Genomic DNA, 114918 nt, shown 5'->3' on the forward strand with positions numbered 1-114918 from the left:
GGTATAGAGGTCCTGGATGGCAGGAAGCTTGGCCCCAGTGATGTACTGGGCTGTACGCCCTACCCTCTGTAGTGCCTTGCGGTCGGAGACCGTGCAGCTGCCATACCAGGCAGTGATGCAACCAGTCAGGATGCTCTCGATGGTGAAGCTGTAGAACATTTTGAGGATCTGAGGACCCATGCCAAATCTCTTCAGTCTCCTGAGGGGGAATAGGCTTTGTCGTGCCCTCTTCACGTAGTGTGTTTGGACCATGATAGTTTGTTGGTGATGTAGACACCAAGGAACATGAAGCTATCAACCTGTTCCACTATAGCCCCGTCGATGAGAATGGGGGCATGCTCGGTCCTCCTTTTCCTGTAGTCCACAATCATCTCCTTTGTCTTGATCACGTTGAAGAAGAGGTTGTTGTCCTGGCACGACACGGCAAGGTCTCTGACCTCCTCCCTATAGGCTGTCTCATCATTGTCGGTGATCAGGCCTACCACTGTTGTGTCATCGGCAAACTTGATGATGGTGTTGGAGTCATGCCTGGCCATGCAGTCATGAGTGAAGAGGGAGTACAGGAGGGGACTGAGCACACACCCCTGAGAGGCCCCTGTTGAGGATCAGCATGGCAGATGTGTTGTTCCCTACCCTTACCACCTGGGGGCGGCCCGTTAGGAAGTCCAGGATCCAGTTGCAGAGGGAGGTGTTTAGTCCCAGGGTCCTTAGCTTAGTGATGAGTTTTGAGGGCACTATGGTGTTGAACGCTGAGCTGTAGTCAATGAATAGCATTCTCACATAGGTGTTGTCCAGGTGGGAAAGGGCAGTGTGGAGTGCAATAGAGATTGCATCATCTGTGGATCTGTTGGGGCGGTATGCAAATTGGAGTGGGTCTAGGGTTTCTGGGATAATGGTGTTGACATGAGCCATGACCAGCCTTTCAAAGGACTTCATGGCTACAGACGTGAGTGCTACGGGTCGGCAGTCATCTCAGTGTTCTTGGGCACAGGGACTATAGTGGTCTGTATTACAGACTCAGTCAGGGACTGGTTGAAAATGTCAGTGAAGACACTTGCCAGTTGGTCAGCGCATGCTCGGAGTACACGTCCTGGTAATCTGTCTGGCCCTGCGGCCTTGTGAATGTTGACCTGTTTAAAGTTCTTACTCGCATCGGCTACGGAGAGCGTGATCACACAGTCGTCCGGAACAGCTAGCGCTCTCATGCATGTTTCAGTGTTACTTGCCTCGAAGCAAGCATAGAAGTAATTTAGCTCGTTTGGTAGGTGCGTGTCACTGGGCAGCTCACGGCTGTGCTTCCATTTGTAGTCTGTAATAGTTTACAAGCCCTGCCACATCCAACGAGCGTCGAAGCCGGTGTAGTACGGTTCAATCTTAGTCCTATATTGATGCTTTGGCTGTTTGATGGTTTTTCAAAGGGTATAGCAGGATTTCTTATAAGCTTCCGGGTTAGAGTCCCGCTCCTTGAAAGTGGCAGCTCTACCCTTTAGCTCATTGTGGATGTTGCCTGTAATCCATGGCTTCTGGTTGGGGTATGTACGTACAGTCACTGTGGGGACGACGTCACCCATGCACTTATTGATGAAGCCAGTGACTGATGTGGTGTCCTCCTCAATGCCATCGGAAGAATCCCGGAACATATTCCAGTCTGTGCTAGCAAAACAATCCTGTAGCTTAGCATCTGCTTCATCTGACCACTTTCTTATTGACAGAGTCACTGGTGCTTCCTGCTTTAGTTTTAGCTTGTAAGCAGGAATCAGGAGTATAACATTACGGTCAGATTTGCCAAACATAGGGCGAGGGAGAGCTTTGTACGCCTCTCTGTGTGTGGAGTAAAGGTGGTCTAGAGTTTTTTTTCCTCTGGTTGCACATTTAACATGCTGGTAGAGATTAGGTAGAACGGATTTCAGTTTCCCTGCATTAAAGTCCCCGGCCACTAGGAGCGCTGCCTCTGGATGAGCGTTTTCCTGTTTGCTTATGGCCGTATACAGCTCAGTGAGTGTGGTCTTAGTGCCAGCATCGGTCTGCAGTGGTATATAGACAGCTACGAAAAATATAGCTGTAAACTCTCTTGGTAAATAGTGCGGTCTACAGCTTATCATGAGATACTTTAACTCAGGTGAGCAAAACCTTGAGACTTCCTTAGATTTTGTGCACCAGCTGTTGTTTACAAATATACATAGGCTGCCGCCCCTTGTCTTACCAGAGGCCACTGTTCTATCCTGCTGAAAAAGCTTAAAACCCGCCAGCTGTATGTTAATCATGTCGTCGTTCATCCACGACTCGATGAAACATAAGGTATTACAGTTTTCAATGTCCCGTTGGTAGGATATACGTGCTTGTAGTTCGTCTATTTTATTATCGATTGATTGTACGTTGGCTAATAGGACCGATGGTAAAGGTAGTTTACCCTCTCGGCGACGCCTCCTTACAAGGCACCCGGACCGTCATCCATGATATCTCCGTCTTTTCCTCCTGTCGGGCGTCCGAAGTAAATCCTTCCCGTCCGGCTCGTTGAAGAAGAAGAATTCCTCCAGTACGGGGTGAGTACGGGGTGAGTAATCGCTGTCCTGATATCCAGAAGCTCTTTTCGGTCATAAGACACGGTGGCAGAAACATTATGTACAAAATAAGTTACAAATAACGCAAAAACATACACAATAGCACAATTGGTTACAGGATTGTAAAATGGAAGCCATCTCATTCGGCGCCATTATGCTCAGACTAACTAGATAGGCAATTCAAAACATAGTGCAGTTTGGCTGGTTCTCTCGCTAGTTAACTATTAGCATGTATCAATGTCATTGTCAAGTCCATGTCCTAAAATAACTTTCCACTGGCACTCGTGTATATCTGCAAATGGCAGACACACAGTTGATACGGGTGCGCAGTTGATGAAACCAATGCTGCATACGCTGGTTGTAAAGCAGTCTCTCCACTTCTCAAAATTTGCTAGGATTCTCCTTTAATCAATACTATGTAATTCTGACAAATTAAAATAAAATACAAATCTTAGAATAGCCTAATTGACAAGTAAATAAACATCTTAGTTAGCTACCTTAGCCATTTGATCCCTGGTTCATTGAATGAGGGAATTATTTTATAAAGACAAAAAGTATTTGATTGTAATTGTAATGTTGCAGGGTGTGCATGCTTTTGATCTAGCCCTGCTCGAACACACCACATTGTAAAAAAATCAGCTGCTCAACAGGACCTTGATAAGCTGACTGGTGACTTTGAGCAGGGTTGAATCAAAAGCCTGCACACCTGGTAGCTTTCCAGATGGAAAGTTGACGGACCGTGTGTTTTATACAGTAGTCAATCAGTGCAGTATTTTACTTTGTGGGGGGTTAAATGCCTTGCTCGAGGTCACAACGGCAGGATATACTGTATAATACATGGGATCCGAGACTAGCAGCCTTCCTTTGTCAATACCAGTGATAATAATTATTTTATGAAGTGTTTCCTTGCATCATACAACACAATTTTCCATCACCTGTTTGGCCCATGGTGTTACAGACTTTAAATTGGGAACAAGTGACTTGAGCTTTTGGACAAGCCCTGCATAAGTTTCCTGACCGGTAAAACTGAATGTTTTTTTAAACGTTCTGAGAACGGAGGTGAACATGTCGCCAGTTCTGGAAACTTAAATGTTTTGGTTGCAGGGAAGTGTTTTAAAAATGTTTTACTATGGTCCTCGGAAGGTTTTATTAACGTTAAGAGTCTCTCATTCCTCAGAGACACACTCGTAATTATATTCTTAAATCCTTAGTCTTAAAAGTCATGCTTCACTCAGCTGTCAGATATACAGCAGGCTACCCAATAGAGCACTGTCGTACCCTCAGTGGGTATGTTAACACCCTTTAATGCTACAATATGTGTTAGAGCTGCTGCCATCAGGATTACCTTTACAGATTCAGAAAGAAACACCATACCAGCATATTTTGGCGACGCCAACATTCGTAAAGTTAATTTATTTGACAACCAATCAAATGACAATCAGGATGAAAAAAAACCCAGCTGAGCAGGACAACCATTCAGGATCAGGAGGATACAGTCAGTCAGTCAATCAGTTAATGCTGCACAGTAGTGTTTTAATAACAATACAAACAATAATTATGAATAGATCCACCATTGAGCACAAAAACATATGTAGTCTATCAAACTATGGGAGAGAGAACACCTCACCTATAGTCTGACAATCAGTCACACACAACCGCATGCTGTTGTATTGTGATGGAAAAACCTACGACTATTTGAAACACTGTAGCCTATTATACATAATTCAATTTCACCTGAAAAAGCTAGGTAAAACAGCATGGGCAGTACCATTTTGAAGTAGTCCATTTTCTTCACGATTGGCTGATCCCTCCTGATCACCTGGTTGGACATGACTCCAAGAGTCACCAGGAGGGATCAGCCAATGAATTTGGAAATTCCACCCAGTTGACTACATTAAAATGGTGGAAGCCCTCAATGTCACTGCCAATGCTAAGACGGTCTCTTCTTTTACCTCTGTCTGTTAAAATGTTTCTGTATGTACAGCAACTGTGTGGGCATCCTACTGTATTTGACAATATGTCTACATCTTACGACATTGGTACTGAGAGACATGGTGCTTCTACAACAGCCATACTACATACAGTTCAATTAAAAGTATGTGTTTTTCTTATAATTTCAGCAATAAAGGTTTCTTCGAAACAGAACATCTTCAGTGCAATTGGCAAAGACAAAATGAAATGTTTAATGGAAATTTGATCAGGAAGAAACAGTAACATACATATATTCAGCTAGACGGTCATTGAACTGTACGTAGCTACATCACTAGCATGCAAAGTCAGGTCCAGCACTCATCATAAGGCATTTTCTCCATGTAAAAGCTGCCTCTGTCACTAGGGAATCCAGTTTAAAGTGCAAAGTTCACAGATTAGATAGTTTGACCTACAGCACTACAATGTAAAGAGCTACATTTACTATACAAGGAACAGGAGATGAGTGGACAGAAAGGTGTAACAGGTCTAACAACACATTAACAGCAGAACTGTTGTTGTTTAGTTCCTAAGAAATGTACCCACATGAAAAAAATAAGTTTACTATAGAATACTACAGTACTTACTATACTACACAATGTAGTATCCCCCGATCTTGTGTAGTACTTACTATAGAATATTGTAGTACACTAGAGTAAACACTACAGTATTATCTGCCAAAAAAACACTGTAGTGTTCATCTGTTACTGTGACTTGTTATTGGCTTCGTTGGAAGGATAGAGAGCTGCATGATGCTGATTACATTGTTCTTCATGAGAAGGAGGAAGAGGAGTTAATGGACTGGGTTGTAAACTGGGTCTGATCATTAGTTTGGTCTTGGGGTGATGACTGAATACACAAGCACACACGAATGCACACACGAATGCACGGACGAACGCACACAATGACAAAGTTACTCAGTAAACATGAACCTTGTAAAAATTGACAAGTCAAATGGACAATCCGGTAAACTACTGGCATGGGTTGACTTGACAGAGACAATACATAGTAAAAACAAAACCTACAGAACACTGCATATTGGGCAGTTAACACTAATCACAATATGACATTTTGTCAGTGACAGACATCAACTGGTTATGACAGTGACACATATAGAGCACGCCCAGTTTACACTAGCACAGTTAACACTAGCCGTTTACACTAGCACAGTTTGGGAGTCAGTTTACACTAGCACAGGAAGGAAGGAGTCTCACAATGTCACGGGTACAGAAGGTGTCACAGCACCGTCCAGGTACAGAAGTCATTTATCAAAACACAGAATATGGGCTATCTTCAGATGGGGCTATTTCAGCCTGGAAGGCCAGTCTGTTTCGGAGTTGGCTAAACTGGACTCTAGACTGCCTGATCTGGCTAGTTCAGAAAACCTCAAACCATCATAAGACTTAGAATTATTGCCATTGTACTTAGTTTTGCGACAATCTGTAAGAGCATGAGCTGAAAGTATGAGCCCCAGACACACCGGCAGAGACGTATTCTTAGGAAGCTACTTCTGTAACCAGTATCTACTGTCCAGTCCAGGCTCGTCTCTCTCCACTCACATACAAAGGGCTAACAACCATTACGATGACGTCACCAGTATGGAAAGGATGAGGAGGATCTGATATAATAACGTGGCACTATCGTTGGACTAAACACACTGACTGTAGTTGTAATAAAGGATAATAATGGCAGTACGATTACAGGGAGGGGGTTATGTCGCTAATTTGCGTTCCCTCCTGCAGCATCTCTCTGGTGTATTACAGACGTTAAGATGTCTGAGGGAACTACACACTATATCATCTCTAATGTCTCTGGTTTTAAAACGGCTTGTGTGGCATCGATATGAGTCACAAACATTCATTCTAGTGTCAAAATTGATTACAAAGTGTAAATAGGATAAAACCTAGTTTATGAAGTGAATAGGTCACGACTTCCTGAAGGGTTGGGTATGGATTAGGGTCATGCCCACTAGCAGCCAGAACCTCCAGACAGTGAGACAGACCTGCCAATTACGCAGCACCTCAGACTTGTTTACATCAGACAACCCGTCACCAATGTTATGTTGAAATAACCATTGGCCCTAAGCCCTTTAAGGACTGGCCACATGCCAGTGTTTGAAAGTGTCAAACCCCCGAGTCTGCCACTTTTTTGGGGCAAAATGAGAATTGAGACGATCTTGTATCCCATCTGCAACTCAATTTTGAGTGACTTGATAAGCTGATTGTGGCCTGGCTGCTCAATATGCCTTCTAGCTACTACTTGCTAGCTTCATTGACAAACAGAGTTGTAATTTAGCTGGAAAGTGATTTTGGGCACTGAAAAACAGTTTGAAGTTGTAGACAAGTTATTGTTCTCAGAAATCAGTCCTGAGCGCGCAGCCAGACTTTCCCGACTCGATAGACTGTATGCAGTGCACGGACTAGTTTTCATGCACATTTATTTACTTGAGATATACTGCACCAAATACCTTAGCTAGATCTAAATTGCATGACTAAATTAATTACAGATGTTTTTATTGATCTTAAATAAAATCGGACTATTTTGAAGAAGCTGTGTTATTGTACAGTGACTCAGGAGGGACAAACAGTACCTGTCAGGGTACGATTAAGTGAACGTAACACACCCACATCAAACCACACCCCTAAGACAACTCTCATTTGACTTCAGTCGTGGCCACTAGCGTTTCTTAATGAGCAATCTTCAAAATGAGGCTACATCAGGAAGTGCAGTCACCCTTTAATATGTCTGAGGGAACTACTCCCTAGATCTTCATCACTCTCCTCCACTGCGCTCTGTCTGGCAGTAACTCTAAACATAATATTACAATCTCTTTACAGGCCATCCCTGTTCCAGTCACAGTCTGTCCTGATTTGATGCCATGCTGGTTAGTTCTCAGTGGGCTAGCTCACAGAGGTCTTATATATATATATACTCTTAAAAATACTAGTAGATATTTCCCTTAACTACGGCTAGTCAGTGCAATCTAAAATTATATTTATAGATCTATACACAAAAAAATAAACAAATTTACATCATGTTTATAGCTAGATATGTAATGTACTTCTCTGTATACACACACAATCTTAATTTGACCCTGCTTCTCACAGCAGGAAAATAATCCAACAGGAAATGTGAATTATGTGGATTATAATTATTGGACATTTTTGTAGGGGTTGATACATTTTTCGTTAGGTCGAATCAAATCTCATTTTTAAGTGGAAATTACAAACTTTAGAAGCCTTTTTAAACCTTGAATACACTACAATTACCATTTCCTGCGACAACCAAGAGATAAAATTAAGATAGCAGATCTGTATATGACAAATAATAATGTGGGTTGGTTAATTAGTCTATATGGGTCGTTCAACAAAATGAGCACCTTTTGAAATTGTGCACCAATATTCAATTTTAAAAACCTGTTATATTCAACGAAGTGCCCTTTATTATAGACCATATGGAGAACTAAATAAACATTTTTGTATATGAATAAAGACTTGCTAAAGTGCCAAAACTCAGCATTTTGACATGTCCTTCCATGCACCCTCTGACTTCCAGGAAGATTTTAACCTACTTAACTCCACAAAAGTTATCACCATCAAAGCCCTTGTTGCTTTGACAAAGTCATTTCTGAAGATGATCATTTATTTATTTCATGTGATTAATTTGAAGGTAAAAAAAAATGTCTCTCATTTTATGGTTAACCCTGTTATGTGAACTGAATATGGTGAAACTATTCCTTCAAAGAAAAAACGACTCTTTTTGGCCATTTCCTGGTGTTTTCTGGTAGAAAACTGAGCAGGTCCAGCATAACAAGTCAAGCCTGTGACCCATATAGACAGGCTAGAAATGTTTTAACAAAAAGATTTGAAGCTTCCATGCACAAGCTTGTTGCACACAACAAGCTTCCAATTCCCCTGTAACGGGATTTATGGCTGATTTAAGATGAAATCGTCAACCCTGTTACTTTATTTGGCACTTAATAGGCACTTACTATATACAGTATTATTATTTTTTTTTATCTCTTGCTCTTTACAACAATGTTAAAATTAGGTGAAATCATACGTTTTTTTTAACCAAGTTCCACATCTCAAAAGGCACCGTATTGATGGAACGACCCATATGCTAGTGTTTGAGCATGTAAACATAACTGTACACTCTTCAGATCCTTACAAAGTGGGAAAGCTATGACTGGTTTTATGAATGGTTGAACTGGTTGAATCTAGTTCTGCTGGAGTCACCTGTAGGGCACTCTCACATTTCCGAGGACAGCACACACATCACACACTTTAACCTTTGCAGTCAAATCATGGATTAAAATATACAACATTTAAAAAGCAAGGGGGTAAAAAATACAAAATGAAGATAATTTGGGTCAGCATCAAAAGCACTCCTGGCTAACACACAGCGATACAAAAAATACTTTGGAGTTCTCACCCCAGAGACTTAAAATAAAAACCTAAAAAGACATGAAAAGCATCAAGCAAACACAATGCACCGTTGATTTAGAACTGAATGGTCTGAGCAGGGAGTGGGGATAGTGTTTCAGAAGTAGTCATCCCACTGAAAACTAAAACACTAGATTACCTACATTTTTCACTACAGCTTCCATTGTCAGGTACTTAACATTATCCCTTTCCAGGACAGAAAAACAAAATAATGGCAATACAATAAAACGAATGAGAACATTTGATTTTGTTACATTTGGCAATTAGCCATTTTGTTGTTGATGCACTTTGGGTAGTAATGCATCCAGTGAGGGATAAACTAGGACAACGTCTAGACACTAGTAATGGGCTCAAGGGTGGTGTTTAGAGTGGTGGGCATGCAGCAAGTTAATCAGAGGAAAAGGAGAAGGTTAAAACTGGGGATCACTATGTTCTCTCCTCCCTGTTCTATCTATCCTCAGTCCATCCATTGTTCTTCTCCACGGTCTTTCTGGCTACAGTCTAATCCAAGCCGGTGGCAGTCATATTGGAATTTTTAGGATGGGGGAGGGGTCGAGCAAAGGGTGAAGGGTCAATAGCTCACACTGCTGCCTTTTTGTTTTGTCTGCGATCACAGTGCAAAAAACACATTGTCAGTCATGTCAGTAGCTCTTGACAGAATGAGAATATGGAGCAGGGGGAACAGGTCAGTGTCTGTAGTTGTTTTAACACTGAGGACTGCTGTAGCTCCACACCCCCTGTTCCCCTCTCCTCCTAGGGTGACCCCTGACCTTTAGGGCTAGTAGACACAGAGGTCAGGGAACTTCATTTCGTAGACGGGCACCGAGCGGCTCTGGGTCTGGCCGTAGCCTGATGAGATGGTGCCAGACGGGCTGGGAGGGGGTCTGGGGAGGGCAGAGAGAGAGAACTTCATCATCAAGAACATGGGGGAGGTGTTCTAAAACATTCAAAATTATGTTGCTCAAGTCATAGAGTGTGCCAGATATTTACCAGGAAAGGTTGGAGGGTACAATTATATCCTACTAAGTGCCTACGGGAATCCTCTGTTCTCTTGGCATGTGGACTGGCATACATTACAGTGGTGAGAAGTATGTATGTGTTTATGTGGGTGGGGAGGGGGCGAAGGTATTCATTCCAATTGATGCTGTTCAAGTCATAGTGTGTCTACTTGTGCCCATACCAAGAGCCAAAAGAACTCCAGTATACACCCAACATTCTGATATAATTGTACCTTCCAACCTGGCCTGTTAAAAATTTGCAGTTTGGCATTTATTCAGATGAGTAATCTACCAGAGGCAGCACTGTAGTGTTCAATAGCTGGCACAGCCACCGTGCCAGCTGTAAACCTAACCCTAATACTTAGCCCTAACCTTCAATTAAGACCAAAAAGCACATTTACGATATAGCCAATTTTTACTCTTGAGGAAACGGCTAAATTCTGCCTCCAGGGCAAGACCCTGCCAATAAACGCTAACCTCTGTTAAATATCTGCCTCCTGAGCAACATCATTTGGAATGTTATTGAACACCATCCCCCCTCCACCCACACAAACACATACACACTCCTCATATCTACAATGTACACTCACCTCCATATGTATTTGGACAGTAAAGATAATAAAAATGTGTCTCTACACTCCATTTTGGATATGAGGCTACAGTAAAGAATCTCACCATTTATTGGAGGGTATTTTCATAAGTACTGGGACACATTCACTCAGTGTATTAACCTCTCTTGGGTAGGGGGCAGTATTTTCACGGCCGGATGAAAAACGTACCCAAATTAAACGGCCTACTACTCGGGCCCAGGAACTAGAATATACATATTATTAGTAGATTTGGATAGAAAACACTCTGAAGTTTCTAAAACTGTTTGAAAGATGTCTGTGAGTATAACAGAACTCATATGGCAGGCAAAAACCGGAGAAAAATCCAACCAGGAAGTGGGAAATCTGGTTCTTGTAGTCTTTTCAAATCTAACACACAGTGACTTAGGGTTCATTTTGCACTTCCTAAGGCTTCCACTAGATGTCAACAGTCTTTAGAACCTAGTTTCAGGCTTTTGCAGTGAACAGAGAGCGAACAAGAAGGCCGGGAAGTTGGTGAGGTATCTGTGTTCCAAAACGTTTTTCAAGACATTGGAATCGTCCGGTTGGAATATTATTGAAGTTTTATGTTAAAAAGGCCCTAAAGATTGATGCTATACAACGTTTGACATGTTTCAACGAACGTAAATATAACTTTTTTTTAAACTTTTCGTTGTGAAATTTTGGGCGTGCTTCCTACATTTGGAGTAGCTTACTGGACGCGCAAACAACAAGGAGGTATTTGGACATAAATTATGGACTTTATCGAACAAAACAACATTTATTGTGGACCTGGGATTCCTGGAAGTGCCTTCTGATGAAGATCATCAAAGGTAAGTGAATATTTATAATGCTATTTATGATTTTAGATGACTCCAAAATGGCGGGTATCTGTATTGCCTGGTGTATGTTTCTGAGCGCCGTACTCAGATTATTGCAAAGTGTGCTTTCCCCGTGAAGCCTTTTTTAAATCTGTCACAGCGGTTGCATAAAGGAGATGGTTATCTATAATTCTTTGAGTAACAGTTTAATATTTTATCAATGTTTATGATGAGTATTTTTGTAAATTTTTGGGACCACTGGCAGTATTGGAGGCAAAATATTTTCTGAACATCACGCGCCAATGTAAAATGCTGTTTTTGGATATAAATATGAACTTTATCGAACAAAACATACATGTATTGTCTAACAATGAGTCCTAGGAGTGTCATCTGATGAAGATCGTCAAAGGTTAGTGCTTAATTTTAGCTGAATTTCTGGTATTTGTGACCCCTCTCTTGCTTGGAAAATGGCTGTGTGGTTTTTCTTGTGTTGTACCTGTCCTAACATAATCTAACTTTATGCTTTCGCCGTAAAGCCTTTTTGAAATCGGACAATTTGGTTGGATTAAGGAGAGGTTTATCTTTAAAATGGTGTAAAATAGTCGTATGTTTGAGAACTTTGAATTATGACATTTTGTTGTTTTGAATTTGGCGCTAGCGTCCCACCTGCCCAAGAGAGGTTAAAGAAGTCAAAAGTTAAGTATTTGGTCCCATATTCCTAGCAGGCAATGCCTACATCAAGCTTGTGACACTACAAACTCGATGGATGCATTTTGCAGTTTGTTTTGGGTTACATTTTCACCCTAAGGAACTGAATAGTGAATGATATCTGAAGAAATGTTCTGAGTGAGTGGATAAGATGTTTCTGAACACTTCTAAAGTGACAATTACATCATAGCAGCTTCTGATTGGACTATTCTTTCTTTTCTTCTTGTTTCTTACCGGATTGTGATCTCAAAGATCTGATTGAGTTTGCTCTGCAGCAATGTGGCCTGTAAAGAACAAGCCGAGACCAGCATCAGAGTCAGAAAAAGAATGAAGCCACAAAATAAAAAATACAAAAGTAAGATAATGGATTGAAAAACTCAACAGTGATATTTAAATCATGCAACGACATAATTTAGGTTCTTTAAACATGGGGTAGAATTATATATTTTTTTACCCTGGCACCGCAGTGGGCAGCTATCTCCTCGAAGGGGGCCTTCTGGAACTTCTCCACCACCTGCCTCCTGCGCTCTCTCTCCTGCTCCTCCATCCCCACACTGTCCACTGAGGAGTCACACACACTTCGGTATTGTTGTACCGCTGATACAATCACTATGTCCTTGGAGGGACAGATTGATAACGGTCCAATAGAACACTTTACTGTCTGCTAACTCAATGTCCTGCTGCCTGACCAAATGACTCATGAGTGACACAGCGCTGATTGGTACTTACCGATGGCGTTCTTCAGAGTTTCAAATGTGATCTCCTCTGCTGGAGTCCTCTGTAGAATGAGAGAGAGTGAGGGACAGAAGAGACGGGGGACATTTTTGGTGTGCATGTGTTTGTGTTTCTCCTTACCTCCTCTTTCTCTGGGCTGTTCCTAGACTCCACCTCCACCTGTAGTGAGATGGTCTCTCCAATGCTCTTCCTCTTGGACAGACGGTCCTCGTCTAGAGAGAGCACAACAATTTATCTGAACAATGACCCACGATGAGTACAATGGCTTGGGAATAAAGGGGCAATCTGGGATTCAATCGACAACAAAGTGGTCACCCAGTGACAAAGGTACAGTACACACTATTAACTCAGGTGCATTGTAGAAGAGGTGCAATTCACCTCTTTTCTATTTCCATTCACTCTACAGGCATGGATCAAAAACACAGGCTGCGTGCATCGCTGTTCCAAAGGTTAACCATTTCAGTTGGATTACTCCTCATCACCCCTCCTTATTGAAGCTCCAGATCTTAGTAAGAGTTGAGCACATGTTCTCGTGCATGTTGAAAGGTGTGTGTTACCTGTGAACTGTGGGATGTAGGGTGTGGCCAGCCTGTCTGTGTTGTAGCCGCTGCCCCCCAGGACTTCTGTGATCTTAGACTGCTGGAACAGAACATCCCCCTCCAACTTCTCCAGAGAGGCAGGGAGCCTGGAGACGGGAAAGAAGAGACGGAGAGCACAGAGACCGAAGACAAACGGTAAGAGAGATGGGGAGAAGAGAGATGAAAGAAGAGGGGGACAGGACGGCGACAGAAGACATGGAAAGACAGAAGGAAGATCAGAGAAAGACTAAACGGGAGGAGACGTCTCCATTTACTCCAGATCTTATTTACTCCACATCTTAAAAGACTGGAGAGATGAAGTATGAAAGCAATATATGGAGGAAAGTAACCCTGCATCCATAAGCTGCACCGCTTTCATCTGTAGAGTTCACAAAAGCCTTGAGGAAGTTCACAGAGCGACAAACAGCAAAGAGCACACAGATACACACACAGAACTTAGAACAGCTCTCTTTAAACGCGTCACGAAAAGGAAGGAACGGTCTGTTAAAAGCTGTGTTGACTGTGGCTGAATGCTTCAAAAATCATAAGTGAAATGTCTTTCTAATGGAAAGAACACAAGAGGGCTGTGGGAAGAGCAAGAACCCAGACTACTACTCCTATTCACTGAGTAGTGCTGAGCGATTAGTGACTTGGGTTGAATGCTGTAACACAGAATAAAACGATGAATAAAAGTCCCATGATGGTAGTGACTGCCCATTACTGCTTATCACTAATTAACCATCATTTATTCACATTACTTTACGAAAATATTTCAGTTGTAGTGTATATTACATTTGTTTTAATTGATTATTTCATTCCAAGTCTTTATCTCTTATCTGTAGAGCTGTTGCCTATGCTGTCTGACAAAATCATAATTTTGTAGTTCTTCAAAGTAAATAAGGCATACTTTTATGATCATGTACTTTCAGGTAGATACCTCACGGAGCAACAGCTGATCTCTATCGCCTCAAAATCGCACATTCTTCTGTTTCTTCCGTAGGAGCCATAAAAGAAACACAGATCAGACAAGTAGATGCACAATGGATTATGCTCATTGTAGTTAATTACCACATTTATGCGATAAACTATGTAGAATATTGGCCTGTTGGAAACTCCCATCGCACAGTTCAGGCTGGATCTGATTTATCTGTAGAGAAACTGTGCAATGTGTGAATTAAGCTTGCAGCAAAAAAGAGAACGAAATGGAATTCAAAATAATTTAACCAATGTCGGTAAATTAGTTGTTTAAATTTTATTTTTTTTAAATAACATTTTGGTTAATTGCTCAGAACTACCACTGAGACCCATAGTAAGAGCTAGAGACCTATAATACACTGCTCAAAAAAATAAAGGGAACACTTAAACAACACAATGTAACTCCAAGTCAATCACACTTCTGTGAAATCAAACTGTCCACTTAGGAAGCAACACTGATTGACAATAAATTTCACATGCTGTTGTGCAAAAGGAATAGACAACAGGTGGAAATTATAGGCAATTAGCAAGACACCCCCAATAAAGGAGTGGTTCTGCAGGTGGGGACCACAGACCACTTCTCAGTTCCTATGCTTCTTGGCTGATGTTTTGGTCACTTTTGAATGCTGCCGGTGCTTTCACTCTAGTGGTAGCATGAGACGGAGTCTACAACCCACACAAGTGGCTCAGGTAGTGCAGCTCATCCAGGATGGCACATCAATGCGAGCTGTGGCAAGAAGGTTTGCTGTGTCTGTCAGCGTAGTGTCCAGAGCATGGAGGCGCTACCAGGAGACAGGCCAGTACATCAGGAGACGTGGAGGAGGCCGTAGGAGGGCAACAACCCAGCAGCAGGACCGCTACCTCCGCCTTTGTGTAAGGAGGAGCAGGAGGAGCACTGCCAGAGCCCTGCAAAATGACCTCCAGCAGGCCACAAATGTGCATGTGTCTGCTCAAACGGTCAGAAACAGACTCCATGAGGGTGGTATGAGGGCCCGACGTCCACAGGTGGGGGTTGTGCTTACAGCCCAACCCCATGCAGGACGTTTGGCATTTGCCAGAGAACACCAAGATTGGCAAATTCGCCACTGGCGCCCTGTGCTCTTCACAGATGAAAGCAGGTTCATACTGAGCACGTGACAGACGTGACAGAGTCTGGAGACGCCGTGGAGAACGTTCTGCTGCCTGCAACATCCTCCAGCATGACCGGTTTGGCGGTGGGTCAATCATGGTGTGGGGTGGCATTTCTTTGGGGGGCCGCACAGCCCTCCATGTGCTCGCCAGAGGTAGCCTGACTGCCATTAGGTACCGAGATGAGATCCTCAGACCCCTTGTGAGACCATATGCTGGTGCGGTTGGCCCTGGGTTCCTCCTAATGCAAGACAATGCTAGACCTCATGTGGCTGGAGTGTGTCAGCAGTTCCTGCAAGAGGAAGGCATTGATGCTATGGACTGGCCCGCCCGTTCCCCAGACCTGAATCCAATTGAGCACATCTGGGACATCATGTCTCGCTCCATCCACCAACGCCCCGTTGCACCACAGACTGTCCAGGAGTTGGCAGATGCTTTAGTCCAGGTCTGGGAGGAGATCCCTCAGGAGACCATCCGCCACCTCATCAGGAGCATGCCCAGGCGTTGTAGGGAGGTCATACAGGCACGTGGAGGCCACACACACTACTGAGCCTCATTTTGACTTGTTTTAAGGACATTACATCAAAGTTGGATCAGCCTGTAGTGTGGTTTTCCACTTTAATTTTGAGTGTGACTCCAAATCCAGACCTCCATGGGTTGATAAATTGGATTTCCATTTATTATTTTTGTGTGATTTTGTTGTCAGCACTTTCAACTATTTAATAAGATTATTTCATTTATTCAGATCTAGGATGTGTTGTTTAAGTGTTCCCTTTATTTTTTTGAGCAGTATATAATAACATACAGTGCCTTCAGAAAGTATTCATACATTTTGTCGATTTAAAAAAAATCATAATAATTCTCACCCATCTACACATAATACCCCATAATGACAAAGTCAAAACATATTTATTTTTTGGCAAATTTATTGAAAATTAAATGCAGATATATATAATCTACATAAGTAGTCACACCCATGAGTCAATACTTTGTAGAAGCACCTTTGGCAGTGATTACAGCTATGAGTCTTTCTGGGTAAATCTCTAAGAGCTTTGCACACCTGGATTGTACAATATTTGCACACTATTCTTTAAAAAAATCCTAAAGCAATTTTCAAGTCTTGCCATAGATTTTCAAGCCAATTTAAGTCAAAACTAACTTGGTCACTCAGGAACATTCAATATTGTCTTGGTAAGCATATCCATTGTATATTTGGCCTTGTGTTTTAGGTTATTGTCCTGCTGAAAGGTGAATTTGTCTCCCAGTGTCTGTTGGAAAGCAGACAACCAGGTTTTCGTCTAGGATGTTGCCTAGATGTCCACCACCATGCTTGACTAGTACTCAGTGTTGTGTTGTTTGCCCCAAACATTACACTTTGTATTCAGGAAATGAAGTCCATTTCTTTGCCACATTTTCTGCAGTTTTACTTTAGTGCCTTTTTGCAAACAGAATGCATGTTCTGGAATATATTTTTTCTTAGCTTCCTTCTTTTCACTCTGTCATTTAGGTTAGTATTGTGGAGTAACTACAATGTTGATGATCCATCCTCAGTTTTCTCCTATCACAACCATTAAACTCTAACTGTTTTAAAGTCACCATTTGCCTAAAGGTGAAATCCCTGAGCGGTTTCCTTCCTATGAGGCAACTGAGTCAGGAAGGACGCCTATATCTTCATAGAGTCTGGGTGTATTGATACACCATCCAAAGCGTAATTACTAACTTGACCATACTCAAAGGGATATTCAATGTCTGCTTTCAGATTTGCCATAACAAAAGGGGTTGAAAACTTGACTAAGAACATTTCAGTTTTAAATTTGTATTAATTTGTAAACATTTCTAAAAACATATTCCACTTTGACATTATGGGGTGTTGTGTGTATGCCAGTGATACAAAATCGCAATTTAAACCATTCAAAATTCAGGCTGTAACAAAACAAAATGTGGGAAAAGTCGTAGGGTGTGAATACTTTCTGAAGGCACTGTAGACGTAAAGAAATCACTAATCACACAAAATTAATAATAAACTTCACAAATGACTGTCAACGCAACAAATGTGAGCAAGAAAAAGGAGCTAATCGTAGACTACAGGAAAAGGAGGACCGAACACGCCCCCATTCACATTGACGGGGCTGTAGTGGAGCGGGTCGAGAGCTTCAAGTTCCTTGGTGTCCACATCACCAACAAACTATGATGGTCCAAACACACTAAGACAGTCGTGAAGAGGGCGTGACAATGCCTATTCCCCCTCAGGAGACTGAAAAGATTTGGCATGTGTCCCCAGATCCTCAAAAAGTTCTACAGTTGCACCATCGAGAGTATCCTAACCAGGTTGCATCACCGCTTGGCATCCGTAAGGTGTTACAAAGGATAGTGCGTATGGTCCAGTACGTCACTGGGTCCAAGCTTCCTGCCATCCAGGACCTTTACACTAGGCAGTGTCAGAGGAAGGCCAAAAAAAATGGTCAAAGCCTCCAGCCGCCCAAGTCATAGACTGTTCACTCTGCTACCGCAAGGCAGGTGGTACCGGAGCGCCAAGACTAGGTCCAAAAGGCTCCTTAACAGATTCAACCCCGAAGCCATAAGACTGCTGAAGAGTTAATCAAATGACTACCCAAACTATTTGCATAGATCCCCACACATTTTGTTTTTGTACACTGCAGCAACTCACTGTTTATTATCTATGCATAGTCACTTGTACCCTACCTACATGTACATATTATCTCGAGTAACCTGTACCACTGCACATTGACTCAGTACCCCCTGTTTATAGCCTCGTTATGGTTATTTTATTGTGTTACTTTTTTTAACTTTTGTTTATTTAGTAATTTTCATAACTCTTAACTATGGCTTTACAATGATGGTGAAAACTAGGGAGAAATTGTGGGTTTAAGTGGGTTAAAATCTTCCTAGAAGTTACACAGGGTGCAATATTGGGGAAACATTTCTACTTAAAATATCAAAGGGACGCAAAAGGCACTCTTAGTAGAACAAACCATACCTACATATACAAAAATATAAACACAACATGTGCTGGTTTCATGAGCTGAAATAAAAGATCCCAGAAATGTTCTATATGCAAAGAAAGCTTATTTCTCGTAGATTTTGGGCACAAATTTGTTTACATCCCTGTTATTGAGCATTTCTCCTTTGCCAAGATAATCCATCCACCTGACAGGTGTTGCATATGAAGAAGCTGATTAAAAGGCAGGATAATTACACAGGTGCACCTTGTACTGTGGACAATAAAAGGCCACTCTAAAAATGTGCAGTTTTGTCACACAACACAATGCCACAGATGTCTCAAGTTTCGAGGGAGCGTGCAATTGGCATGCGAACTGCAGAAATGTCCACCATAGCTGTTGCCAGAGAATTTCATGTTAATTTCCCTACTATAAGCCGCCTCCAATGTCATTTTAGAGAATTTGGCAGTATGTCCAACCGGCCTCACAACCGTAGACCACGTGTAACCACATAAGCTCAGACGATCCCGCAGGTGAAGAAGCCAGATGTGGCTTCTTCACCTGCGGGATCGTCTGAAACCAGCCACCCAGACAGCTGATGAAAAAGAGGACTTTTTCTGTCTGTAATAAACCCCTTTTGTGGGGAAAAACGAATTCTGATTGGCTGGGCCTTGCTCCCCAGTGGGTGGTCCTATGCCCTCCAAGGCCCACCCATGGCAGCACCCCTGCCCAGTCATATGAAATCTATAGATTAGGGCCTTATGCATTCTCTCGGATTTGTTTTACACTTTTTTGGTTACTACATGATTCCATGTGTTATTTCATAGTGTTGATGTCTTCACTATTATTCTACAATGTAGAAAATAGTAAAAATAAAGAATAACCTTTGAATGAGTAGGTGTGTCCAAATATATATATTATTACATATTTCTGCCGAGACGCGTTTTAATTGGATTGTCATTGACTCAATGACTGGAAGTCTATGGGAAAAGCTAGCATGTCATGGTGCAAACGCTATTACCAATGACTCCCCCCACTACCCTTGCTGTCAAAAAACCTAGGGGAAACACTGCTTTACCTATACCAATCTTAACAAATACCAAAGTGATGTAAACCTACTTGGGGTTTTCAATGAAGACGTCCTCAGGGAGAAGGAAGGGTACCTCCTTCTGTCTCATCTCAATCACCTAGGAGGGAGTGAGCAACACACAAGTCATTCATTAGTGGAGATCTACATCTTCACATTGCAGGCAGAGAGTGGTCTGATGCACACAGGTACCTCGTGTATGTGCTGACAGAAGGTGGGGACGGTGGTGAGTTGACAGATGAGGTTGAGGTAGGCAGCAGAGAGGGCATGGACAGCACAGCGGTTATACACTGACAGAGACTCCTCATTGGTTTGAGCCAACTCCTACAGGAGAGAAAGAGATTACACTGATAACCTTGGTCCTGGGAGGCTTAAATGTGAGTGTGTGTGTGTGTGTGTGTGTGTGAGTGAGTATGTGCGTGTGTGTGTACCTGCAGGGCCAGGGCCAGTCTGATGAGGTCCACCACCACCTCTTCGTTGGCCAGTTCCATGCTGATGAGGGCCAGCAAGGTATAGAGTGTCTCAAAGTGCTGCGGACCACTGCTCTGCTCCTTACATGCCAAGTAGATGTGGCGGTACAACTGCTGTGCATGCTGGGAAATAGAGAAAGAGAGGAGAGTGATGCATGAGGGGGTGGCACACAGAGAGGAGAGTGAGGCAGGAGGGGTGGCACACAGATGGAGAGAGGGAGAGAGAGAGAGAGTGAGGAAGGTGGAGAGAGAGCAAGCTGGTGATAGAGAGGTTTACCTTCTTCATGAAAAGGTTGTCCTGTCGAGAGCACTTATCCACTTTCAGCTTGAGAACAGAGATATCTGATATAATGCTGTAGGAGGAGACAGGAGACTAGCATTATTATATGGACAGATACAGAGAGAGTGAAAGCATAGCGCAGTGCTTCTGTAAGGACACGTCAAGAAGACAAGATGCCTCAAAATGACAAGTGCAAGCCTGAGGAAAGAATGATAGTGAGAGAGAGAGAGAGAGAGAGAAGGGATGACTGAATCAAAGAGAGACAAAAGCCTGACAGTGAGAGTGAAAGATAAGGACAGAGGGATAGAGAGAAGGTCTGTCTGAGGGGCAGAAATAAAGACAGATTGGGGGGAAGCGAATGAGAGAAAAAGTGAAAGAGTCACACAATGAAAAGCTTGGCCTGAGGAGTGTTCTGACCTGATGCTGGAGAACTTGGGTGTGTTGTCGTGTCTGTCTATAACACTGAGGAGGATGGTGAGCACCAGCAGTCTGACCTCCGGGTCCTCCATCAGGGAGAAGGACAGCAGCGGCTCCAGGAACGAGTTGGGCAGCGCCGTCAGCATGTTGGTGGTCTGGAACCCTGTCGTCACCTGGGGGAGAGGGAGGAGAGAGCGTGGGCAGGGGAGGGACGAGGAGGATGTGGTAATGGAGGAAGAAAGATTTAAAGAAAGAGGAAGATTGATGTGGGCCAGTTGACAGAAACCTGCACATGAACACAGAGTTTGGTGACTACTGAGAAGTCTCTAATGTTAATGTCTCACCTGAACCAGTGACTTCAGCAGCATGATCTGGATCATCCTGATCCCTTCACAACCCCTTCAAATAAAAAAAACTTGTCAGGAAAGTGTGAGTGTGCACGTGAGTGTGCGCGTGTGTGTGTGTGTGTGTGTGTGTGTGTGTGTGTGTGTGTGTGTCCTCACCCTGAGCCTGCGTTGGTGAGTGCGGGGTGTACCCCTGGTACAGGAATCTTGCCCATGATGAAGAGCATGACCTCGGAGCGCTGGTATGTAGGGAGGGTGTTCGCAAACGACCCTGGAGAGATACAAACAGTTCAAATGAAAGTCAATCTTTTGGTAGTTATATATCTTGAAAACTTGACTGCTGACATGCAAAACATTTTGGGACTATATCAGCAATGGACTAATGAAACAAATACCAAAAATTGTTTTTGGGTGGAATTTTAAGGAGACTGGCTGCAAATCTAGTGTGTGTGTGGACAATCGCACACACTGACCAATGGTCCTGATGACGGCTTCCTGTAGCTGTCTCTCCTCATGGGTTTTGATGATCTTGATGCCAATGTTTCCGCTGGCGTCGTAGGAGCCGGTCAGCTCGTAGTCCACACTGAGACGCAGCTGCCTTAGCAGAGTGTTAAACACCTCCAACACAGTGGGGCCTGACACACACACACACACACACACACACACACACACACACACACACACACACACACACTTCATTAGAGAAAGAACCCCTACTTCAGTAGATAGACACTTTCAATGATAACACACCTCTCTCTGGTGGACAGATTATAATACTGAATGAAGTGTGAAGAAATGTGATCTGGACACGCAATCCAGGACAAGGTGTGTGTGTATGGCAGACCTCTTTTTACCCACCTACAGAGCCACTGGAAGCAATGGCTGCAGCCTCCAGGAGGACCTCCACTATCCCAGCACGCACTGTGGCTGAATTCTTACTGTTGGCATCCAGGTGACCTAGCAGCTGCTGGATGACCAGGTGAGAGTGCTGTGACTGAAAGAGGGGGAGAGAGGGAGAGAAAGTGAGAGGGAGCGAGAAGAAGCAAAACAGGGCAAAAGAGGGAGAGAGAGAATTAATTTCAAACCACTATTGGGTCAATATAAAAACCACCGTACATCAAAGCAACACAGAGAGTGGGAGTGAGAAGTAACAAGGATTTCTGTTGAATTGGGGTGAAAGTATGAGGTTGTTCTGAGAGATGGGGAAGGATACAAAAAGCACTTTAGGAAGACTGACTTTTCTGCTATTTGACCATCCCCAGGTAACAGCTGCCAGAGAGAGAGAGAGAGGGAGGGAGGGAGGGAGGGAGGGAGGGAGGGAGGGAGGGAGGGAGGGAGAGAGAGGGCGGGAGGAAGGAACGGAGAGAGTGAGGAAGAGGGAGTAGAGGTGACTCACCTGGATAGAGTACATGATGATCTTAAAGCAGCGGACTGCAAAGGTCTTCCCCTCCCACAGAGAGTGGTTATCTAAGTGCCTGGAGTGAGAGAACGAGCGTGAGAGACAGAGGAGACAGAAAGAGTAAACGTGAAAGTTACAAAGTACAGACAGGAGAAAGACAGACAGAGAGAGAGAGAACTGGCTGATGACGGAACATTCCCCACAGAACCATGCTGCATCTTAGTCACAATGTGACAGCGATACACAGCACTAGTCCACTAATACACAGCACTAGTCCACAGCACTAGTCCACCAATACACAGCACTAGTCCACAGCACTAGTCCACTAATACACAGCACTTGTCCACAGCACTAGTCCACCAATACACAGCACTAGTCCACCAATACACAGCACTAGTCCACTAATACACAGCACTAGTCCACAGCACTAGTCCACCAATACACAGCACTAGTCCACAGCACTAGTCCACTAATACACAGCACTAGTCCACAGCACTAGTCCACCAATACACAGCACTAGTCCACCAATACACAGCACTAGTCCACTAATACACAGCACTAGTCCACTAATACACAGCACTAGTCCACAGCACTAGTCCACCAATACACAGCACTAGTCCACAGCACTAGTCCACTAATACACAGCACTAGTCCACAGCCCTAGTCCACCAATACACAGCACTAGTCCACCAATACACAGCACTAGTCCACTAATACACAGCACTAGTCCACTAATACACAGCACTAGTCCACAGCACTAGTCCACCAATACACAGCACTAGTCCACCAATACACAGCACTAGTCCACAGCACTAGTCCACCAATACACAGAACTAGTCCTACAACGCCCAGCGCTAGTCCACCAACGCCCAGCGCTAGTCCACCAACGGGCCAGCACTAGTCCACCAACGGGCCAGCACTAGTCCACCAACGCCCAGCGCTAGTCCACCAACGGCCAGCACTAGTCCACTAACGCGCAGCACTAGTCCACTAATACCCTGCACTAGTCCACTAAGTCACAACACCAGTCCACAGCACTAGTGCACTAATCCGCAGCACTAGTCCACCAACGCGCAGCTCTAGTCCACAGCTCTAGTCCACAGCTCTAGTGCACTAATCCGCAGCACTAGTCCACCAACGGCCCAGCGCTAGTCCACCAACGGCCCAGCGCTAGTCCACCAACGGCCCAGCGCTAGTCCACCAACGGCCCAGCGCTAGTCCACCAACGGCCCAGCGCTAGTCCACCAACGGCCCAGCGCTAGTCCACCAACGGCGCAGCGCTAGTCCACCAACGGCCAGCGCTAGTCCACCAACGGCCAGCGCTAGTCCACCAACGGCCAGCGCTAGTCCACCAACGGCCAGCGCTAGTCCACCAACGGCCAGCGCTAGTCCACCAACGGCCAGCACTAGTCCACCAACGGCCAGCACTAGTCCACCAACGGCCAGCACTAGTCCACCAACGTGCAGCACTAGTCCACAGCTCTAGTCCACAACTCTAGTGCACTAATCCGCAGCACTAGTCCACCAACGCGCAGCACTAGTCCACAAGTCCACAGCACTAGTCTACAGCCCTAGTCCACCGCCCTAGTCCACAGCACTAGTCCACAAGTCCACAGCACTAGTCTACAGCCCTAGTCCACTAGTCCACCGCCCTAGTCCACCGCCCTAGTCCACAGCCCTAGTCCACAGCCCTAGTCTCCTAAAACAGAGGGGACCAGGTCTTACATGAGTACTGGTGTGACAGCGTTCTTGATGTTGCCGTAGGCGGCCCGTCCCAGCAGCTCTCTGAAACAGCGCTCCGTCAGCTCTGCCGGACTCTCCTTCTCTTTCTCCGACGCCTGCAGGGGAGAGGGGGAGCGGCTGGAGAGACCGAGAGAGAGGAAGGGAGGGTGAAAGGAAGAAGGTGAGAGAGAGACCGAGATGAAGAAGGTAGAAAGAATGACGGAGAGAGGGAGAGAGAGGAGGCAGGGAGAGGAATAAGAGAGGAGCAGAAATATATTTGAGTCAACGAAAACACGTTCACACGCTTTCGACACATAAAAATCACACAAACAAGGGTGTTGTGTCTTTGCTGGCGTATAGCTGCCTGAGGCACTTTTCCCTCTCTGTTGCTGTTTGTAATGAGGACAGAGTGTTTGTGGTGACTGCACTTGAAGTGGTGAGTGTGTACGTGTGCGCGTGTGTGTACACGTGAATGTGAAAGAGCGAGAGTGTGTGTGAGCATAACGTGTTAATGTGCTTGTGTGCATGTGCAACAGTATGTTTGTATAATTTGCATTGAAGCCCTCTTCTCCCTCCTCTCTCTCTCTCTCTCTCTCGGGCCCAGGCTTTCCTTTTTCTTATACATAGTTAAAGCGTTCTCCTCAGCTGAGCGGAACTCTTCTCTGTTCTACTCTCTACCACGCCTGGCATCGGGTGGTCCTCCAATAACATCATTTATTAACCACACACGCCTTTCTTCTCGCCCCCCCACCACCAGCTCCACTGAAGAAGAGGTCATGGGACTTCCCGTCTCTGTAGAACTCCCTCATTAGCAGCCATGCTCTTACTGTAAACGCCCCAGAAAATATTAAATATCAAACATACACTTGGAAATGATTCAAAACCAAATCTGCCACAACACATGGATAGCAGCATTTCCATCTATTCAATATGTGGGTAATGCTGTATGAAGGTAGAGAAAAGAAAATGATATGTTCCCCATTAATGAACCGATGGATACACCAAGAGAAGGTACACAGCAGATTGGTATCAGCGACCTTTCAATAAGCCTAGCATTTCCTTAACAACAAGTTAAAAACAATCAGTGAGTGACGAGATAAATGTCTCTAATTATGTCCTCACGTTTACCTGTATTTATTTAGTCATTCTGCAAGTCTGCTGAGAGGACAATCTCTTTCTTGTGGGAGACCTATTTTCCAGCCTTACAATAAATGAAGATTTCTAGTTTGAATGTTCTTTGAATTACATGATCAAAGGAAGACATAACCACATTGTAGAAGTGAATTAGCTAGTGTGCTAGCCCCTGCAGCCCTACTAGAGCTGGCCGATAAGGACAAAAAAAGATATCACGATAAACTGACAGAATTTTTACGATACTGATAAATTGAACGATAAATGTATAACATGAAATGTGCACCGGTAGCTTTTTTTATATTACCCTTAAAACTACTACTACTGGCTACTTTGAATGATGTGCTTTCAATTGTCCTGTTAGCAATAGTCCATATGAGCAGACTTCTTTCCTTTCTAACGTCACAGTCCTCTAATAAAGGCTACACAGACGACGCAATCGCTAGTGCGCTCCAAACTGCTCTTTCCTACCGGGACAAAAGGAACACCTACATGCTCAGCGTTCAACACCATAGTGCCCTCCAAGCTCATCACTAAGCTAAGGACCCTGGGATTAAACACCTCCCTCTGCAACTGGTTACTGGACTTCCTGACTGGCCGCCCCCAGGTGGTGAGGGTAGGCAACAACACATCCGCCACGCTGACCCTCAACATGGGAGCCCCTCAGGGGTGCGTGCTTAGCCTGTACTCCCTGTTCACCCACGACTGCGTGGCCGCACACAACTCCAACACCATCATTAAGTTTGCTGATGACGCGACGGTGGTTGGCCTGATCACAGACGAAACAGCCTACAGGGAGGAGGTCAGTGACCTGGCATTGTGGTGCCATGACAACAACCTCTCCCTCAACATCAGCAAGACAAAAGAGCTGATGGTGGACTACAGAAACTGGAGGGCCGAGCACGCCCCCCTTCACATCCACAGAGCTGTAGTGGAGACGGTCGAGAGCTTCATGTTCCTCGGTGTCCACATCACTAAAGACCTATCATGGTGCAAACACACCAACAAAGTCGTGAAGAGAGCACGACAACGCCTCAGGAGGCGGAGAAGGTTCGGCATGCGTCCTCAGATCCTCATAAAGTTCTACAGCTGCACCATTGAGAGCATCTTGACTGGCTGCATCAACGCTTGGTACGGCAACTGCTCGGCATTCGACCACAAGGCGCTACAGAGGGTAGTGCGTACGGCCCAGTACATCACTGGGACCGAGCACCCTGCCATCCAGGACCTCTACACCAGGCTGTGCCAGAGAAAGGCCCTAAAATGGTAAAAGACTCCAGCCACCCAAGTCACAGTCTGTTCTCTCTGCTAGCACCAGAAGCCATGAGACTGCTAAATGGCTACAGGGACTTTCTGCTTTTCACCCCCTACCTACATGGACAATCAATCAATCAATCACCTAACCAAACCTACATATTATCTCAATCAATCACCCCAACTACCTCGTACCCCAGTACACCCGTTCAGTACCGGTACTCCTTGTATATAGCCTCGTTATTGTGTTACTATTTTCTTTTGATCTATTTGTAAAAAAAATATATATATATTTAACTGCATTGCTGGGAAAGGGCTCACAAGTAAGTCTACAGTTGTTGTATTCAGTGCATGTGACAAATACAATTCAATTGTATTTATCATGATGATCAATATCAGTAAAATGCCTGCGATAAACAGTCGGTTCTGTCGGTATTGATAATTTTTGGTTTATAGTCCAAGCTCTAAGACCTATTGCTGTTGTCTGTGGCCAGTAATAATAGTTATTAGCCAGTATCATAGTCCCAGTACTGCTGTTGTTGTCTGTGGCCAGAAATAATAGTTATTAGCCAGTATCATAGTCCCAGTACTGCTGTTGTTGTCTGTGGCCAGTAATAATAGTTATTAGCCAGTATCATAGTCCCAGTACTGCTGTTGTTGTCTGTGGCCAGTAATAATAGTTATTAGCCAGTATCATAGTCCCAGTACTGCTGTTGTTGTCTGTGGCCAGTAATAATAGTTATTAGCCAGTATCATAGTCCCAGTACTGCTGTTGTTGTTGTCTGTGGCCAGTGATAATATGGAGAGTTCAGCAGGAGAGCTATAGGAGGACACAGCAGGACCAGACAGGGGACTGACTGATCTACTGAGTCCTAAGGAACAGAAGGAGATGGCCTAGGCTCTTTGTAGGTAAACTGACCATCTTTCATTCTTTTCCCAAAAAATCTGAGGCTCTCTCTCTCTCAATTCAATTTAAGGGGCTTTATTGGCATGGGAAACATATGTTTACACTGCCAAAGCAAGTGAAATAAATAATACAATTTAACAGCAAACATTACACTCACAAAAGTTCCAAAAGAATAAAAACATTTCTAATGATGTGAAAAAAGGGAAAATAAATCAACATAAATATAGGGGTCTCTCTCTCTCTCTCTCTCTCTCTCTCTCTCTCTCTCTCTCTCTCTCTCTCTCTCTCTCTCTCTCTCTCTCTCTCTCTCTCTCTCTCTCTCTCTCTCTCTCTCTCTCTCTCTCTCTCTCTCTCTCTCTCTCTCTCTCTCTCTCTCTCTCTCTCTCTCTCTCTCTCTCTCTCTCTCTCTCTCTCTCTCTTCCACTGTCTCTCTCTCTCTCTCTCTCTCTCTCCCACTCTCTCTCTCTCTCTCTCTCTCTCATATATTTATTGGCGTCAGTGTGATTCAGTGCATGTGGAGACCTGCCAAAGACTGGATGGATGCTGTCTGGCTCTACACTACCCTCTCCACCCCCCTCTCCCAGCATCTCTGCCACATTGCCCCCTCTTTCCTCTCCAGGACTCATTTGCTCCGTCAGTATTGAAGATGTATTTAATTATTTGTCTCCATCTTTCTTAATCACTTTGAGTCAATCATTACCTACCTCTGCATTTCTCCCATCTTTTCTTCCGCCATTCCTCTCCCTCCCCATCTCTTCATCCCTCCATCTCTCCCCCCTCCCACGTTCACTCTGTTTGTCCTTGGATGCAGTGCTGAAGACATGGCCTTAAGGTTAACTGGACTGTCAGTGACATCAATCACAGATGAGTGGATAACAGCTGGCTGGCAGTGTCAACACAAACACCACCTGACCTGGACTAGCACGCATGCGCAACCACCCACCCACAGCTACAATGACCCCTCCACAGCAACTCCACCCTCTAGTCCTTGTAGGCCTGGACTTTCAAACCTCTCGTTCACAACATGGATGGGCTATTTCAACATAGACATATGTCTTCCTGTCAGCCTGTCACTTCTCTACAACCTCTCAAGGACCTCTTCGTAGTTTTGTAATATAATGAACTACCAAGGAAACTGTTACTAATGACCCGGCCTCTGACAGCTAGGCTCTTGATAACACCTTACCTCTCAGTGCCCTCTCCACTCTGCAGGTTGAAGAGCAGTGAGGGGACGATCTTGTCCATGTGCTGGGGGTCCCAGATGTTAGACTGTAGGTCATCATTCACCGTCTTCCTCACAACCCCCTGCAGACCATTTATCCCAGCCATACGGATCCTATAGAGAAGAGAAAGGGGACAAATTAATGAATCAACCAACCAAGTAGTCAGTCTTGATATTAATCGAGGATCATTTAATCTTAAAATCACTCTCCCCATCAGGAAGATTTGTAACAAAGTAATCAAGTATAAGACAGTACAGGTACATAGATCAATATCTACAACAAGGCTGATCCCATTTAGTCGACTGGTCGATTGTTCGGTCGATATGCAGTTGGTCAACCGACATTCCTTTAGTCAAGCAGTTTTTCATGGCACAGGAGACACAGGTCTGATTCACTCCCTCCTCAGTGGACTAATCCATTGAGGAAGTCACGGGGATGACATGGTCCAAGAAGAAGAGGAGTTTACCGTTCTCATTGTCGGAGTGGACACGTTGTTTGCAGAGCTCAGAACCTATGCTACACTTGTGAGAAACAAGATTAGGATTATTTCATTCCATTTATGAGTTTTGTCAATTTATTCATTGTCCTTTGTTTGGAGCGCTCCTGTCAATGTTGAGTACATTTACATTTTAGTCATTTAGAAGGCGCTCTTATCCAGAGCGACTGACAATAGTGAGTGCACACATTTTTTTTTTGTGGTACTTTTTCATACCGTAACAACCTGATTACACATATAGAAGTATGCCTAGGCAACATGGCCTGTGCACAAATGTAAGTATATACATTTGCCCATTTGGGGATGTCTGATAGTATTTCTGATTGTCTTAACTCACCACCACTAAATCAGTTGTGGAGCTTCTCAAAGTAATTTTTTCTTCACCTCAATTAGCAAGTAAACAAACTGTTTTGAGAATGGCAATAGTTCCTCTAGAGCTGACCCCATTTAGTCGACTGGTCGAATGTTTGGTTGATCGGCTGAGATCTCTTTAGTCAGTCGAGCAGTAGCAAAAAATTATTATAATAATCATCACGGTGTACAAGAAACCTGTCTGATTCGTGCATGTCTGAGTGGACTGATCCATTGTTGAGGCTGTGGGGATAGCACAGTCCATCAGTCTAAGAAACCATGGGTGGGCCTGGGAGGGCACAGGCCCACCCACTTGAGAACCAGGTCCACCCACTGGGTAGCAGGCCCAGCCATTCAGAATTCGTTTTTACCCACAAAAGGGCTTCATTACAGAGAAAAATAATACTCAGTTTCATCAGCTGTCCAGGTGATTGGTCTCAGATCATCCCGCAGGTGAAGAAGCTGGATGTGGAGGTCCTGGGCTGGTTTGGTTACACATGGTCTGCGGTTGTGAGGCCGGTTGGACATACTGCCAAATTCTTGGCTTAAGGTAGAGAAATTAACATTAAATTCTCTAGCAACAGCTCTGGTGGACATTCCTGTAGTCAGCATGCCTGTAGTTAGCATGCCAATTGCACGCTCCCTCAAAATGTAGGCATCTGTGGCATTGTGTTGTGACAAAACTGCACATTTAAGAGTGGTCTTTTATTGTCCCCAGCACAAGGGGCACCTGTGTAATAATAATGCTATTCAGCTTCTTGATACCCCACCCTGTTCAGGTGGATGGATTATCTTGGCAAAGGACAAATGCTCACTAACAGGGATGTAAACAAATAGGGATGTAAACAAATTTGTGAAAAAAACTTGAGAGAAATAAGCTTTTTGTGAGCATGGAAAATGTATGCAATCTTTTATTTCAGCTCATGAAACACGGGCTCAACACTTTACATGTTGCATTTTTATTTTTGTTTTGTATACATACATTACAAACATAACACAAAAGCAGTCAAAAGTTTGGACACATCTACTCATTCAAAGGTTTTTCTTAATTTTGACTATTTTCTACATTGTAGAATAATAGTGAAGACATAAAAACTATGAAACAACATATACAGAATCATGTGGAAACCAAAAAGTGTTAGACAAATCAAAATATATTTGAAATTCTTCGAAGTAGCCACCCTTTGCCTTGATGACAGCGTTGCACACATGGCATTCTCTCAACCAGCTTCACCTGGAATGCTTTTCCAAAAGTCTTGAAGGAGTTCCCACATATTCTGAGCACTTATAGGCTGCTTTTCCTTCACTTTGCAGCCCAACTCATCCCAAACATTCTCAATTAGCTTAAGATCAGGTGATCGTGGAAGACAGGTCATCTGACGCAGCACTTCATCACTCTCCTTCTTGGTCAAATAGCCCATACACAGCCTGGAGGTGTGTTTGTCATTGTCCTGTTGAAAACAAATGATAGTGGGACTAAGAACAAAGCAGATGGGATGGCGTATCGCTGCAGAATGCTGTTCTAGCCATGCTGGTTAAGTGTGCCTTCTAAATAAATCACAGACAGTGTCACCAGCAAAGCACCCCCACACCATCACACCTCCTCCTCCATGCTTCATGGTGGGAACCACACATGCGGAGATCATCCGTTTACCTACTCTGCGTCTCACAAAGACACGACGGTTGGAACAAAACATCTCAAATTTGGACTCCAAAGGACAGATTTCGACCGGTCTAATATCCATTGCTCGTGTTTCTTTGCCCAAGCAAGTGTCTTCTTATTGCTGTCCTTTACTAATGGTTTCTTTGCAGCAATTCGACCATGAAGGCCTGATTCATGCAGTCTCTTCTGAACAGTTGAAGTTGTGATGTGTCTGTTACTTGAACTCTGTAAAGCATTTATTTGGACTGCAATTTCTGAGGCTGGTAACTATAATTAACTTATCCTCTGCAGAAGAGGTAACTCTGGGTCTTCCTTTCCTGTGGTGGTCATCATGAAAGCCAGTTTCATCATAGCGCTTGACGGTTTTTGCAACTGCACTTGAAGAAATGTTCAAAGTTCTTGAAATGTTCCAGATTGACTGACCTTCATGTCTTTAAGTAATATTGGACTGTCGTTTCTCTTTGCTTATTTGAGCTGTTCTTGCCATATGGATTGGTAATTTACCAAATAGGGCTATTGTCTGTATACCACCCCTAACTTGTCACAACACAACTGAATGTCAAACGTGTTAAGGAAAGAAATTCCACAAATTAGCTATTAACAAGGCGCACCTGTTAATTGAAATGCATTACAGGTGACTACCTCATGAACCTGGTTGATTCCAAGATGGCGTAGCAGTCGGACGTGTGTTTTTGTCTTGTCCCTTCCTGTCCCTTGTAAGCATCGTTTAACTTGTTTTTTCCATATATATATGTGTATACACTATATATATATACACTGCTCAAAAAAATAAAGGTAACACTTAAACAACACATCCCAGATCTGAATGAAATAAATAATCTTATTAAATACTTTTTTCTTTACATAGTTGAATGTGCTGACAACAAAATCACACAAAAATAATCAGTGGAAATCCAATTTATCAACCCATGGAGGTCTGGATTTGGAGTCACACTCAAAATTAAAGTGGAAAACCACACTACAGGCTGATCCAACTTTGATGTAATGTCCTTAAAACAAGTCAAAATGAGGCTCAGTAGTGTGTGTATGACCTCCCTACAACGCCTGGGCATGCTCCTGATGAGGTGGCGGATGGTCTCCTGAGGGATCTCCTCCCAGACCTGGACTAAAGCATCCGCCAACTCCTGGACAGTCTGTGGTGCAACGTGGCGTTGGTGGATGGAGCGAGACATGATGTCCCAGATGTGCTCAATTGGATTCAGGTCTGGGGAATGGGCGGGCCAGTCCATAGCATCAATGCCTTCCTCTTGCAGGAACTGCTGACACACTCCAGCCACATGAGGTCTAGCATTGTCTTGCATTAGGAGGAACCCAGGGCCAACCGCACCAGCATATGGTCTCACAAGGGGTCTGAGGATCTCATCTCGGTACCTAATGGCAGTCAGGCTACCTCTGGCGAGCACATGGAGGGCTGTGCGGCCCCCCAAAGAAATGCCACCACACACCATGACTGACCCACCGCCAAACCGGTCATGCTGGAGGATGTTGCAGGCAGCAGAACGTTCTCCACGGCGTCTCCAGACTCTGTCACGTGCTCAGTGTGAACCTGCTTTCATCTGTGAAGAGCACAGGGAGCCAGTGGCGAATTTGCCAATCTTGGTGTTCTCTGGCAAATGCCAAACGTCCTGCACGGTGTTGGGCTGTAAGCACAACCCCCACCTGTGGACGTCGGGCCCTCATACCACCCTCATGGAGTCTGTTTCTGACCGTTTGAGCAGACACATGCACATTTGTGGCCTGCTGGAGGTCATTTTGCAGGGCTCTGGCAGTGCTTCTCCTGCTCCTCCTTGCACAAAGGCGGAGGTAGCGGTCCTGCTGCTGGGTTGTTGCCCTCCTACGGCCTCCTCCACGTCTCCTGATGTACTGGCCTGTCTCCTGGTAGCGCCTCCATGCTCTGGACACTACGCTGACAGACACAGCAAACCTTCTTGCCACAGCTCGCATTGATGTGCCATCCTGGACGAGCTGCACTACCTGAGCCACTTGTGTGGGTTGTAGACTCCGTCTCATGCTACCACTAGAGTGAAAGCACCGCCAGCATTCAAAAGTGACCAAAACATCAGCCAGGAAGCATAGGAACTGAGAAGTGGGCTGTGGTCCCCACCTGCAGAACCACTCCTTTATTGGGGGTGTCTTGCTAATTGCCTATAATTTCCACCTGCTGTCTATTCCATTTGCACAACAGCATGTGAAATTTATTGTCAATCAGTGTTGCTTCCTAAGTGGACAGTTTGATTTCACAGAAGTGTGATTGACTTGGAGTTACATTGTGATGTTTAAGTGTTCCCTTCATTTTTTTTAGCAGTATATATATATATATATATATATATATATATATATATATATATATATATATATATATATATATATATATATATATATATATATATATTTAATATCACTTTCTATCTACGGACTGAATATACTCTCCTGCAACCCGCCTCACCCAATGTGGTACGGATCTGCTATTTTTATACTAAAGAAATCATCAACTCATCAAAAGCTAACTGGCTACTAGTTAGCCAAGGCCCACTAGCCATCTAAAGCACATCGGACTGTTAGCTTAAGAGGCCCATCGGACAAACTCTTTGGCCACCATATGGAGCCCTGCTGATCCGTCGTCTGAACCGTCGCCTGAACCGGAACCCCAACAGAAGCTAGCCAGCTAACTAGCTAGTAGTCAGTTAGCCACTGCTAGCGGTCATCAGCCACCTCTAGCACGGACAACTCTTGCCAGTCTGCACAGCGCAACTCAAATCAGAGCAAATCAGACTTTTTTTTCTCCATATCTCCAGATTCATACCGCAAGCTCTCAAAATTGTTTTACTTCACCTGGATCACCGCAGCGAGCTAGCTGCTATTCAAGTGGCCACTCCTGGCTAACGTCACTGTCCCGAAGCAAGAACCAAATTGGCCTGGAGCTAGCCTTGCTAGGTCCATCTCCCGGCTAGCCAAAGAGGTCCATCAGCCACTACTTGGGCTACAATACCTCTTTTTGCCAACTGGCTTGGACCCCCGCCGACTCATCACGACTGGACCACCGTCATGATTCGCCCAATAGGGTTTTTCTCAACTGGCTCCGCCGTCACTTCGTCCCCTGAAATCCCATCCGCTAGCATGCTAGCCACGGACTGCTAGCTGTCCAGAGCACATCGGACAAATTCTTTGGCCACTATACCTATTCTGCCAATTGGCCTGGTCTACCACACGGAGCCCTGCTGATCCGTCTGCCGACGTAACAGCACGAGGGGGCCACAACAGACTTTCTTCCGTCGCGACGTCCCTCTATGGCCCTTCTGTTAGCTTGCTAAACCCGGCCCACAAGCTGCCTGAAGCCACTCACTGGACTCCTAGGAGCAGTTGGCTATGCATGCCTCTCACTAACGTCAATATGCCTTGTCCATTGCTGTTTTGGTTAGTATTTATTGCCATATTTCACTGTAGAACCTCTAGCCCTGCTCAATACGCCTTATTTAACACTTTAGTTCCACCTACCACACATAGTGACATCACCTGGTTTAAATGATATTTCTAGGGATAATAGTTATTTTATCGTCACTCTATGCACAGGTTTACCCTCACTGTATCCACATCCTACCATACCTTTGTCTGTACATTATGGCTTGAATCTATTCTACCGTGCCCAGAAATCTGCTCCTTTTACACTCTGTTCTGAACATACTAGACGACCAGTTATTTTAGCCTTTAGCCGTACCCTTATCCTACTCCTCCTCTGTTCCTCTGGTGTTGTGGAGGTTAATCCAGGCCGTGTCTGAATCCTGGCTCAGGAAGACCACCAAAACCCAGAAATGTCCATCCCTAACTATAACATTTTCCGACAAGATAGAACTGCCAAAGGGGGCGGTGTTGCAATCTACTGCAGAGATAGTACGACAGAACTCTGCAGGCTATCCAGGTCTGTAGCCGAACAATTCAAGCTTCTACTTTTAAAAATCCACCTTTCCAGAAACAAGTCTCTCACCGTTGCCGCTTGCTATAGACCACCCTCTGCCGCCAGCTGTGCCCTGGATACCATATGTGAACTGATTGCCCCCCATCTATCTTCAAAGCTCGTGCTGCTAGGTGACCTAAACTGGGACATACTTAACACCCCGGCCATCCTACAATCTAAGCTTGATGCCCTCAATCTCTCACAAATGATCAATGAACCCACCAGGTACAACCCCAAATCCGTAAACACGTGCACCCTCATAGATATCATCCTAACCAACTTGCCCTCCAAATATACCTCTGCTGTTTTCAACCAAGATCAGAGCGATCACTGCCTCATTGCCTGCATCCGTAATGGGTCGGCAGTCAAAAGACCACCCCTCATCACTGTCAAAACGCTCCCTAAAACACTTCAGCAAGCAGGCCTTCCTAATCGACCTGGCCCGGGTATCCTGGAAGGATATTGACCTCATCCCGTCAGTAGAGGATGCCTGGTCATTCTTTAAAAGTGCCTTCCTCGCCATCTTAAATAAGCATGCCCCTTTCAAAACATTTAGAACCGGGAACAGATATAGCCCTTGGTTCTCTCCAGATCTGACTGCCCTTGACCAGCACAAAAACATCCTGTGGCGTTCTGCATTAGCATCGAATAGCCCCCATGATATGCAACTTTTCAGGGAAGTTAGGAACAAATATACACAGGCAGTTAGGCAAGCTAAGGCTAGCTTTTTCAAAGCAGAAATTTGCATCCTGTAGCACAAACTCAAAAAAGTTCTGGGACACTGTAAAGTCCATGGAGAACAAGAGCACCTTCTCCCAGCTGCCCACTGCACTGAGGCTAAAAAACACTCACCACCGATAAATCCACTATAATTGAGAATTTCAATAAGCATTTTTCTACGGCTGGCCATGCTTTCCACCTGGCTACCCTACCCCGGTCAACAGCCCTGCACTCCCCACAGCAACTCGCCCAAGCCTCCCCCATTTCTCCTTCACCCAAATCCAGATAGCTGATGTTCTTAAAGAAAACCTGGACCCCTACAAATCAGCCGGGCTAGACAATCTGGACCCTCTCTTTTTAAAATTATCTGCCGAAATTGTTGCAACCCCTATTACTAGCCTGTTCAAACTCTTTCATATCGTCTGAGATTCCCAAAGATTGAAAAACTGCCGCGGTCATCCCCCTCTTCAAAGGGGGAGACACTCTTGACCCAAATTGCTACAGACTTATATCCATCCTACCCTGCCTTTCTAAGGTCTTCGAAAGCCAAGTCAACAAACAGATTACCGACCATTTCAAATCCCACCGTACCTTCTCCGCTATGCAATCTGGTTTCAGAGCTGGTCATGGGTGCACCTCAGCCACGCTCAAGGTCCTAAACGATATCATAACCGCCATCGATAAGAGACATTACTGTGCAGCCGTATTCATCGACCTGGCCAAGGCTTTCGACTCTGTCAATCACCACATTCTTATTGGCAGACTCAACAGCCTTGGTTTCTCAAATGACTGCCTCGTCTGGTTCACCAACTACTTCTCTGATAGAGTTCAGTGTGTCAAATCGGAGGGCCTGTTGTCCGGACCTCTGGCAGTCTCTATGGGGGTGCCACAGGGTTCAATTCTCGGTCCGACTCTCTTCTCTGTATACATCAATGATGTCGCTCTTGCTGCTGGTGATTCTCTGATCCACCTCTACGCAGATGACACCATTCTGTATACTTCTGGCCCTTCTTTGGACACTGTGTTAACGAACCTCCAGACAAGCTTCAATGCCAGACAACTCTCCTTCCGTGGCCTCCAACTGCTCTTAAATGCAAGTAAAACTAAATGCATGCTCTTCAACCAATCACTGCCCGCCCATCCAGCATCACTACTCTGGACGGTTCTGACTTAGGTATTTGTAGTTGTCCACATAAGTGTCAGGCTAGACTGTAAACTCTCCTTCCAGACTCACATTAAGCATCTCCAATCCAAAATTAAATCTAGAATACTAATAACATTTCCGACAACAAAAATGTGACTTGCTCATTGATTAAATATACCGAATTGGAATTATATATTCAATAAAGACACTACCGATCAACACTAGTGAAGGATGAAGGATCGCAACAAAGCATCCTTCACTCATGCTGCCAAACATACCCTCGTAAAACTGACCATCCTACCGATCCTCGACTTCGGCGATGTCATCTATAAATAGCCTCCAACACTCTACTCAACAAATTGGATGCAGTCTATCACAGTGCCATCCGTTTTGTCACCAAAGCCCCATATATCACCCACCACTGCGACCTGTACGCTCTCGTTGGCTGACCATCGCTTCATACTCGTCGCAAAACCCACTAGCTCCAGGTCATCTACAAGTCTCTGCTAGGTAAAGCCCCGCCTAATCTCAGCTCACTGGTCACCATAGCAGCACCCACCCGTAGCACACGCTCCAGCAGGTATATCTCACTGGTCACCCCCAAAGCCAATTCCTTCTTTGACCGCCTTTCCTTCCAGTTCTCTGCTGCCAATGACTGGAACAAACTGCAAAAATCACTGAAGCTGGAGACCCATATCTCCCTCACTAGCTTTAAGCACCAGCTGTCAGAGCAGCTCACAGATCACTGCACCTGTACATAGCTAAACTACCTCATCCCCATAATGTATTTATTTATCTTTCTCCTTTGCACCCCATTATCTGTACTTGCACATTCATTTACTGCACATCTACCATTCCAGTGTCTAATTGCTATATTGTAATTACTTCGCCACCATGGCCTATTTATTGCCTTACCTCCCTTAACTTACCTCATTTGCACTCACTGTATATAGATATTTCTAGTGTATGTTTGTTTTACTCCATGTGTAACTATGTTGTTGTATGTGTCGAACTGCTGTGCTTTATCTTGGCCAGGTCGCAGTTGCAAATGAGAACTTGTTCTCAACTAGCCTACCTGGTTAAATAAAGGTGAAATTAAAAATACATTTAAAAAAGCTGGTTGAGTGTGCAAAGCTGTTCAAAGCAAAGGGTGGCTACTTTGAAGAACCTAAAATATATTTGATTTGTATAACACCTTTTTGGTTACTAAATGATTGCATGTGTGTTATTTCATAATTTTGATTTCTTCACTATTATTCTACAATGTAGAAAATAGTAAAAAATAAAGAAAAATCCTGGAATGAGTAGGTGTGTCCAAACTATTGACTGGTACTGTATATCTACAGAAACTGTTTGAGTGTTTGTTTAATATCCTACTGATTCTGTGAGCTCTAAGCTGCGATTTATTTAACTGTGATTTATTTACAGGGGGGGGGTTCTCATCATATGGCATGCTTGCTGCTATTTTGGCTGCGTGGTGATAACATTATTTTATGTTCCTAGGCTACATGTATGAAGTATTCAACATATTGATTTAATTAAGGTGTATACCTATGCTAAGATCAGTATTTCTAATAAAATAGTTTTGAGTGCATCAGATAGCCAGATGTATTTATTTATTTTAGGCTTACGCCGCGTTTTAATTGCACTGTGCAATCAATATTGACCAAATAGCCTACAAGTTCTCTTTTTGGTTGACCTATTCCGATATTTTGAGGAGAAAAACGTAACAAGCAGTGGACATCTGATGCGCTGTTAGGGTTGGTTGAGCCAAACAACACAGAGCATATTGGACTGATCTTGGAGTTATTTATATGTGCCCTTATAAGGCAGACTAATGTCCCATTTGGTTGGTAGGTAGGCCTACTGTAAATTCTGGAGGATGTACCCGACCAAGGGTGGCTAGGAGCATATCGCCTTCCATTCCCATAAAGGTAAGGGTTAAAGCACCCCTGGACCATTATAATAACTTGTATCGTTTTAGAATTAATTGAGGCAGGCTGATGTAGCCCTCTTGGTGAATCTAAACAGGGCGTGCATGATGTTCCCGGGGTGCTTTTGACATTCTTCTATACCCAAAGAGGAAAGGGAATAATGCACCCCTCAGCCTTTATAAATTCTAAAAGAGAATAGGCCTATGTATGTTGCTGTTATTCCGAGCGTGAGGTCCTGTTGGTTATTCCGCTTTATTATAGACTGACTGCACTGTCACCAGAGCAGGCCTATAGTATAGTTTAAACATTTCCTGCACCGCATGAACTATAGGCCAATATTGAGGTTGCCTAACTGGGACAACACAATACTTTTCTGTTCAGCCATGTTTAGATTTTATTGTCCAACAATTTTCTAAAATGTTTCAGAGAAATATCTAGAACTGAATTTTCTACATGGCAATTTGTGGTTGTCTACGGTAAAGCCCTTGTTGAAAACGAGGGTTCACCTGGTTCAGTATTTTTAGAGAGAGTGCCATGCAGCAGCGCCCCCAACCAGAGCGAACTGGGTATCTCAAGTGATTCTCACCATTTTAACCCATCTTGAATTTTACATATTTTTTTCATCTTTGAATTACCCTAGTTTGCACCTCATTGATATTCTCAAAATACCAATAGGCCAATAAAGTTGTCAGATAAACAATTTCACAAACTGTGCTATAATACAGGCTTTACACTTCTTATCATTAGAACAGCCTCTCTGGATTTATTTATAATTTCTTTAGTGTTGTTTACACTGTTCCAAATTGTCAGACAATGTTTATAATAACAATAATAAATAACCCTCCTTTTCCTTGATCTCCTTATTTTATTTATCATCATATAATAATAAGAAATGTCATTATCATTAGTATGCTTAGTATAGCAGCCTTGTATAACCACCACCGAGCTATAGGCCTAAGAGTGATTCTGTTTAGTATTAATACCGTACCTTACTTAGGCCTATATTTCAATACTTATATACAGTTGAAGTCGGAAGATTACATACATTTAGGTTGGAATCATTAAAACTCGTTTTTCAACCACTCCACAAATTTCTTGTTAACAAACTATAGTTTTGGCAAGTCGGTTAGAACATCTACTTTGTGAATGACAAGACATTTTTCCAACAATTGTTTACAGACAGATTATTTCACTTATAATTCACTGTATCACAATTCCAGTTAGGTCAAACGTTTAAAGGCACAGTCAACTTAGTGTATGTAAACAGCTTGGAAAATTCCAGAAAATGATGTCATGGCTTTAGAAGCTTCTGATAAATTATGTCAATTAGCCTGAGTCAATTGGCGGTGTACCTGTGGATGTACTTCAAGGCCTACCTTCAAACCCATTGCCTCTTTGCTTGACATCATGGGAAAATCAAAAGAAATCAGCAAAGACTTCAGAAAAATAATTGTAGACCTCCACAAGTTTCCAAACACCTGAAGGTACCACGTTCATCTGTACAAACAATAGTACGCAAGTATAAACACCATGGGACCACGCAGTCGTCATACCGCTCAGGAAGGAGACACGGTCTGTCTCCTAGAGATGAACGTACTTTGCTGCGAAAAGTGCAAATCAATCCCATAACAACAGAAAAGGACCATGTGAAGATGCTGAAGGAAACAGGTACAAAAGTATCTATATCCACAGTAAAATGAGTCCTATATCGACATAACCTGAAAGGCTGCTCAGCAAGGAAGAAGCCACTGCTCCAAACCCGCCATAAAAAAGCCAGACTACGGTTTGCAACTGCACATGGGAACAAAGATCGTACTTTTGGAGAAATGTCCTCTGGTCTGATGAAACAAAAATAGAACTGTTTGGCCATAATGACCATCGTTATGTTTGGAGGAAAAAGGGGGAGGCTTGCAAGCTGAAGAACACCATCCCAACTGTGAAGCACGGGGGTGTCAGCGTCATATTGTGGGGGTGCTTTTCTGCAGGAGGGACTGGTGCAGTTCACAAAATAGATGGCATCATGAGGAAGTAAAATGATGTGGATATATTGAAACAAAATCTCAAGACATCAATCAGGAAGTTAAAGCTTGGTCGCAAATGGGTCTTCCAAATGGACAATGACCCCAAGCAAAATTCCAAAGTTGTGGCAAAATGGCATAAGGACAACAAAGTCAAGGTATTGGAGTGGCCATAACAAAGCCCTGACCTCAATCCCATAGAAAATTTGTGGGCAGAACTGAGTGTGTGCGAGCAAGGAGGCCTACAAACCTGACTCAGTTACACCAGCTCTGTCAGAGGGAATGGGCCAAAATTCACCCAACTTATTGTGGGAAGCTTGTGGAAGGCTACCCAAAACGTTTGACCCAAGTTTAAATTGTTTAAGACAATGCTACCATATACTAATTGAGTGCATGTAAACTTCTGACCCACTGGGAATGTGACAAAAGAAATAAAAGCTGAAATAAATCACTCTACTATTATTCTGACATTTCACATTCTTAAAATAAAGTGGTGATCCTAACTGACTGAAGACAGGGAATTTTTACATGGATTAAATGTCAGGAATTGGAGTTTAAATGTATTTGGCTAAGGTGTATGTAAACTTCCGACTTCAACTGTAGGCTTCTGTATCTATCAATCAATCACTTATTTGTTCATGTCATCACACAGCATACAAGTCATTCACGATTTGAAACAATAAACATAAATAAATAGGCCTAAACCGTTCCATTTCAGAAATTGCATTCACAAAGGAATGCGACTGTTTTTAGTGTTTGCTATAATATATTTTATTTTGTGTTGTTTACATTGTTCCAAATGGTCAGGAAAAGTATATTGTAATCTAACAGCACCTGTTTGGGACATCCTTTCGATAATCACGCAGCAATAAAAAGGGAAACATGCAATGCTCTGATCCATTAGAAATGTCAAAAGATACCTGATTACTTCTTATCCCTTGCACAAATAACCTTCAGCAGTGTCTGTCCTGAGCTCACTGGTGCGGGAAACTGAGGGCCCAGAATATTTTATGTTGCAAGTTTGCTAGCAGGAGCGTCAGGCCGGACACAGTTGATAGTTACAATTTTTATGTTCAATGCAGACAGGCCATGCGTAGCTAATGTGATTTATAAGATACTTTCTTCCTGCAGGCTGCAATGTTTTTATTTGTTTGCTTTATGTAGGCTATTTTTACATGGTTGGCAATAGAAGATACATTTTTATTTAGATTCAGATAGAATTTAGATTAACCACATGACAATGATTTTGAGATACAAAGACTATTGTAAATGAAACTGTCCCACAAAAATGTACATATCAAAATCATAACTGGCACGCAGATCGGCAGAAATTCTAAGATAAATTGGCACTCGGAAAAGGTTCAAATGGAAAAGGTTCAGGAGTGTAACAGCAGAATCTGTGAAGGCCAGCAGCAGCGGGAGGAGGGTCAGGAACAGGTTTTGTTCTTCAGGTTAAGCCATCTCCGGCTCCCTCGAGTCATTTGTGTGTCTTAATTATTTAATCAAACCGAGTGCTTTAACCCTTTGGCGCGTACCAACACACAGGTGTGATCATGCTACAGTGGTCCCTGCCTGTGTGATTACAACTTATTTAGAACATCCAGTTTCCATTGATACAACAGTCAGCGTTTGAGATGGCATCACTGTTTGTTTTCACAGAAAACAGTTTGGACAAACACAGTCATTACAACATTATGTCCTAAATGTGACCAGTTCATTTTTGGATGCAATGTTTGCACATTCACAGAAGTGGCGACAGCATAACATAATCATCCAAACAGGAAATGTAGGCTACATTAGTCCTAGCACTAACAGAGGGAAGATCAACCTAACACAAACGGACATATTTAGCCAACTCTTGGCTGAAATAAACCATAATATGAATTAGCCAATAGAAATTATTATTTACAATTTATCACCTCACCATTGATCTAAATAATAAAGCAAAACACTTTCTAAAAATCTAAAGTAATCCGACGATGGGTAGTTTGTGCGCGCTGCCATGTTTTTTTTTTGGAGTCAACCAATGATAAGAAGAGAAAACAAGATGAGTTTAATCTGTTTGCAGAATGAATGTTGAAGAGGGTGTGTCGTCTACAATCATTCTCTTCCAGAAGTTTACTCGAAAGATGAGTGAACCATCCCTCACCTCACTTTGTTATAACATCTTTGGTCTGACAGACGTTTAACGTGACACCCAGAATGCATTATATAATGTCAACAAATATGGCCCCGGCAAATAGCTCAGCATTAGCTCATCATAATCAGTTCAACCTTCAGAAAAGTATTTTCCACACATCATACAGTGCAGTTGGAAAGTATTCAGACCCCTTGACTATTTCCACATTTTGTTACAGCCTTATTCTAAAATGGATTAAAAAATACATGTAAAAAAAATCCTCAATCTACACACAGTACCCCATAATGACAAAGTGAAAACCGTTTCTTAGAAATGTTTGCAAATATTTACCCTTATTTACATAAGTATTCAGACCATTTGCTACGACACTCGAAAGTGAGGTCAGGTGCATCCTGTTCCCATTTATCATCCTTGAAAATGTTCTACAACTTGATTGGAGACAATTGATTGGATATGATTTGGAAAGGCACACACCTGTCTATATAAAAGGTCCCACAGTTGACAGTGGATGTCAGAGCAAAAACCATGCCATGAGGTCGATGGAATTATCCGTAGAGCGCCGAGACAGGACTGTGTTGAGGCACAGATCTGGGGAAGGGTACCAAAACATGTCTGCAGCATTGAAGGTCCCCAAGAACACAGTGGCCTCCATCATTTTTAAATGGAAAAAGTTTGGAACCACCAAGACTCATCCTAGAGCTGGCCGCCCGGGCCAAACTGAGCAATCATGTGGAGAAGGGCCTTGGTCAGGGAAGTGACCAAGAACCCAGTAGTCACTCTGACACAGATCTAGAGTTCCTTTTTGGAGATGTGAGAACCTTCCAGAAGGACAACCATCTCTGAAGCACTCCACCAATCAGGCCTTTATGGTAGCCACTCCTAAAGGCGCATGACAGCCCGCTTGGAGTTTGCCAAAAGGTACCTAAAGGACTCTCAGACCATGAGAAACAAGATTCTCTGGTCTGATGAAACCAAGATTGAATACTTTGGCCTGAATGCCAAGCATCACGTCTGGAGGAAACCTGGCACCATCCCTACGGTGAAGCATGGTGGTGGTAGCGTCATGCTGTGGGGATGTTTTTCAGCGGCAGGGACTGGGAGACTAGGCAGGATCGAGGCAAAGATGAATGGAGCAAAGTACTGAGAGATCCTTGATGAAAACCTGCTTCAGAGCACACAGGACCTCAAACTGGGGTGAAGGTTCACCTTCCAACAGGACAACAACCCTAAGCACACAGCCAAGACAACGCAGGAGTGGCTTTGGGACAAGTCTCAATGTCCTTGAGTGGCCCAGCCAGAGCACGGACTTGAACCCGATCAAACATCTCTGGAGAGACCTGAAAATAGCTGTGCAGCGACGCTCCCCAACCAACCGGACAGAGCTTGAGAGGATCTGCAGAGAAGCATAGGTGAAACTCCCCAAATACAGGTGTGCAAAGCTTGTAGCGTCAAACCAAAGAAGACTCGATCGCTCACAAATGTGCTAAAACAAAGTACTGAGTAAAGGCTCTGAAAAATTTAGTAAATGTGATATCAGTTGATTTTTTTACACATTTGCAAAAATGTCTAAAAACCTGTTTTTGCTTTGTCATTACTGGGTATTGTGTGTAGATTGATGAGGGGGAAAAAACTATTTAATCAATTTTTTGAATTTGGCTGTAACATAACAAAAAGGTGTAAAAAAAATCAAGGGGTCTGAATACTTTCCCAATGCACTGTATGTGTCCATTACAATCTACGCCAGAATCAGAACGCATGATTTTCACCAGAACTTGAAAACATGAAAAAAAATGTAAATACATTATGCTCCATACATACATACGGTATGCTACAGTAGAAACGACAACACGATATACAAATAAGTTATTATTTGTAAAGAAAACAACAGTGAAGGCAATGCGAAGAGAGAAGCTTGTCCAGTTCAGTAAAGCCTCAAACATAAATTGGCCGCAACAATGAAATGGGCTACTTCTATGTGAATTAATACAACTTGTTATGAAATAATTTCAAATGAACATGTTGAAATATAGCCTATAGATAATTAGCAGGCAGCATGTGTCTTGGTTTGAGGGCAGTGTGGGTTAACAGTCCTGTTTCGTAACAATCCCATTTTTGAACAGTGAGTGCATTCTGACATCACGCGCATAAAAAGATCTCAGGCTGGGGCGACGGTTAGAGATATTTGGAACGCACCAATCAATTGGTGGAAAGAAAAGACGACTCTCAGTCGACTAAGATTGTTTGTCGGGGACAGCCCTAATCTGCAACATCAATTGATCATCCATATAACGTCCACTCACTTGGTGCGGATGTCTGGGTCCTCGTAGCTGGAGTGACACATCTCGCTGAAGCGCGAAACAAAGAAGTCATAGCTGCGATGATAAGATGCAGTGTCCTCCTCAATGTTGGCAAACTTGACAAACTGAGGGAGGGGGAGAGAGGAGGGTAAATTAACATCAATCTCCATCTCAACTGGAGAAGAAGGCAATACATCTGTGTCTCTCTCTAACTGTCATATTCTTCCGCTTTCTTTGTCTAATATAATCCCAAATCCCAAATTGAATTTTGCAATTAATTTCTGGGAAAAGAGTAGCAGAAAACCCACGTATTGAACTGCCTGGCAAAGAACAGATTCTGACTGCCGCTGAAATGTCACCATTTCAACTTTAACACTTTATCATTTCGTTTCACACCACTCCCCAATTAACAACTAAACAACGTGCTCCTCTTGGGAACGGAACAGAGGGAAGCCTTCCTGAAGCCAACCTGTGGTGATGACTTTTTAATTAGATGCCTGATTAAACTCATTCTGATGGACAAACCAGGCTAAACAACTGCAGGTGACCTCGACCGGACCGGACCAGACGCAGAGGCTAAAATAGCACCGGGGTTGTGATGGACCCAGGGCTCTAGGATATCTGGTGCCACTGTTATTTCAAGTATGACAATGCAATGTAGTCTAGACTAATGTGTCGTGTCCATTTAAACACAGATAAACATAAGGAATCTGCATACATAGAAGGGGTATTTGAATTGAACTAATTTAGGCTCAGTGTATTGAGTAGTTTTAGGTGAGTCCTAAAGAGAACAGGAGGAGACCTTCAGTAGCTGTCCTGGACCACTATGACTGTGGTGATAATCTCTTTCTAATCCTCTCCTCCCTTCCTCTCCTCCCTTCCTCTCCTCCCTTCCTCTCCCAGATAAACACCACAGCATGAGGCAAAGACTGATGTGCTGGCTGGTGTATTTAGTAATCATACATAAGCACATTACTTTGGGGTCTGTGCTTGTGTGTATGTATCAGTGTGTTAGGTGACGTCCCCTCGTCCTGTCCAAACAACGTTGATATAAAGGACACATTGCTGGGCCTAAACAGTGTTAGGCCTAGTTCTTTTTTTATCTAGTCTAGGCTGCAATGATTTTCAAATTGTTAGGGCTATGTTTCTGCTGTCCATAAAAATACTCAGATATCAGTTATATAAGCCTACCTTTTAAAAAGGGATATTATAGCTGTATCAAGTGTATTCTATTGTTATTTCATCTTGATCATCTGGGTAAGTGCTTATGCATCATTCTTCCATTAGGATACTTTCTGACAGTTTCAGACTGTAAAAAGGATTTCACTACAGTATAGCCTGCCTTAGTAACTACTGCCTTAGTAACTACAGTATAGCCTGCCTTAGTAACTACTGCCTTAGTAACTACAGTATAGCCTGCCTTAGTAACTACTGCCTTAGTAACTACAGTATAGCCTGCCTTGCGCTAAATAATTTAAAAAATGATGGTTGACTTGGGAAAGAAAAGCAGGTCTTCGGTTTCAGGCCGAATGATATAGGTGAGCCAGCAGACCTGACTGAAGTCACTTGCAGAATTTGCAAAAAGATGATCAAGGCAAAGGATGGACGGACAACAAACCTCCAACATTTACATGTCCATCATCCTGCGGAGTTCGCTACTCTGAACATGCTGTTGTTCCTTACCAGAAACCTTTAGGTAGGCCTAAGACAAGGTAAAAATAAAAAATTTAAAAATTGCACTATATTTTATTTTTTAATGTAGCCTATGATTAAAATACAGATGCATCTTATTGGAAAGACATAGCCTATAGGATAGGCTCAAATATTGTGCCAAACCTTGAGACTTATTAACACGGTTTGTGTTTTTGCACTAATTTAGGTCATTTTCATACTTACTTTATTTATTTTGTAACGTCTAGGCATATATTTAGGATTTGTACAGTTCGATAGCAAATGGCATATCCTAATAGGCCTATTCGTTTTAGAATTAGCCATTGTTAATTCGTTCAAGTGTTATAAAGAATATTATAAATAATCATTAGTTTTATCTGATTGTATAATTAGGATTTGTACAGTTCAATAGGCACAAGACATGGCCTATTATCCTTAGTCTTATTCCTTTTCAGTCTAAGCCAATGTTCATTCAAGTGTTAAGCTATAAAGATATATAAGCTACATAATCATTTGTTTTATTTGATTGTTGACATTTATATGAACGCACAATTTCTAAGCTATTCAAAATAAAGTAGTTTGTGACAAGTATGACACCAATTCATCATTTATAGATGTTTGTTTCCACTTACTGAAAGTGCTGCTGTGGGAGCTTATGCCACAATTGCCCGTTGTGCAATTCAAGGATATGAATAAATACTTAGAAAATATTATAAATATAAAATGTATAAGTTTAACTTGTATTGACAGTAACCTATGTGTAGGCCTATATTATTGTCTGTTTGGTTTTCAAGGAGGGATTTTCCGACGGCACAATTTATTTTGCCTACATTTTGGTGAAGTAAAGCAGAAACGTAACAGGTTTAAACAAACTTTCTATTTGATTAGTCTATCTTGCAGATATTTGTTTTCTCTCTCATTATTACGATAGTTTTATTAATTTTGTCTATTTGCAAAAAACTTTTAAAGATGGAACTCTGAGACCTATAGATTCCTTCAATGGTTGATCATGAAATAGTAGGCTATGCCTATAACAACAAGTCACATTCAAATCAAATGGGGATTGGGAGAAAAGGGGAAAATCAAGATCTTAAAACAATAAACCAGACAACGGAGTGTCTGCTCAAAAAGGCCCATGATCATCCAACATAGGAAAGGACAGGGAACAAAACATGACAGGTCCCATCTGAATTTTTGCACTGCTTTGGTGCTCTCCGCTCCTTCTACAATCTACATTGTTCTCTTGCAATATGTTAGTCTAACTACCTCATATGTATTGAACATTAAGGCTATGGCAAATGTGGAATAGGCCATTTGGCATGGCGCCCTGCTGTGTGCTCACTGCACTGCGCTGTTGTGCGCTACCAGACTCCAAAGGTGCAGTCAAATTCAAATATGCTAAACCATCGTTTGTGGCATCACAATGTTGTCACCATCGACGATGGCAGTCAAACACCATCGATAGACAATGTAATCGTAAAATCGTCGAACCCTAGTGTGTGTATGAGTGTGTGTATCAGTGTGTGTGTAACCCATGGTATCACTAGACAGTGTTGCCAGTGTGGTAAGTCTGTCTCTATGGGTAATGTTATTTCCTTGATAGTTCCGGTTCCCTCCTGACCCTGCTGCTCTGACAGCCCTGTCTGATAACACTGATAGCTGCTACTGGCTGCTATTGCACATCATCAACCAGATAACCATTCTCTCTCTATGCATACCTACCCACTCCACCTCCTCCCTCCCTGGTAAAAATGTACATTTATGTTTAGATCACCGTCTGGCATCTTCTATTTACATGGCCGTTGCTACATTACATTTCCTACAGAATAGACCTGCAATTATATTTCTTTGTGATTCATTGCAGCCAGCTGCTAGTGTGTATTGTCAGATAAAACCAGACTGTTTATCAAGGTGGGCGTCTTCTATTCTACTCACAGAGTTGGTTCCCAGGATCTGTAGGTTGGGTTTGTCGGCCTCCAGCAGTTTACGGACCATCTTAAGGAAACTCTCCACAAACAGGTTGATGCTCTGACAGTGGCACGCCATCAGCAACTGATCCAGAGCCTCCATAGCTATACACACATACCTGAACACACACACAGACACGGTAGTTATGCCACACACCATAGGTCTTAAGACCATTACATTCAACTAGAATGCAAATGAGAAAGTAATAGCCATGGTGCATTTTGAGCTGACATGGACGACAGTTGACAGATGTCTGTGCTGTATATTCACGGCTCAGGTGTAACTGTGGTGTTGCTCACCCATAGCGGTGCCTAGCCACATCCCTGGAGAGCCTCTCTGACAGGTAGGCCCCGATACGGTCCAGCTTCTCTGGAGCTGACAGGGCATAGAATGTCAACTTCTCCATGTTAGCCTTCACCAACCCGTCCTACAGACAGACCGAGAGATCGGGGGGGGGGGGGGACAAGAGAAAGGTGGAGGATTAAGGTGGAAAGGGTTAGGTTTGGGTTCTTGGTTCACTGTCTCCACAGGACAGGAATATACTCAAATCAAAATCAAGCTTTATTTATACAGCACATTTCAGACATGGAATGCAACATACTTTACAGGAAAATTAAATTAAAAAAAATAAAAGATTAAACATTTACTACACAACAAACATAAGATTAAAAAAAAAAGAATGACAAACTGAATGACTAAAAAGCACCCTAATAAAATGCAAAGCTAAAAATGTGTGTTTTAAGTTCTCTTTTAAATATGTCCACCGTTTCAGCCCCCCTCAGGTTCTCTGGCAGGCAATTCCAGAGGCTGGGGGCATAATAACTAAAGGCTGCCTCTCGGTCCTAGGCGTCAGGATAGTTAAAAGGCCAGTGCCAGAGGACCTGAGGGACCTACTGGGTACATAACTTAAAAGCATGTCTGACATGTATTGGGGTGCACAATCGTGGATTGATTATAAACCAATAGAATAATTTTTAAATTAATTCTAAAACTTACAGGCAGCCAGTGCAGAGACCTTAAAAGCGGTGTAATGTGTGCTCTCCGGTCTTGGTCAGTACCCGTGCTGCAGCATTCTGTATGTTTTGCAGTTGACCAATGGCTTTCTTGGGTAGACCAAACAGGAGACCATTACAGTAGTCAAGCCTGCTTATAATAAAAGCATGGATGAGTGTCTCTCTATCAACCTGAGAGAGAAACGACCGCAACTTGGCAATGTTCCTCAGCTGGTAAAAAGCCATTTCGATTATATTGCTAATGAAATTTTGTTCAGAATCTATAATAACACCTAGGTTTTTACCTGGTGTTTTATCTTTATTGCCAGTGAATTAAAATGTGTGGCTCGATTCTCTCTCTGTGCTTTGGCGCCAACAATAAGTACCTAAGGTCATGTCTTGATTTAGCTGGAGGAAGTTGTGAGCCATCCAAGTATTTAAATCACTAATACAGTCTAATAATTTATCAGTGGAGCTAAAATAGTCTAGTGACAGAAAAGTTGTGTATCGCCTGCAAATCAGTGAAAATCAATGCTGTGCTTTCTGATAACGCTACCAAGGGGTAACATAGATAAACTGAACAGTACCGGACCCAAAATGGAACCTTGTGGAACGCCACATGTGATATGTATTTTCTCAGAGTTATGTTCACCAAGGGTGACAGAAAAAAGAAAAAGAGGACAACACAACACAAGCATGCGGCCATGCCCACACGCTCGGTCACACCCCCTCCAGGTCAAACAGTCTGGGCTCAAGGACTAAAATCGTCCACTCCACAGAGTCTGGTGAGATAGCCTCTCATTTACATTTAGACTAGTAATGATCCAATAAAATAGAAAGAACTTTGATCACAGGAATTGCCTCCATTGTATATTGTATTTTGGTATTTTATTAGGATCCCCATTAGCTGTTGCAAAAGCAGCAGCTACACTTCCTGGGGTCCACAAAACATAATACAGAATATCAATAGACAAGAACAGCTCAAGGACCGAACTACATACTTTTTATAAGGCTTGAACTATAAAATGTGTGGTAAAGCATTGAAAATAATACACAGCTAGAATTAAAAGTCATTACCAGACAGAGCTATACATAACTCTATATGATAAACACATTAACCCGACTTTGGTCTATTCTCCCTGACTCTGGATTTAGTGTCTGACTCAACGTTATCTGAAGGCTCAGGTTGTACACTTAAGACTTACACAACACACACATACTTTTTATCTCCACCGCAGCCATGTGAATGTTATCGGAGAGCTCTGGTTAGTCTCACACACACATTCCAGACACACTGTTTGTGTGAATGAGTGAATGATAGAGGGTTGTGGGTTAGTCCCTGGGTGAGGGGATTAGATTAGTTACAGTCTCTGTGTCGGGAGCTTAGAACCCAAAATTAGAAACAGGCTGGTTTTTGGGGCATGCAGCACACAATTGACATGCACACACAGCAGAGAAATTAGGTCTCTGCGTTCTGAAATCTCAGATGTGATGCTGGCAACAGATCTGACAGGTAGACTGGGCTATTTTTATAACATTTACAAATAATTGAATTCAATCAAGTCATTCTCCTTCACAGATATGGTGATATATGTAGAATATCTTCAATAGTGACTTTCTTCCTTGTCCTTCATATTCTCTCATTGTGACAGGACCGGTGAAAGTAATTCAGAGGTTGCCTGCCAGGAATTCACTTCTATCTGTCTAGTCTTTTCAGATCAGTGAAGATGAGGAGACCACTAGAAATATTGGAATGACAAAAGGTCACAGGAAGTAGAGAGCATTGCCACAGGAAACAGGAAGTGTCAGTTGAACTCTCACCTCTGGGTCCTCTGGGAAAATGTTGTCCACCAGTCTCTTGTAGCGGGGCCTCAGAGCCCCACAGCAACCACACACCCCTACAGGAGAGAGGGAAGGAAATACGGAGAGTGGGTGAGTGAGCGAGTGAGAGTAAGAGGTGGCAGACAGACGTATGAATTAATAAATCATGTTTGCAACTGCAGATACCTGACCATGATAAACCATCAATAAAATAAGTCCTTCACAGAGAGTTAGTGAGACCACGGTAAAAGCTCAGGTTGTTGCAGTGCTACATCAAGTCTGTCACCTAGTACACCTTAGTGTCAGCAGCATCCACCTCATGTTGACTGAAGAACACCGTTATTATTGACAAAGTTAAATAAGCCTTGCACAGCTCAGAGATTAATCAAGTTTAGACATCCATCAACCCAGGGCTGGGGGGGGGGCTTGGAAAAAAGCTCGGAAAGAACTACACAGCAGCGGAGACTAGAAAGCCTGTCCTTGCAGTTCTTCAAGACCAGTTTTTTCACACAGGCTGAGAAATAGATGCCTTTGTTCTAAGCTCCCTTTAAAAGAGGTCAGACATCTGAAGAATGTGGCCACAAAGGCATTGGAGCACAAAGACACACACTGAGACACGAAAGACTCACCAACATTTAAAAAAAAGACATTGTACACACACATTTTTTTTCTCTCGAAAAGACACAGTCACTCAGTGTGCGCACACACAATCTATACATCACAGTCTCACAATTGACAACCTTGAGGAAAGTTGTGTAACACTGCGTGACTTGCAGAGAGAGAGAGAGAAGCTGATTGGCGCAGAGAACTCAGCAGTGATGAGTCATAGGGCAGGGGCAGGCAACTAGATTCAGCTGCAGGGAGATTTCTTTTCGGAGCGGATGGTCGGGGGGCCGGAACATAATTAATCCCAAAAATAAATTGTTATTTTCAAATACACTTTCATACCTTTTTATTTATACATTTTTATTTCACCTTTATTTAACCAGGTAGGCAAGTTGAGAACAAGTTCTCATTTACAATTGCAACCTGACCAAGATAAAGCAAAGCAGTTTGACACATACAACAACATAGTTACACATGGAGTAAAACAAACATACAGTCAATAATACAGTAGAAACATAAGTCTATATACAATGTGTGCAAATGAGGTGAGATAAGGGAGGTAAAGGCAAAAAAGGCCATGGTGGCGAAGTACATACAATATAGCAAGTAAAACACTGGAATCGTAGATTTGCATTGGAAGAAAGTGCAAAGTAAAAATATAAATAATGGGGTGCAAAGGAGCAAAATAAATAAATAAATGAATAAATAAATACAGTAGGGGAAGGGGTAGTTGTTTGGGCTAAATTATAGATGGGCTATGTACAGGTGCAGATTTTTGTAGTTCATTCCAGTCATTGGCAGCAGAGAACTGGAAGGAGAGGCGGCCGAAGTAGGAATTGGCTTTGGGGGTGACCAGAGAGATATACCTGCTGGAGCGCGTGCTACAGGTGGGTGCTGCTATGGTGACCAGTGAGCTGAGATAAGGGGGGACTTTACCTAGCAGGGTCTTGTAGATGACCTGGAGCCAGTGGGTTTGGTGACGAGTATGAAGCGAGGGCCAGCCAACGAGAGCATACAGGTCACAGTGGTGGGTAGTATATGGGGCTTTGGTGACAAAACAGATGGCACTGTGATAGACTGCATCCAATTTATTGAGTAGGGTATTGGAGGCTATTTTGTAAATGACATCGCCGAAGTCGAGGATCGGTAGGATGGTCAGTTTTACGAGGGTATGTTTGGCAGCATGAGTGAAGGAAGCTTTGTTGCGAAATAGGAAGCCGATTCTAGATTTAATTTTGGATTGGAGATGCTTAATGTGAGTCTGGAAGGAGAGTTTACAGTCTAACCACACACCTAGGTGTTTGTAGTTGTCCACGTATTCTAAGTCAGAACCGTCCAGAGTAGTGATGCTGGACGCACGGGCAGGTGCAGGCAGCGATCGGTTGAAGAGCATGCATTTAGTTTTACTTGTATTTAAGAGCAGTTGGAGGCCACGGAAGGAGAGTTGTATAGCATTGAAGCTTGTCTGGAGGGTTGTTAACACAGTGTCCAAAGAAGGGCCAGAAGTATACAGAATGGTGTCGTCTGCGTAGAGGTGGATCAGAGACTCACCAGCAACTACTGCAGCTCTTTAAGAACATCAGCTGACTGGATTTGGGAGAAAGAGAAATGGGGAAGGCTTGGGCGAGTTGCTGTGGGGGGTGCAGTGCTGTTGACCGGGGTAGGGGTAGCCAGGTGGAAAGCATGGCCAGCCGTAGAAAAATGCTTATTGAAATTCTCAATTATAGTGGATTTATCGGTGGTGACAGAGTTTCCTATCCTCAGTGCAGAGAGGAGCTGGGAGGAGGTGCTCTTATTCTCCATGGACTTTACAGTGTCCCAGAACTTTTTTGAGTTTGTGTTGCAGGAAGCAAATTTCTGCTTTGAAAAAGCTAGCCTTGGCTTTTCTAACTGCCTGTTGGTTGGTTCCTAACTTCCCTGAAAAGTTGCATATCACGGGGGCTGTTCGATGCTAATGGAGAACGCCACAGGATGTTTTTGTGTTGGTTAAGGGCAGTCAGGTCTGGAGAGAACCAAGGGAGCGTTTGACAGTAATGAGTGGAGGTCGTTTGACCGCTGACCCATTACGGATGCAGGCAATGAGGCAGTGATCGCTGAGATCTTGGTTGAAAACAGCAGAGGTGTATTTAGAGGGCAAGTTGGTTAGGATGACATCTATGAGGGTACCCGTGTTTACGGCTTTGGGGTTGTACCTGGTAGGTTCATTGATAATTTGTGTGAGATTGAGGGCATCAAGCTTAGATTGTAGGATGGGGTGATAAGCATGTCCCAGTTTAGGTCACCTAGCAGCACGAGCTCTGAAGATAGATGGGGGGCAATCAGTTCACATATGGTCTCCAGAGCACAGCTGGGGCAGAGGGTGGTCTATAGCAGGCGGCAATGGTGAGAGACTTGTTTTTAGAGAGGTGGATTTTTGAAAGTAGAAGTTCAAATTGTTTGGGTACAGACCTGGATAGTAGGACAGAACTCTGCAGGCTCTCTCTGCAGTAGATTGCAACACCACCCCCTTTGGCTGTTCCATCTTGTCTGAAAATGTTGATTACATTGAGACAAGATCTCATTTTTTATTTGTGGGAATACTTGTGCACAGATTTCCTAAATTTAACCAATTCCTAGTGAGTGTGCCCCCCCCCCCAAAACAAAACTACAGGAAGGAACATTCCAGTCCACCTGGATAAACACAGCTGGCTGACAATCCACTGGAATTCATTAAAAGCATTACCACTGGTTAATATATACACTGTCAAATAAATAACCTTTCTTATTCATTTTTTGGAGAATCTGCAGTGCACTCTACATAGGAAGACTTCCGGGGAAGCAATAGACAACCTTGAAATAAGCTTTTAACAATTTCAAATAGGCTTGCCTAACTGAATGAGAAAAAGATAGCTCCCAACAGTTTGAAGACAGTCAGGCTGTATACAGATCCTTTCTTCCCTTCCCTCATTCTATCCTTCCTAGTTTATTCTCTTCCTTTCATGAAATCTTTTGATCTTTCCACCATATTGCTTTCACCTAGGCTACCCAATCATTATCAATTAATGGTTGTCAATCATCATCAATCACCTCATAGTAGAAAGGAAGGAAGGATGCATTTCAAAATGACTCTCACTAGGCAACTGTTCTGCATCTGTCTGTCCCTCTGTCACATCTCTGAGGTGGTATCCTCAGTCATCCTTACCTTGGGAGTTCAGATAAGATTTAGGCTTAGGGCCTCTGTCTATGCGTCTGTCAGTAAAGTTTCTGTCATCGTGGTGTTAAACGCCCCCATAGGGCTCTGCTAGCTGCAAGCAGCCGCTATCTCCAGCTCTCTATCTGCCCTCCCTGCTGCTATTCTTAGCTTTCCTCCATCACTTCCAACTCTAAATGACTGTTCTCCTCTCCTTTACACCCTCCATCCCTTCCTCGCCCATCTTGGCTGGGGGCCCTGGAGTAGGAGTCACCACTGAATTAATGACTGCATCAGGGTCCCCGGTGAAGAAAGTGGGGAGAATTGAGGGATGGGTGGAGGTGGGTCCTGTGAATGAGTCACTGAGAAGTGCTACTGTACATACTGCAAGTCTGTCCCGAGGAACAAACTTTGTGTGGAACACACACACACACACACATTACCAAAATATAATATCACGGTATTTAAAAAAATGTAATACCGTCATAACGTAAATAATTTTTTTGGAATAATAAAAGTTGTACATTTGCTTTATGAGTAGTGAGTGACCCTAGTGCTTTATGAGTAGTGAGTGACCCTAGTGCTTTATGAGCAGTGAGTGATCCTAGGGTGGCAACACACACATTCTAAGTGATTTCAATGAGTCTTTCTCCATTCTGATTGTTTTATACTCTTCAATTCAACTTTAACCAAAAGTACATTTCTGCGTTTTCATCACTTTCTGCATTTCCTGCACTTATTTGAGAATTTCCACACTGCCATGTAGGGCTGCACGATATGGGCAAGCAACAATGTTGATGACAACAATGCTTTTTTCAATTTGCTTCTTAATATAAATCCACTAGTGCTCTATAATTACACTATTAGTTTGTGTTTTTCTATATCTGAAAATGGTTAGTTTGTCTTTTCTTAGCAAGTTGGACCTAATTTGTGTTAGCCGCTAATGCTAATCGCTAGTTACACTTTTTTTCCTACCCTGTCACAATAACTCCTCCCTGGCATTTTAATTCGTTGTCATGCCAAACAACTGTATTCAAATTGCCCACTATTCTATAGAATTAGAATAATCATTCTATTTCCATGATTCCAACAGTTTACCCAGATGTTTTGCTCTAAATCGCAAGACAAATCACAATTGCAACATTTGGTAAACAATAAGGCCTAGATTGTAGCTGCATTGACCATGCAGACTGAACACAAGTGTCTCGTGATCGAGGAACAACAAGTGCACTCCTTGAGTGACAGGGGGCGGGGCTAGGTCTGTGTGGAAAGTGGCTTGGAGAGAGAGAGCAGAGAGAGAGAGAGCAGAGAGAGAGAGAGCAGAGAGAGAGAGAGCAGAGAGAGAGCAGAGAGCAGAGAGAGAGGATTCAAGTAGCAGAGTATACTACAAAAATGGACATTACACACTTTGTATCACATTTAACAAACCAAACACCGTTACAGAAGATAAAGTAAAAACCCCAACAAGTCCGTACATCAATACTGGTATATAGGAAAATACGGTATACCGCCCAGCCCTAGCTGTGTGTAGGGTGTGTGTGTGTGGAGATGCATAGTTTGGTTGGGGGAAAAGGGTTGCATATTGGGAAAGGGATGGACTTTTGGGACTTCTGTTATGTTGTTGAGGGGGGTGAATAAAAATGTGGTGAATAACAGTTCTCTTGACAGCACAGTGCAGCATATTGGTGGGTGCTGTACTGAACTAGCCTAGCCTATAGGGTGTGGGCTGGTTGGAGGCAGTACGGAAGAGGGAACTAGGAATGGTAGAATCGTCAGGAGAGTACAGGGGGTGGATGCTAGATGGTAGTTGTGACATTGCAGCATAGCGAGGGGTCTCTGGCTGTCCATTCACCCTCACAGTAAACAGCTTTATTACAGCTCTGCGTACGTCATGTTCCTCTGCTCTCCAACACTCACAATAACACACACACACACACACACAGTGAGAGTGAGACAAAAGAGAAAGCAAGAAAGGGGGAAAAATGCACAGCAAACTCCACAACCGTACAGCAGTCAGTCAGTCTAGGCCCGCGACCCCAGTTTGATATCTGACAATTCTCGTGACCCCAACCATGTGAATGTTATTTGGTAATTAACAGCCAATGTTTACTTTTTTATTTGAGGCTATGGAAGTCTTTCTGATTGTCTTCTCATCTCACCATCACATACTTTTAATGTGGGGCTATGACAGTCAATTGCAAATTAGTCTGACTTAATATATCTCACCACCACTAATGAGTTGGGTGTGCTTGATGCATGTCGCGTGGTGCTTTTCAAAGTCAGGGGGCGAGGTCACACGTCATCCCTGCGGTCACATCCAACCTGGATCAATATTTAGTTTTAACGCAGACGAAAGCACCGATGGTGCTTTCAAGACAACTGGGAACTCTGAAAAATATAAAAGGTCAAACCATGATGTCAGTGATCTTCAGGTCAGAACGTCGGAGCTCTAGAAGAATAGGAGAAAGTCCTCAAATACACATGTCAAGCTTATAGCTTCAAACCCCAGAAGACCCGAGGATGTAGTCACTGCCAAAGGTGCTTCAACAAAAGTACTCAGTAAAAGGGTGTGAATACTTATTTAAAATGTGATATATTTAAATGTTTTTATAAATTTGCAAAAATGTCTAAAAACTTGTTTTTGCTTTGTTATTATGGGGTATTGTATATTGCTGAGGGGATACAATGATTTAATACATTTTAGAATAAGGCTGTAACGTAACAAAATTTGGAAAAAAGGCGTGTTAATACTTTCTGAATGAGCTGTACATGAAACAAAAAAGAACACAAATAGTTTCCTGATCGTCCGTGTATATCTCGCAGATATAGGACACACACTTCAGAACAAACGTCCTTCAGATTTTTGGGGGACTATCTGTTGTTCCATGTCGTGAATCTGTTATTCAAGAACATTTCTATGGGCAAATAGCATTAAATGTTTCATAAATAAAAATATTTATTATTTTTTAATACCTTAAAGGGTCTTAAAAATTCTACATCAAATAGCTTATGATACTTGGTATGACCATCTTAAAACAATTCCATATGTTAACCCCCCCAGACGCATACCATCAGTCCAGTAAAAAAAAGCCAATTATTATGCTCACTTAGCTGTGCCTCAAGTAATACAACACATTATCTATTACCAGTGTTACCTTTGTTTTATATAATTTCAAAATGGTCTGAGAAGAACAACATTGGAAGGGCAATTCAAGCAGAGCCAATATGCAGTGATAATGTATTGGGCCTATAGCCTACTGCACAAACGTCATTGCTACAAAACTTTTTTTAATTGGTTAATGTTGCATAGTCTTAATGTTTTTGAAGACATGTTTTTTTTCATCTGAGCGGTAGATCTCGGCTTGCATTTTGACTCAGAAAGTAATCTAGAATCAGAAAAGGTTGCCGGTTTGAAATCAGTGCAGAAGGAAATGAGACAAAGAAGAGGAGATGAGACTGTAGACTATTGAGATGCAGCCCACTGGGAGCACTAGTGTGCTCTGCCTCAAAGTCTAACCTGACATGCGATACCCTGACCTTATATTCCTGCACACACTGCTGGGAGAGGGCAATTTTTTACATTTTATTTAACCAGGAAAAGCCCATTGCTACACAGGACAGAGGCTGTGATCTTTGAACTCTTTGGTAGCAGCTATGATATATCAGTTCTTACCCACAGCAGACGGAGATACAGATCTGGGTGATATATATGTATGTATGTATGTATGTATGTATGTATGTATGTATGTATGTATATATATATATACACATACATACAGTTGAAGTCAGAAGTTTACATACATTTAGGTTAGAGTAATTAAAACTCTTTTCAACCACTCCACAAATTTCTTGTTTACAAACTATAGTTTTGGCAAATCGGTTAGGACATCTACTTTGTGCATGACACAAGTAATTTTTCAACAATTGTTTACAGACAGATTATTTCACTTATAATTCACTGTATCACAATTCCAGTTGGTCAGAAGTTTACATACACGAAGTTGACTGTGCCTTTATACAGCTTGGAAAATTCCAGAAAATGATGTCATGGTTTTAGAAGCTTCTGATAGGCTAATTTACATCATTTGAGTCAATTGGAGGTTTACCTGTGGATGTATTTCAAGGCTTACCTTAAAACTCAGTGCCTCTTTGCTTGACATCATGGGAAAAATCAAAAGAAATCTGCCAAGACCTCAGAAAAATAATTGTAGACCTCCACAAGTCTGGTTCATCCTTGGGAGCAATTTCCAAACGCCTGAAGGTACCACGTTCATCTGTACAAACAACAGTACACAAGTATAAACACCATGGGACAACGCAGCCGTCATACCGCTCAGGAAGGAGACGCGTTCTGTCTCCTAGAGATGAACGTACTTTGGTGCGAAAAGTGCAAATCAATCCCAGAACAACAGTAAAGGACCTTGTGAAGATGCTGGAGGAAACAGGTACAAAAGTATCTATATCCACAGTAAAATGAGTCCTATATCGACATAACCTGAAAGGCCACTCAGCAAGGAAGAAGCCACTGCTCCAAAACCGACATCAAAAAGCCCGAGAAAGGTTTGCAACTGCACATGGGGACAAAGATTGTACTTTTTGGAGAAATGTCCTCTGGTCTGACGAAACAAAAATAGAACTGTTTAGCCATAATGACCATCGTTATGTTTGGAGGAAAAAGGGGGAAGCTTGCAAGCCAAAGAACACCATCCCAACCGTGAAGCACGGGGGTGGCAGCATCATGATGTGGGGGTGGTTTGCCGCAGGAGGGACTGATGCGCTTCACAAAATAGATGGCATCATGAGGTGGGAAAATTAGGTGGATATATTGAAGCAACATCTCAAGACATCAGTCAGGAAGTTAAAGCTTGGTCGCAAATGGGTCTTCCAAACGGACAATGACCCCAAGCATAATTCCAAAGTTGTGGAAAAATGGCTTAAGGACAACAAAGTCAAGGTATTGGAGTGGCCATCACAAAGCCTTGTGGGCAGAACTGAAAAAGCTTGTGCGAGCAAGGAGGCCTACAAACCTGACTCAGTTACACCAGCTCGGTCAGGAGGAATGGGCCAAAACTCACCCAACTTATTGTGGGAAGCTTGTGAAAGGCTACCCAAAACATTTGACCCAAGATAAACAATTTAAAGGCAATACTACGAAATACTAATTGAGTTTATGTAAACTTCTGACCCACTGGGAATGTGATGAAATAAATAAAAGTTGAAATAAATCATTCTCTCTACTATTATTCTGACATTTTACTTTTTTTAAATAAAGTGGTGATCCTAACTGACCGAAGACAGGGAATCTTTACTAGGAGTAAATGTCAGGAATTGTGAAAAACGTAGTTTAAATGTATTTGGCTATGGTGTACATAAACTTCCGACGTCAACTGTATGTATGTATGTATGTATGTATGTATGTATGTATCAGTGCATTCTGATTAGAGGTCGACCTATTAATCGGAATGGCCGATTAATTAGGGCCGATTTCAAGTTTTCATAATCAGTAATGGTATTTTTGGCCACCGATTTGACAATTATTTTGTACATTTTTTTTTATAAATATTTTTTAACCAGGCAAGTGAGTTAAGAACACATTCTTATTTTCAATGACGGCCTAGGAACGGTGGGTTAACTGCCTTGTTCAGCTTGGGGATTCAATCTTGCAACTTTACGGTTAACTAGTCCAACGCTCTAACCACCTGCTTTACATTGCACTCCACGAGGAGCCTGCCTGTTACACGAATGCAGTAAGAAGTCAAGGTAAGTTGCTAGCTAGCATTAAACTTATCTAATAAAAAACAAACAATCAACCATAATCACTAGTTAACTACACATGGTTGATGATATTACTAGTTTATCTAGCCTGTCCTGCGTTGCATATAATTGATGCGGTGCGCATTTGCGAAAAAGGACTCTCTTTGCTCCAACGTGTACCTAACCATAAACATCAATGTCTTTCTTAAAATCAATACACAAGTATATATTTTTAAAACTGCATATTTAGTTAATATTGCCTGCTAACATGAATTTATTTTAACTAGGGAAAATGTGTCACCTCTGCAACAGAGTCAGGCTATATGCAGCAGTTTGGGCCGCCTGGCTCGTTGCGAACTGTGAAGACTATTTCTTCCTAACAAAGACAGCCAACTTCGCCAAACGGGGGATGATTTAACAAAAACGCATTTGCGAAAAAAAGCACAATCGTTGCACGACTGTACCTAACCATAAACATCAATGCCTTTCTTAAAATCAATACACAGAAGTATATATTTTTAAACCTGCATATTTAGCTAAAAGATATCCAGATTAGCAGGCAATATTAACCAGGTGAAATTGTGTCACTTCTCTTCCGTTCATTGCACGCAGAGTCAGGGCATATGCAACAGTTTGGGCCGCCTGGCTCGTTGCGAACTAATTTGCGAGAATTTTACGTAATTATGACATAACATTGAAGGTTGTGCAATGTAACAGGAATATTTAGACTTATGGATGCCACCCGTTAGATAAAATACGGAACGGTTCCATATTTCATTGAAAGAATAAACGTGATAGTTTCCGGATTCGACCATATTAATGACCTAAGGCTCGTATTTCTGTGTGTTATTATGTTATAATTAAGTCTATGATTTGATAGAGCAGTCTGACTGAGCGATGGTAGGCACCAGCAGGCTCGTAAGCATTCATTCAAAACAGCACTTTCGTTTTGCCAGCAGCTCTTCGCTGTGCTTCAAGCATTGCGCTGTTTATGACTTCAAGCCTATCAACTCCCAAGATTAGGCAGGTGTAACCCATGTGAAATGGCTAGCTAGTTAGCAGGTGCGCGCTAATAGCGTTTCAAACGTCACTCGCTCTGAGACTTGGAGTAGTTGTTTCCCTTGATCTGCATGGGTAACGCTGCTTCGAGGGTGGCTGTTGTCGATGTGTTCCTGGTTCAAGCCCAGGTAGGAGCGAGGAGAGGGACGGAAGCTATACTGTTACACTGGCAATACTAAAGTGCCTATAAGGACATCCAATAGTCAAAGGTATATGAAATACAAATCGTATAGAGAAAAATAGTCCAATAATTCCTAAAATAACTACAACCTAAAACTTCTTACCTGGGAATATTGAAGACTCATGTTAAAAGGAACCACCAGCTTTCATATGTTCCCATGTTCTGAGCAAGGAATTTAAATGTTAACTTTCTTACATGGCACATATTGCACTTTTATTTTCTTCTCCAATACTTTGTTTTTGCATTATTTAAACCAAATTGAACATGTCTCATTATTTATTTGAGGCTAAATTGATTTTATTGATGTATTATATTAAGTTAAAATAAGTGTTCATTCAGTATTGTTGTAATTGTCATTATTACAAATAAAATAAAAAATATTTAAAAAAAGAACAAATCGGCCGATTAATCGGTATCGGCTTTTTTGGTCCTCTAATAATCGGTATCGGCGTTGAAAAATCATAATCGGTCAACCTCTAATTCTGATACTCCTCATACTTTTGTCATTCGTGTGAGAAAGAGAGAGATTGGGGGGAGGTAGAGAGGAAGAGGGGGATAGAGAGAGCTGGAGAGGGGTTGAAAGAAGGATAGAGAGCAGGAATGAGGGAGACAAAAATAGACAAATGGAAGAAGAGAAAGAGAGAGACAGATACCTAACCTGAAGAGAAATACATGGACTTAGTACAGACAGACAGGGAGGGAATGTCATCAACAGCTCTTCTCGTTGTCTTATCTGCACCTGCTGTCACAAAGCTGCTCTGTGATTTTCCAAAGACACGTGGCCTGCAAATGCGAGCAAGTATACCCTAGTGCCCATCAGCACTTTATCCTGCTATCAATATCAGGAAATAGAGAGCTTCTAAATCTTTCCGTGGCTGTGCGTGTGCGTGTACATGGTCTCCAAAGCCTTATCCATCTGCTACTTCAACAGAACTCACTCCCCTGCGTGAGATTGATTGCACTCTGCTATGTGTACGTCTTTAAATGTGTGTGTGTGTGTGTGTGTGTGTGTGTGTGTGTGTGTGTGTGTGTGTGTGTGTGTGTGTGTGTGTGTCTGAAGTCGACCATGTGAACTGGCGCTGAGCTGGAGCGGAGCGTGCCCAATTTGACTGGAGCGTGGAGCGAGATTCCCAAAGGACGGAGCCTCGGCCTTCTCGCCCGCTCCAATTTCACGCCAGTAGCGCTCACTTCACGAGCTCAGGCATGCCCACCCCAGCACGCATTTGTAGTCTACTTGTGTGCTGCTATAGCTACTGTCATGGAGTTTGCTAAATATTTTCATAAAGAAACTGATAAAACACACAGGTGCTAAATCAAGGTGACTTACAAAGATGAGGACCAAGAGCAAGAGAGGGAGTGCAGTGATGTAGTGTCCACAATTAAAGAATCATTATGGAATCTGAAGACACTTATCAAATCAAATGTTATTTGTCACAAGCGCCGAATGCAATAGGTGTAGACCTCAGTAAAATGCTTACTTACAAGCCCTTAAGAAAAATAAGTGTTAACTGCATTGTTGGTTAAGTATTTACTAAATAAACTGAAGTTAAAAAAAATCTATAATTAACAATAAAATAACAGTAACGAGGCTAGATACAGGGGGTACCGTTAGAGTCAATGTGCAGTAATATGTACATGTAGGTAAAGTGACTATGCATAGACAATTAACAGAGTAAATTAACAGCCATTTAATTAGCTGTTCAGGAATCTTAAGGCTTGGGGGGAAAAAAAACAAAAAACAAAACACCTAGACTGCCACCGCCTGGTGTAGAGGTCCTGGATGACAGGAAGCTTGGCCCGAGTGACATACTGGGCCGTACACACTACCTTCTGTAGTGCCTTGCGGTCGGAAGCCGAGCAATTGCCATACCAGGCAGTGATGCAACCAGTCAAGATGTTCTCGATGGTGCAGCTGTAGAACCCCTTGAGGATCTGATGACACATGCCAAATCTTTTCAGTCTCCTGAGGGGGAAATAGGCATTGTCGTGCCCTTTTCACGACTGTCTTGGTGTGTTTGGACTAGTGGTCGACCGATTATGATTTTTCAATGCCGATGCCGGTGCCGATTATTGGAGGGCCAAAAAAGCCGATACCGATTAATCAGACGTGTTTATTTGTTTATAATAATGATAATTACAACAATATTGAATGAACACTTATTTTAACTTAATATATTACATCAATAAAATCAATTTAGCCTCAAATAAATAATGAAACATGTTCAATTTGGTTTAAATAATGCTAAAAGAAAAGTGTTGGAGAAGAAAGTAAAAGTGAATATGTGCCATGTAAAAAAGCTAAGGTTTAAGTTCCTTGCTCAGAACATGGGAACATATGAAAGCTGGTGGTTCCTTTTAACATGAGTCTTCAATATTCCCAGGTAAGTTTTAGGTTGTAGTTATTATAGGAATTATAGGACTATTTCTCTCTATATGATTTGTATTTCATATACCTTTGACTATTGGATGTTCTTATAGGCACTTTAGTATTGCCAGTGTAACAGTATAGCTTCCGTCCCTCTCCTCGCTCCTACCTGGGCTTGAACCAGGAACACATCGACAACAGCCACCCTCGAAGCAGCGTTACCCATGCAGAGGAGGGGAAACAACTACTCCAAGTCTCAGAGTGAGTGATGTTTGAAACACTATTAGCGTGCACCCGGCTAACTAGCTAGCCATTTCACATTGGTTACACCAGCCTAATCTTGGGAATTGACAGGCTTGAAGGGGTGGGTATAATTTGTGGAACGTTCCAACAGGAATCTGTTCCAAAAAACGTAAAGTAAAAGGTTGCCAACCAACAACGCATACAAAGTAGCAACGCATACAAACCTAGCTAACTAGCTGCCAAATAGGCATCAACTCACCACGTAGCTTATTCTTAATGTTTGTCTATAGGCAACCAGAGTGAGGACAGACATTTTTCTGAATAAACGTGATGAGTGAAAAACGCAATGAAATAGACCACTCACTACCCGGTATCTTATTCTGCCGCTATACAACTTCGTATGCGTTGTTTTTTGGCAACCTTGTTATTTACGAAGTTTTTGGAATAGATTCCTGTTGGAACGTTCCACAAATTATACCCACCCGGTTTGAAGTCATAAACAGCTTGAAACACAGCGAAGAGCTGCTGGCAAAACGCACGAAAGTGCTGTCTGAATGAATGCTTACGAGTTATGTTATGTCAATGTTATGTCATAATTACGTAAAATTCTGGCAAATTAGTTCGCAACGAGCCAGGCGGCCCAAACTGTTGCATATACCCTGACTCTGCGTGCAATGAACGCTAGAGATGTGACACAATTTCATGTTAGCAGGCAATATTAACTAAATATGCAGGTTTAAAAATATATACTTGTTTATTGATTTTAAAGAAAGGCATTGATGTTTATGGTTAGGTACATTGGTGCAACGACAGTGCTTTTTTCGCAAATGCGCTTGTTAAATCAACACCCGTTTAACGAAATAGGCTACGATTCAATGATAAATTAACAGGCACCGCATCGATTATATGCAACGCAGGACACGTTAGATAAACTAGTAATATCATCAACCATGTGTAGTTAACTAGTGATTATGTTAAGATTGATAGTTTTTTATAAGATAAGTTTAATGCTAGCTAGCAACTTACCTTGGCTTCTTGCTGCCCTCGCGTAACAGGTAGTCAGCCTGCCATGCAGGCTACTCGTGCGTTGGATTGGATTAGTAACCGGAAGGTTGCAAAAACAAATCCCCGAATCCCCCCTGAACAAGGCAGTTAACCCCCGTTCCTAGGCCGTCATTGAAAATAAGAATGTGTTCTTAATCTGACTTGCCTAGTTAAATAAAAGGTGTAAAAAAATTAAAATGTCCCCCCCAAAAATTAAAAATAATAAATCGGTGCCCAAAAATACCGATTACCGATTGTTATGAAAACTTGAAAATCGGCCCTAATTAAATCGGCCATTCCGATTAATCGGTCGACCTCTAGTTTGGACCATGATAGTTTGTTGGTGATGTTGACACCAAGGAACTTGAAACACTCAACCTGCTCCACTACAGCCCCGGCGATAAAAATGGGGGCGGACTCAACCCTCCTTTTCCTGTAGTCCAGGATCATCTCCTTTGCCTTGAGCACGTTGAGGGAGAGGTTTTTATCCTGGCACCACTCTGCCAGGTCTCTGACTTCCTCCGTATAAGGCCGTCTCATCGTTGTCGGTGATCAGGCTTACCACTTGTGTCATCAGCAAACTTAATAATGGTGTTGGAGTCGTGCTTGGCCATGCAGACATGGGTGAACAGGGACTACGGGAAGGGACTGAGCACACACCCCTGAGGGTCCCCCGTGTTGAGGATCAGCGTGGCAGCATGGGAGGTATTTAGTCCCAGGCCCTTAGCTTAGTGATGAGCATTGAGGGCACTATGGTGTTGAACGCTGAGCTGTAGTAAATTAATAGCATTCTCACATAGGTGTTCCTTTTTTCCAGGTGGGAAAGGGCGTTGTGGAGTGCAATAAAGATTGCATCATCTGTGGATCTGTTGGGGCGGTATGTATGCTCACAGTACACGTCCTGGTAATCCAGCCGGCCCTGAATGTTGACCTGTTTACTCACATCGGCTACGGGGAGCGTGATCACACAGTTGTCCGGAACAGCTGGTGCTCTCATACTTGCTTCAGTGTTGCTTGCCTCGAAGCGCGCAATCCCGAAAGCATGATGGTTCGCTTACGTGCACATGCTAAAAGAAAGGAACAAGGTGGGTAGATAACTAAGTGTGTGTCATTGTAGCAAAGTATTTATAAACAAAAAATTTGATCTCTGAAACGTTTAGTTTATTTTCCTTCTATTATCTATATAACAGGCCATAATAGATTTTGGTCCAATAGGCCTGGCCTATTCCCACGTTCAAGGAGCTTTCCGTTTTGATTAGGTTATTTTGCCTAAAAACCTTTAGGCCTATGTATTATTATTATTCCCCCCCCTTCTCTGCCCAGAGTGTCCAAAAGGGTGTTTAGCATCCCCAGTGGCTCTGCCAGTGTAGAGAGGATATGAGCATGAAGCCACAGACTGGCCAAACTCGTGTTTCTAAAAATGAATTCAAAAAGGCAATAAGTCATTTTTTTGTTTAACTTGTATTTAATTCTAAGTCACAGAGTACAGTATAAGCACAATTTATAGAATTATTTAAAATAACGAAATGTTGTTTAAATGCTGAGCGCTTTAGGTCCCTACCAGCCTATTGTGTCGCACTCGCAAATGCTTCAATGTATTTCTTTGCAGGCTATAGCCTTGAAAGAAAAGACAAATAATTCATTTTTGTTCCTCCTTAGGCTCCCTGTCTGGCTCCTGACCGATTTAGAGTGTTTATATGCCATTTAATATGACATGTAGCCAATTTGAAATGATATTCGCTTCTTAAAAATTCACTTTTTCATGTTTATTCAAATATTTTTAATTCAAATCCACATGGTTTGGTTTCAATAATTAAAAATCAATTGGTAGGTCCAGGTAGTCACAAAAATAAATGGGTGTTGGTTAAACTGTGATTTTAATGAATGGAGCGAATTTGGAGCAGGAGTTTTTTTTCTTGCGAGAACGGAACGTTTTTTAGCAGAGCGGTAGGAAAGGACATTGAGCGCCAGAGCAGAGCAATGAGCAGGATTTCCAACCGCTCACATGGTCTGGTGTGTGTGTGGCAGGCCCATGTCCTGAGAAGTATCGTGACCAAATGACGTCATCACACACTCCCTACCTACTGTGCTCAGCACGCTTCACTGTAACCTGTGCATACTGCAAAGATAATCCAGCACATTATTGTATGCTACATGCACAGCAATCATATACACACACTGTGCTCTGCTCACCATGATGGTTAAAAGCAGGGAGCCTTCAGGGCCATTACATAAGGGGGGAGGGGGGGGGATAGAGAGAGAGAGAGAGACATACCACTTCTTGCTATTTTTATCAGCACAGAGAGCAACCAAACGTCACTAAATTTACAGCCCCACCCACAGGCACAGACCAAGTAGAAGAGAATATAATGGTCTGTAGCTCCAGTCTCTGTTAAAGTCATTAATAGGAAATAGAGACAGAGTACCATTGAGTGCCACTCAGGCCACACAGACGGACACAGAAACACGAGAGCCTCCGTCACTGTTTGACTTAGACTTCAGTGTGGCTTTTGACATTAATCGATCAAAGTCTGCTGCTGGAAAAACTTGTGTTATGGCTTTACACCGTCTGCTATAATGTGGATAAAGAGTTACTTGTCTAACAGAACACAGAGGGTGTTCTTTAATGGAAGTCTCTCAAATATCATCCAGTTAGAATTAGGAATTCCCCAGGGCAGCTGTTTAGGCCCCTTGCTTTTTTCAATTTCTACTAAGGACATGCCACTGACTGAGTAAAGCCAGAGTGTCTATGTATGCGGGTGACTCAACACTATACACGTCAGCTACTACAGTGACTGAAATGACTGCAACACTCAAAGAGCTGCAGTTAGTTTCAGAGTGGGTGGCAAGGAATAAGTTAGCCCTAAATATTTCTTAAACTAAAAGCATTGTATTTGGAACAAAACTCACTAAACATAAACTAAATATTGTAATAAATAATGTCTAAATTGAGCAAGTTGAGATGACTAAACTGCTTGGAGTAACCCTAGATTGTAAACTGTCATGGTCAAAATATATTGATGCAGTAGTAGCTAAGATAGGGAGAAGTCTGTCTATAATAAAGCGATGCTCTGCCTTAACAACACCATCAACAAGGCAGGTCCTACAGGCCCTAGTTGTCGCACCTTGCCTACTGTTCAGTCGTGTGGTCAGGTGCCACAAAAAAAGGACTTAGCAAAATTGCAATTGGCTCAGAACAGGGCAGCACGGCTGGTCCTTGGATGTTCACAGAGAGCTAATATTAATAATATGCATGTCAATCTCTCCTGGCTGAAAGTTGCGGAGAGAATCTTCATAACTACTTTTATTTATGAGAGGTATTGACATGTTGAATGCGCCGAGCTGTCTGTCTAAACTACTGGCACATAGCTCGGACACCCATGCATACCCCACAAGAGGTCTCTTCACAGTCCCCAAGTCCAGAACAGACTATGGGAGGCACACAGGACTACATGGAACTCTATTCCACATCAAGTAACTGACGCAAGCAGTAAAATTAGATATAAAAATAAAAAAAACACCTTATGGAACAGCGGGGACTGTGAAGCAACACAAACATTGGCGCACACACACACACACGGATTTAGTGCTGTAGATATGTGGTAGTGGTGGAGTAGGGGCCTGAGGGCACACAGTGTGTTGTGAAATCTGTGAATGCATTGTAATGTTTTTAAAATTGTTTAACTGCCTTAATTGTGCTGGACCCCAGGAAGAGTAGCTGCTGCTTTGGTAGCAGCTAATGGGGATCCATAATCAATACAACATACTATCACTAGCAGACATTTCCACAGCCAAACACACACACCCCGATCGTAAAGAAGATCACAGAACATACTGCACACCTCCAATTCACTGAACGTGTCAAATGCTGTGTGGGTGAGAGAAAACATGCTGGATGAGCACAGTCCCTACTCTGAGCACAGCTAAACACGACACAATATCATTAGGCTATATGTACGTCACTCATCATACCTATCAGTTAAACTATGTACCTTCGGACTTGCATGAACATGATCCATACAGCTCTATAGTGTACAGTAATGCACTGAACTGAATGTGAGCGCAAAGAGAAGACTCTGCATGTGGCATTCATACCACAGCTAAATGAATGGCAACATATTGAAGCACTATTGGAAAGAATGAAAAACATCCTGTATTAGCTAAATTAACAGTGGATAGCCGTTCATTTAGCTAATGGACCAACATCAATACAGTAATTTAGCTCAATAAACAACAGCCTCCTGGAACATAACAACCTCCACACACACACACACACACACGTCAATAGCCAGTGTGTGTGGTTGAAAGGCAAAATGCCATATTAGCAGTACAGCTAGTAGGGCATGGAAATTGCCAGGGACCTAAAGATTCCATATTATCATGATACGATATGTATCGTGATTCTCATGATTCTATATGTATCGCAATTTGATACTGCGATTTTATAGCGATTCGATGTTCCAAACACATTGCTCACCATATGTCTGTTGCAGAGGGACAAGAGAGCATGAGAAAACAAGTTGTATTCATCAGTCAGGGAAATACATAAAAGTGCAAACTATTTAAAAAGAAGATGGAGAATAATACCAGAGTTTTGGCTCAGGTTCAGCAGACTAGACTAGCTAGTGCTCATATACATATATTATTTAGTTTTTTATCAATACTTGGAGTCAAAGTACCAATATAATACTGTCCAAAAATAATATTGCGATAGATAACTATGCATTTTTTCCCTGATCGTTCAGCAGGGTTGACTGTGTTAGGCTATTACACACACACAAACATGTACTAGTCTAGTGCAATAAGAGTGTGTATTACACACAAACATGTATTAGTCTAGTGCAATAAGAGTGTGTATTACACACAAACATGTATTAGTCTAGTGCAATAAGAGTGTGTATTACACACAAACATGTATTAGTCTAGTGCAATAAGAGTGTGTATTACACACAAATATGTCAATATACTATAGAGGACCAGCAGACGTATACAACTTCAGGGACAGTATAAGATGATAAGCAGCAACTTACATAGTTCACCTAGAACGTACATGATCAGACACAGCTGGACACCTCTTCAGTACCACCACAACACTACAGTTAACGCTATTAGAGTACTATATTTTATACGGTTCCATATGCATACAAGTCACATACTAGTCTACATACATAAGATATCCTACAGACTGTCCAGAGCAGTGACCATTACTGGGAAGATAAGAAACCATGGAATTTAGAGAATGTAGGAAAACTGGCTCAACAGAGGATGATTGACATTGCGCAGTTGCACACACACACAGAGAGAGAGAAAAGGATACTTGGCATTCTTACCATACATCGATCACGACGCTGACGCGTTTCACTATCTGCCTGCAGCCTCTCTGATGCGGTCACGGTTATTCACACACACACACACACAGACACACTGCTGTTCAAACAAGACACCGAAAAATACACACACACACACACACACACACACACACACACAGTGTTCTCTGGGATTAATACATATGTGCACGGTCATATACAAACACAGTCTTGTAGGCTCACAAGCTTGCTCCCTGCAATAAAAATGCACACACACACATACGCACGCATGTACGAGAAGGCTGACAGACAGAATCAGCGAGAAGCGTGTTGCGATGACCTTGGATTTTCCCGTTTGCGCTCCCAATCGCTCAGTCTCAAGAGAATGACGCTGATTTCACACACACGCACACACACCTCCCATCCAATCACAATTCACACACAAGAGAGAGAAAGCGAGAGAGGGAAAGAGAGAGAGAGGGGGGGGGGAAACAGCTCTGCACCTACAGGGGTTGTGAGGAAGAAACCCTCCACCCACTCACTCTTCTGCTCCCTCGCTCCCTCTCTTCGCCCGCATCACCCCCCCTCATCCACCATCAGTCTTTCCATTTCCTCACTTACAGAAACCCAGCTTAAAACCCCAAAGAGCAAGCAATGCAAATGTAGAAGCAACGCAGATAGTCTATTATTGAACATGCAACTCCTGTAATGAAGCCGCTAATAAAACATCATTTTCAAACATTTACCAAAATGCAATTCTCAGGAAAACACAGTTGTAAACAGAACACCTAACGCGAGCGGTTCTGGGATAGAGATAAACATCTCCATTAGAAACTCCCTTAGGGATCTCATAGCAACAACTAGGATGGGTTGCTAATATGACTAGGATTGTGCCTTTGGCTTCTGGACAACGTAAGAAAGTTTATATGAAAACCAATAGAACAGGAGAGAAATCTTGGTTAATGGCATGGGGAAGTATTTTTAGAATAATTGCTTCCACGTTTCTATGGTTGGATTTTGACTAGACTACTTTGAAGCAAGGTAAGACACGCCTCATCATTTGAAGTAAAGTAAAACATTCAGGTTTCAAACAATTATACTGCCTCAAGCTGACATTGTAGTGGTGGGTGATGCACTGACTGCCTGCCTATCATTGTCTATAACCCATGGCGCTCTTTAATTACGAGTTCAGATAGAGAAATAAAAATAGTAGCCCTTTTTAAATTGTGGCCATCAAAACAGTAAACACGGGATTGCATTTAGAATTGTTATTTGTTGCGCATTGACCAGGCTTATAAAAGCACGTTTCACTCCATTACCAGCTTTTTGAGGAGCTACTCTCGCGCTGTCTGACATGTGGTAAGTTATTCCGCTCCTCAAACTAGGCTCTGCATGCTGTGTGTGTGTAATTACCAAGACACATGAAGACTAGGGATGCACGATATATCGGTGAACATATCGGAATCAGACAATATTAGCTAAAAATGCCAACATCGGTATTGGCCGGTGTCTAGTTTAATGCCCCAATGTGCAAAACCAATGTCAAAGCTGACGTGCATACCTATATAACGTAGGTACATGAGGTAATGACGCCACATAAAATGTTGCGCTATATGTGCAACACAGCATTCCTAACCTAGCCCACAATGTCTGCTGTGTGGATCGAGCAGTTAACAAGTCGAGCAGTCATTTGAAAGAGGAACAAAATTTCAGCGAGCCAACTCAAAAGGTGAAATCGATTAAAGCCAAGATAATGGAATTAATTTCCCTTGACAATCTACCGTTCTCTGTCGTGGGTGATGTTGGCTTTCGCCGACTGGTCGAGCACCGGTACACACCACCAAGTGCGCTGTTTCAGATGTTGCCCTACCGGAGTTACACAGTAATGGCGTCACTGCTATTAGCTTCACGACATACATACTACGGAACGCCGTTTGGGTCTTTGCATGTCAAAAAAGATACAGTAGCACTGTCAAAGCTGTACAAAAAAAGTCTGCAAAAAAGCAACACCGGCCACGAACGATGTGTTTACAATACCGCGTTGGTAATAAAGCATTATTTGTTTGACCGCAACTTCTGGGGTAGCTAGCTTTAGCTTGGTACCTAGCTAGCACCAATACAACCAGCCTGAAAACAATGACCAGTAGAACCTTCAGTCATTTTCATTATTCTTAGCAATGATTTAGGAATCCTTGTAAGTATTAGCTAGGTTGCCACTTGTTGTTCACCTATTGAAATTGAACTTCAATTCATGAAAATAAATAGCTAGTCAGCAACTTAACCCTGTTTCCCAAAGCTAACATTATAAGCAGCCAGCTAGCTTCATCTGGCTAGTAAGGCTCGACCGCACTGGGTTGTGTTGTGAAGCTAGCCACAATAAGGATTAGGCACAATAGTGGAATTTGAGGTTTGCCGTCAAAATAAAAGTATGTCATTGACAGTAATGCAAATGAATACAAATCGCAGAATTATGCTATACTTTTATTTTGAAGGCTAACCGCAAAGTCCACTATTGTGGCTAAACCTTATTGTGGCTAGCTTCACATAGATGGGTCCGACCACCATTAGTCAAATAAGAACTGTCTTATAAATTAGGGTTATTTTAGTTGATGACACCTAGCTATATAGTTAGCTAGCTAACTATAGCTACTGAAACAGATGTGTTATTTGACACGTCAATTAGTGTTATTTTATCTTTTTTGACACGCAAAGACCCAAACAGCGTTCCATAGAAATCTTGGTTGAGAATGAAACGACTGAACAAATGAACAACGAAACAGCACATCAAGTAAGTGAAAGAAATAGGTTTTGATTATGCTTTACTGGTAATGGGGACATACGTAAATGCCAACAAAATAACTTTTTGGTCAGTGTGGTGTAACCTTAATTTAACTAGGCAAGTCAGTTAAGAACAAATTCATATTTACAATGACGGCCCGGACGAAGCTGGGAAAATTGTGCGCCGCACTATGGGACTCCCAATCACGGCCGGATGTGATACAGCCTGGATTCGAACCAGGGACTGTAGTGACGCCTCTTGCATTGAGATGCAGTGCCTTAGACCGCTGCGTCCGTGTGTATGTTAACTATTTAACTGTACTAGAATGCTTAAAAGGCCATTAAAATTGTGAATATCGGTATCGTTTTTTTTATGGCAAGGAAAATATCGGATATCGGTCAAATGTCATATCGGTGCATCACTAATGAGGACTAATGAAAATACACATTCGCCAATTTAATTCCACTAAATTATGACAATTAACCAATAGACCGATAAGCATGACCAGTCAAATGTATTTTGGGCGGTTAACCGATTAACATGCTTTTTACATTTATATCACAAACCATTTTTTACAAAATCATGATGAAAGTGGCCATTTTAAGCCTTTGAAGACCTACAGCATAGTCCTTATAGTGTGCTCTCAAATATGGAGTGTCTAGATTCTGAAATACTATTTCTCAAATACATTTGTATGAATGTCTCAAAACAACCCTTTTTGATTTAGCTTTTTTGTCTTCTTTTTTTACATTATATTGTTTGAAACAATATACTCTTCAGACACACAACATTTCCAGAGTGGCACTCTGGTTCTTTTAATGATATGACCTATTTTTCTTTTACATAGAAATGTATATTATAGGTTATAAACCAATCACAGCCCTCTTTAGGATTGCACATTCAGCAAATCACCAGCACAGGGAGTTCCCTTTGAATCCATTTACCATTCACTGTGTTGGCGGTGCTCATAAAATGGATCAGAACTTCAAAATTAGCAGAGAGCCCACTCTGGAAATGTGATGCACTTGTAGAGTTTACTGTTCCAAACAATACGTCTTAAAATTAACAGATTCAAAAAGGGTAATTTTGAGATATATTAATATTGTACCAACATTTTTTTTTAACTGCCCAAGTAAACAAGAAGAGAGTGAGTGTGGAAAAAGGCTGAGCCACAGTGAAACAAAAAGACAGTTGTAGGAGGAGAGAAGTGGGAAGAGAATAGAGGAACAGAGAAACAGAGAGACAGACACAGAGACAGCGAGGTGGAGATGGGACCTCTTACCCCTGCCAACGCGATGATCCAGGAGGAAACGACAGTCCAGTGTCAGCCTCCGAGAGGCCGGGACTTCGGGCACAGGCAGGGGCATGGTGGGTACACACACACACACCGGCTCACACACACTCAAGCACACAGCCAGTCTCTCACACACAGAAGCAAATTCTCGCACAAAAACACACACTGATACGCTGGAACACATTCAAACACATAGGCTAGGCTATATAAAATCAAGTTCCAATGACATGACAAAATAATTACTCACTAGTCTTGCATACAAATCAGTCCTGTCGTAAATCTACACAACCGCTCAGAGCCTCAAACAAGCCTGTAGTGACACTGACAACACTAACTAAAGACTGTTCATTTCTTAACACAGAAACACACATATCCATAACCCACCTTGTCAAATCCTTAACACATGGATTGACCACTAACAACACGCCCTTCACACATACGCACCAGCTTAAACCTCAGCAACAAAACACCACACACACACCCTCCATACAGCTCCAACCAATGTGAAGAATTTCACAGAAACACACTCACACAGCCCTTATGGCCTCTGCCGAAGACAACTTGTGTCTCCCTCAGAGTCTCTGTCCTGTGTTTCTTCTTCAGCTAGTGGAGGAGCTAACTGAGAGAACAGCCTGGGTGCCTTGGCTTTCAGTGCACTATGAGATTAGCGATTAGCCCCTTCTATAGCTGCTCTGCCTCCCTCTCTATCCCTCTCTCATTAATAAACATCTCACTAACACAATGGGCTTCACTATCCACCCTCTGTCTCTCTGTGTGAGAAAGAGAGGGAGGGAGAGAGAACAAGCTGCATTGCTTGCTGTTTGGGGTTTTAAGATGGGTTTCTGTATAGCACTGTGACATCTGCTGATAAAAAAATGAAGGCCTTTTTACATTTAACTAGGCAAGTCAGTTAAGAACAAATTCTTATTTACAAAGACGGCTTTCGGGGAACAGTGGGTTAACTGCCTTGTTCAGGGGCAGAACAACATATTTTTACCTTGTCAGCTCAGGGATTCGATCTAGCAACCTTTTGGTTACTGGCCCAACACTCTAACCACTAGGCTACCTGCCGCCCCTCATAAATACATTTGATTGATTGATCAGAGAGGCAGCCTTTCAGCTACTTGGCGATAGGTTTGCCAGCAGACACCAACGCTGGGGAAACGTCTGGAAAATGATCTTTGCATACACTGAACTTGGACACACACAGACACAAATACATACACACTAATACACACACAACCTAGCACATAAGAGGGACAGGGGCACCTCCTTGAGTGATTCACTGAAGACTTTGATTAAGCAGCTCAGGGACTTTTCAGCCTCTGCAGCAGTTCAGCTTAGAAATGACCTCCACTGCATTCAGGATGCATAACCCTCTTGTGTACTACAGTATTAAAGCTATTGGGTAAATTGCGTAAATTGCAGATATTGCTTACCTGTCATGTTCAATATTCGTCACCAGGCGTCGTTGTTCTCTACGAGCTTGTTCTGTGTAATTCAGTGTAGAGGTTTAGTTGGGAGAGACCCCCAAAGTAATGCTTTTCCGGGGGCAGACACAAAAGGAAAACCGCAGGATATCCTTAGGCCTGTGAAAAATGTTGTTAGGTTAGCTAGTAGCTAGGTTGTACAGTTGGCACATTAGGCAACTACTGTAAGGAAATTATTGTTAAACATTTGCTAGATGACAATCTGCCTTCTCAGTCCATAGGCTGTTTACACATGCAAATTCTCACTGATGAACTGTCAGCTAAGCTAGTTAGCAGTTACTCTAACTGGTAACGTTAACCCATGTGTAGCTAGCTAGCATTTTAACAAGTAGTCTGGCCAGATAGCTAGATTATGATTAACTATAACCAACCACTTTATTAGCTAACTATCTGACAGCATATTCGCTTGCAAAACAATTAACGTCAGATAGCTAACATATATTGACACATACACTAGCTAGATAACGTTATCTAGCTAGCTAGATGCTGATGCTAGCCATCATTTGTCAGTTAGCTAATAATTTCCCCTCTTGACACCAAGTAATTAGTTAATATCAAAGACAGTACAGTAGGTTTGGAAACTCTGCTAATATTGTTAACGTCAATTTGCAAGCATCACGTTATTTTAGCAGTAGTTTGCTTAGCTTGCCACAACAACAGCATTCACACATTTGGCTAGCTAGGTAACGTTAGCTAGTTAATAACGTTAGCTCGAGCTGGCTCATTGAATCACTCAAAGACAACTACAATTGTGAATGAAGAAGTGGTCGTAAAAAACGTTCTCACCGTGGGTTGACTTGAGATCATGAAATTGATGACTAGCCGAAAAGTATCCCTTGTCTATCTTGCTAGCTAGCTACCACTTTAAACCCCCCGTGGCCTGAATTTGAAGAAGGGTCCACCCAGTTCATCGTGTCAGACAAAGTGTAGTCAAATTCTGTATACATCCTTTCCCCAAACCGCCACGCACGCTCGAGCTTAGTTTACAAGAACAACGTGCACTTATTGGAGCAGCATCCTTGACATTCTTGACAGATGTTTTCAAGCCATAAATGGCTTTTTACAACAAAAGTGTAAGCTACATTGATAATAATGTAGATATTTAGCTAGCTGTATTATCCTGCAGCCTAACTAAGCATATTATTCGTTAGTTTTTTCTTGAACTTCTATAATTGTCTATCATAATATTTAGGACAAGAAAAATGCAATTGCTTTAGTTAATCTAATATTTATTTGGGCTGAACCAATAAAATGTGTATATGTCTGACTATGGACTGAATACTTAAGTACTGTATCTTCACTGGACCTTGGATGATGCACCACCTCACTGACGGTACCTTGATTGTTATTCCAGCTGGGGGCAGTAGTGGGTTCAGCTGCTGCTGGTCTTGCTGCTCTGCGCTCTGCTTCTTCTTCTTTTGCTTAATGGCGTTTGCAACAATTATATGTTCATTCCGCTACCTACAGGATAATAAGGATCCAAAAAGGGGAAAAATGCGGGGTAAAAATATCGAATAAATAAAAAAAAAGTCCATACAAACTATCTGTAACGAAATGTTAATTCATCTAAATCAGCCTGCTTTTCTGTTTTAATCAGGTCCCTACACAGGCTCAGGATCCTGGGATGGCGGGTGTAATATTTGTGTTGTGGAGAAAATTACCGCGAGTAATTACCGGGAGACGGGAGTCGTTTATTGTCGTTTAGTAAGAACATTTCGTGCCCTACAGCTCCCGGGCCAATAGCGCGCATGTGCACTTCTATTAGGCGTTGTAACATAACTGCCTTAATGCATTACTGCTTAGTAACAGCATAGTAACTAATATAGACAGATATAGATAACCAATACTACACTCCTCCCCCATAGCTTTTAACTCCCAGAGAACAAGGTAAATACATTAGGGAAATACAAATGCAATATCTGAACAATGCATTCATAAGCATTTCTCAACTACTGGGTTGAAGCAGACTTTCCAGAGCCCAGTACAAATCCAGGGGATTATTCTGCCCGAAGATAGAATTTGTACTAATAACTAGCCCAGGTAATGTCCTTTTTCTTTCCTTTTATTAAATGAAGGTTAAATAAAAAAAATAAAAAGTGTCTGTTTGTTTTACTGTTGGTTACATCCTGAAACAGCTCAACTCACAGGTCAAGCTTTTGAGGTGCCCTTCGCTGTCGAACAGGATATCTCCGCTCCTCCTGGGCTTCCGGTGGTGGGCCAGGTTCGGGTTGAAGGTCAGGCTCTGTCTCTCCTGTATGTCCACAGTCAGGAAAATAGACCTGGGGGGGGTCATTATTGTTCTTGTTCTCTTGGCATGTCTCTGCTGGGGCGTTGGACCGTAGCAGATGATCCACATGAACGTTAACATGGCGATGATCAACTTGGACTTGGTAAGTCAAGGGTCCTCTGAGTTGCAAGATCACACCTGAGTTCCACAGGCACTTGGGGTGCCTTAAGTCACGTACCATCACCCTCTCTCCCTCTTTGAATTCTCTGACTGTCTTTGTGTCTGTCATGAGCTTTCTTCTGCTATAGCTGGTGCTTTGCCACGGTGTTTGACAAGTCTGGTTTCAACAATGTCAGGCGGGTACATGGTTGGAGTTTCAGAAACAGTTCAGCCGGTGTACGTTCCGTTACTTTGTGTGGTGCGTTACGGTAAGTAAACAGGAAATGGGGAAGTCTTTGGTGGGTGGGCACAGACTGATCCTCGAGTCTAGTCCAGGCCTTCTTAAAGGTTTGCACGGCTCTCTCCGCTTTCCCATTTGATGCCAGATGGTAAGGTGGTGACAGGATGTGCCTTACTCTGTTGTTCTTGAGAAACATTTTGAAATATTTTGACGTGAAGGGTGGGCCATCGTCCGAGACAAGCTCCTTGACTAGTCCAAAGTATGCGAACAGGTGTCTGAGAAGATTGACAGCTGTGGTCAGTTGAGTAGGGAACACTTCCATCCACTTGGAATAGACATCGACGACAACAAGGAAGTTTTGCTTGTCAATCTCAGCGTAATCCACATGGGTGCGTTCCCATGGTGTAGCAGCCCAGGACCATGGATGGAGAGGTGCAGAAGCAGGCTTGTTGCGAGCAGCTTCACAGGGTGAGCAGTGGCCTACATGCTGCTGAATGTCCTGATTCATTCCAAGTCACCACCGATAACTGCGGTTGAGTGTTTTCATTCGAGTGATCCCTGGATGTCCCTCATGCAAGTCAGATAGCAGTCTCCTCTTGAATTTGTGAGGTACAACCACCCTTGATCCCCACAGAACACATACTTGATCAGTAGACAACTGGTCTTTCTTGTCGATGAATGGATAAAGGTTTTGTTTACGAAGGTTGGCCAGCCGGCCAATGTTAATTCCAAGACTTTTGAAAGCACTGGCGATGGAACTCACACGCCTTAACAAATAACTGGTTCTCCAAAAGGCGCTGGAGAACCTGTCGGGCGTGGAGCACGTGTTCTTGGGGGGAGCGGGAGAAGACGAGGATGTCATCAATGTAGACGAACCGGTTCAACATGTCGTGGAGAACATCATTCACCAGAGCCTGGAACACGGCAGGGCCATTGATGAGGCCAAAAGGCATGACCACATATTCGTAGTGGCCGCTGGCCGTGTTGAAGGCGTTCTTCCCCTCATCCCCCTCTCATATCCGCACCAGGTGGTAGGCGTTTCGTAGATCCAGCTTGGCGAAAACAGTGGCCCCCTGGAGTGGCTTGAAGGCCGAGGAAATGAGTGGTAGCAGATAACAGTTCTTCACAGTAATGTCAATGCACTGGAGCAGGGTCTTTTTTTGTTATTTTTTTTTCTCCACGAAGAAGAACCCTGCGCCAGCAGGAGAGGAAGAGGGACAATTAAATCCTGCAGCTAGGGAGTCCCCTACGTAGGTCTCCATAGCCTTGGTCTCCGGGCAGCGAGGAGACTGAACCCTCGTCAGGCAAGGTGGGCCATGTTTTTCACACGTTTTTGTTTTCACCCTGTTCTACAGACCAGGCTCCCAGAACGTGAAGGGAGATGCACTGTCCCGGCTGTATGACACAGAGGAGCGGCCCATGGATCATACTCCAATACTTCCAGCCTCCTGCCTGGTAGCGCCAGTGGTGTGGGAGCTGGACGCGGACATTGAGCAGGCGTTACGTGCAGAGCCCGCTCCCATCCAGTGTCCCGCTGGGCGTCTGTACATCCCATCTGCTGTCCGTGACCGGTTGATCTATTGGGCCCACACAGCACCCTCCTCTGGTCATCCTGGGATTGGTCGGACAGTGCGCTGTTTGAGCGGGAGGTACTGGTGGCCTACCTTAGCTAAGGACGTGAGGGTTTATGTTTCCTCTTGCTCGGTGTGCGCCCAGTGTAAGGCTCCTAGGCACCTGCCCAGAGGGAAGCTACACCCCTTACCCGTTCCACAACGGCCGTGGTCGCTCCTGTCGGTGGATTTCCTTACCGATCTCCCCCCCCTCACAGGGTAACACCGCGATCCTGGTCGTTGTGGATCAGTTCTCTAAGTCCTGCCGTCTCCTCCCTCTGCCCGGTCTCCCTACAGCCCTACAGACTGCGGAGGCCTTGTTTATGCATGTCTTCCGGCACTACGGAGTGCCTGAGGATATAGTGTCTGACCGAGGTCCCCAGTTCACGTCGAGGGTCTGGAAGGCATTTATGGAACGTCTGGGGGTCTCGATCAGCCCGAGAGTAATGGGCAGGTGGAGAGAGTAAACCAGGATGTGGGCAGGTTTCTGCGGTCTTATTGACAGGACCGGCTGGGGGAGTGGGCGGCGTTCATGCCCTGGGCCGAGATGGCACAGAACTCGCTCCGCCACTCCTCCACTAACCTCTCCCCCTTCCAGTGCGTACTGGGGTACCAGCCGGTTCTAGCGCCATGGCATCAGAGTCAGACCAAGGCTCCTGCGGTGGACGACTGGTTCAGGCGCGCGGAGGAGACAAGGGAAGCTGCCTGTGTTCACCTTCAGCGGGCCGTGCTGCGCCACAAAAAAAGCGCAGACCGAGGTTTGTTACAGGTTACAGCTTCCCCCTGATTACCGTATTAACCCCTCGTTCCATGTGGCTCTCCTCAGGCCGGTGGTGGCTGGGCCGCTCCAGGAGTCTGAGGTGCGGGAGGTTCCTCTGCCCCCTCTGGACATCGAGGGGGCCCCGGCGTACTCCGTTCGCTCCATACTGGATTCGAGGCGTTGGGCGAGGGGCCTTCAGTACCTCGTGGAGTGGGAGGGGTACGGTCCGGAGGAGAGGTGCTGGGTTCCGGTCGAGGACGTGTTGGACCCTTCAATACTGCAGGAGTTCCACCGTCTCCGTCCGGATCGCCCTGCACCTTGCCCTCCGGGTCGTCCCCGAGGCCCGTGTTGGGGGGGGGGGGGGTACTGTCATGACTTACGCCGAAGTCGGTTCCTCTCCTACATGTTGTGTATTTAACCCTCTGTTCCCCCCATGTCTTTGTGCGGAATTGTTTATTGTTTTTCTCTGGTGCACGACGGGTTTTGTACCCATTTGTTTGTGGTTCTGGTTACCGGTGGTTTTATGAATAAAACTGCTCCGTTGATTACCAAGTTTTGCTCTCTGCGCCTGACTTCCTTGCCGCAAGTTACGCACTCTCTTTCAAGCACGACTCACTTTCACCAGCAGACTAAACATGGCATTAGTAGTCTATCCAAAAACCACCAAAAACGAATAAAATATTTCCATTCAAATTATTAGAAGGCATTGTTTTCATTTCAGTCTACCCAAACAATATTAGTCTATATTTTTAATACCAACCTCTGCTTCACACTTATTAATTAAAGGTCCATAACTTTAAAATGAACATGTAATGCGCCAAATAAAATACATCCGTCAATTCATAAAGAAAAAATACATTTCGATGGGAGCTAATAGTTCACAATGACAGAGCCTCTTTCTGTCCACAACATCAATCCATTGCTGTTGTAGCCTTGTATTTTTATGCAATAATTAATACCCATACTTAGTTATCAACTATGATCATGGTCACAGATCTATCGCAATTGTCTATCCAGTATCATTAGAATTCATTAGATGTAGTAACTGTCCCTTCTGATTAGGCTACAGGTAATAAAACAAACACATGCAATTTTTAACAAGCAAATATTCAGGTCATATTGTCACGACCAGCAAAGGGAGTAATTGTATTATAATTTGGTCAGGACGTGGCAGATGTGTATTTGTTTTGTATGGTTTAGGTTGAGTGTGAATATTGTAGAGGTGTTTGATTTATTATTTCCGGGTTTTGGTTTATGTTCTATGTTTTGTATTTCTAGGTTCATTCTAGTTCTTTGTATTTCTATGTCTAAGTAATTGGGTGTTGGACTCTCAATTGGAGGCAGGTGTTTTCTGTTGCCTCTGATTGAGAGTCCTATATATAGGTTTGTGTTTTGTTTGTAGTTTGTGGGTAGTTGTATTTCGCACTGCTGTGAGTATTAGCCTGTGAAACTGTCGGTCTTTGTTTTTCTGTGTTCACATTTCATTAATAAATATAATGATGAACATGCAACCCGCTGCGCCTTGGTCCTCTCTGCCCAACGACAACCGTGACAGAACTACCCACCACAAAAAGACCAAGCAGCGGAGGAAGGAGAAAAGGAACTTTGAGAATGACCAACGGGAGAAATGGACCTGGGAGCAGATTATGGCCGGAGAAGGTCCATGGAGGAAGTCTGGTGAGGACCGGGGAACACGGCTGGTAAGGGAGCCCGAGAGGCAGACCCAATATTTTTTTGGGGGGGGGCACACGGGTAGTTTGGCTGGGCGAGGATTGAGCCCCAGGCCAAATCCCCGTACTGTTTTTGGGCGACATATGACTGGACAGGTCCCGTGCTTAGGGGTGATGGGTGCTGTGGCGAGGCCGGGTATTTTCAGGTCGGTATGCGCAGTACCAGCGCCCCGCATGTGCCAGGGGAAAGTGGGCATCCAGCCAGTAGGGGTGATGCCAGTCCTGCGCTCGAGACCGCCAGTGAGCCTCTACGGTCCAGTGTTTCCCGATATACGCACTAGCCTTGAGGTGCGTGTCTCCAGGCTGGCACGTCCAGTACCAGCCCCACGCATCAGGCTTCTAGTGCGTCAGCCCAGCCTCGGCAGTCTGTAGCCGCCAGGGCCGCCCGCCAGCCCGGAGCCGCCAGGGCCGCCCGCCAGCCCGGAGCCGCCGGGCGCAGCCAGGGACGCCCGCCAGCCAGGGACGCCCGCCAGCCGGGCGCAGTCAGGGTCGCCCACCAGTCCTCCGGCGTGGCCAGGGGCGCCACCTAAGTGGGCGACGCCGAGGGTGAGCCACCTCCAGTATAGGTGGGTTGGGGACGGGGGGTGTTGCACAGGTGCCGTCGTTGACGGCAGCCACCCTCCCTTCCCTCCCTCTAGTTAGGGGTTTATTTTTTGGTTGTTTTGTTGTCTAGGTGCAGTCGGGGTATGCACCTTTGGGGGGGTACTGTCACGTCCTGACCAGCAAAGGGAGTAATTGTATTATAATTTGGTCAGGACGTGGCAGATGGGTATTTGTTTTGTATGGTTTAGGTTGAGTGTGAATATTGTAGGGGTGTTTGATTTATTATTTCTGGGTTTTGGTTTATGTTCTATGTTTTGTATTTCTAGGTTCATTCTAGTTCTTTGTATTTCTGTCTAAGTAATTGGATGTTGGACTCTCAATTGGAGGCAGGTGTTTTCTGTTGCCTCTGAGAGTCCTATATATAGGTTTGTGTTTTGTTTGTGGGTAGTTGTATTTCGCACTGCTGTGAGTATTAGCCTGTGAAACTGTCGTTCTTTGTTTTTCTGTGTTCACATTTATTTAATAAATATAATGATGAACATGCAACCCGCTGCGCCTTGGTCCTCTCTGCCCAACGACAACCGTGACACATATTAATGATATGGATATCTGATTCAGGGATTTCAATTACGACATCATTCCTAGTAGACTATTCTATCAGGCGATTAAAGAGTCGTTCAAAATCAAACTAAGCAAGCTGCAAAATCGTCCAGTTTATATCTTAAAACAAACACTGGCTGCTATAACTTTCTAAGAAAAAACATGTCAATAGTTGAAACTACAATCAGAAACAGTCAGTAATGCTATTGAAATGACAAACAAATCCTGCAAATAAACCAATTATAACGTTCTGTAGTCTTAATATCTGGCACACAAAGACACAATTTACCAGAAAATAGCCTTCAAGTTCAGTCAAGTGTTTCTCCACAGAGATTTCCACATGCGCGAAGGGGATTTATTCGCAATCATAGCAGTCAAACAAATTTAAATCGACTTCCATTGACTCAAATCAGATCTTGCTCCTTGCAATAAAAGCAGACATATTTAAATTACTTTACTACATCACAGTAGCTCCAAAGATATTTTGTTTGCTGGAAACCCTCAGTTAAAAATTAAGACCCGTGTTTCCTTAATTATTCAACTCTGCTCTTTAAGGCAGCTGTTCCTTAGCTGAAGCTGTCCTTAACCAATACGCCCTAACAATTAAGTCCTGTTACCTTGACCCTATAATTAGGCTCAACCAATTGTCTTTTATTTGGTTAAGCCGTCTGTTCCTTAACCAATACGCCCCAACCCATGATCAAAGAATCGTGGTCTTACCTAAATTTAGTTTGGGATAGAGTAGACAGTCTCCCCTGCTTCAACAATTTCAGGCTGGTTTCATCTGCCCCAACCTCTATGTGGAGTGAGAATTCCCTTGGTCACTGGTGACCCCCGTGCACGGTTGACCTGTCATCACTCTGGAATCAGTTGAAGACTGCCGTTATCTATCCCATCCTCGTCGCCAAGTTACTGTAAGGGATTTCTGCTCTAAATTCATACAAGAGACCACAGGAAACTTTAATCTCAAGCTAAAACAAAACATCAATCATTGTACTTTTGTAATTACAGGGGTTTTTACAAAATGTTTCACAAACTCATCCTTGTTGAGGGAGCGTGCCCTCCTTGACTCAACATTGAGAATTCCGAGGTGACTTAACCTGGCATCAACCAATGTTGTCCTAAGGTGGGTTTTAATCAGTTTTTAAGCTGAGAAGCTTCTCTTGCTAGAATCACTGCTGACTGGTGTAACAACAGAAATATTACAAAGTCGAAATAGCTCATGGAAGACCTCTTTATAAGGTTCTAGAAACACAAAGTCAAGGAGAGTAGACGGTCTGTCCCTTTCACTTTTCTCTCTCCTATCAAGAAGCCGCTTGGTTTGATGAACCTCATGTTTGAGGTCCTCTAAATCTGACTCAAAGGTCTGAGCAAAGGCAAAAAGAGGCTCCTCATTCACAAATATTGTACTCTTTGGGTTGAGAGACTGGACCACTTGCTTTATCTCGCAATTTTTCTTTGAAAAATGCCTCTGCAGCTCAGCTGTGAGACTGTCAAGCACCTGATAAAATATAGCTCTTTGGAAGCTCTCACCATCACCTTGGTCACTATTTTTCTGTCCTACAGTGCTCATCATCAATGAGTCGTGAAATCTTAAGCTTGTTTTAGGCTGTCTTTTACACACTGTTTGTACACTTATTTTGCAGTGCTCTGCAATCTATTCAACCGCTTTCCATAGTTCTCAAAAGTAACCCTCACTTCTGTAGTCCTGTAATGTGTCTGTAAGGCACCTACTAGATCCACAGCTCTTCTAGGTCAAGAGAGCTTGATTGGAGCATGTCAGAAAGACATTTGGCATCACCAAGCACTTTACAAAAGGTATCCAAAAGCCCTATGAAATGTAAATCTGAGAAAGAAGGCCCCTTGCCTCCACTGATCTTTCACTACTATTTTCAAATGTGATATCTTGTAGCACTCTCAGAACTACTGGAAGCCTGTCCCTCAAACTACAGCATGCCATGCATCTGCATGCCCACCTTACATCTGTAAGTCTCTGTAGTTCCCTGGGCTGCTGCTGTGGATACAGCTCTTTCTGAACTGCAAGCCAATTGAGATGAACGTATAAGCCAGATACAAAGTTATGAAGCTTCTGCAGGAGAGTAAAAAAAGTTAACTGCCTCAGGCACTGATTTTACAGCATCGACAAGAACCAAATTCAAACAATATGCATTACAGTGCACATCAAATTCAAATCTTGCACTGTTTTTAATCCATGCAGACACACCAAAATGCTTTCTGCTCATGACGGATGCACCATCATAGCTTTGCCCCACAATATTATTTCTGTAGTCCAGACCATGTTTTTCAAGGCATTTTTGTGAGACCTGCTGCATCTAAGCTTTCAGCTGACTGAAAGTGTAAAAAGCTTTTGTGGATGGCCCCATTATAATAGTACCTCACAACTAAAGACATTTGTTCTTTTTTCTTTAAATCTTTGGTTTCATCTGCAATTACACTAAAATCTTCACTTTCTTTTACCTCTCCTATTATTTCACTTTGTACCATCTCAGCTAAGCCCTCAAGACCTTCGTTCTGGATTTGGCGGCTTGTGTACATTCAGTTGAAGTCGGAAGTTTACATACACTTAGGTTGGAGTCATTGAAGCTTGTTTTTCAACCACTCCACAAATTTCTTGTTAACAAACTATAGTTTTGGAAAGTCGGTTAGGACATCTACTTTGTGCATGACACGAGTAGTTTTTCCAACAATTGTTTACAGACAGATTATTTCACTTATAATTCACTGTATCACAATTCCAGTGGGTCAGAAGTTTACATACACGAAGTTGACTGTGCCTTTAAACAGCTTGGAAAATTCCAGAAAATGTCATGGCTTTAGAAGCTTCTGATAGGCTAATTGACATTTGAGTCAATTGGAGGTGTACTTGTGGATGTATTTCAAGGCCTAGCTTCAAACTCAGTGCCTCTTTTCATGACATAATGGGAAAATCAAAAGAAATCAGCCAAGACCTCAGAAAAAATTGTAGACCTCCACAAGTCTGGTTCATCCTTGGGAGCAATTTCCAAATGCCTGAAGGTACCACGTTCATCTGTACAAACAATAGTACGCAAGTATAAACACCATGGGACCACGAAGCCGTCATACCGCTCAGGAAGGAGACGCGTTCTGTCTCCTAGAGATGAAGGTACTTTGGTGCGAAAAGTGCAAATAAATCCCAGAACAACAGCAAAAGGACCTTGTGAAGATGCTGGAGGAAACAGGTACAAAAGTATCTATATTCACAGTAAAACATGTCCTATATTGACATAACCTGAAAGGCCGCTCAGCAAGGAAGAAGCCACTGCTCCAAAATCGCCATAAAAAAAGCCAGACTACGGTTTGCAGCTGCACATGGGGACAAAGATCGTACTTTTTGGAGAAATGTCCTCTGGTCTGATGAAACAAAAATAGAACTGTTTGGCCATAATGACCATCGTTATGTTTGGAGGAAAAAGGGGGAGGTTTGCAAGCTGAAGAACACCATCCCAACCGTGAAGCACGGGTGTGGCAGCATCATGTTGTCGGGGTGCTTTGCTGCAGGAGGGACTGGTGCAGTTCACAAAATAGTACATTTTTTCCCATTCCTCCTGACAGAGCTAGTGTAACTGAGTCAGGTTTGTAGGCCTCCTCCAACATCTCAAGACATCAGTCAGGAAGTTAAAGCTTGGTCGCAAATGGGTCTTCCAAACGGACAATGACCCCAAGCATACTTCCAAAGTTGTGGCAAAATGGCTTAAGGACAACAAAGTCAAGGTATTGGAGTGGCCATCACAAAGCCCTGACCTCAATCCTATAGAAAATTTGTGGGCAGAACTGAAAAAGCGTGTTCGAGCAAGGAGGCCTACAAACCTGACTCAGTTACACTAGCTCTGTCAGGAGGAATGGGAAAAAATGTACCCAACTTATTGTGGGAAGCTTGTGGAAGGCTACCCGAAATATTTGACCCAAGATAAGCAATTTAAAGGCAATGCTACAGAATACAAATTGAGTGTATGTAACGCCCTGGCCATAGAGAGGGTTTTTTTTGTTCTTTATTTTGGTTAGGCCAGGGTGTTACATTGGGTGGGCGTTCTATGTTCCTTTCTCTATGTTTTTGTATTTCTTTGTTTTGGGCCGTGTGTGGCTCCCAATCAGGCACAGCTGAAGCTCGTTGTTGCTGATTGGGAGTCACACATAAGGAGCATGTTTTTCCTTTGGGTTTTGTGGGTAATTGTTTCTGTTGAGTGTTTTGCACCTGACAAGACTGTTTGGCTGTCAGTTTTCTTATTTTTGGGTAGTGTTCTCTTTTGTTCTAATTAAAATCATGATGAACACTAACTCCGCTGCACCTTGATCTACTCTCTCTCCCGACAGCCCTTAGAGAATTACCCACCAAAAACGGACCAAGCAGCGGAGGAAGGAGAGGCACCAGGAGAAGGACTCATGGACTTTGGAGAAAATGCAGAGGAACGTTCAGGATTCCTGGAGATGGTAGGAATTACTGGACGAAGGTGGACCATGGGCTAAGGCTGGGGAGTATCGCCGCCCGCGGTGGGAGATCGAGGCGGCGATAGCTGAGAGGCGCTGGTATGAAGAGAGGGAGCGCAACGGACATGGGAGGCAGCCCCAAAAAAAGAATTTGGGGGGGGGGCAGATGGGGAGATTGGCGGAGTCAGGCGGTAGACCTGAGCCAACTCCCCGTGCTTACCGGAAGCAGCGTGGTACTGGTAAGGCACCATGTTATGCTGTGGAGCGCACGGTGTCTCCAGTGCGCGTGCATAGCCCGGTGCGCTACATTCCAGCCCCCCGCAAGTGCCATGCGAGAGTGGGCATCGAGCCAGGGCGGATGGTGCCAGCTCAGAGCGTCTGGTCTCCATTGTGCCTCCTCGGTCCAGGTTATCCTGCGCCGGCGCTGCGCACTGTGTCTCCGGAGCGCTGGGAGGGCCCAGTTCGCCCAATGCCTGCTCTCCGCCCGTGCCGGGCCAAAGTGGGCATTCAGCCTGGAGTATGGGTAAAGAGCGTCAAGTCTAGAACTCCAGTGCTCCCCCACAGCCCGGTTTATCCTGTGCCTCCTCCTCGGACCAGGCCTCCGGTGGATCTCTCCAGCCTGGTCCGTCCTGTGCCACCTCCCAGGACTAGGCCTCCAGTGGGTCTCCCCATCCTGGTCCATCCTGTGCCACCTCCCAGGACTAGGCCTCCAGTGGGTCTCGCCAGTCCGGAGCCGCCAGAGCTGCCCGCCAGTCCGGAGTTGCCAGAGCTGCCCGCCAGTCCGGAGCCGCCAGAGCTGCCCGCCAGTCCGGAGCCGCCAGAGCTGCCCACCAGTCCGGAGCCGCCAGAGCTGCCCGCCAGTCCGGAGCCGCCAGAGCTGCCCGCTAGTCCGGAGCTGCCAGAGCCGGCCACCAGTCCGGAGCCGCCCGCCAGTCAGGAGCCACCAGAGCCGCCCGCCAGTCAGTAGCCGCCAGAGCCGCCCGCCAGTCAGGAGCCGCCAGAGCCACCCGCGAGTCAGGAGCCGCCAGAGCCGCCCGCCAGTCAGGAGCCACCAGAGCCGCCCGCCAGTCAGGAGCCGCCAGAGCCGCCCGCCTGTCCGGAGCCGCCAGAGCCGCCCGTCTGTCCGGAGCCGCCCGACTGTCCAGAGCAGTCAGAGCCGCCCGCCAGCCCGGTGAGTCCTGTGCCTACGCCTAGGGCCAGGCCTCTTTCATGTCTCCCCAGCCTGGTGAGTCCTGTGCCGGTGCCCAGGGCCAGGCCTCCTTCATGTCTCCCCAGCCTGGTGAATCCTGGGCCAGAGCCGCTAGAGCCGCCCGCCAGCCCGGAGCCGCCGGAGCCGCCAGAGCCGCCCGCCAGCCTGGTGAGTCCTGTGCCTGCGCCCAGGGCCAGGCCTCCTTCATGTCTCCCCAGCCTGGTGAGTCCTGTGCCTGCGCCCAGGGCCAGGCCTCCATATCTCCCCAGCCTGGTGAATCCTGGGTCAGTGTCGCCGGAGCCGCCAGGGACGCCCGCCAGCCGGGCGCAGCCAGGGACGCCCGCCAGCCAGGCGCAACCATCACCGCCCGCCAGCCGGGCGCAACCAGGGTCGCCCGCCAGCCGGGCGCAGCCATCGCCCCCCGCCAGCCGGGCGCAGTCAGGGTCGCTCTCCAGACCTTCGGCGCGGCCAGGTGCGCCACCTAAGAGGGCGACGCCAAGGGTGGAGCAGAGGCCACGTCCCGCACCTGAGCCGCCGCCGTAAGAAGGCCCACCCGGACCCTCCCCTTCAGTCAGGTTTTGCGGCCGGAGTCCGCACCTTTGGGGGGGGGGGGTACTGTAACGCCCTGGTCATAGAGAGGGGTTTTTTGTTCTTTATTTTGGTTAGGCCAGGGTGTTACATTGGGTGGGCGTTCTATGTTCCTTTCTCTATGTTTTTGTATTTCTTTGTTTTGGGCCGTGTGTGGCTCCCAATCAGGCACAGCTGAAGCTCGTTGTTGCTGATTGGGAGTCACACATAAGGAGCATGTTTTTCCTTTGGGTTTTGTGGGTAATTGTTTCTGTTGAGTGTTTTGCACCTGACAAGACTGTTTGGCTGTCAGTTTTCTTATTTTTGTGTAGTGTTCTCTTTTGTTCTAATTAAAATCATGATGAACACTAACTCCGCTGCGCCTTGGTCTACTCTCTCTCCCGACAGCCCTTACAGTGTATGTAAACTTCTGACCCACTGGGAATGTGATGAAAGAAATAAAAGCTGAAATAAATAATTCTCTCTACTATTATTCAGACATTTAACATTCTTAAAATAAAGTGGCAATCCTAACTGACCTAAGACAGGGAATTTTTACTAGGATTAAATGTCAGGAATTGTGAAAAACTGAGTTTAAATGTATTTTGCTAAAGTGCTAAGTGCATTCATCCTTTTCTCTACGAGAGGGTCATGCTTTGCTATTTCTTCAAAGATTGTCAAAAAATTATCCTTGTGAGTCATCAGACTCTTGATGACCTCTCTGCGCTATAATTTGAGTGCCAGTTAATTGGAGCACATCTGCAATTGTTTTAATGTATGTACAGTTTTCCTCCACTTTCTTTTTCCGGTCCTCATTTATGACATCTAACATTGATGAGTTGCTGTCAATAGCCCTTTTATGCTGATTTCATACATACATAGCATTGATATGATGCTCTGCCTTTGAATGGAGCTTAAACCCATAATCTTTAAGCAGCGCCTTTTTCCAGTTACAAAAACCTGAAGGCAGATTCAGGTGTATTGGGCAGAGAAAAATGCCTACAGGCAAAACAATAAGTTGAATCTTGACTTAAAGAATATTCAAGCCATGAATTGTCCTTATACAAGGAGCTGTTGAAAGCCCTTTTCTTAGTACCATGCTGAGTTCTGGGAAATGTTTTCAAACACGGCTGTACAGGACCCTCTTCTCTGGATCTTGAAATGTCTGAAATAGACATTAAATAATGTGTCATATCTCTATGGAAATGTGTAATTAAGGGATCCACAAGATTAGATACAAACAGCTGCTAACTAAAATGTGTAGTTTAAAGTATAGGCCTGGCCTACCATTGGGTCCTTTTGAAACAGAAGTCTGATATCTCTCCCTTTCTTTTCATGTTTAATTGACAATATGCAAAAATAAGACAGTCTATGGTTACATCTAAGCATCCAATTACCCACATTCCAATCTCAATCTTAATTACAAATTCCCATTATCATAACTGTACCTTAAAATCAACTACCAGCCTGAGTTACTAGTTAGATCATGGCTAGCCCTACTCTGCAGGAAGTAACTTAGCTAGCTATAATTTCTTACACCTTTACGATAGCAAACAGGCTATCTGCAAATTGTGGTAATCTGTTGAGTAACGTTAACAGATTTATATTAACAATTGTTCGTTTTGAGTTCAAGTACAAAAATCTAACTGAGTTAATGGATTTCAAATTGCTGAATGTTAACTTGGTGAACACTGACAGCTGTAGCCTACTAGTTACCCCACATTAGCTAAACATTCGTATATTGTAACTTACGACACTGCACTGTATATGCGTTTGTATTACTAGCACAGATGTAAACATAATGTTAGGCTAAATTGGGAACCAATCTCTCTTATCTGATTAACTGTCTGTTAATGGAGCCAAAGGTCTAACGTTAACTTACACAGCGACTCAACTTTCGTAAAAGTTGTTCAGGAAACCTAAACCCGATGATAAACCTTAAAACTTACTTCAAATATGATGCTTTCGCCAATCGTGAAAATAGCTCGTGGAGCTGTGGAAATATTCTCTCTTCTTCTTCTGTATGTTCTTCTCATTCTTCTGTATCTCACAACCAATTTTAATATTCTTTCTTCCTCGTCTTCAATTTGAAAAATGCGGCACCGAACATCAAAATAAATGCTTCTTTCAACAAGATGTGAAATGAGAGGTCAATCAGCATCAAACCACCAGTAGAAAATTATATTTTGGGGTGGCACATAGAAGCACAAGCATTTCACTACACCCGCAATAACATCTGCTAATTACGTGTATGTGACCAATAAGATCTGCTAATTACGTGTATGTGACCAATAACATCTGCTAATTACGTGTATGTGACCAATAACATCTGCTAATTACGTGTATGTGACCAATAACATCTGCTAATTACGTGTATGTGACCAATAACATCTGCTAATTACGTGTATGTGACCAATAACATCTGCTAATTACGTGTATGTGACCAATAAAATTTGATTTGATTAGACAACAGCAGAGAGAAACAAGATCACATCCTTGGGTTTGATGTGATGCTATGCAGGGAGAGGTCTTTCACAAGCTCATGTGTGTTTTTTTGGTCTCTCCTGTGTATTATATTCTCAATCTCTATCTCAAGCTTTTAACCATGAAAAAAAAAAAATACATTATTGACATGTGCTGCTAGGGCCACAGATATAAAACTGATATGTTGTTTATGGCTGGGGCATTTCAGACATGATCAATAACACTGTCCCTTCCTCTCTCCCTCCCCCAACTCCCATCCCTCCCTCTGCCTCTGAGCGGGGTGATAGCCATGGTGACATGTGCAGTGTTCCTCAAGCTGAGTTCTCTGTTGAAGCTAGCTGTGTTGCTATTGGTGGTAGCTGTCTACTCTTACTTTATACAGGTGGCATTCCACGTCCTATATGTCAACGAGCAAGAGCAGGACCTCCTCCTACACAAGTACGCATACACACAAATATAACACACATACAAATATCACATGGAAAGTATAACAAATAACACATAACATATAAATATCACGCAGCAGGTAGCCTAGAGGTTAAGCGCGTTGGGCCAAAGCGTGTTGGGTCAGTAACCAAAGGATCACTGGTTTGAATCCCTGAGCCAGCAAGGTGGACAAATCTGCCATTCTGCCCTTGAGCAAGGCAGTTAACCCTGCTGATGACGTGGACGTCGGATGGGTTAAATGTGGAAGACACGTTTCAGTTGAATACGTTCAGTCGTGGAACTGACTAGGTATCCCCCTTCACTCTAAATCAATATTGTGTGTGATTTGGCTAAGAGTTGTCCATTACCAATTGAACACGTGCTTGATTTTATCACTCAAATTCTAATGTTTCTGTCTTTCTGTCTCTTCCTTTGTGTGTCACACACACACAGGCCTCCCTACCTCAGGAGGAAGGGCATCTCCATTCTCCTCATGACCATGTTTGTTGTTGCTGTGTTCTACAACAGAAGACAAGTACCCTCGACACACAACAGTCCTTACCTTTTATTTCAGTAGAGCTCCCAAGGCATGTTATTGTGTTAAGCAGTTATGTAGCTGCAACTGATGTGTCTGTAACTAATTCAAATGTATTGAGTCACCATCATCCCTCAGTAAAGTAAAGTCTATTTGTGATTGGCTGTTCCTTGTCATCCAGTGGGAGCCGACGGCGAGGCTGGACTTCCTATGGCGTCTGCAGGCTCAGCAGGAAGGGGAGGACATGAGGGAGCTGTGGGAGCACAACGGGTGTCTGCTGCACAACATCCTGCCATTACACGTCGCAAGACACTTCCTAGAGAGGTGCAGGAACGACGAAGTATAGAAAACACCTTGACAGCATATAGGCTGAATATCCTGATTCCAAACCAATCCCTTGCACGTGTCCATTAGCCTGGTCCCAGATCTGTTTGTTTTGCCTTGTCAACTCCTATCGTCATTCTTTGGCAAGACAGCACAAACACATCTGGGACCAGGGTACCCATCCTCGGGTGTCTGTTGACTTCACATCACAGATCAGATAGGTTAAAGGAAATGCCAACAAATAATCAAGTTCATATTAACTTCTCAATGTGTGTACACTTTCCGTTCTTCAGGAGCTGTACTCCCAGTCCTATGAGGAGGTGGGGGTGATGTTTGCCTCGGTCGCAGGGTTCACCGACTCCTATGAGAAGTAGGAGAACAAACACAAGGGGGTTGACTGCCTCCAACTGCTCAATGAGATCATCGCTGACTTTGAGGTGAGAGGAGACAAGGAGGGGGTACGGCCCAGGCAGAGTTTTGCAATATTTTGGAACACCAGATTTTTTCTCTCACTTTCCATCCCAACAAATGAAAGTGGAACTGACAGCGTTTTAACAACTTTGCAGATATGAAACAAACAGACAATCATAATATCAGTAAAAAATATAAAAATCCCAGTTTACGCTACAAAAACTTTAAAAAATGATATATTTTTAACCCTTCGAAACAGCCCCTGTGAGAGCTTTTCTTTGACATCTGATGGGATAAATGACTGATTTACAGTTCATGAGGGTTGTCTAGTCACACATATGAAGTTGTGGAAAGATCTGACCTTTTTAACCCTTCGAAACAGCCCCTATGACACCATTTTAAGGCACTTTTGGTTGACACAGGAAGCTGAAAGTGAACACATATCCTCCTTGGGTTAGGCTCTTATAGAATATTGAGTTTTAAGTCTTTACGTCAAGAACTGACTTATTTACAGAGGATTGAATGAGTTTGTGTTATTTCAGAAAATCACAGAAATCTCGCAGAGCTCCGAAACCCGCCTTAACGGATTCATCTGAACACGCTACAACTGGATCTGTAACTTTTTGGGGGAAAAAAAATAAATAATTTTTGAACATCACCAAATGTACATTGTACGATTTATCTTAAATGACGATAGATAAATGTCTGGTTCTTTTTTTCCTGACACCGTAGGCTCATGTACTTTGACGTGAAGCGGTCAAATTAGCGCTCTATTTTCATTTTTGACCTTTAATCCCATAAAAATGGCCTTAACTCAAAAAGCGTTGAGGCCTCGACTCCATCTTGTTCGGGGCCAACTGCCCATTATGCCAAACCAATGCTCACCAAGTTTCGTCTTCGAAGTCTTTTCCGTTTAGGAGAAAAGGCCACGTCGTGATTGGTGATGTTTGTTACATTTGCAATATGATATGATCCATTCGCCCTCCATTCGCCCTCTGCTGTTATTTTCCGGGACAGGTGAAAAATGACCAAAATTTGAAATTTATTAAACGGAAACCGAACGTCTGAGAGACTTCGTTCGATGACTTCCCGGAAGATCCGGCCCCGGTGCACCGCCCGCCGATTTTACAAACATTCGCGGACGTCTAGTAAGGGACCATACATTTGCAATATGGACTTCCTCATCAGTCATACAGCAAGTGCCGAAATGTGCACTTCATGTATGCAAGGGCAATGATCACAAGTCAGTAATAACGTGGCTTATAGACTAGCGTACCTATTTATGTAGCTATTTATTTAGCAAGCTAAAAACACAGAGCCTAAAGTTAACTAGCTAGCTATCTCATTTAGAAGGCTAAAATCACATTGCTATCTTTTCAAAAATAGTGTGAATAGGTGTGGTCAACGAGGTATATCTCACAGCTTATACTAACCAAAATATCTTTACTACAGACTTGTCCTTTGTACCTCAGCAAGTTGCAGCAGAAACATTGTGGCCAGTTTCCCCATTCTGCAGATCCTGATTCCTTCTGGCTGATTTAGGGCGGGGAGAAGGGTGCGGTATTCAGCATTGTAGTTCATTTCTGGGCACAGAAAGGTTCCGTTTCTGCCCCATTTCAGCACAGTCAGCAATGTCCTGAAGAGCCCAGATCAATTTAATTTTCATGAAAAGGGAAACACTTTCCTTTGGAGCTACTCAATGACCAACAAGCAACAGCCTGCTATATAATAGCTCTTATGTTATTTGTTCCTGTTCATAGTGAATATTCTAGTCTGTGTTTTATATTGTTTTTATGATTTACACTTCAATGTTTGTTGTGTGTGTTGATATAATGTAATAATATGTTTCTGATAGTTTATCAACTGTTGATTTATGCCAATAAATATTTTGCTAAGAAATATTTCACTGCCTAATTTAGGATATTCACAGACATTCCAATTATTACCAGATTTCTTTCTTATACAATCTTTACTTGATCAGTATTTTGGTGGCTGCCTCTGATGATCCAGATGAGATATTGGTGAGGTGCGCCATCTAGTGGCAAATTATGTTTCTATTGTCTGCCATCACCATTCAGTACAAGCAAACAAGAGTCCTTATTCAAACAATAGCAAAGCTTGCCCCACCTCTGTTATGGTAAAAATCTGAGCGCTGGGCCTAGATAAATGTAACCACTCTCAAATTCATAGACAGAGCTGTGGCTGTAATGACTGACCATTCATTATATACAAATTGTAGTTTTAACCATGTTTTGAGGCCAGAAAGTGTTAACAAACATTGGAGTAAAACAAGCTTATATTTTGGGTTCTGGTGGGGTACTGCTGCGTTCGTAACCAAGTGGGAAGTGGGAATTTACCACATATGATTGGGAAAAATCCACTTGAACGGCCCTCCACATGGTAATTACTAGTCGGAAACTATCATCCTGAACTCCCATTTCTCCCACATGCTGACCTCTGACATCACGTCACCTTCTAAGGAAGTGACCTCGATTACAGCCTTTCCAGGAGTTAAATGCAACAACAAAACATTATTTATAAAAAGCAATCTGTTCATGTTTTTTGAACACTTTTGATCTGAACAATTCTTCAACCAGTAAGATTTTAGCTAGCTTTCTTCAACAATCAATCGGTATATATATTCTTAATTTATAAGTCCAAAAATAGATCTTTAAATAAAACCTAAAATTACAAATACTATTATTAATAAAATGTTATTCGTTTGAAATAAAAATGTTTTTTTGAGCGTTGGTTATCGTACTCTGTATTTGACTTTCTAAGTCTTTTAGAAAATCTTCCTCGATTGCTCTTGTCTGCGTATCTGCGCGGGTACTCTGCACGCGGGCTGCAACTACATTGTAGTGGCTACTGCCAAGCAAGTTATATTTACATTCAATCAATCTCATTTTGCGTCTAAACTCAACAAAAATGGCAGATGCACAAGAGGACAAGCTTTACAAAGCTGAATATGCCAAAAGTGGACGTGCTTCGTGCAAGAAATGCAAGGAAAACATTGCAAAGGATTCGCTGCGGATGGCTATCATGGTGCAGGTAACGTAGCTAGAGCACCTTGTGATTTCCGAGAAAACTGCGTAAGTGTGGACAATCTCAGAATCACTTATACGGTTATGTTGTTTCTGCACTAAACAGTCCATTATTGGTATGTTGTGGATTTCCTTTACGAATACAGCATGTTTGTGTTGTCTTGATAGAACTCATTCGCGTTTAAATGGCTTCCGAAGGCTTAAATGAGAACGGGCTTTGATTCCTTCGCACCAGCAGCGCATATCTTTTTCGATGACGTCTCGGACATGTATAGAGGTGATAGAAGTAAATGGAATGCAGACGGTGGGGAAGAAGAAAGCATAATTGTCTCAGGTTAAACACATATGTTCTAACCAAGTGGATATTCGTACAATCCGTCGTGATTTCTGTATTATAACAGGCCCGCAATGTGGCTACTAATATCTGATTAGGATATAATTGGCAGTTTTCGCAACAACAGAAGTTTTGCCTTTATTTGTTTTGAAGAATTGACTGTTAACGCTAAATGCTAACTCATTTCGCTTCGTATAAACTGGTAACATAACTATCATACAGAACTCGGTTGTGCTAGTCAAATTCGTTTTTATCTGTATTGCAGTTGATTGGGGACGATGCCATGAACATGTATTGGGGTTAATAACATCTGTACAAGAATTATACTTTTTACCTCAACAGTGTAAAATACACATCAATAACAGCCTAATCGGCTAATTTTGCTGGGGGCATTGAGTAGTTCCGTGTCTGTCCCCAACCGCATCTTTCCCAACGCGTTTCCATGGCAAATTACCATTAGGTCGCGTTCCATTGACCTCTTTACCGAATCTATGCTTCAGCTAGCGTTATGCCCTTGATTTCCAATAATTAATTAGTTAAATTCAAGGACCTCCGGTAGCATCTGCCGCGTTCAAAACAATTCGGAACTTGGAAATCTCTGAATTTAGCGCGTTCATAACAACTGGTAAAAAAACGTGCTCCTACTGTAGAAAATCGCTTTGAATTGTCATCCAATGTCCAACTCGGAATGCCAAGCTGGGAACTCAGGGCATCTTTCTAGAACTCTGCCTTTCCGACCACAAGATCACCGACGTCATGATTTGACCAAGTTTTTTTCCGAGTTCAGTAGTTTTGAATGCACCATACGTCAGCTTGACCCATTTCCAAATTAGCTCAGGGTAAACTTCAGCAACAGCGCTGAGTGCAGTCATTTGTCATAATGACCGTTTAGGTACCTGTAGTCAATACAATTTCTGAGAGTTGTGTGAATTGTACCAAGAATTTCACATGAACCAATGCTTACACTTCACAAGTAAAATAAGTGACATAGCTTGCTAGATAAGATGGCAAGTGTGCCTGCTCGTGACCAGTTTTTTAAAGTTGTTTTTGTCACCCTGGGTCATATGAGCCTACAACCTGGACTATATACATGTACAATGTAGTTGTGATTCCACCAGATGTGTGATTACCTTACCCACCATGACCCTCCCATTATTTTATTTTCCCCAGTCGCCCATGTTTGATGGTAAGGTGCCCCACTGGCACCACTTCTCCTGCTTCTGGCTGCGGGCGTCTGCCCAGTCTCCTGCAGACATCGCTGGATTCTCTGACCTGCGATGGGAGGACCAGGAGAAGGTCAAGAAGGCCATCGAGACTGGGGGAGCTGCAGGAGGTCAGTCTTTAACCTTTAGCTTTTCTCCCAGCGTGGAGTCATCTGTGTACCCCTTTGATGTCATCGAAATGGTACCCCAAAAAATGTCATGCTCATTGACTGGAGGTCAGATTTCAAATAACACATTGGCTTCCCTCTCAGGAAAAGGTGATGTGAAGGGTGGGGCCAAAGGAGAGAAGACTCTGAATGACTTTGCAGTGGAGTATGCCAAGTCCAACCGCAGCACATGTAAAGGGTGTGAGCAGAAAATTGAAAAGGTGAGGAGTCATTATTTAGATCTGTTTATTTTTTACATAGAGATGATCTGATATACACATGGCTGTAAAATGAATAGTTACAGTACAGCTATTCCTCAACATCTGTTCAGTGTAAAAAAAAAATAGAATGTTTTAGAATAGATTGTCAATGTCCATAAATACTTGAATAGGTATCCTACATAAACCCAAATATACACTATCATAACAGCCAGAACTCCTGTCCTCTGTGCTCCAGGACCAGATCCGTGTATCTAAGAAGACGGTTGACCCAGAGAAGCCCCAGCTGGGTTTGATAGACCGCTGGTACCATACCGCCTGCTTTGTGGGCCGCAGGGAGGAGCTGGTCTTCAAACCAGAGTACAGCGCCGCCCAGCTCAAAGGCTTTAACACGCTCAGGGTGGAGGACAAGGAGGAGCTGAAGAGAAGGCTGCCCGCCGTCAAATCTAAAGGGTGAGGCTTTCTCTAATGAAGCAAATAAAGTAGTCTGGTGTCCAACAACTTCAACTTTACTGGAATGTACATAGTGGTATATTAACGTTAGTCGGGAGATGTGGCCCTGATATTCTAGCAGTTCTGTTTATTGTAAAAGACAGTTCTCTGGGCATAACGACCACCAGATGGTACATAATCCTCACCAGTTGAACATTAAGGAGTGGTGAGTCAGACGGTACCAACGGGTCTTCGGTCAGGTCCTGTGGGTGGTGGTCCCACCGCCATCGGCCGCCTCCTCCCAGTCCCCTAGAGCTCTACAGCAGAGGAAGATGGCCTTAAAGGTGTTCCGGAAGGTCTTCATCTTGTACGCGTACAGGAAGGGGTTAACGGCAGAGTTGGCGTGTGATAGGATAATGGCGGTGAGGAGGAGCTCCAGAGGCACAGGGCAGCCGGGGCAGAGCAGCAGGAAGCAGTTGATGACGTGCAGCGGTATCCAGCAGGCAGTGAAGAGGAAGAGGACGAGGAACAGCGACGTGGCCGTCTTTATCTCCCTCTTCATGCTGGCCGCCTGGGCTGCCTGCCCCTCCGCACCCCCCACGCCGCCCCCGCGTTCTGCTGCGATGCGCCGTACCTGCCGCTTGACTGTCACGAAGATCTTGGCGTAGATGAGGAACATGACCACCAGGGGCGCCAGCACGCAGGCAAAGAAGTTGAAGTAGACCATATAGGTCATGTCCACCACGAACACAAAGAAGCAGTAGCCCGAGTCGGGCGGCGTTTTGTGCCAGCCCATGAGGGGCACCAGGCCAATGAGGAAAGCCAGCACCCAGGTCACCAGGATAACTAGGATAGCGTTGCGTGGCGTCATAAGCGTGTGGTAGCGGAAGGGCAGGAAGATGGCCACGTAGCGCTCCACAGCTACAGCTAGCAGGCTGAAGATGGAGCTCTGGGTTAGCATGATGAGCACACTTAGCATCAGCAGACACAGGTAGAGGTTGTGGCGGGGCACGCCAACGCCAGTGAGGATGGCGCAAGGGATGGCCAGTGCACCCACGCAGATGTCGGCTACGGCCAGCGACACTAGGAAGTAGTTGGTGACAGTACGTAGCTTCCTGTTGAGGCCAACGGCGGCACACACCAGCAGGTTACCCACGGTGGAGAGGGTTGCTATGATGAGTTCAGCCACCATGTACACAACGTTGGGGGACACCACCAGGTCAGGGGGAGGAGGGGTGGAAGAGAGGAAGGAGGAGGTCCAGAGGGGTTGACGGTATGGGGGGAAGGTTGAGTTGTCGAAGAGAAGGGAGGTTGAGAGATTCAGTGATGCTGTGATGATCTCTGTCATTTTCCTGAAATTGAGAGAAAGGGAAGTCAGACTTGCTTACTGTAACATTGTGAAAATTGTCTTAAAGTGGTTCTGATTTAAATGATTCCTTATTGATTTACTACATAAAAATGCAGTTTTGGTAAAGAAAAGGCTACTTACCAAACGGTAGCTAGTCAGAATAAGGATGCTTAAAACGAAGAAGGTCCGTCTTGTTCTGTGCCTGACTCTCCCTCTCTCTAATGAAGAGCAGTGTTCGTCAGGAGGACTTGTGAGAAAGGGAATGCATTAGTATTGATCTGCTGCCATCTCTACAAAGTACCACCTCTCTCCCAGCTACTGCTGTGACCACACACAGGCTGAGTGTGTGCACAAGGCAGAGATGGGTCGTTTTTATAGATTTTATCACAGGTGGTTGTTTTTTGGTGTTCGTTTCCTGTCCTGTGAGTCAGGTGGTGACCACTATGGGACAATGTGTTTAAGGGGCAGGACAGGCCTCTGGGAAGCTGATTCATTTCCCTCCTGAAGGGGAGAGGGTGACCAGAGGGAGGGGAGAGGGTGACATCCTAATCACCCACAGAGTCACAGGGACGTGTCGTAACTTGAATCATCTCCAGAGACAGGGTGATGTGCATCTCCACCGGGTGTCAGGACACTAATGAATCTCCCTGATTAATGAAGGTGTCAGGCTTGTTTGACTAACCTTGGATAAGGCTCTGCTCCCAACAGACCTCATTTACAAAGTTAATGGGGAAGTCTGTGCCTGTCAAGTTCCTTCAGGAAGTTTTCAACGGCCAAACTTTCTATTGAAGGATGAATTACAGGATGGTGTGATTTGAAATGTTGCTTGTAAATGTTTGACTTGGTAGATAAATTGGTTCCTGCATAGAGAATGTAAACAAATTATGAATTTTCCATGTTCTTCCCTCAGAAAGAGAAAGACTGATGAGGTAGATGGAGAAGGGGCATCGAAGAAGAAGAAGGATGAGGAGGAGGAGAAGAAGAAAGTGGAGTTGCAGATGAAGGTTCACTCCCCAAAATTTTGGAAATGCCTTAACATTAATATTTCTTTACTTGATCAAATTAGTAACATAATGTCATTTTCTATGTGTGTATGCAACTATATGGCCATATGTTTTCCAACCACCTCTGTCTGTGTGGTTGTGTGTGTACAGGAGCAGAGCCAGCTGATCTGGGGAATCAAGGACAAGCTCAGGCAGTTCTGTTCCACCAACGACATGAAGGAGCTGCTCATCGCCAACGGACAAGAAGTGCCCTCTGGAGAGTCCAATGTAAGGAGGCTCACTATGTATCTGTCTCAGTAGCTGTCTTTCTCTCTATCAGTCCATTTCTCCTGTCTGTCTCGTTTAACTGTGTAAACGTGTGTGGTTTGTGTGTCTGAGTGATGGGTCAAACAGCCAGTCAAATAGTGTGTTGTTTGATTGACAGGTGGTGGACAGCCTAGGAGACTGTATGGCCTTTGGCGCGCTGAAGCCCTGCGAGGAGTGCCAGGGCCAGCTGGTGTTCAAGAGCGACGCCTACTACTGCACTGGAGACCTCTCCGCCTGGACCAAGTGTGTGTTCAAGACCCAGCTGCCCAACCGCAAGGACTGGGTCATCCCCAAGGTAGCCCCCTTCTTTGGGTTCAGAGTGTCTGTAGAGTTTGAAGTTCATATACGCTGCTGCTATTCGCTGTTTATGATCTATGCATAGTCACTTTACCTGTACCTACATGTACATATTACCTCGATTAACCTGTACCCCGCACATTGACTCAGTACCGGTACCCCCTGTATATAGCCTCGGTATTGTTTATTTAGTAAATATTTTATTAACTGCATTGTTGGTTAGGGCTTGTAAGTAAGCATTTCACGGTAAGGTCTACCTACACCTGTTGTATTTCGTGCATGTAACAAATCAAATTTTATTTGATATATCTGGTTTGTGTTCATTAGGGAAAACTAAGCAAAAAGTTTTGCAACCGAAAACGAAAAAGCCATTTCTTATTGGACAAGTTCAGATAGTACCTACTTGTTTTGGACCATTTTCTTCTGTGTCGTGCCTAATGAATTCGACAAAGATCTCAGATATAACTCACTATGCTCTTGTGAATGTCAAACGCTAACATCTCCTCCTCTAATCTCTTCCCCTGCAGGAGTTCCATGAGCTTCCCTTCCTCAAGAAGTTCAAGTTTAAGAGACAGGACCGGGTGTTCCCCAAGGTGGCCCCCGCCCCTCCCCCAGCCTCCTCTGCAGCCGTCCCCTGTGCCTCCAGTGCTCCCAGTATACCCCTCCCAGAGGGAGCCCCTGCAGGTAAGCAGAAACCAGTAGGAGAATGTGGTGTAGTGGGCCAACTTGTTGGAATGACTTGAGTCATTATATCTTCTCATTGTGCTGAAGAATCTGGCCGAAATGGAGATGCCTCTTTTAGAGTAAAAGAACAATGATTTCACTCTATATTTGTGCTTCTCTATTCTACAGTGAATATATTCTCTTGTTCCTAAGTGCGATGCTAGAACATGACCAGCCCCATTCATAGTATTGGAATGGTCATTCTAATTCTGTCTATATCGGTTCCTCTCCCCTCTCCTCCCCTGTAGATAAGCCTCTGACAGGGATGAAGTTGCTGACTGTGGGCAAGCTGAGACAGAACAAGGACGAGCTGAAGGCTGCCGTGGAGGAGCTGGGCGGGAAGATCACCGGCACAGCCAATAAGGCTACTCTCTGCCTCAGCACCAAGAGTTAGTAGCCAATCAATCAGAGGGGGCTGTTGGATTCAACTTTTGCTCACCCTTACAGTAACAAATGACACACATTTTCAGAAGGATAGGTTGGATTTCTTTGTTTTCCCTAGTTTGACATCTTTGGTGTGCTCTCTTTCTCACAGAGGAGGTAGAGAAGATGAGTAAGAAGATGGAGGAGGCAGAGGAGGTGGGTGTGCGCGTGGTCTCGGAGGACTTCCTCACTGACATCAAGTCCTCGGGCAAGGCCCTGCAGGAGCTGGTCTCCCTGCACGCCATCTCCCCCTGGGGGGCCGAGGTCAAACTAGAGACCCAGGCTCAGTCAGCGGCCTCCAGGTCTGGTGCCATGGCTGGCAAGAGCACCAAGAGGGTGAAGGAGGAGGAAGGTACGGCATCGGAAGTAACATTGAGTAACTTAATTGACTGTTATCGTGGAGTATTTCGTTTTTACAGGTTGCTATGGTAGAGCGTATGGCAGTTGGGTCAATTCCACTTTTACAGTTGTAACAATCTAATTTCTGCTTTTTCAGGTGTAAGCAAGGCCAGTAAGAAGATGAAGCTGACTGTGAAAGGAGGGGCAGCAGTGGACCCAGACTCGGGTCTTGAGAACAGTGCTCATGTCCTGGATCAGAACGGCAAGATCTTCAGTGCTACGCTAGGTCTGGTGGACATCGTCAGGGGAACCAACTCCTACTACAAACTGCAGCTGCTGGAGGACGATGTGCATAAACGGTTAGTCTATCCTCCGGGTAAAAGGGTCCTGAAAGGGGGCCACTTCCTCTCTCTTTATCCTCCCCATTCACCACTCCTCTCTCCCCCATGCTACTCTCTTTGCTTTCCCTGTATTTCTCTTCCTCCTTCTCCCTTACCTCTTTCTTGTCCCCATTCCAGCTCATCTCACCATTCTCTTTCCTCTCCCTCTCTGTCTTCTGTGTGCAGGTACTGGGTGTTCCGCTCCTGGGGCAGAGTGGGCACCACCATCGGGGGAAAAAAGCTGGATAAGTTCAATGATAAGAACTCTGCCATGGACAACTTCCTGGGTGTGTATGAAGAGAAGACAGGCAACGCCTGGGGCTCTTCCCACTTCACCAAGTATCCCAACAGGTTCTACCCTCTGGAGATCGACTATGGTCAGGTACAACTAGAACACACAGACACACACACAGGACCGTTTGTGTTCATATTTAAGAAACCTGTTGTGCATTTGACTTGACAGGCCTACTTTTAATTGAGAAATGTATACTGTGGCCTTCACCGGTTAACCCTGATTGGCCCATCCTATCTCTGTCCCATATCTGATTGGTTGTTTTCCCCACCAGGATGAGGAGGCGGTGAAGAGGCTGACAGCCAGTGCTGGCACAAACTCTCTGCTGGCCAAGCCTGTCCAGGAACTCATCAGGACCATCTTTGATGTGGAGAGCATGAAGAAGGCCATGGTGGAGTTTGAGGTTGGTACTGAGTTGGTGGACAGTGTGTGTGTTGGTTTTTCTCAATGTGTATTTTTGTCCAAATGTGACCCCCATTCCCCCCTCTTATTTCTCTTCATTGTCTTTCCTGTCAGATTGACCTCCAGAAGATGCCGCTGGGGAAGCTGAGTAAGAGGCAGATCCAGAGTGCCTACGCCCTCCTCAGTGAGGTGCAGCAGGCTGTATCGGACAGTTCCTCAGAGTCCCACATTCTGGACCTGTCCAACCGCTTCTACACCCTCATACCTCACGACTTTGGCATGAAGAAACCACCGCTGCTCAGAAACCTTGACTACATTCAGGTGAGGACACCTGTGTTCTCTCTCACGCTCATCCTCTCAATCAAATGTATTTATTAGCAGTTGTCACAAAGTGCTTTTACAGAAACTGAGCCTAAAGCCCTAGAGAGCGAGCATGGCAGATGTAGAAGCACGGTGCCTAGGAAAAACTCCCTAGAAAGGAAGGCTCTGAGGGGTGGCCAGTCATCTTGTGACTGTGTCGGGTGGAGATTTTAAGAGTACCTGGTTATTAAGGCCAGATTTGTCTGGTCTTAATGGCTCTCTCCCCAACCTAGAGAACTGGAATGGAGAATTTAGTAATATATTTGTCAGACCTCCAGCTCTAAGCGTACACAGTCAGTCAATTATCCTGAGGTACTTGAACCAAAGGAGTCTAGATGAGTTTATTTCTAAACTCTTCAGTAAGTGATGGTAGATGTTTTTAACCCTTTGTGTCCCACTACCGTCCCACTACGGTCCAGGCTAAGGTCCAGATGTTGGACAACCTGCTGGATATTGAAGTGGCCTACAGTCTGCTGAAAGGAGGGGCTGAGGATAACAAGAAGGACCCTATCGACATCAACTATGAGAAACTCAAAACCAAGATTGAGGTACGGTAGGGCCTGGTGGTTTTTCAATGCTTTTGTGGATATAGTGCTCTAAAAGTTATAAACTATGAATGTGTTCTGTTTGTCATCCACCTTGCAGGTTGTTGACAAGACCACAAAGGAGGCAGAGATCATTCTGCAGTATGTCAAGAACACACACGCTGCTACACACAACACCTACACACTGGAAGTTGAGGAGGTAAGATTTTCCTGAGAAGCTCACACACGCATCACAACTGCTTCTACCAGACTCTTACTATGACTGCTAAATACCTTATAATTTAAACACTTGCCCCTAATATCCCCTTCCCCAAAACACATGAATATTGGACTATAAGTTGTGCCTTCCTGTATTATACCTGTGATAAAATGTCTATTCTATTCTACTGAGCGATTTACTCTGTTCCTATTTTTAAATGTTATTATTTCATACTGTTGCATTGTTGAGAAGGAACCTTCAAGTAAGCTTTTCTATGGATGGTGTATACCATGTGTATCCCTTACATACGACTAATAAAACTTCTGTGGCGTCTCGCTTCCGCCCTCTCAGATCTTCAAGATCGTAAGGGAGGGAGAGTACCAGAAGTACCGCCCATTCCAGGATCTGCCCAATCGACAGCTTCTGTGGCACGGTTCTCGTGCCACCAACTACGCTGGTATCCTTTCTCAGGGTCTGCGTATCGCCCCTCCTGAAGCCCCCGTGGTGAGTGTCCACCTCACACTACAGCGCCAGCTAATGCTTGGGATGCATAGCGGAAGTTCCTCTTTAAAAAAAAAATATATATATATATATATATACTGCTCAAAAAAATAAAGGGAACACTAAAATAACACATCCTAGATGTGAATGAAAGAAATAATGTTATTAAATACTTTTTTCTTTACATAGTTGAATGTGCTGACAACAAAATCACACAAAAATAATCAATGGAAATCCAATTTATCAACCCATGGAGGTGTGGCGAATTTGCCAATCTTGGTGTTCTCTGGCAAATGCCAAACGTCCTGCACGGTGTTGGGCTGTAAGCACAACCCCCACCTGTGGACGTCGGGCCCTCATACCACCCTCATGGAGTCTGTTTCTGACCGTTTGAGCAGACACATGCACATTTGTGGCCTGCTGGAGGTCATTTTGCAGGGCTCTGGCAGTGCTTCTCCTGCTCCTCCTTGCACAAAGGCGGGGGTAGCGGTCCTGCTGCTGGGTTGTTGCCCCCCTACGGCCTCCTCCACGTCTCCTGATGTACTGGCCTGTCTCCTGGTAGCGCCTCCATGCTCTGGACACTACGCTGACAGACACAGCAAACCTTCTTGCCACAGCTCGCATTGATGTGCCATCCTGGACGAGCTGCACTACCTGAGCCACTTGTGTGGGTTGTAGACTCCGTCTCATGCTACCACTAGAGTGAAAGCACCGCCAGCATTCAAAAGTGACCAAAACATCAGCCAGGAAGCATAGGAACTGAGAAGTGGTCTGTGGTCCCCACCTGCAGAACCACTCCTTTATTGGGGGTGTCTTGCTAATTGCCTATAATTTCCACCTGTTGTCTATTCCATTTGCACAACAGCATGTGAAATGTATTGTCAATCAGTGTTGCTTCCTAAGTGGACCGTTTGATTTCACAGAAGTGTGATTGACTTGGAGTTACATTGTGTTGTTTAAGTGTTCCCTTTATTGTTTTGAGCAGTGTATATATAGCTGATCAACGTGGGATTATTTTTAGTACCTGGTGACATGGTCTTGTATGCAGTCCATATTTATCATTATATGGCAACAGCTCCGGTTCAAATTCAGCTTTACTACGTTGTGACATTTGAAAAATGCTCATGATGTTGTCTTGATACATTCCAGACGGGTTACATGTTTGGCAAAGGTGTGTACTTTGCCGACATGGTGTCCAAGTCGGCCAACTACTGCCACACCTCCCAGTCCGACCCAACTGGCCTACTTCTACTGGGAGAGGTCGCCCTCGGAAACATGTGAGTGACGGCTCAGGTTCATAGAATCCTTTTAATATTCCATATTCTCTGCAATGCCAAGTATCGTTGTTGATATTTGTTTATTTTTTTGTACAGGCATGAACTGAAGAAGGCCTCGCACATCACAAAACTACCCAAGGGTAAACACAGCGTGAAAGGTAAGGCGATTTTAGATCATTTTTAAATAGTTGAAAAGGCTGTATACAATCATGCAATATTTAGACACATTTATATTACTGTAACTAAACTCATTATTGTCTTCCTTCTCTCCCTGTTAGGGTTGGGTCGAAATGCCCCAGATCCTAGTGCCACTGTCACTTTAGACGGGGTGCAAGTGCCTCTGGGAAAAGGAACCAACACCAACATCGACGACACGAGTCTGCTGTACAACGAGTATCCTTTGCTCCCTCTGAGGGCCTCTGCCTGTTTTCTGAGTCTTATACTTTTGCCCATTTTCATCGAAGTGGGTTTGTCCACTGCCTTGTCAATAGAATTTAAAACCATCTCTACATTTACATTTTAGTCATTTAGCAGACGCTCTTATCCAGAGCGACTTACAAAAATCTACTAGAGGTCGACCAATTAATCGGAATGGCCGATTTAATTGGGGCCGATTTCAAGTTTTCATAACAATCGGTATTTTGGGACAACGATTTGCCGATCTTAAAAAAAAAAACAAAAAAACATAAAATATATAAAAAATAAATAAAAATTACTTATTTAAAAAAATACAAATGTACTTTTTTTTTTTTTTTTTTTTTACACCTTTATTTAACTAGGCAAGTCAGTCAAGAACACATTCTTATTTTCAATGACGGCCTAAGAACGGTGTGTTAACTGCCTTGTTCAGGGGCAGAACGACATTTTTACCTTGTCAGCTCGGGGATTCAATCTTGCAACCTTCCGGTTAACTAGTCCAACGCTCTAACCACCTGCTTTACATTGCACTCCACGAGGAGCCTGCCTGTTACGCGAATGCAGTAAGAAGCCAAGCTAAGTTGCTAGCTAGCATTAAACTTATCTTATAAAAAACAATCAATCAATCATAATCACTAGTTAACTACACATGGTTGATGATATTACTAGTTTATCTAGCCTGTCCTGCGTTGCATATAATTGATGCGACGAGCATTCGCAAAAAAGGACTGTCAATGCACCAACGTGTACCTAACCATAAACATCAATGTCTTTCTTAAAATCAATACACAAGTATATATTTTTAATCCTGCATATTTAGCTAAAAGAAATCCAGGTTAGCAGGCAATATTAACCAGGTGAAATTGTGTCACTTCTCTTCAGGGTATATGCAACAGTTTGGGCTCGTTGCGAACTAATTTGCCAGAATTTTACATAATTAGGACATAACATTGAAGGTTGTGCAATGTCACAGGAATATTTAGACTTATGTTAGATAAAATACGGAATGGTTCCGTATTTCACTGAAAGAAAAAAAACGTTTTGTTTTCGAGATGATAGTTTCCGGATTTGGCCATTTTAATGACCTAAGGCTCGTATTTCTGTGCGTTTGTTATATTATAATTAAGTCTATGATTTGATAGAGCAGTCTGACTGAGCGGTGGTAGGCACCAGCAGGCTCATAAGCATTCATTCAAACAGCACTTTCGTGCGTTTTGCCAGTAGCGCTTCGCAGTGCTTCAAGCATTGCGCTGTTTATGAATTCAAGCCTATCAACTCCCAAGATTAGGCTGGTGTAACCGATGTGAAATGGCTAGCTAGTTAGCGTGTGTGCGCTAATAGCGTTTCAAACGTCACTCGCTCTGAGACTTGGAGTAGTTGTTCCCCTTGCTCTGCATGGGTAACGCTGCTTCGAGGGTGGCTGTTGTTGATGTGTTCCTGGTTCGAGCCCAGGTAGGAGCGAGGAGAGGGACGGAAGCTTTACTGTTACACTGGCAATACTAAAGTGTCTATAAGAACATCCATTAGTCAAAGGTATATGAGATACAAATCGTATAGAGAGAAATAGTCCTATAATTTCTATAATAACTACAACCTAAAACTTCTTACCTGGGAATATTGAAGACTCATGTTAAAAGGAACCACCAGCTTTCATATGTTCTCATGTTCTGAGCAAGGACCTTAAACGTTAGCTTTCTTACATGGCACATATTGCACTTTTATTTTCTTCTCCAACACTTTGTTTTTGCATTATTTAAACCAAATTGAACATGTTTCATTATTTGAGGCTAAATTGATTTTATTGATGTATTATATTAAGTTAAAATAAGTGTTCATTCAGTATTGTTGTAATTGTCATTATTACAAATAAATAAAATAAAAAGCGGCCGATTTAATCGGTATCGGCTTTTTTTGTGGTCCTCCAGTAATCGGTATCGGCGTTGAAAAATCAATCGGTCGACCTCTAATGTCTACTACATTGTTATTACACATGTACGAGATTGAGAGATATTTGTCCTGTATCAAGGCGAGTTTACAACCTTTTGTTGTATTTCTGTTTTAGGAATGTAACTTGCATCGAATAATATGCCATGCCCCCACACTGTTCCCTAGTTCCTATTTCGCTTAACATTGCCTCCTCCAGATACATTGTGTATGATGTGGCACAGGTGAACCTGAAGTACCTGCTGAAGATCAAGTTCAACTACCAGATGTCCATGTGGTGAATGGGGTTGTAGTTGACCACCACCAGCTCTCCAGAAGGATCCAGCCGACCACCCACCGCTTCCAGCCCCCACCCCACAACAAGATACATTTTGAACCTTCCCAACCTAATACTGTGTTCTGTTTTCATTTTGTAGTTTAAAATCTTGGCCACTATACACATGGCTTATTGCAATAGCGGATAGCCTTAAATAGGATAGATGTATTTGGCCTTGTTTTACGCACCTTAGTACCGGTTTGACTATACTTGGTTGGTATTGGTTATTAAGACTGTGGATCGTGAGTTCAGCAATCAGAATGGCTGAATTAAGGCACCTGTGAAAAGAGATTGTCATTGCAAGACAAGAAAAGCGATAATATAACCAACACTGGTCTGTTACTTTAAAAAAAAAAAAATTGTATACCCATAGTCCAAGGTAGTATTTGAGGTAAAAGCAATGCTCTTTTTTATTTTATATATTATTCTTAAAACTGCAATTTAGCATCTATGGTCAGTTTCAAGGGTTTCAACAGGCATAATGAGATGTTTCCCAATGAGTCATTTCTCTTCACCCACTCCATTCCAGCCAAAAGGTATTAGTTGGTAAATCTCCACTCCCTGTGAACACATACAAACCATGGATGACACTTTACTAGAACTTACTAGTAATAGAACTGTTAAGATAAATACTTTGTAGACTGTTTGTAAGGAGTCAATATTAAGTTTGACCTGTATAATATGCTTTCTTTTTTTCAGTCTCAATCTCTTTGTCAAGGTTGATCCTGTAAAAAATAGGTGTGTGCTGACAGCGTTTAGTCTACGTATTCTATAAATAAATGTTTGACTTGGAGTGGTAAGAGGCTGTTGGTTTTGTTCTATCCACTGTATTTTCTTCCCACCAATCAGAATAAAGCATTTTGTTGATCTTACCTTCTTACAAATGGCAACTTTGAACTCCTGTATTTCCATTCTCTAAATTAACAAATATTGTGTTTCCCTTGTGCAGAGCCAACCCATCACATGGCAGGCATTCTTGTCATTACTTGCTTTATGATGTCTGGAGAATTCATGTTGGGAACTAATTTGTCATAAAACAACCCCAGTTGGCCCACTTACCTCATTTGGGTGTGTCTTCTGAGCCCTGAGTTACAAAGGGGGGGTTCTTCTGCTAGTTGCTCTGCTGCTAATAAAGGACTAGTAAAGCCCCAGTGCACTACTTTTGTGCATTTGTAACTTGAGTCTGATAATTATCTGTACAAAACAGTTAATCCGATAATTGTGGAATATAAAAATACTTGCTTTATATTTTCAAGTGTCTTGAAATACTTTGCAAATGCAACTTATTTCTATGTGAGAACTGAAATGGTCTGTTCATTCCTTTTCCATTTTAGTAGATACTCTTATCCAGAGCAACTTACAGTAGTGGATGCATAATGTCATACTTTTTCATACTGGTCCCCCCCCTTGGAATCAAACCCACAACCTTAGCATTGCAAGCACCATGCTCTACCAACTGAGCTACATCACAAACCATTTCATTGCTCAATTACTGTTTTTGCGTAGGTTTTTTTTCATTGATGGAAAGACTACAGGTACAAACCTAGATGACCAGCCAATGTACAATACAGTAATGTATTACATTAAGTGATTTGTAAGGATAGAAAATTAATACTGCACAAAAAGTGGTTTTCCATGTTATTTGATTTAAAAATATATATTTTGATGTGCATGTTTTGTCTTTGACCAGAACTTTGCACCTTTTGATGTAAATGTTTGAGTACAGGGTTTTGTTATTTCTGTATTCCATTAGAATGACAATTGCAGAGAAAGGGATGGGACAACAACTCTTTCAATTCCAACAACTGAATTCTGCAAGATACTGTTCTTAATTATACCAACTTTTTTGCCAAAGCTGAGATGCTGAATTTTTTTTTTGCCTGCACTACTGACTTCTATATCAGTCCGCTAATACCAGTGGTGGAAAAAGTACCCAATTGTCATACTTGAGTAAAAGTATAGATACACTTTTACTTGAGTCATTTTCTATTAAGGTAAGTCAACCAGTAAAATACTACTTGAGTAAAAGTCTCTAAGTATTTGGTTCTAAATATACTTAAGTATCAAAAGTAAAAGTAGAAATTATTTCTAATTACTTATATTAAGCAAAGCAGATGGCACCATTTTCTTGTTTTTAAAATGTACAGATAGCCAGGGGCACACTCCAACACTCAGACAAGTCCGCCAGTTCAGAGGCAGTAGGGATGACAAGGGATTTTCTCTTGATAAGTGTGTGAATTGGACCATTTTCCTGTCCTGCTAAGCATTCAAAATGTAACTTCTGGGTGTCAGGGAAAATGTAGGGAGTGAAAAGTGTGTTATTTTTTTTTAGGAATGTAGTGAAGTAAATGTTGCCCAAAATATAAATAGTAATGTACAGATACCCCAAAAAACGACTTAAGTAGTACTTTAAAGTATTTTTACTTAAGTACTTTACACCACTGGCCAATACTAGTTAAGGCTCAGTGCACTACTTTTGCGAAAAATATATATTGTTTAACATTTTATTTTTTTATTGTGATTTTTCAGGAGGTGCTACAGCACCCTAAGCATCCCTACTTCCCGCAGCTATGGTTGATGAGCTTCTGCATGGTCCAGTAACTCATGAAGCCCTCTCATTAATGTATTATTGTCTTGTCAAAGTTAATTATACAGGGATATCTATGGAGTTTTTTTTCCTTCGGACAGCATGTTTAAGTTTAGCTCTCGAGAACTCCAAGGGGGCTTACAGCCAGTTCCCCTCTTGTGTTCTCAGCTGAAGGTATGGTCCACAGCTGGTTCCATGTGAACTACAATCTGACGCTCTGTTTAACATTTAGAAACGTTATTAATCCTCACTTGCGATACCGTTTTGGAAACTTTTGGAACGTAACTTTTATATAAGCGAGAACAAATATTTCAAATACAGAAGATAAACTTAATGTACTTGTATGCAGTTTAGCAAAGTTGCACCAGGCTTTGTTTTGACACAGCATCGGCTACGATACATCCTCATCTTG

General features: G+C 43.4%; 3 protein-coding genes and 1 long non-coding RNA gene across 8 annotated transcripts; 1 reads left to right on the top strand and 3 right to left on the bottom strand.

Annotated features, from left to right (window-relative positions):
• Positions 1-3942: 3942 nt before the first annotated feature.
• On the bottom strand, positions 3943-78240 carry LOC106608035 (protein EFR3 homolog B). 4 transcript variants are annotated; one of them, XM_014205695.2, is made up of 24 exons: positions 77963-78240; positions 77126-77275; positions 51887-51963; positions 49373-49500; positions 49041-49191; positions 45438-45559; positions 28662-28811; positions 24187-24321; positions 22459-22537; positions 21921-22056; positions 21536-21697; positions 21222-21333; positions 21063-21117; positions 20719-20891; positions 20299-20374; positions 19983-20144; positions 19744-19875; positions 19584-19651; positions 13381-13508; positions 12944-13035; positions 12818-12866; positions 12543-12649; positions 12323-12372; positions 3943-9858 (listed from the first exon to the last, which is right to left on the bottom strand). In XM_014205695.2, the coding sequence occupies exons 2-24, from the start codon at positions 77130-77132 to the stop codon at positions 9753-9755; spliced, it is 2457 nt and encodes an 818-aa protein (XP_014061170.1). In that variant the 5' UTR covers positions 77133-77275; positions 77963-78240; the 3' UTR covers positions 3943-9752. The 4 variants fall into 4 exon arrangements, with proteins under 4 accessions (XP_014061170.1, XP_045576889.1, XP_014061168.1 ...); XM_045720933.1 differs by having other exon boundaries at positions 77126-77177; positions 77963-78157; XM_014205693.2 differs by lacking the exons at positions 77126-77275; positions 77963-78240 and adding an exon at positions 75675-76359.
• Positions 78241-94731: 16491 nt separating this feature from the next.
• LOC106608034 (uncharacterized) lies at positions 94732-97250 on the bottom strand. Its single transcript, XR_001329361.2, has 2 exons — positions 96917-97250; positions 94732-95399 (listed from the first exon to the last, which is right to left on the bottom strand). It is a non-coding gene; the product is annotated as an uncharacterized lncRNA (long non-coding RNA).
• A 986-nt stretch (positions 97251-98236) lies between these two features.
• On the top strand, positions 98237-112791 carry parp1 (poly (ADP-ribose) polymerase 1). Of its 2 annotated transcripts, none has more exons than XM_014205691.2 (21): positions 98237-98500; positions 99998-100160; positions 100302-100417; positions 100653-100867; positions 103105-103198; positions 103349-103465; positions 103623-103799; positions 104329-104485; positions 104773-104913; positions 105060-105299; positions 105444-105645; positions 105853-106048; positions 106233-106361; positions 106475-106681; positions 107140-107268; positions 107366-107464; positions 107816-107968; positions 109115-109242; positions 109339-109400; positions 109521-109635; positions 111803-112791. In XM_014205691.2, exons 1-21 carry the CDS (start codon positions 98378-98380, stop codon positions 111882-111884), a joined length of 3045 nt encoding a protein of 1014 aa, XP_014061166.1. In that variant the 5' UTR covers positions 98237-98377; the 3' UTR covers positions 111885-112791. The 2 variants fall into 2 exon arrangements, with proteins under 2 accessions (XP_014061166.1, XP_014061167.1); XM_014205692.2 differs by lacking the exon at positions 98237-98500 and adding an exon at positions 98809-98827.
• Positions 100874-102527, bottom strand: adorb1a (adenosine receptor B1a). The gene is made up of 2 exons (XM_045720934.1): positions 102336-102527; positions 100874-102198 (listed from the first exon to the last, which is right to left on the bottom strand). Exon 2 carries the CDS (start codon positions 102192-102194, stop codon positions 101103-101105), a length of 1092 nt encoding a protein of 363 aa, XP_045576890.1. The 5' UTR covers positions 102195-102198; positions 102336-102527; the 3' UTR covers positions 100874-101102.
• Positions 112792-114918: the final 2127 nt, after the last annotated feature.

The sequence above is a fragment of the Salmo salar genome, chromosome ssa06 (genome assembly GCF_905237065.1).
Source record: "Salmo salar chromosome ssa06, Ssal_v3.1, whole genome shotgun sequence".
NCBI lineage: Eukaryota > Metazoa > Chordata > Actinopteri > Salmoniformes > Salmonidae > Salmo > Salmo salar.

Coding starts and splice junctions, on each gene's coding strand:
- LOC106608035 (XM_014205693.2), bottom strand. CDS start 75,870: ATGTGTTCCAGCGTATCAGTGTGTGTTTTTGTGCGAGAATTTGCTTCT. Junction 20,892..21,062: donor TGCTGAAGTCACTGGTTCAG/GTGAGACATTAA, acceptor CCTCTCCCCCAG/GTGACGACAGGGTTCCAGAC. Junction 13,036..13,380: donor CTACATCCCACAGTTCACAG/GTAACACACACC, acceptor TGCTCTCTCTAG/ACGAGGACCGTCTGTCCAAG.
- parp1 (XM_014205691.2), top strand. CDS start 98,378: ATGGCAGATGCACAAGAGGACAAGCTTTACAAAGCTGAATATGCCAAA. Junction 103,800..104,328: donor AGGACTGGGTCATCCCCAAG/GTAGCCCCCTTC, acceptor CTTCCCCTGCAG/GAGTTCCATGAGCTTCCCTT. Junction 106,682..107,139: donor GAAACCTTGACTACATTCAG/GTGAGGACACCT, acceptor ACTACGGTCCAG/GCTAAGGTCCAGATGTTGGA.
- adorb1a (XM_045720934.1), bottom strand. CDS start 102,194: ATGACAGAGATCATCACAGCATCACTGAATCTCTCAACCTCCCTTCTC.